The following is a 144,179-nucleotide window of genomic DNA, read 5'->3' on the forward strand; positions in this document are numbered from 1 at the left end:
TGCACCGGGCACATTGTGGATACTATCAGAATATAAATGTGCAAGTGAGAAATAAGGCTGGTACTGTATGGGTTCATGTCTATACCCACACACTCCCCTCTCATTAACAGTTAATGCTTGCAAGCCCCAAAAGCGTTTTAATGAAAATGCTAAATAAAGTGACTCCAGAACACAGAACTTGTTCTCTAGCACACTTCAGAACAGCTCTAGAACATTGCTATTTCCAATGCCATTAGCAGCTGGGGATATAAATCTGATAACCAACTGTATTTTCACTTTTAGATTACTACCCTCCCACCCCACCCCCTGGACTAAAAACAGTTTAAAATGCTTAAAAAAACAATTCATTTGATAGCCAACTTCCAGCCAACCCCTTAGTTTTTCAAACAGTGACATTCCAATATATTTGCTGATTTTATGCACACAGTAAGGGGGCCTGCCAGAACAGGCTGTTGGATAATAAGTTAGTTTGCAGATACTGTATAATACAAAGAACAATTTCCAAGAAGGAAAAAAACCTCACAAAAACCTCTGGTGTTGTGATTTTCACCCCTTTTGAAAAAGCAGGAAAGAAAAGAAGCTCTCCTGGTGTGTGGTTAAGATAACTACAAAGGAACTATTCTTACAAGGTCTCATCAGTGAAACTGAAATATGCTTTGATTGCCTTTTTTTTGGCCTTGCTACTCTGACATGTTGATGGATAATGCAGAACAGTGAATGTCTGTGTTCTAGAAGACACTTAGGATCTATATGAGACTATCCAGATGTTTTGTCTGATTATCTATTAAGAACCTAAGCTTTCTTTCAATACTTGGGGATTACATTTTGAGAGAGAGAGCGCGCGCGCGTGTGTGTAGGGGGGGCTATGTCTATACTGGGAAAAAGATTAGGAAAAGTAGCTCCATTAGAATTTGTTGTTTAAAGTAATTGCTGACAGACACCTAAATTGTGTGCCTTCCATCACTGAATTGCTTTAAAAAAAACCCCAAAAAACAAAAAAAACCACACCATCCTCCTCCTCCTCCCTATGCCCCCTTGGTTTTGTCAGGCTGAAGGCCCTGTCTGAGCTAATCTGCAATCAGGCACTTGTCCAGTCGGGCTAGGTTTTTATATTCAGTTTAGGGGGGTTGAGTAGCCTACTCCACCTCCCAAGAGAGTGCAGTTTGGCTGAATCTGGTGGGCAGCTCACCCTGTCTGATCTACTCCAACTGCAAAGTGACTGTGCCCTGATCAAAGGCTTGCACTACATGGTTTCGGACAACTCATCCCCACTACTATGAGTAGAGGGAAAGGAGGAATCCTTCCTGCTTCCCCCTCCTTTATCACTTGTGCAATGGGGAACAAGATCCTTTGCTCACTCCCTTTCCTACTACCTAAGGAGAGAAAAGGAAACATCTCCCCCAACCCTTTCCTAGGAGCAGGAGAATGCAAGTAACGCAGACACTATGATTACAGTATGCACAAAATAAAATTTAGTATTTAAGTTATACTATGAAAAGTAACTATGTAAAAATGGCGCTGTGCAATTCATCAGATCTGCCCAGTGCAAGCATTCAGAATGCCGTCTGCTTACAGCTAACTCCTGCAAATGAGAGTTAGATGGCATGCAAGGTTTAAAGTACCCACACAGGGAACAGAAATGTGACAGAAGGCTCTTCAATCTAGCAGACACTGGTATAAACAAGATCCCATGGGTGGCAGTTGAAACTAGACAAATACAGACTACAAGCACAGCACACTTTTCTCTTTTTAAAAGCAGTAAGGGTAATTAACCACCGGAACAATATACCATGGATTTTAGTGGATTCTCCATCACTGGAAATTTTTCAATCATGACTGGACGTTTTTCTAAAAGATATGCTCTAGTTCAACCATTGCTATTGGACTTGAAACAAAATTAATTTGGGAAGTCATATGGCTTCATCACCATATTTGGGGGTCAGGAAGGAATTTCCCCATGGTCAAATTGGCAGGGATACGGGGTTGTTGGGGTTTTTTTCTGTTTTTGCCTTCCTCTGCAGCATGGGGAACAGAGCACTTGCAGGTTTAAACTAGCGTAAATGGTGAATTCTATGTAACTTGAAGTCTTTAAACCATGAATTGAGGAGTTCAATAACTCAGCAAGAGGTTATGGGTCAATTGCAGGAGTGGGAGGCTGAGAGTCTGTGGCCTGCGAGGTGCAGGAGGTCAGATTAGATAATCATGCTGATCCTTTCTGATCTTAAAGTCTATAGGAGAGGTGACCACAATGGCCTCTTCTGGCCCTATACTCTATGAATCTGAGAGCAAATTATCTAGAGCCTGAAGCTTACAAACATTAACACATATGCTTACCTCTAAGCATGAGTAATCCAGTGGGACTACTCATGTGCTTAAAGTTAAGTATGTGCTTAAATATTTGAAGTGCGATTTAGCCGCTTATACCATGCCAATTTCCATGGTATCCAAATTAAAAGAGCAAACTGTATCTAGTTTTAGCTTGTGCAGCAACATAATTATCAACTAAACTCCAACTGCAAGTCCAAGTTCTGCCCTCAGTTACGCCCACACAGCTCCCTTTGAAGTCAATGAGTTTGGACAGGTGTAACTGATGGCAGTATGTGCCTGTAGAATTTTCAATAGCAGGGAGTGGTGGGTGAAGGGGTGAGTCACAAGATGGAGGGGAAAGAAGAAAGCTATTTTCAGATCCTAAATTTGTATTTACAGTTCTGAGATTTAGGGAATCACAAGTATTTTTGTTGGTTTTACTTGCTGTATCCAAGTAAATGTGTAACAACCCCACAGTGACATTGTTAGAGAGTCACTTTTAGGTCACCATACTCAATTCTAACCAAGATTGAGAATGGACAAAGAAATTGGCCCACATTTTTTTAGAAAAGCTTTTATAAAAAATTCTAAAACCAACAGACCATGTTCCTGCAATTGAAGAGATTCCAATCGCCGCACCCCCACAACCAAAAAAAAAAAAGCCACAGATTTTAAATAAAAGAACATACCCCTGCAGTGTTTGAAACTCAAATACTTCAGCACTAAGAACTGGAAATTAAAGCGTATTTCTTCCAAAATTTAACACACATCTATAGGTGCCCCTCCTGTAATTCTGGGCTCCTATCCTATATATTAAAAATTACAAAGAACTGGTAATAAATATATCCTCCTGAACAGCCAGCCTTCAGAAAGACATTAATTTCCATTATCCAAGGCTGGGTCTTGACCCTGCAATCTGAACTTATACACATGGATTCCCATTTACGTCAACAGGCCCACACACAGATGTAAAGTCCTTGTGTGGATCAGATTGCATATTTGCATCTTACAATTTGAGTGTGTCCCCCTTTACATGAGTTTTAATCTATTGGTAAGTGATGTGTGCTGGTACAGAAAAACCATTCTGAAAAACCTTCACTTTAAAAACAACATCTTTATTTTGGATTCATGGTTACAATTTTAAGTCCACAGATACTTACAGTTAAATGGTTCTCAATTAGTAAATCTCATCTTGTCATGTAAACAGTGCATTCTCTATCAAACTGCTGTACAAGAACTTTATAAAATACAGATTAAGTGACATTTTAATCTGCACAATATTCTTGATTAGTGCACTATCATATCAATTAGAAAGGCAAATAGATTACCTTTCTAATTATGGATCAGTACAAAATGGCACAAAAAGGAAAAAAATTGGAAAGCTGTAAGCCAAGCTTCTGAGCAAGTTGAGTCAGTTCAGCTGATTGGCATTTGGAAATAGAGATCTTAATCAGTCATGAACACCAAATTTAAATATAATCCTTCTCTCTGATTGTGTAAGAAACAAATACATTTTTTACAAACTGGGGTCTGTACTGTTCAAAGTATTTGTACCACAACAGCAGGTTCAGATCACTGGAGTTCAAGTGCAATTAGGAAACTACAAATTTTCCACTGTTCCCAATATCAGACTTAAGAGTCCACAACTAAAATTAGACCCAGATGTTCAGTCAAACATGTTCCATTGTGCATAATCATTTTCAACACTTATTTTAGGCATGAAAGTACGAGATTTGTATACATAAATTAGGTGCACGAATACCAACTAAAAATATGGCCCAAAGTCTCATTTTAAATTTAAGAGCTTAATCAAAAAGCCTATATTAATAATTTATTGCCATCCATTTTATGTATAAAATAGGCTTTGCCTGGCACACAGATACCTACTGCCAGATAAAGACAAATGAAATCTATGAAAGATTTCCTAGTTAAACAGAAACTGAACACCTAATCCAAAGGCTTCAATAGTGAAGGATAGCTTTCTTACATCAACGTGATCTTTTATGTTATAATCTTGAATAATGCATAGGAGACAGCGAGTGGGAAGACCTATTCACCAGCTTAAAAATAATTTGTGACCATAAGTGTGTTGTCTCAATGAGAATAAGTTCAGGAAAGTCTGTTTTCATTTGGCAACACTTAGAAATATCAAAGCAGATTATGCCTCACTTTATCAAAAATTCTGATTAGCCCAAAATATTTAGAGTGTTTATTTATTAAATTTACCATGAAAACTAAGTTTATAAAGCTGACTGATTGGCTATACTGGCAAGACAACATTCTCAAATCCAAGAATGGAAGGAAGTTACACCAACTAGTGGTACAAACAGTCATTTCGCAGGTTTTTTTTTTAAAAAAAAAAAGCAACAGTGATAAAGTACAGAACCATCATTTACTGAACAGCTTCAGAAGCAGACAAAAATGATTGTAGGAGTTTTCTGGCAGAATTTAAATAATGCTCTTTCCACAGTTTTATCTCGTAGATGCCCATATGATGAGTCCAAGAACCACTGCTCCAATGACAAGCACAAGAATGATGATGCACATTTTCTTTCGGGACTTGCGCTGTGAATACAAAAATATAATTGTTGTGCAGCGTTAAGAACTACTTAGCAACTGCTTCTGTGGTTCTGCTATTTACACAATCTAAATGAGCAGTGTTCTTAAAAAAAAGACAATGAAGACAGTGAATGGTTAACAGGCAGAAGTCGTTCAGGAAACAAATAAAAATTATAACTTGACTCAGATTTCAAGGGTATTTGGAATTCACATTGGAAAAATTCATTACATTTCTTGTGAGATGCCAGGGAGAATGTATATTTAGATTTTTTGTCAGTAAGGGCTGGAGGGGGAGGGACAGTGGAAAGAGTAGACTGGGACAGAGGCAGAGAGTATGGGTGGAGATAGGGGCTGTGAGCTGGTTGGGGGTGCAGGAGCCTGGGACAAGGAACCAAGGTGTGTTTTGGGAGGTGGAGAATTAGGATGAGGAGCACAGGGAGGAAGACAGACTGGGACTGGAACCTGGACAAAGAAGGGGGGAGGGGATAACTGGGATGAAGAACCAGGAGGTAGGCATCTCCTCCAAGTTCTAGTCTTCCACCCCTCCCCACATAAAAATTCAGTGTTCTCCCTGACACGCAGCCGGCTCCCAGACCCCCACCGCCAGTAACACACTTTCACTCAGTCTCCCAAGCTAACTCCCAGTCTCCTTGCCTAACCGTTCTCTCCCATCTCCAGCTTCCAGTCTACTTACTGAGCCAGCCCGAGTTTCTCCCCCTGCACCCTTCCAATCGCAGTCTGGTTGGACTCCTTGTCCCAATCTACTCCTTTCCCACATGGCAATCTGGTTCCCTCCTCCCTCACTCCCTGCAGATGAATCTGATGGCTTCCTCCTCCATGCTGCCTGGATACCAGCAGGGAAGTCATTGTGAATGCAGGAGAGACAGGCTCTCCATTCCAGGGCCTGAGTCCCAGAATAGCTGGGATCAGCCATTACAGGGGAGGTCTGGCTTCACCCTCACAGCCCTGAACTGGAGGGAGCATACTCAGTAGCTCTGTGGGGATGGCACATATGCAATATGCTCAGCACTAGGAGCTGCGAGAGGCTTGAGCATGCTCAATGAGGATTGAATAATTATATTTTAGCTGCTAAATATCAAGTAAGTCTTCACTGAATATGTATGAACTATGTTTTTTTTTTTTTTCAGAGGCTTCTAACTTGGCCAAATTTGGATGGATTTTCGCAGGGATGTCAAAAGGCCCATCCTGACACAAAGGCCATTCCTCAGCCAAATTTCAAGTCCCTCTCCAAAATCCATGGGATGCTAAAACTTTTCAAATAAAAAGGTCACCAGAATTTTTTAGCGTGGACAAAAGTTGTGAATGTTCCGCTAGCCTCGTTCTTTGAAACGGATGAATCATTTAAGACACATTTTCCATTCCAGCATCTGCCTGGCTGAAATTTTCTGGAAAACTTCAGCCAAAATCATTAAAGTGTGGAAACTTATAAGCAACTGAAAACAGGGTCTTATAATGGGAACTGTTGGGCAATCTTAATAAGTGGTGCTACCAGCCCTGCCTATATTTTAGAAAAAAGTTGGCCACCTTATTTTGTCCCTTACAAGCCAGCAGACAAATACAGGTTTAATAAAATTTACCCCATTGATCTGTTTGCCTGGCTATAACTGCAACATGTGTAAGACTTTAAAATGAGAAGGCCAACTTGAGCAGAGAAGTGTTCAAGGAAAAGAATGTATTACTAATAAGATTATCTTTACACAGGCCAAAATTTAAGGATCTCTAAATAGACTTAAGAAAAAAAAGAAGCCTTTTACAGATTTCTAAAACTTTTCTCTTTCATTTTATTTTTAAAGTCCGAGAACACTGCAAAAACTGGAAAGCAAAGTCTTCTATGCGCAGAAGAGATTTATGCAGCCTGACCAGCAGCAGCACAAAACCTCCCTATACTGCCCTACCAATGAACCCTGATCCTGACTTACGGAAATTACCAAGTAAAGGATAGATTCATTCCCCAAGCACATTCAAGCCTTCCCTCACTGTACTGGAAAGGAGAGGGTCAGTTATGATGGTTTTTTAGACTTTCAGAGGGCACTGACTTTTTGTTACTATCAACCTGGGCTGAATTTGGAACAGTCACCCAGAGATCCTATCCTATGCCAGTCTTGGGCCTTTGAGTAAGTCTCCAAACCGTTAAAAAAATTAATGAGGAAGAATTAATTTTTATTATAGAAGTTGTGGTTTAAGACAAACAACTGAAAGGGACAATTATTGATAGATGACTGGCAGTTTGCACAGATATTACCTGGTAGTCTGCTGCTCTTGACAGCTGCTGGTTTCCCTGCTGGACATATACCTCAGCATTTTCTACATTGGCTTCTATGCTGTCTTTTAAAAAGAAAGAAAAAGTCAAATTTTCAATTAAAGCCTGATGCAGTAAAAGCCTCATGTGTTTGCCACCTGTTACTAATTCAATTACAGCTGCTGAATTTCTGATCTTCCATATTTCCAGAGCAGACATTTACTCTCACAAAATTAAATCCCAACAAGCCTACCCCTAGAATTTCTATGTACAATTGCATCAGGTGAAGTACTTACTGCAAGACAAAACCACCACCCTCCGAATGATTAATGGCTAAAATCAACAACATGGTATAAACAGGACCTATAGGTAGTAATTTACCATCACCTCATGGTATTTATTTTCATTTTACTCTCCTGAATAAAAAGTTAATAAGTTTGTATCCCTAAATAAATCAATCCCTAAAAAGCATTAAAACTAACTTTGATAAACACAGTAAATAAAACACTCAAATACACATACAGCAAAGTGCAAGAACAATCACTTTTGATTTGCATTTACCTTCACTAACACACAAACTTTATCCTACTGCATTACGGAACTTTCCTCGTTTGTCATTTTTCCTGTGTGTACTGTAACAATGACCAGGCTAACTTCTGAAGCGCCCAGAGTATTTCAAGGTTGACTTCAGATATTATAAGAACTTCCAAGTTCAGGTATTCTAGAAGCGGAGGGTTGGCTTGCGATGTGGACCAATAAGGATAGTTTCTCAGAAAGCTGGTGTTTGAGAACTGAAGAGTGCTTACAGCTCAGAGAAAGGTGTAGATATGAGAAGAAAGTGGTGACAGATGAAATGAGTGACCCAGAACTTCTTAAGAATACCACTTGGTATGAAATTCAATTGATGGAAATTTTGTTTGAAAGATTTGGTGGATCAGTAATTGAGACGGTTTTGTGGTCGTGTGCACATCTGCACGCACACGCACACACCCCACAGCCAGTCTGTGAATATTGCTTAGAAGAGTGTTATTTAGTTGTACTCTGAGAAAATGGTGTGCATTTAAATTTGTATTTACTGAACTAACTAAGGGCTTACTCAAGGTAATTTACTGGCATTATCAAACCAACATAATGACAACAGTGTAACTCCCTGTGTGGATGATCTTTTTTTGGAAAAACAGTGTCTGTTGTGGGTTTAGCTTAGGGCAGGTCTACGCTACGGGGCTCAGTTGACCTAAGTTATGCGACTCCAGCTACATGAATAACGTAACCGGAGTCAATGTAACTTACGTCGACCTTTTATGATGTCTACACCATGGTGGGTTGATGGAAGAGTTTCTCCCGTCAACTTACCTTATGCTTCTTGTTCTGGTGGAGGACCGGAGAGCAATCAGCAGTCTATTTAGCAGATCTTCACTAGACCTGCTAAATCAACCCCCGGTGGATCAATCACCACACCCAGTAAGTGGATACAAGCCCTTAATTTGCTTTGCCCAACATAAAGAACCGAGGAAATAAACGTTGCTTTTTTTCCCCCTGAAGTTTCTTTATACTTTGCATTTTTTCCCCATTTTAGGTTGGTCATTCACTCAGAAATGGGGAGAAAGACATTTCACAAAAATAAGTGCAATTAAAACCTCACAAAAATTGGAAGCAAAACTCAAAACAAAGGAGTAGGACCTGAAACTACAGTTAAAGCCATTTTTCCAAGTGTACTGGATTTCCTGACTACTTTAACAGATCACCCAACAATCTCTGCCAATATAGAACTCAAAAAAAGCTGCATCAAAAACATCAAATTTCATTTTGCTAGTTTCTGGAAAATCATGATTTTGTGGTTTAAAAATAAGATCCAAGCATTATTCATCATGATGAATAATTACATAAACCAGTGGGATATTATTCTCTTTTCTCCCCCACCAATTTCTAAATTTCATGTAAATTTTCTAAAATATTTTATGATCTGTGCTTACCTATCACATCACCCTGTTCATGAATCATCATTCCTAAATCTTTAAATATTTCATTGATGTCCATAATATCTGCCTGCAAGAGAAATTTTTTTAAAAAACAAACAATTAGCAAATAGCATGGGACACTCCTGAGGTTGGCTAAGCATTGTGCATTATTTCAGACAAGGCAGCTATGGTTTCCTGTGCCAAGAAGCTAATATAAATTCTTTTTCAAGCTCAAGTTTTAATTTGGATTAAAAGAATACTATCGTGTTCATCTAAATACGCAAAATCAGTTGCACTGTGCATCCTATTAGTGCAAGAGGCCAATTTCTAAGGTCTTGTCGACACAGAAACTTGCAATGGCTTAACTAAAGGTGTTCTTAAACTAGCTTAGGGCTTATCTATGCAGAGAATTAATGCACAGCAAGTTGGGGTGGAAATCTAGCGCTTACTCTCTGCATAAACATGACCTTAGTTAAAATAGTGCAAAATTCAACGTAAACACACTTCTGTCAGTTTAAGTCTAGCTTACCTCAGTATGCCTTAAATAATTTCTTTAGTGACTTAAACCAAACGGAAATAAGTCTTCCCATAAGGTTTTCCAGCAATTTAACTATGTCTGTTAACTCAAACTTGTGCAACTCTTATTGACCAGCCCTTAGTTAGCAAAAAATAGTTGAATCCAGTAGAGGGCAGTAACACATACACAATATTAACTATTACAATGTGGTTACGATAAAGTGACATGTCACCTTGTTGTTTTGCTTACATTTTCTATTTATCTAGTTACCCACATCTCTTTGGTTTTTCACAAAAATAAGTTCTTAAACAATCAGTATTGCAAAGCCTATGAAGAAAAAGAGGACTGGATTTTATTTGTCTCATGCATCACCAAAATTGCCTGTTTAAGGTCAAATTCCAGACTCTTAATTGTTGGTGGAGTTTGCTGGAGCTCAATATAATATCAGTCAGTCTGGAATCCATCATTCATTTCCACTGGTGTTTAAAAAGGAAGTTACTTTTTCAAAACCCACAACAGCCACAATGCCATTAATCCTTAACCTGTATTTCCATTTCTGAGTCATTTAATATGTTCATTAGTACTTCTTTTGATTTAAAATATTGGAATTTCCCCTGCCTCTCCCATCCAAGTTTTTTGTTTTGCTATTGGTAGATGAATGCACAGACAGATGGATTGTCCTCAAGCATTTCTGTTCAGTCTCAGAAAAATTCAGTCATTACTGGAGTCAATATTTCCTGTGCCAAACTATTGGTACTTTATATGCATACATAGTATAAATAGGAGTTAAACATATTAAATGTAATAAAAATGGGTATCCTGCATTTCCAGACAATGATATTAAAGGCAATGGATACCAGGAAGAACTGAAAAATACCTACACCTGGAAAATCCTGTAGAGAGGACATTTTGCATTTTATTTAAAATTTGCCTTTGAAAAAAGATGGACTTAATGGAGGAACAAGCCATGGACAAGAACGAATGGCAATACTGGGCTACACTGCATGGCTGTAAAGATGCTTTAGGGATGAGAAGTCTTTGAGGGAAAAACAAAACAAAAACAAAAAACACCACCCCATAGTTCTAGGGATATCTGCATGAAAACCCAAGTTCTATCTTATTGGTAGACATATGGGTGACTACTTATTCCTCCAGTGAAGTCAAGAGAGCTTAGTAGACCATGGCACTGCTTAATAGAACAGCGAAAAGTTGTTTTTGTGTAGGGAATTCCACGTGCAGCTCTTTACTTACTGTGTAAAAGCAATTTCTGCATTAAAAAAATAATTTTCTAATTTTTAATGATGGATTCCTCCCAATAATGTTAATACCTGCTGCATTAGGAAGTATTCTCAAGTTTGTTCTAACGCTGCACATAGCAGCGCTGCTTACCTCAAGCTGCCTGATGGAGGACTCTCTCTCCTCAATAAGACGGAGATCAACTTCTGTAATGTCTTCATCTTGCACTTGTGCTTGAGGTTGACTGCACAAAACCACAAACAACCCCAAAAAAACCCGAAGAATACTCAGACTGGCTGAACTGCTCTTATACACAAAGTTGAAAAACACTTCATGTTAAAAAGATTAAAGTACAGAGAATACACATTAAACTCACTATTAACAAGACATGATGTTGTTTTTACCTTTGCAAAAATCTATGTACAGCTGATGTGAAAGGCCTGAATCCTCAGGCCCTCAATAAAGGAAGTTATACAAGCAAGCTATTAAACAGCTTTGACATATGACACTCCTTAGAACAGGGGTGGGCATTTGTGGCCCAAGGTATAAAAACTGTATGGTGGGCCATGAATGCTCATGAAATCGGAGACTGGGGTACAGGAGGGGGTGAGGGCTCTGGCTGGGGGTGCAGGCTCTGAGATGGGGCCAGAAATGAGAAGTTCAGGGTGTGGGAGCGGGCTTTGGGCTGGGGGATGAGGGGGTTTGAAGTGCAGGAGGGTGCTCCGAGCTGGGACTGAGGGGGGTGGGGGGAAATCAGGGCTGGGGCAGAGGTGCAGGGGGCGGCTCAGGGGTGGAGGCAGTGCTTACCTCAAGCACCTCACAGAAGCAGCAGCAGCATGCCCCCCTATGGCTCCTATGCAGAGGTGCTGCCCCTGCAGCTTCCATTGGCTGCAGTTCCTGGGCAATGGGAGCTGCGGGGGGCAGCGCTTGGGGCAGGGGCAGTGTGCAGAGAGCCCCCTGGCTGCCCCTACACATAGGAGCTGGAGTGGGGAGATGCCGCGTGGCTCCTGGAAGCAGTGGCAAGCCCCCGACCCCGCTCCCCGGCTGGAGCGGGGCAAGCCCCTGATCCTGCTCCCCGTCTGGAGCTCGAGAGCCAGATTAAAAGGCCTGACAGGCTGGATGTGGCCCGTGGGCCATAGTTTGCCCACCACTGCCTTAAAACCTAGTGTTTTGGCTCAGCATTTTCTAACTAAGCATGCAGATATTAAACGCATCTTTTGATTTGGATTCTGAACGGAGTGTCATTTGGAGGCTGTACTCCATTTTGCCTTTCCTCGTTAGTGGAGTCTGATTTAGAAGCCACTTTGAGAAAATGCAGGTATTAATCCATAAAACTGAATAGTTAAATATCTTGATCCAAGTTTTAGAGGCCCAGCTGTCCTAATCTGGAAGGATAAAAGACAAAAGGCTGAACTGTTTTTATGTTGTCCTCTACAAGCATAGTTGGATGAAAGCTCCTTATCACATCTCCTTTCTTCAGAAGATCCTCACAAACTAGAGGAAGCACATTCCATTTTAATGTTTGTTAATTCATACGAATTTTAAAAAGGCTTTTGAAAATTTTTCTTATGCTTGTACATTTTTACTTAAGGTTATTAAACATCATATGTCCACCCACTAGCCTGTTCCTCCCCCTTATCTTGCAGTTGGTGGTTTAGTCTCTGAAAATAATCAGGAATGCAGCAGGGTTAGCTAAATCTAACCTGAATGACTCAAACACGTAAAATCCTTAGCTCTGAGTCCATTACACATGGAAATAAAGATTCATTTGGTGGCAGCAACTCTGGTGTGGTTTTTTTTTGGGGGGGGGGGGGGGGGGCAAGGGGGTTAGGAGGAAGGAGAGTTTGGTACAATGCCTATCACAATTAGGCCCTTATCTTTGTTGAAGCTTCTGGGCTCTATTGTAATATAATTGTATTACATTTTTCAACAACTAATTTTAGTTTCCTATTTCCTTCTGCAGGGAGAAGAATGAACGAACGAGATCAAATTCCATTGTTTCAGTTAACAAACTGATCTCATTAAAGGCCAGGAGACCCAGAAATTGAGTTTGACAGTGTTAAAGCAATAACTTTAAAAAAAAAAAATTAAAAAAATAGAAAAAAGAATAAAGAAGATATTATTGAAACTGATATTTTCAGTTCTAATTTCAACTTCTGTAGAATACTAGCAGCTTGTGATCATTAGCTTTTAGAGGGGTACAAAAAAACAACAACAAAAGAAACACATAGCGTGCCTTAACAAATACGTTATTTAAATGCACTGGATAAGTGATCTTAATGTTGTTTCACCACACAAGTCTCTTAAAACTGGGGACTACAGTACACAGTGCATCTCAAGTAAGTCCCCATTATTGGAATTAACCAATCAATTTACAAGACAAGTTATAAGGTTTATGCACAGTCATCCTACCTGTCCCAAGGGACAAGTGTTCCTTCTTTGTAACCATCTTCTGAAGGACCAGCCTGTAGGAAAAGCAAACATTACCATTTTATTTAAGTGATGGGCACATAGTGAAGTGTTTGTCGACATTCCCATAATGAAACAAGATTAAAGGGGCTTTAACTTCGGTTAGCTCTAAAACAAAATGCCACTTATGTTCTCAGCGTGGGGCTGGTGTGTGTGTGCGTGAGAGAGAAAACGGAGCTTGGTAGCAGCCTGCAATATATTTTATGCCAATACACACTGCTGTTGTATTCATGGAGTCAAAGGTCAGGATTGAGCCTATATTAAAAAAAGTAAATAAATAAATAAAAATAAAATTAAAAAAAAATCAGAGCATGATTTTGCATTCCCAAATGTCAAAAGTTTAGTTTTCTACAATTAACTAAAGTTCAATTTAAAGACAGATCTAAGTAAAGACAGTCTAAACGAAAGCTACTACTTTACTCAATGTTTCCTGCTCCATAGCCCATTACAGCCTCAATCCTGCAAAGGGGTCTAGCAGATGGATCCTTATGTCCAAAAAGAATCCCTATTGCTTTAGGGGACACTACAGACATACAAAGATCTACCTATATGATTCCCACAGCAAGATCAGGGAATATGCACTATGCGGAGCACCTATGAACACCTTTGTAAAACCATATACGTAGGCACAAGGACAAAGTAAATCTTTTAAATCAGGAATTATTATGAAGCTATTTTTCCTGTAATCAAACCATTAAACTGAAATGCAAGTTTTAAATTTAATATCTTGTGTTCAGAGGCAAAGTAAAAAAACCCAGCACACAACTATGCAGGCATTGTGTGCACATTCTACATCTCCTGCAATACTGACAATTCCTGTAAGAATGCTGCTCTCAAGCTAAGAAAGAGGCAGGTTTTATGTAAATAACGTTTGAGTATAATAATATATTTCTGGATACTTACAGATACTCTAGAGCTGGCTCTTACTCTGGCTACAAGATCTTTTTCTTTCTCAGCAGCTTGCCTTTGGACCCTCTGGAAGTTGGCTAGTGCAGTACTGAACTCCCCCACAAGACGATCTTTCTGTATTTTTCTTTGACGCTATTGGAGGAAAGACAGACAGATTTTTACAACAACATAAAACAAGCTGGCTCTTGTTCAAGGCTTTACAAATAAGTTATTTCAAGGGTCCCCCCCCGCCGCCTTCTTCCTGTTAGTATGGGCCTCACACTTTAAATAGAGGGTATCATGGGCATGTTCCCTCCCATTTGAGACTGTATAGACTACCTCCCATTTGGGTTCACATAACAACCCTAACACTATTACAGCAGTTGTGAAAAAGTAGTATTAGGAATGCAATGTATTTTCAACTGTCTTATTGGTATTTAACAGCTGGAATTAAGGAGGATCCAGCATCTCACAATCAGACAGCTTTCAGTAAACCACTAGTGAGAACTTCTGTCTTATTTATTAACTATTAAGTAGGTGCACTGTACAATTGCTGAATATTTTGATATTGTAAAATTTAAACTGTGTAAAAACAGCCCAGAGCATCAGTGGGAGGAGGGGAAACTCACTGATTTATTTATAAGACAGAAGCGCTGAATGTATGCCCTGAACTGTACCTGAGAGGAGAAATGACCTTGTAATCATGTGTCACAAAAATATCAATTTCCAATATCTACTCCCATTGAGAGTGGACACTGGGAGGGCATGAGAGAATTTCCTCGAGATTGACCCTCCCTTTGAATTTGCAAAGAGCTACAACTTGCCCTTAGTCAATCACCTCCACTTTTCCATCTTGGAGTCAAGGAGCAAGGGTGGGAGGGAACAGTCTGGTCAAACAACATGGTTGAGTTTCTTACCACAAACTTTCAGACTCCAGGGACAAGCAAAAGAGGCACTTCAATTTTTTTTATTTTTTTGGGGGGGGGGGGGTCCAGAGGTATTTATGTACCATGTGCAAAGTTTAAGCAGCAAACATGAATGAGAGAAGTGATTAAATAATTATCATCTGTTGACCATATTCACTCATTTTAAATCTCTTAATCCTACAGGTCACAACAACACACCATCAGCAGCAATAGTAATTACCCTGTGTGGTAGCAATTCTTGTCAGAGTGCTTTAGTTCTGATACACGGTAGGAGCAATTGCTTAGAGAAAGCTGTTGTGCATTTTACTGCAGTTGAGGCCTATTACGTGACTTCTGCATAGCACTGAACATTCATTTTAAACACAGACCTCACTTGGCTGTTGTCAACATCTAGTATTCATATTATTGCTCTCATTACATAACTAAAGCCATTCAGATACTTTACATCAGCCAACATTATGTTCAAATGATCCATGTTCTTCATTTTTATACCTGTTCGCTTGTTGCAGGCAGAGACCCAAACTCTTTAATGTTCTTGTCAGTTTCTTTGGCAAGCTGGTTTGCATGCTGCTGCTTCTGCTGCCTAAACCAAACACAGTCTATATTACAGCCACTGGATTATTTTGCTGGAACAATTTCACTGATGCTCAGGAGCAGTAATTTTAGAAGAAAGTTACCAAGTGCCTTACTAAAGATTTATTTATTGACATTTCTATTAGTCACTATACTATCTGTGAACTGATCACTTAAACGGGTGTTGGATGAGACACAGACCCTGAAAGAAATGATGTTAAATTAATGATCTAGCAGTGGAATCGGCCACAAGAGGGCCACTGGCTATTGTACAGAAAAAGTTACAAATACCAGAGCAATTTTGGGAAATATCCATAAGCAAAATTATTTGTAGAAAAATAAAAAGTAAGTTGCAACCTCAATGAAATGTATCAAGATGGTTTTGCGGTGGCCCCTGAACAATGAAGTATACATATAGCAGACTTCAGACACACTCTAAAAAAAGAGAAGATCCGGAAAACTTGATTTATCTAAAAAGGAAACTTAGCAGTCAAATTTTCATTTTTTAAATTGTGGTCTTTGGCTCAGGTGTAAATTTAGGATCATGCCACCCACTCAATCTATAGCAAATTTCTTCCTGATGTCAATCGGAGATTTGTACCAATATAAGGGGAGGATGTGTTTTATGTGGTAACTAAACTTGTATTATTTGTTCAGTATCTTTTAGTGGAGAAAGATACTCACCGTTAGGAGCACAGCTATTTATGCCCTTTGTTACTCTGCCTTCCTCATCCTCCTTTCCTTCACTGCCTTTTCCATCCCTGTGATGCTCCTTACTTTCCCTTTCTATTTCCTTCCCTTCCTCACCCCAGGGGTTTAACTTCAATCACCTCCCCCATTTCATCTGCAAAATGATCAGCAATGAAAGGGTTAATTTTTGTTTGTTTGTTTCAATAAAAAAAACACACACCAAAAAGTGTCCTCATTAAGCTTTAGAGACAAAACATTTCAATGAGGTAACAGAGGCCAGGAGTTCCCACCTCTCAGGGTATGTCTTCACTGGCAATGTTGAAGTGCTGGCTGTGTAGTTGTGGCACCAGTGCTGGGAGACAGCTCTCCCAGCACTGTAAAAAAAACCACCCCCGTGAGAGGAGTGGCCCCCAGCGCTGGTGCACGGTCTGTCCTGCCACATTACAGCGCTGAAACTTGCATCGCTCAGGGATGGGTTTTTTCCACACTCCTGAGCAAGGAAGTTGCAGCGCTGTAAAACGGCAGCATAGACTGAAATTGTGACAGAGGCGCTGTCTATCTGGAGACTGAGGCAAACAGCACTGCTTAAGTCAACCATTCAAAAGTGACTGGAAAGTGATCTTCACAGTCTCAATTTTTTTTTTTTTTTTTTTAAAAAAAGCTTAGATTCTGCAGAATGACTCAAACAGAAAAACATGAAGCATGCCAGACCCATCCCAAAGAACAGATATTTTAAACATCTGCCATATCATCATCATTATTTTCCTGGACATTTAGAAGCAGCCAGGGACATAAAAGTATTCCCAGATTGCAAATCTGTACAACAAAAGGCGCATGGCTTCCCCAGTTTCAGGGAGCCGAGCATCACTCCTCTGGTATACGTTCAATTTTCCCCCATACTGTACCAGAATAACTTTGGTTTTGTAGATGTAGTTGTAGCCAGTTTACCCTCAATCCAAAGAAAACATTACATAAGTCAGAGGTCCCCAAAGTGTGGGACATCCCACGGAGGAGTGTGGACGAATGTTCAGGGGAAGGGGCAGAGCTGGGGCCCAGGCTAGCTCTCACAGCCCCGCCTCCAGCTGGGGCCCCAGCCTCCGCCACCTAACTTCCCCTCCCTCCCAGAGATGTGTCCCTGCTCCCGGCCCTGGCTCGCGGGGCACATACCGGAGGAGAGGGGGGCACGCAAGGTAAAGAGTTTGGGGACTACTGGCATAATCTGATCAAACCATACTAGCCAAGATCAGATTTTCAACTAATGTAGGTATGCAATTATGTCCTTAATTTTCAATATATAATCACTGCAATCATATGTGCAAATGGCTAAAAAACCAGGAAGCAGCACTAGAATGCCCAGCAGCATCCCCTCCCGCCCCCCATTCCCCGCTCCATGCTGAATGATGCCCAAGTGCAACAGGAACTTTACTAAACTCAAAGATTAGTTACTGTATAAGTGTTAGAGTTTACTTCCAATCACCGTCATCAGTAAGAAATCCATTGTGGATCCAGGGTTGTATGTCACCAATTTTGTACTCCTAGCTCAGAGTAATTAGAGTCCTGCCCAGAATGAATGTAACAGGCCTGGTCTAATGTACACTTCCCTCCTGCCATTCAGTGGCTACCATGCTATATTAACAGCCACAGAGAAGTCTGCCAACTTTCTCACTCAAGGAGTTTGCACATGCAGCCTGTGCATGTGTGTGTTAGGATTAAAGAGTAAAAGTAGTAGAGTTTGGTCCAAGTCGAATGAGCCTCTGTATTGAGAAACAGAGTGGCTAGTAGTCTCCTTCAATGGGACATGAATGAAAGCCCACATTCAGAGGGCTGAACTGCAGTGTAACTTCTGACAACTGGCCTTATTTCACTTCTGCTTTTTCTAGTATTTTCGGCATATGTTCACCTTGTAATTTCACTAGATACTGTGGTTAGCATTGTTTAACAGTTTCACTTTGCCTTCTTGCAGTACCCCACAAAAGCATCCCCCTCTCCAGACTATGCCACATTGCGTGCTCTACAAAAAGAACGTTCTGGAGGTTTTTAAATCCCTAGAGCCAAATCAGTACCTTCCAGTGCTGTCAGTTTGTCTGTGTTTACATTTAAACACGCATATGTTCAGCAGAAGTACTGAGAACCGCCAGTTAGGTAGGTTAGCATGGCAAGATCCTATAGGTTACAAAAATACCTCAGATTAATTTTTTCATGTTTAAACTTTAATACATCTGTTCTACTTCCACCATCCCACTCCCAACAAGGCTGGGCACTTTGCTAAAATCACTGTCACCTACTGAGGCAGTACTTACAATACAGTGAAATGAGAGATCTTCATGTAGAGTACTTACAGCTGTTGCCGCAATTCAGGCGTGTCTTGTGGTGTTCCAAGTTGATGCAGTATTCTTTGTATTTCTGCAGCTGTTGGTGAAGAGGAAGAGAGATTTTAATGATCCAATTAGATATATTTCCCACTTTAGTTTTATGCATTTTTGCTTGACAACTCTAAAACCATACACGTTTTTGTCAACAAGCGTATGTACACCTGTGATGGGCCAAACAAAATGTGATTTTAATAAGCCTAAATTAAATCCTAGACTATATTACCAAGGAACACAACATGCTGAAATATCTAAGCAGCAAGTGGTGATGCAAGGATGAAGTTAGTTTAAGACAGACTCCTTAACTCAAATTTATCTACAGTTATTTTAAGAAGCAATACAAACTGTGTACTGGTTTATTCATCCTGTGTGTGCGCTAGATCAGACAAACATCTGAAAGCCTGACAAAATATTGACATGTGTATAAATATTCATAACTAGTATGTTAGTGAAACAGCAGCTCACAAAACATGCCTAAGCTTAAAAGTAGTACTAATACAAAATTAATATTGAGGGTTACATTTGAAGTTTGATTTATACATTTGGTTCAAATGCTTTAAAGAGTCATTTTCTTATGGGATACAATGAGAAAAAGACAGTTACCTTTTCCGTAACTGGTGTTCTTCGAGATGTGTTGCTCAGGTCTATTCCACAATAGGTATGTGTGCTCGCCACATGCACCGGTGCTGGAATTTTTTCCCCTAGCAGTACCCGTAGGGGGGAGTGCCTCTGCCCACCCCGTGACCCCTGGAGCAGCGCCTGCCTGGCATGGTATAAGGAGGACTGCACTCCCCCCACCTTCAGTTCCTTCTTGCCAGACAACTCCAACAGAGGGGAATGACGGTGGGATGTGGAATAGACATGAACACCACATCTCGAAGAACACCAGTTACGGAAAAGACAATTACCTTTTTTTCTTCGAGTGATTGCTCATGTGTATTCCACAATAGGTGATTCCAAGCTATATCTGTTGGAGGTGGGTAGGAGTTCACAAGTTCCCAAGACAGAGGACAGCCCTGCCGAAGTCGGTGTCATCTCTGGCCTGGGAGACTATTGCATAGTGCGAGGTGAACCGAAGACCACGTGGCGGCCCTACAAGTGTCCTGGATGGGGATGTGGGCCATGAAGGCAGCTGACGAGGCCTGTGCCCGAGTCGAGTGTGCCCTCACAACGGGTGGCAGGTGAACCCCCGCCAGCTCATAACAGGAACAGATGCATGAAGTGATCCACTTAGAAAGCCACTGAGTGGAAACAGACTGACCCTTCGCACACTCAGCCGAGGCAACGAACAGTTGTCAAGACTTTCTGAATGGCTTGGTCCGCTCGAGGTGGAAAGCCAGAGCTCACCTCACGTCAAGCATGTGGAGATGGCGTTCCTCACTAGTCGTGTGAGGCTTGGGGCAGAGGACTGGCAGAAAAGTGTCCTGACCCATGTAGTAGGTGGAGACCACCATCTGGAGGAATGTGGGGTGTGGGTGGAGCAGGAGCTTGTCCTTATGAAAAACCGCTGATGGCAGTTCGGAGATTAGCGCCCTGAGCTCCGAGAGCTGCCTGGCTGACATGATAGCTACCAGGAAGGCCACCTTCCACAAGAGGTGAGACTAGGCATGTGGCCAGTGGTTCAAAGAGGGCCCCTGTGAGATGAGCCAGCACCAGGTTTAGGTCCCACTGTGGAACCAGGGGGTTGGAATATGGGTAGATGCGGTCCAAACCCTTAAGGAACTGGCCAGTCATAGCATGGGAAAACACCGTGTGCCCTTGCACCGGGGGATGAAAGGCTGATATGGCCACCAAGTGTACCCTGACTGACGAGGGCGCCAGTCCCTGAGCCCTCAGGTGGAGAAGGTAATCAAGGATAAGCTGGATTGGGGCGGACGTTGGGGAAACGCCCTGGCCCGCCACCCACCTTGAAAACTAAGACCACTTCACCACATAGGAGCGGCGAGTGGAGGGCAGTCTACTTTCGAGGAGGACACGCTGAACCTGTTCTGAGCACGTCCTTTCCTTGCCACCTAGCAGCCACACGGTGAGGTGAAGTGTTGCTGGGTTGCGATGGAGGCGGCGGCCCTGGTCCTGAGAGCGCCGGTCCAGGCAGAGCGGCAACTGCCATGGTGGAGCTACCACCAGCCCTGAGAGGGTCCCGTACCAGTGCTGCCTGGGCCACACTGGGGCCATGAGGAGGACCCTGGCCTTGTCCATCTTTATTTTCTCCAGGGCCCTGCTGATCAGAGACAATGGGGGAAAGGCACAGAGGAGCTGCCCTGACCAGGACAGGGTAAAGGCATTGGAGATAGCGCCCCTCCGTAGGCCCCCCAGGAGCAGAACAGGGGGCATCGTTGGTTCTGCCAACTTGCAAATAGGTCCACCTGGGGAGTACCCCACCTTCGGAAGAGTTGGTGAGCCACTTCTGGGTGAAGAGACCACTCGTGCGGAGAGGAAAAATCCCTGTGCAAGTGATCCGCCCTCACATTCTGGGCGCCCGGCAGGTAGAAGGCTTTTAGATAGATATTGTGGGCGACACAGAAGTCCCACAGATTGAGGGCTTCGTGGCAGAGGATCGGGCCCGACCTTGTCTGTTGATATAGAACATGGTGGCCCTGTTGTCTGTGAGGACACGGACTACCTTGATCTCCAGGTGCGAGCGGAAGGCCATACACGCCAGTCGCACCACCCCGAGTTCCTTGATGTTTATATGAAGGGGTAGGTCTTGTAGATACCACAGGCCTTGGGTCTGAAAGTTCCCCACATGGGCCCCCCAACCCAGGTCCGACACGTTGGACACCAGCTCTGATGACGGGGCCCTGTCCCTGAACGGGATCCCTTGGAGCATGTTGTTTGGGGCAGACCACCACCGCAGGGAGGTGATCACTGCATTTGGCACTGTGAGGACTTTGCCCATTCTGTCCATGGCCTGGGAGAACTGCGAGGCCAGCCAGAGCTGGAGGGGCCTCATTCTGAGTCTGGCGTGACGGACCACATATGTGCCCGCAGACATGTGACCCAGCAGTTGCAGGTAAGCCCTGGCTGTCATCACCGGGACCTTGCGACCGAGTCGATAAGCCCTTTCAGGGTCTCGAACCTGTCTGGTGGGAGAGAGGCCCTGGCCAACATTGCATCCAGTAGCATCCCGATAAACTCTATGTGTTGGACTGGGACGAACGTGGATTTAGCGTTGTTTATCAGCGGGCCCAGAGCAGTACATGGGGAAAGGAGGAGCACCACATGATCCCTCACCTGCGACCGGGAGGTGTCTTTGGCTAGCCAGTCGTCCAGATATGGGAATATTTGGACCCCCTGGCATCTGAGGTAGGCCGCTACCACCGCATTACACTTTGTAAAGACCCTGGAGGCAGTGGACAGACCAAACGGTAGGACTGTGAATTGGTAGTGACTCTGTCCCACCACGAAACGAAGGAAGCGTTTGTGCCTCTCTAATATGTGGATGTGGAAGTACACGTACGGTAGATTGAGGGCAGTGTACCAGTCCCCGGGATCCAGGGAGGGGAGAGTGGAGGCCAGGGAAACCATGCAGAACTTGAGTTTCACCATGTAGTGGTTCAGGCCTCACAGGCCCATGATGGACCTGAGCCCCTCTTTGGCCTTCGGGATAAGGAAATGCCAGGAGTAATACCACTTGCCCAGGAACTCCTTGGGCACCACCTCGATAGCTCCTAGGTCCAGGAGCCGGCCCACCTCCTGCTTGAGCAGAGCCTTGTGAGAGGGGTTCCCCAGGAGGGACAGGGGCGGGAGGGCAGGGAGGAGGTAAACTGAAGGGTAACCTCGGGAGATGGTATTGAGGACCCTTCAGTCCGCGACGATTCCGGAAGGAAAGCACGCGCGCGCACACACACACACACCCACCCACCCACCCAACTGATTGGAGGAGTTTTATTGGGGGTAGGTCCCTGCTGAGAACTGGCGGGGTACCCCGAGTGTCCTGTCAAAAATGCCTTTTGCCTGCCTGCTTCACCTTAGAAGACCCAGGCTCGGGGGCAGGCTGGGATTGCTGTTGCGGGCGCTTTCTATAGTCCTGCTGCTTTTTGTGGGTGGCCTCATACTTCGGGAGGGCGGCCTGGGTGGGAGCCTGCTGCAGCTTGAACTTGGGTTTTGCCAGAAGAGGGACATAGAGGCCCAAGGTCTGGAGGGTCGTGCGGGAGTCTTTCATGCCATGCAGCCTTGTGTCTGTTTCCTCAGCAAACAGCCTTCCCGTCGAAAGAGATCCTGTATTGACTATTGCGCTTCGCTGGAGAGCCCATAGAGCAGAAGCCATGACGCCCGGCTCATGGACCCCGCTGAGGCCATGGACCGTGCGGCTGTGTCCATTGCATCGGAAGAAGCCTGCAGGGATGCCCTTGCGGCCACCGCCCCTTCCCCCACGAGCACGTTAAACTCCTTATGTTCCCAGAGTCAGTCCTCAAACTTGGGGAGGGATTCCCAGAGGTTAAACTTGTAGTGACCCAGGAGAGCCTGATGGTTTGCTACTCGTAGCTGAAAGCTTGACAACGAATAAACTTTTCTCCCCAAAGCATCCAGCCTCCGAGAGTCTTTGTCCTTGGGGGTCGGGGCTGGTTGCCCTGCTGCTCCCTGTGGTTGACTGACTTGACTACCAAAGAGGGGTGCATGAATATACAGATATTCGTGTCCCTTCGTGGGTACAAAGTACTTGCGTGCTGCCTTTTTAGAGATGGGAGCCAACGAGGCTGGAGTTTGCCACAGGGCATCAAAATTCTTGCCACCCCTTCATGGAGTGGCAAGGCCACCCAGCCCAGTGCTGAAGGGGACAGCACATTGAACAGGGAGTTTGAGGGCTCTTCCGTCTTCTCAGCCTGGAGGCGGAGGCTCGCTGCCACCCTTTTTAGGACATCTTGGTGGGCCCAGTAGTCCTCCTGAGGGATGGAGGGGGGTGGGGCCGCAATCAGCTCCTCCGGACGGGGCGAGGCCAGTGCGGTGCTTTGGGTGTCATCCAGCACCGCAGGATTCACCACCTGGTTGGACTCCAGGCACGGTACAGAGGACACAGGTCCCACCAACCTTTTTTCTGGTGGTCTAAAGATAGATGCCGCTGGTGCTTCCAAGGCCCCAGCCACCGAGAGAGCCCCGATGGGGGATGCGCTGGAGGGCATGGTGCCCACTGGTACCACTGGGCTGGCCATGATGCTTGGTGCCATTGTGCTTGCTGAGGCACTGGCAGAGCCAGCTGTTCGGGCTGGCTAGCTTGGCCCTTAGACTGGAGGCTGTGAGGGGAGGCCGGGCTGGCATATGATCTGCTGCCGCCTCTGGACCGGGAATATCGGCAGTGCCGGAATATATGTTGGCCACAGGACTGCGATCTCAACGCGGAGGAGTGGCACCGACACGACTAGCTGCTCCATGAATGTCCTTGATGGGCAGACCCGCGTCAGCGATCAACACCCGGGGCTACGATGCCATGGAGGAGACTTGGAACAGGAGTCCTAGCGGGAATGGTGTCGATGATTGTGCCGCGACTGACTGAGGTATCTCCAGCAAGACGAGGACCATTGGCGACATCCACCATGGTCCTGTCAATATTCGTTACACGAAGATGAGCGGTGCCGGGAGTCCCAGTTGGATGGCACCTATCCAGACAGTCCGGCCCGCGTCGAGGGCGATCCACATTGACTGAGCCCTGAACGGTCGCTGGGTGGTGAGTGGTGTCGGGAACATTCCCTCAACTGAGGCCGGTACCAGACTAGTGGCGACTGTGGTGATCCCAGCGGTGGCTTGCCTCTGGAGTGTGGGGCAGACATCGGCGGAGCTCCGGGAACTGGCACGGACATGACATCCCTGGCTGCCTGGAGAGCTTCAGGCGTAGATGGCATCTGGACATCTGGAGAGGCCTGCTCCGAAGGGGCTGGGCTACTCCGCTCAATGTGAGTCAGAGGCCTAGGGCCTGATGGGGATCGAGGACTACCTGACATGGGCCTAGCCTCTGTCCCAGTCTTCCCTCAGTGCCGTTGTGAAGAGGGAATCTTTCCGGTCCTCTTGGTGTGCCCCATAGACGGGGACCAGTGCTGACTAGATGATGGTACCAGAGGGTCTCTGCGTATCGATGCCCCGGTGCCGGTATGCAGGAGTCGGGGCCAGCACCAACTCCTTCAGGATGGCCCAGAGCCTAACGTCCCTTTCTTTTTTAGTCTGGGGCTTGAAAGACTTGCAGATCTTGCACTTTCTGCTGATATGGGTTTCTCCCAAGCAGCGCAGACAATCCGCATGTGGGTTGCTCCTTGGCACAGAACGCCTACAAGAGCTGCACGACTTAAAGCCTGGGGCGCAGGGCATGCCCCAGCCTGGGCTCAATGACTAAACTCAACTAAAACTAAAAACTGAATAAGCTAACTGACTACAGGTTACTACTGAACAAACAAAGAGTTCTGGGGACGAGCTGCAGCAAAGCTGGAGCAGAGCAGTTCCGATGCACCTTCACTGGTGGCAAGGAGGAACTGAGGGTGGGGAGAGCGCAGCCCCCCTTATATCGTGCCAGGCAGGTGCCGCTCCAGGGGTCGCGCTTCCCCCTGCAGCTACTGCTAGGGGAAAAACTTCCAGCACCGGTGCACAGGGCGAACACACACACATACACCCCTATTGCGGAATATGAGCAATCACTCGAAGAAGAACTCAAAGCCCCATGCCAAGTTTTAAGCTTGTTACATAAAATGTATCTCAGCTCTGATTTAGCAAAATGAAGAGGCACCTAAACTTCCCTTTTAAGTTAATGTGTCCGGGGGGAGGGGGAGAGAAGAGGAGGGATGAAATGTTACAATAATATTTGCAACGTGATCACTAGTCTGATTCCAGTGGCACATTTTCAGAAGGCCAAGACAGGGAGAATATTTAATGGGGAGAATCTATACTTGCATACCCTCAGTCAGTTACTTGTCTCCCCAAAACATATTTATTCCCGTGCAGTCCGGGGCAGCCATCTAGGCAGCAGAAAATATGATGAAGTCATCAAATCCAGACCTCTTCCTACATGATACATAATTTAGTGTGTTTTGAGGAACTAAAGAAAAATTGCAAAATTTAGCTAAAGTGAGTTTAAGAAAGATGCCTTTTTTATGTTTCTTTTATTAGTGATTAAGAACTGGAAAAATAAAGATTCAGGGCATTATACACTCAGTCTACCAGGCATTATGTAAACTAAACTAAACATTATAGCAAGGTGTTTATCCAATCACAAAAATATTTTAAAAAAATCATTCAACTGCTAATGCTTTTTAAAATGTTTCAATAAGGGATCCTCACTTAAGAGTCCTCAATTAGTGAATCATTATATTGCATTTTATATGTTTAGTTTTGAATATATACATTCCAATATTCAGTATTGTTAAAGTGACTGATTACTTTCTATATTATGATGGTAGAAAGAAAATTCTTAAATGTTTTGGGAAAAACTGATTGTGCAAAGTTTTCTTTAAAAAAATCAAACTTTCTAAACACACAAATAAGCTTTTGAGAAGTTTGAAAGTGAATTTAAACTACACAAAAATTTAAGTACATAAACTACTGATCTAAAAAAAGAACTTAATGGTTTTAAATCAAGTTAAACAGAACAGATGTAGAGAAAGTTCTAAGAGAAAAAATCCTGAACCAACAGCATAATTTGTTAACAAATGCCACCTGCTGGCAAGTTTGAGAGAGACAGCTTTGGGGCTCAAGTCACATTAAATATCCCCTTGAGAACATGGTGTCCTAAAACAGACAGAAAAGGTTTATTGAAAATGAATGTTAACTCAAGAGTTGAATAATGAACTACTAAGCTGAAATATACTGTACTAGAAATCCTCTTTATTGGTAGTTAACCACAATAGTTATTTCTGAAGTCTTTTTTGGGGGTGGGGTGGGAGGGTCCTAATACACCTAAGTATTAAGTAATTACTTTAAATGTAAAATATCATTTAAATTGGTAACTCTTGCAAGTGACCCTGTGAAATTAATCAAGATGTTGATTGATTGGCTGTTATAGACTATTTATAAGGTTTTACTGAGTACTAAACTCTCAAAGCAAAACAATTTCTGATATTCTACCTAAAGAAAGATATCTTGGACATAAGAACCAAGGTGCTCATACATTTACTGATAATTTCGTCTCCAGAGTGAAACACTTCTGCATGTATTTTGGACATATTAGCTTTTAAGCACACTACTATACCTACATCTATTTCACAGATGTTTGAAAGTTTACAAGTTTGGAGTACCTTACTGCCATCTGGAGGATGAATTTTCTAACTGCAATATGACAGGTTTCAGAGTAGCAGCTGTGTTAGTCTATATCCGCCAAAAGAAAAGGAGTACCATCTGATGAAGTGAGCTGTAGCTCACGAAAGGTTATGCTCAAATGAATTTGTTAGTCTAAGGTGCCACAAGTACTCCTTTTCTTGTAACTGCAATAGAAGATTAAAAGTGAATGAAGGTTTAAGCAGAGGCCATCATATGTAAGTTACTCTGAACAAAGTCGGCACTTTCACTGTATTTAGTTCCAAATGCCACAGGCATGACTTTCAAAGATATATATATTGTACCATAGTTTTAAAGCTTCCTCCTGAATATTTTGGTGATTGGAAGGGGGATAGAGAACATTAGGGGGCCGGGGAGGGAAAACTTAGTCCCTATAAAACAAGGGCTGTATGTAAAAATTCCAGACACCCCCCATCTAGGGTCAAAATGGTTTGTTGCTCACAGTTAAGAGCACTCAAAAAACAAAAAAAACAGACCACACAATTTTAAAAAAAAAATTCCATCTAGTCCATTATCGCAGTTCTGATACTTATCACGACTGTACAATTCAGGGGATGTTTAAAAACCCTACCAGGCAACTGGTCAATAGTGTTACACTAAGTTAGAGAGTTAAATTTGTTCTAGCTCTATCCTTAGCTAGCAGGATTTTTGTAAGTTACAATACACATGAACCCTGGATGGGTCAAGAGATTGGTATAGGTTAGAAGTTCTTCTTGTAGTGTTCAGTCCGGTTTTCATAAATACAGCCAGAAGGTACCACTGTGATCATTTAGCCTGATATCACAAGATTGAAATCTTTTTAGAAGCCTTTGGGAAGCAAGTTAAATTTCAGTCTAGTTTCCAGTGGGCAGATATTGACACCACAAACAATACTTATATTGGAGAGGCTGAGGGAGCTGGGATTGTTTAGCCTGCAGAAGAGAAGAATGAGGGGGGATTTGATAGCTGCTTTCAACTACCTGAAAGGGGGTTCCAAAGAGGATGGCTCTAGACTGTTCTCAATGGTAGCAGATGACAGAACGAGGAGTAATGGCCTCAAGTTGCAGTGGGGGAGGTTTAGATTGGATATTAGGAAAAACTTTTTCACTAAGAGGGTGGTGAAACACTGGAATGCGTTGCCTAGGGAGGTGGTGGAATCTCCTTCCTTGGAAGTTTTTAAGGTCAGGCTTGACAAAGCCCTGGCTGGGATGATTTAGCTGGGAATTGGTCCTGCTTCGAGCAGGGGGTTGGACTAGATGACCTTCAGGGGTCCCTTCCAACCCTGATATTCTATGATTCTACTCTATTGAAAGGTAAGTGTGGAGTGGACATGTTTAGGCCCAACAAACAAAAACCTCTCTCCCAAGAACCATGTTTTGACACAGTAAAGCAGAAAGGTGTTAATGCAGTGTGAAAAACTTCATTAAAAAAATGAACCCAAGGAAAAAACCCAAGAACTAAATGAATTACAGCTCTTTAGTAAGCAGTCGGGGAAAGTTTTTACTACTACTGTCTTCATTATGTACGCTTTATGAAAAGAACACTTCAGTAGCCAGAGCTGCCAATCCAGCAACATTATATGAGAGCAGGGTGGGCATGGAAAAGCATCCAACCCCCAAATATATATGCAGGAAAAAACAAAGAATGGGTACATCTAATTGTAGGCCTACTATCTTGGCAGCATCCCTTTCGATACAATATGCCTATGTATAAGCCAAGAGCTCATATTTTTTGTGTAAGATGAGAAAGTCAGCGTACCAGGAAAGCCCACAAGAGTCCATGCAATACAAAGAGGCCAAATGCTTCCTTGAGTTGTAATGGCAATGCCTGGGGTATAAGCTGTGTAAAATTTTCCTTTTAGCACTAACGAGGTTGACTATACACCATATATTTAAATCAAGAAATCTTCAGATACAAGTTAAGCAGGGATTTAACCCACAGTTAGTGAGGCAACTGCCCCCAGACTTTTTAAAATCTTAACAGGTTTGTCAAGCTGCAGTGGTTTATAGTGGGTTTGGCACATACAGAAAAAGTGTGATGAAATAAAATAAACTTATTTTCATTAGGGGAGTGGGAAGGTAACTACCCACACACTGACATCTTAAAAAAAGACTGAACTGGTTTTAAAACAAGAACTAGTTTAAATTTGTTAAACTACTCAAGATAAAGACAAACAAAACAATTCCCAATGGAACTTTAAGATGGTCTATTTCCTGGGAGCAGATGGACCTTAGCTTCTTTTTTTAGGAAAAAAAAATTTGTACCTTACTCACGACCTTTTAAATTATTTCTTAATTCAGTATACTAGAAGCTTTAAATAAAAGAAAGCTATGTCCCAGTGTAACCAGCAGGATAGTTAGAAATATTAATTTTATTATATCTAAGGATTTACATTTATGTAATTAAGCTTTTCAACAATTAAGAAGACTTGAAAGCAAATTGCATTAATAATTTTATTAATTCCCCCAAATCCAGGACTTTCTGCACATTAATATCTTTAATTTACCATTAGTATTTAGTACTTTTATTATGTAGTATACAAAACAGTTATACCCACACACGATAAGTGACGATGAAATAAGGCAACAGTTGCATAGACTTCATAACAGCCAACCAAAGTAAGGGATGGCACAATCTCTCAGTCAGTATGCCAATGCAGTAGACCTGTAAGTTTAAGGTCTGTGACTGAGGTAAGATAATATTTCTAAATATCCCTGGTAAGAGGGATGTGGGCCCCTTAAATGGAATTGGGCCCAGCTCTCCTGTTCCAGTCCAGCTTCACCCTAGTTTGGTGTAATGTGGAGGATGGGGCTGCCTCTGGGAGTTACACAGGAGAGATCAGAACACATAGTCTGGAGAGAGAATGACAGAGTTTGAAGAGTAGAGCTTCAAGTAAGTGATGCCCATGACAGAGGGGGCGGAAAGAGTTCCCTGGTAAGCAGTGGAGCAAGATCAGGCTGGTGAAAGTAGAAGGCAGGCTGGTGGAGGGGAGGTTGGGGGTCACCTACAGACCTCTCTAGGCCAGAGAGCCAAAGGCTGAGAGCAGCAGAGGCAGACGCCTACTGCCTCTTGAGCTGGAGAGCAGAAGCTGAGGAACAATGAAGGGGTGAGCCCACTGATGCTTCCAGGTAGGAGCTGGAACCATTTCTGGGAAGAAAATGGGGAAGAAAAGCATGCCAGCTAAAGGGTCTGGGACAAGAGATACTGGAGTTGTACTGGAGTGCCAGACTGCAGAGAGACACGTCCGAGCTGTACTGGTGTGTACTGGACTGTCAGAATTTGAATGAATGTACTGCGGAATTCTAGATGATGGTTGTGGGACTTTTGTAACAAATTAACCCTGAAAAAAAGAGTTATTTATACTTGGAAAGCTAGCATGGAGTTATTAGGGACTCCAGAACAAAAGGGGAAACTAAGGCACATGCACTGCTAGCGCCATGGCCTGCTGCAGCACGGCAACCCAGGAAGGGGCCACCATATCGCACACCTCTTAAGGCTGTCAACAAAGATAAGTAACAATGATTTAACGTTACTTGAGTCTAGTTTCTGACCTGGACTCGTTCTGGGCCACCATAAAAAAGTTGACAGTCGGCAGAAAAAAAAAGTCAGTAATAGAAGAACTGCAGCTACCAAGAAGATTTTATCTTCTCAGGTGAGACTTTGTAAAGATGCATTGACCCTCACAGCCAGGAACTTTTGTAAGGTAAGGCCTGATGCCCCCAGCAGGCTGTACATACAAAAAGAGTTTGCAGGACAGAAACTGGCTGCTTTTCAGCTTTGTTACAGAATGCCCCCAAATCTCATCCTACTTCCTGTTCTGTTGTAGATTTGCTTCACCAGTACCAGTACATGACACCCTTAGCTCATCAGGACTCTGAACTCTTGTTTTGCCTTGCTGTGGGATCATGTTTTTTTTGACAGTGAACCATATGGTTCCGCTCAATCTCACTTGGCTTTGCTGGTCTGAAATGTTGCAAATGGAGTTACCTAAAGACACACCGACTTTACACCTCTGTATAAGTATTCAGGAGCAGGCCATGGTGGTTTTTCCAAAGGATCACAACTTTGGGCAGTAGGTCTTGGCAACTGGGACATAGACTCCTCCACCACAACCCCATCCCACCTCTTCTTTAGGGCTTGGAAGGATTAACTATTTTTATCATGAAATGTCAGTAAACTCCATTTCACCATACATGCACAAACTCACAAAAACATATTTCCATCAATAATGAAAGTTTACAGCTAGGCTGAAAAGTTATACTTAAGAACAGAGTTAGTTAGATTTAAAGATATTTACTTTATATATTTTGACACGTGATGTTGACAATTGGTGTTTTAAGAATTATAAAGCTAACTTTTTGAATCTTGTCATCTACAAGCACTAAATAATTGTCTGACCACCTCAATTTCCTGAAACTTGAAATAAAAAAAAAAGTGAAAAAAGCCTAAAAATAGACAATGATATCCATCAAAATTATAAATAAATAAATAAAAATAAATCAAAATCCAGTTTTGCCAAGCCTAGTTATGTGATGCTTATGGTAGGGTCCAAGGGTAATGCTCAGCACTTGCCTATGAATTAGAATCAGCTCTCCCTCATCAAAGGCGGACAGGGCTGATCTGCAGAGATTCCCAGGCACTTCTGAGACTTGGTGGTGTTCTCTGAGTAGTAGTGTAACCAGTTTTTTTGAGCAAATAAAGGCCCTGGAATAAGGTGGGCTCTCAGGAGCTTTGGTTTAAATGGGTCCGTTTCTCTTAGAGAGGCTCTGGATTTGAGCCTTTGGCAGTGGTGGGAGGACTGTGAGGACCCAGGATAGGCATGGCTACCTTCCTCCTCCTTTAATGCTACTAGGACAAGCTACCCTGCAGAATTTTCCTGTTTAGGTTACTCCATTTACATTTGCTCAATCCATAAAATTAGCAATGATTGTCTGCTCTCATTGGTCCCCTTACTATTCACAGACAGTATTGTGGCACCATGTATATCACCTCAACAAATTTCCAAACCCAAAGGTCTCAGTTTACAAGTAACAGATGCTTTTTTCTGACTTGAGAGTAAGGCTAAACATGAAGGGCTGAAAAGTCACACCAGGATTTCTTCTTCTTTCAGGCACCAATCAGGAGTTATGTAGGTCAAATTAGGATCTCATTTACACCTATGAAATTATGCCTTTTGTGAATAAGATTTCCACAAATGCACTGGCATTTGTGTTTGTGATGCACATGATGGAATAGCATTCTCAGATCACTACCACAAAGCCAAACACTGTTAAAAAGAAACAGGAATAAAAAGCAGAAGAGGTACACTTTTGCCACTAATGTGAACAGATAAGACTTTGAATTCACACAAGAAAAACATCCGTTACATATAGAGGTGCCATTTTCACACAGACACTTTTCAGAGCAGAACCACACTTTAAGAACAGTATGTAAATAATCTGTCACAGAAAAGCTGGGCTTTTCCTCTAACTCTAATTTTAAACACAGTTGTATAAAATTGTTGTCATGTAGCAAATATAGTCCTGATTCATATTTTAAAACACTTAGCAAAAAAGCTTACTCTCAGCACACATGGAATATAATAAAAATATCTGACAGACCTGACTTCACAGGACAGAAAAATTTAACATGCTAAAATTTACCTTCATGTGCATGTAATCTGTACTGATGGTTGTATTGCCTCAAAATCAACAGTAAGTGAGTGGGGTAGGAGAACTCCTCCTTATGGGAAAAATTCAGTAATGCTTGTGAGACATCAGGAATTGACAGTCTCGTTTTTTCTTTTTACCCAGGTGAGGATTATGCCTGATTATTTTAATCAATTTACAGTATCCAAAATGCATATGCTCCCCCAGCTACATTTCCTTTCGTAATGTATGCAACAAGGTCAAATACTGTATCAGTCACCTTGTGAGTACTGAACAAATTTAGTTGCAAAGACAAGTCAATAAGAACCATATGATTCATAATCTGCTATGGGTCAGAAGCATGACACAGTCTTTTTAAATGGAAAAAAACACTGTTACACTCACAAGAATCAAGAAGTTAAAGTTACAGCTTCCACACCAACTCCAACTGAGCTGCAGCACAGATATTTTCTATTTTGTAGTGCTACACAGGGCTTTGCCCTGCACCTACAAGCTTTGGGCAGTATGTTATTGCCCTGCTCCTAAATCAAACCAGGAGGCTGAATGAAGACTTAAGCCTGATCTACACTGAAAAATTACATTGGCATAGTTGCGTCTCTCAATGGTGTGAAAAATCCACACAGAGATGTAGCTAACCTAACCCTCAGTGTAGCCAGCATTAGGTTGATGGAAGAATTCTTCCATCGACCTAGCTGTTGCCTCTTGGGGAGATGGATTGACTACAGTGACGTGAGGACCCTTCCCTTTGCTGTAGTGTCTACAGTGAAGTGCCAGAGCGGCATACCTGCAGTGCTGCAGCTGTGCTGGGGTACCCTGTGCAAATCCTCTACATGGTAGAGTTTACTTCTCCCAGCACATCAACGTCGCTACACTAACCAGAGCTTTTTCAGTTGGGTGATGGCAGCTCCACTCCTATTCTACCTTGTCCTGCCCTCTCCCACAAGGGTGGAAATAGCCACTTCCCAACAGAGGCTGCTGTCCTTTCTGTGAGTTTACCACCATGCAAATTAGGCCACAGTCTGGCCATATGGTATTAGTGTTAATATTTTATTAAAGGAAACTAATGGAATGTAGTGGTCACACAGAAGAAAGCATCACTTAAAAGTTTAAACACAATATTTTAAAATAAAATGAAATAGTATACTTGTAAAAAACAACAATATATTTAATGTCCAAAATGCTAGGTGCTTTACAGACATGTAAGAAGAATGGCCAAAAAGAGCTTGCAACTTAAATTAACAAAAATGTGGAACAGGGGCAAGGGCAGCACAATGAGGAAGGGATGCTACACAGAACATTTTTAAAAGCTTTTCCCCTTTTGTGCGCGCACGCACGGACATACACACAAGTTTGTTTTTTCAATCAGGGCATATTTAATAAGTGTCCATCTAGTTGCAGCCGAATTACAGCATTTTTCTATAATACTTTATACATCTGGAAGAGTTACAGTCGCTGTGAGAGGCAACACTATCAATTTGCATATAAGTGTCACTTATTTTGAAACCAAGAAAATAGAAGGATTGTATGGCACAGGGTCTGGTAATGAACATAAAACCTTTCCACTCTACATCGTTTGTTCATAACTAGCTATGTTGGTAGTTTACAAATAATAATGATTTTTAGGTGACAACTAATGGAGAGGCCAAGAGGTAAGCTGCATTACTTCCTCAAGCCTAGAGGTGGTTGCTGCAGGAGATGGGCAAAGGACAGTGGTGTCTCACGGTGGTGAAGGCTTTCACTGCTGTTGGCTACGATTACCAGTTCTGCGCTCAGAGTGAACACTGGAGCACCCTGCACTGTCAATCCAACACCTGGCATTACCACTAATTTGTTATCATATGAGGTATCTGATGAAAAAAAAAAAAAGGTAGCGGGTACTATGTATGTAACTTTTCTGCTTCTATATACACCACCCCCTCCATAAAGGCCCGGATATTTATTTTTTAACCTAAACGTTTTAAAACTATTTTCCTAGGGGTTGTTTTGGCTGGAGACTCCAGAAATGGAGTGGGAACTTTTTTCAGCCCCAACTGAAGAGACAGGGGTGTTATTTCTTTAACAGAAAATCTTTGATTTTATCTTGTTCTCACATTTGTCAAAAGTTTGAATTCAACAGATAAACAAGCAAGAGTTTTAAACAGACTCTCTCAATTGCTCAGGTTTCAGTTTCTTGTGGTGTCATAATCCCTTTATTTCTTTAGTCCATCATAGAGGGTTCTTCTGCAAGAGTGAGAAAGAGAAGACCTAATATTCTTCTCTCAATGGACATACTGTACTTCTAATGTACAAAATGACCTTAGTGAAAATAAATACAAAACTAGAGAGACTCAAGCCCTTGTATGTGATAAAGCAGCAGACAGGTGAAGAATTTTTGCACATCTTGCTTTTGTGATTTATAATTCAGTTCTGTAAGAAAAATTCTCCCCACCCCTTTCAGTTACAATGTTATTTTTATAACTATTGTCCCAGTATTGAATTTTCCACATGACTAAATAGTGCCAAAGCCTCCCCTTCTAGCACCCAAAATAAGTCCACATGCACCCACACACACCACATTCAGGCTTACTTCCTATCCCGTCTGCTGCTCCCTATCTATTCCAACATCCTGAAATTTGGCTGAGGATAGTTTTGTGAAATGGTTCTTTAAATATGAGGCAAGGTGTTTTACAGTACAACAATACGATTTTTGTTGCTCTCCAAACATATACAACGAGGAATGAATAAGAAAGCTCATCATAATCAAAGAAGTTAATAAGAAAAAAACTTAAATCAACAGGGGATATTTTCTATCTCTGTATTCTGAATGCATTAAGAGATTTGAGTCCAGATTCACTAAAGCTGTCGTTCAATTAGCATGTAATTGAGCATGTGATCTCTGAAGCCACTGGTGTTTTAAAATGGCTGTTCCTTTAGTAAACACTGATTAATTAAAAGTATCTTGATGCTGTGGGTTTCTTTTGTTAGGCCAGTAAGCTAAAGACCTCCATGTGGTTTGAGCGATTTGATTCACATAACTCTTTTTTCTTTTAAAGAGTAGGAACAAATCTCAACCACTTTGGATTTAAAACTACCCAGCAGCGCACTCACATACAAACAAAAGAGTCAGAAACAAAAAAATCACCCTTCTGTCCAGAACTTAGCCATATACTACCATCCTTACTCATGGTGACTAGTATATGTAGCCCCACTGAGATAGAGGTAAAATCCTGGCCCCACTGAAGTTAATGGAAAAACTCCCATTGACTTCACTGGGGCCAGGATTTCACCCAGTGTCTCGACTCACAGTAAAGAGTTATTCAGCGTGAAGAGGAGCAGCAGAACCTGGTCTTGTGCACTTTCAGAAATATCTTGCCTATACAATTATTTGCATCAGACTGAACTATTCTTCTCCCTACACACCCAGAACTTCCCTCAACACAATACTGAGGGAAGTTTGTGCTGGTATGGAAGAACAAATGGATTTCTCATAGCTACTTCCACACAGATAGTTACTCCAGCACCAAAGCTGTTCTCACTTTTATTGTTTTCCCACTCTCACTCTGACCACCAGGAATTTTAACTTACCATCAAGTTCCTAGTTACAAGGCTAACCAAAAAACCAGGGCTTCATTTCCCTCGCATCCCCCCCACCCTCCCAATGCAGGACACAATTCCCTGAAGTCACAATGAGAACCATAGGTGTATAGCACCTCAGGAAACAAACAAATCAAGCCACCTTTATTTAGGTGGCTAAGAATATCCCTAGGCAACTATAGTTGCAAGTTTTGGTCAGTGCTAGTGCTTTAATTTCAACCATCAGCAGCAGCTTCACCAAGAGGGTTACTCTACAATAATTTTTGCTTTACAGAGGCTCTGAAGTGTTGGTTGCTGTATGTGAGGAAGCACCTGAAAAACTGCTTGAGTTATTTATGGGAGTAAAACATGTTTTACAGATCTGTGGTTTATGAATAAAAGGAAGAATTTAATTTTTATATAAACAAGAAAAAGGAAGAAAGTCACCCGTATTAGATCGTTGTCTGTATTACAATCTCACTCGTTACTGAAATTACAGTTACAACCCTTTAAGGATCTGTGAGCTAGAAACTGTTTCTAGGGGGATTATTTTATTCTGTTATTTATATATATATATATAATATAAATAAATAAATGCAAGTTATAAGAGGGGAAAGATAGAAATACAGAATTCTAATAGTAACTCAAAAGGCTACATTCACATAATTTTATGTTTAATATAAACTAGGCTCTTTACAAGGAAAAAAGCAAGGACAGAGGTGCTAATGATTTAGAGTTTTGTAACAATAATAGAGAGTGGGTGAAAAAGATCACTTCTCCTTTCTCTGCCACTTTTAGGTTGCCTGACACTCCAGAGTGGTTAAAAGGGGATGACCTACATGAAATGAGTTGGTGATCCTAGTGAGCGGCAGTGCTTATCACAAAAGCCACTCTCACAAGCTAGTACTTTTGTTGGTCTCTTTCCCAAGACAAAAACTGAAACAGCAGACTCTTATTAAGTCAATATCAAGAGTTAGCGCATAAAGGCATTTTAAAATGTGAGCCACACACAACATCGCGTGTGTGGTTTAATACCATTAGAAGAACCGTGTCAGGTTAATTTTTTTAATCCAGATACGGAGAGTACCCTTTAAATAGTATGCCCTCCACTTTTAAAATATGTAGCATCTTTCTTTTCCCCTGATGATACTTATAGAGATCTTTCAGGAAGGGAGAAACAATGTACAATGAATTGACAAAACACGAGTGCTCTCAATATACACACAAAAAAAGGGAACAAATGCCAATAATTTTAAGAAGCGTTATGTACAAGCACAGAAGGTACAAAAAGTTATACAGAAATGAGATTCTCAAACTGACAGAAAAGGAGTACTTGTGACACCTTAGAGACTAACAAATTTATCTAAGGTGCCACAAGTCCTCCTTTTCTTTTTGCGGATACAGACTAACACAGCTGCTACTCTAAAACCTGTCAAATCGATAGCATTTCTTTAACATCAGCACATTTTTTTGCTTAGCTACAGGCCTGAAAGTATTTTCAATAGATTAGTTTAAAAGAACATGTATTAATTCATTCAACTTACTGCATTGGGTGATCTTTCGGATATTAGAAGTTATATGTTGAGCTAGCTGGGTTGGATCCCCATCAATGCCTGTACTGTTTGACATGGCTGAATAGACTGTCCACTAAGAAGATCAAAGGTGTGAGAAGGTCAGAATTTCATCAAGTGAAGGCACCTAAAAATAAAAAGTAAGTAGTTATACACTGGTAATTCTGCAAGCCATAATGCATTTTATCAGGTTAGAGCACACACAGACTGAAAAACTCCAACAACATGAAACTCCACCATACAATCCTATTTGGCCTTTACCAAGTAAGTCTGTTTTGAAAAGGGCATTTTAGAGAATGATTTCTCAAACTAAAGTAAGGATGTGAAACCATTTCAGAGCCTGTTACATGATATAGGCCTGAGATTTTGTGACTATGATTGTCAATTAGAAGATCAGACTAGATGATCACAATGGTCGTATCTGGGCTTGTAATCTATGAATCAGCAAATCACAGAAACAGCTTCCTATGAGAACAATTAGGTCAAATCTGTCAAGTTTAATATAAGATTTTCCCTACCCATACAAATAAGGAAACCCTCAAATTAGAAAAACAAAAAACCAAAACAAAAAACCAGAAACTCTATCCAGAGAAACTATATTAGAAATTCAAGAAAATGAATATATTAGAAATATTCACACTTTACTCCCCATGAAAATTGAAGTCTCTGTTGCAACTTTAACTATTGTCTTCTGACTACTTGTCCATAACATTTTTTTTAGGCTTTTCTCTCAAGAGATTCTAACTCTTGTAGTCTTATCTGTAATCTGATTTTCCTTTTAGTGCTCGGACAGGCCATTTTACCCCGTGTAAATGACACTATTGCTCAAAATGGAGACGTTTTTGTGCAACCTAGGGATACTACTTGCATTTTTAGTTACAATAATTTTGAAAAAGTATCTCATCAAAACAAGCCTTACATGAATCTTTTACAAGACAATCTTCGCTATACAGCATAAACATACATAAAATCTTCTACAAGTGTACACTGCTTTCCCTAGTGGCCTGATAAGCTAGGTGACTGTACAGTGGCTTGTACAACGGGGTCCTAATTGCTGTTTGGAGCCCTTAAAGCATAACTGAAACTACACTCAGAGAAACATTATATAGAGCCCAGGTCCCTAAACTGTGGGGTACACTCCCCTCTGCTCCTGGGCCCCCCCCCACCACCCAGTTTGGGGACCCCAAGGAAATACTCAACAATTCAGTTTGTAAGACTACAAATACAGGTGAATTTTTCATTAGTGACAAGTAGGTTACTGAATGATAGGTTAAATGCATTTCTCACAGTGTACATACACACAATCATTCTGTTTTAAGACCTTTTGGTCTCAGTTTTCAGAAATGGATGCCCAGTTGGAGACACATTGAAAATCAGATCTTTAAAAGAAGTGGTGGCCCTGCTCAAACTTTGAGAGCAATGTCAGATGCTGGTAAGAACAGCTAATGAAGGTTTCTTCATCTTTACTCAATTTTGTAAGACAGCAAGAGAAGCCTGATTACATTAGTATAAATAAAGGATACAGGTCAGCACAATGTGAGAACAGGTTAAATGGTTATTTTATTACAACGCACTTTTCATACAGACTGGCTCCCCATACACTTGTACATACATTAAGAGAGATTAGCGGTGAAGGCAAGAAAGAAAAGCTAGGTTTCCAATCAAGATTGGAAATGAAATAGTAAATAAATGAGGTGGCAATATATGGGAATGACATCTCAGCTAAGTACGTGTGACTGAAAAGATTCTCACACCAACACCACTTAGATTGTGTAAGCTATTTGGGGCAGGCACCAGCTTTTTGTATGTTTACATTGTGCCTAGCACAATGATTGTACTATCATAGCACCTAGTAGCCCCAAACGACACACACAACAGTGAGCATGCTTTCGATGGACAATTTAGAGTCGATATAAACAATATTTACCACATTGGGGAAGCATCTTAAATACAGTAATGCCCCAACTGCACTAAGACCAACTGTTGCAAAAGAATTCTCCTCAGTAGACAAAGCTAGTAGATTCTGGCAATTCTGCTCTAGACTGTCAGCTGAAACTGACAACCTTCAGAGGGCCATTCAAAAACTATCACCTCTCAGTCAATATCACAAATTCCTCAAGAAATACCCCAAAGGAGCATAAGACAGAAACTGCAAGGCCGGATGAAAATGGAAGCTTTATGGCCTGTGCTTTAGTTTATAAGAAGCAGGAGAAAACAAAATTCAGAGAAAACCTGGATTTGTGCTGGAAATGGCCCAACTTGATTATCATACACATTGTAAGGAGAGCGATCACTTTAGATAAGCTATTACCAGCAGGAGAGTGGGGTGGGGGGGGAGGTATATTTTCATGCTTTGTGTGTATAAGATGATCTTCTACACTTTCCACAGTTTGCATCCGATGAAGTGAGCTGTAGCTCACGAAAGCTTATGCTCAAATAAATTGGTTAGTCTCTAAGGTGCCACAAGTACTCCTTTTCTTTTTGTGAATACAGACTAACACGGCTGTTACTCTGAAGTGAATAAATTAATGTGTTGTATATTGTTCCTTGAGAAGACAAGGTTGGAAAAGGGCACTTTCCATTCAAACCAGAATGGAGCAATGTTTGCAATAGTCCTTAGTTCTACAGACTGGGGTCAGCACCTGAGAGAGATCTGTCTCCTCTGCCTACCAGCCTTACCTTTGGGATACATATTTTTGTACAGTTACCCCTGTATTGAGTTCAATAACTTGTGTTTTACCAAAGCATACCTTCCCGAAAGGCATCCAGTCTTGATTTGAAGACATCAAGAGATGGAGAGACCCTAACCATTGGAACAAACTACCAAGGGAAGTGGTAATCACCATCCCTGTTACAAAGGTGCACTTTATTTCTAACTTGAATTTGTCTGGCTTCAGCTTCCAGCCATTGGTTCTTGTTAGGCCTTACATGCTAAAAAACTGCCTTGTGCCTGGATTTCCTTCCCTTACATGTTGCACAGGACTCCACATTTAAATAGAAAATATCCACATTTGAAAGCTCACTATGACAGGCACTGATGGGAGAAGCACAGATCAAGTTTTAGATTTCAGCTTTGACAACAAAAATATTTTCCCCCAAAAGCAAATCAGTTTCAATTATTGAGTCTCATCCCTTGTTTACTGGTTTGCTACTTTCGACTATATAGCAGAAGGATCTTCTTGAAAACTAGCCTAAGGCCCTTACAGTTTAAGTGACAATTTAGGTTCTTGTCAACTGCTGGAAATGGCCCACCTTGATCATCACTACAAAACATTTCTCCCCCCTCCTGCTGGTAATAGCTCACCTTACCTGATCACTCTTGTTACAGTGTGTATAGTAACACCCATTGTTTCATGCTCTCTGTGTATATAAAAATCTCCCCACTGTATTTTATACTGCATGCATCCAATGAAGTGAGCTGTAGCTCACAAAAGCTTATGCTCAAATAAATTTGTTAGTCTGTAAGGTGCAACAAGTACTCCTTTTCAATTTAGGTCCTGACCTTGCAAAAAATTTATCCGCATACAATTTTAAACATACGAGCAGTCATTGAATTCAATAAAAACAGTCACATGCTTAAAGTTAAGCATATCTGAGTCTTGCAGGATCAGAGTTTTACTCAATAAGTAGCTCTAGAGAAGTCAGTGGGACTCCTTGCTGAGTAAGGTTCTACCACCTTTACACTGAATAGTACCAACTCCACCACGAGCAATCTGACCATTTTTCAAAGAAATGTTATTTTTTTAAAGTTTCTTTAGCTGGAAAAAGTATTTTGCTCAACTTTCTTCAAATTTCCAAAAAAAGTTCTCACTTTCAGTAACCATTTTTTAAACAGGTGCACAAAATATTTACAGGAAAATTTGGCTCAAAATGAAACCTGCTGCAATAGGGTTGCCAACCCTCCAGGCCTGGCCAGGAATTGGCATCAGCATCGATCTCCCGGTAACTACTGAAAGCAATCCAAGAGATTTTAATAGGATATTTTAAGAAAATGACATTACATCATGTTTTTGTTTTTTTTTTTTGGGGGGGGGGGGGGGGAAGGGAGAAAAGAAACCTCCCGGAATAGCTTCCCGGAGTTGGCAACCCTATGTTGCAACCTTAGTTGTAGAAAGACTATTGTCTTGCTATACTCACGGTACTTCAACAAAGTATTACTCAATCCTCCTCATTCATACAGGTTTCACCATTGTCTGTATAATATTTTGATATATTAAAATAAAAGGCAATCAAGATGTTCTTGAATCTGCAGTGGTTTAAATGGGAACCATATCTATGAACCGACAGGTACATCCATACCAGCCCAGCACCTGTTACTACCTTTAGCAGTCACTTTGGAATAGGTAATTTTTTTTGTTTGTTATTTTTTAAAAGAATACATAAATTCTTGTTAGGATGAGCCTAAAAAAAGCAAGTGAAGGGACGAGAGTAGTACACTACACCGTACTACAAACATTCCCTACGTCTAGGAGTCAGACACATCCTCACAATTGACTCCTAATATTTAGCAACAAGCAGTTATGAGTAAACATTTCACCTTATTAGAGATCAGTATTTTTTCCAGTGGGGGAGGGAAGGAGTTCTCAACCCAGAGTATGTATGTAAACAAAATTGTTAATTTTTCCCCTTTAAAAGTTAAAAATCAAATCCCTTTCTACAATCAGCTTTTGGAAACAGAAGAACTAAGTTCTGAGACATTTGAGAAGAAAGTAAGTTTTAAAGATGCTGAAAACCTCACTTTTGCCCATCATTATTGCAGCATGAGAGCAAAGTGAATAAAATAAGTCAGCCTGCTTAATTCTCCAATACATTCTCAAAATACTACAGCGTCAGTCATACATAAAAAGATGGCAATGATCCTACAGGCAGGTCCCTAAGATAGTCAATATCTGGGACCCCTTTGACCTTCTTCGCAAAGTCTAGAGATAGTATTTTAGTGAAATAAATTGACCCAGTTATCAAGTTAACATGGTAGGAGAGTTTGCAATGTTTTTGTTTCCTTTCAATTCAAATTAAAATACACAACAGGATGTATGTTTTTAAAAGGTCCTAAGGATCAAGACACTCAGGTAATTCAATTTAAAGTTTATAAGATATACCAGACATACAAAGAAGAAAAAAATGACACTCTTAACTTCAACACCCAGCTGAATGTATGAAGATTTAAAAAGCTAAATTTGCTCGTTAGCAGACTGTGCAATAGGTTAATTGATTTAGTAGGAGTCTTCTCCGGAATTAACTCTGTTTACATCAGGATGGAATTGGAATCAGTCACATGGGTCATGTAACATTTATTAAGTACTGGTGATTTTATTCATAAGCACTGTTCTTAACAAAAAATAAATACTGCGCTTATTATTTGATTTTCTTCCCCCACCCTTCCTTCCAACTTTTCTCTTCTTTTGATGTCACACAGAATGGAGGAGACATTTGACTGGGTTAGCATTTGCAAGCCTCACAGAACAACTGAGTCTTTAGGATAGATTTGAATAAAAAGAAACTGATTGGAGGCCTGGCTAAATAGGATCAGGAGATCAGAGAGCATGGAAAAAGGTACAAAAATGGAGTGGAAGAAGAAAACAAAGAGCCAGTAAAGCTGGTATAGTTGACAGTGAAGACCAAAATATGATTCATTAAGAACCTGCAGTTTATCTCACAGTATCAGATTTCTTATCCTGTACTCATTTTGAGGCAGATAATGTCTGTACATATTTGTACACCATCTAGCGTAGCCGGGCCCTGATCACAATTAGGGCCTCTAAGAAATACTATAAGTATAATAAGCTCTGTTTCTAAGAGCTCCTCCTCAGATTAAAAAGTTAGTTCTGCTAACATGTAAAACCCCACCTGTCCTCAATGTAAGTCATGGAAGTAACTGTTTATTGGAAATAGCTAAACATGAAAAACATGAGGGGAAACAAAATATTTTATGGAAGGATATGGTTTCCATTTTGTGCATTTAGGGGAAGCCTCACTAAATTGTTTCAGAATAACTTACTTTCAGTTTTAGTTTAGGGTATTTAAGAATTGATTATTTTTACTAGCAGCATTTGTTTAGATAATACCAGGCTCAGACACTTTGTTCTCCTTCAACAACTAATGCAATTGTGAATCATGTCAGTAATCCTTGTCCAGATATATACATTGCAGCTCAATTGGTCAGTGTGTTTAGTATTTTGCACTGTTTGTACACTTATCCTGGTAACTAATGAATATATCCATTTAATGAACATTTGCTCTGAGGTTTTCCCATAAAAAACAAAACACAAAACAAAACACACACACTGAGTTTACTTATTTGCATTTCAGAGTGGATAATAAAACCAGTCACGTTTAACTTTTGTTTCTAGATACTGTCAATTTTTCTTTTCTTGTACTGTAGCAAAGAGGTGTGCAAATTTTTCAGCCAAGGTCATATTAGCATCATGCCAGAAGCCTAAAGGATGGACCTAATTTGCACAATCAATTAAGTAAAATAAGTTATAGTTTTATGGGTATATGTGTTTTAATTAGGACTCTACGTTTGTCGTGGAGGTCACGGATTCTGTGACATTCCGTGACTTTTGCAGCCACCGGTGTGGCTGACCCTAGGGTCCCCCAAGCAGCTGGCTCTGGGGACAGCCACACCAGCTCCTCCTGGAACAGCTCTGCAGCCAGTTGCCAGGTTTTCCAATAACGCCAGTCGCACCGGCCGCTGCTGGAGCGGCCCTGGGGCCAGCTGCACCAGCCACTACTCAGACAGTCCCCAGGACCAAGTGAGCAGGAGCCGGTGCGGCTTTTAATTTAATCAGGGGTATTTATAATGTAAGTCATGAACAGGTCACATGCCATGAATTTTTGTTTATTGTCCATGACCTGACCATGACTTTTACTAAAAATACCTGTGACTAAACTGGAGCCTTAATTATAATATTTCCATCTCCTTTAATATGTTTTACTCAGAAATAGCCCAGGACTGAAACAACAGGACTCATGCATGTAAGGAATTAGGCACTAACAAGGACCACTGAATATCATCTGTATTAAAATTCACCAAAAATTGTGCTAATTGTACAGCACCGAAAACAACTGGGCCCCCATGGGGCCTCTGGAAACTACTACAATATAAATAAAGAACAATTCAGCAGAAAACTGTCCCAAAAGTAAGCTATTTAAATAAAATGTGACACTAGCTTCTTCAAGAGGAAAATTTATAAACTTTGGGGCAAACAACCCGAAGTAACAGAAGAACAAAACCATTACTTTGAAGACATAGTATTAAGGAAAGAGTATACCCTCAGCACACTTTATGACTCCATTTACAGAATTTAATCTATTTAGCTTGACAAAGAGTAGGTTAAGGGGTGACCTGGTTACAGTCTGTAAATATCTACATGGGGAAACAAGTATTTAATGATGGGCTCTTCAATCAAGCAAAGAAAACAACATGATCCAATGGAAGTTGAACCTAGACAAATTCAGACAGGAAATAAGGCATAGTTTTTTAACAGTGAGAGTAATTACCATTGAAACAGTTTACCAAAGGGGCCAGGGTGGATTTTTCATCACTGAAAATTTTAAAGTTAAGATTGGCTGTTTTTCTAATTTAAAAGATATGTTCTAGGAATTATTTGGGGGAAATTCTATGGCCTGTGTTTCTCTCTGGTTGAAAACAACTGTGTGCTTCTGGCATTGGAATCTATGAATGTATTCGAGACCCACATCTCTCTGCAGGAACATAGATAGCTGCAACATATCACAAGTTATCTTATGTGACAACAGGCCAAGCAGACTTTGAGCACATTAGCTTATTTACACAAAAATATATGTTTAACAACACAAATCTTGAATGTGATAATGAGCACAAGATGAAGGATTCTCTTCCTCAGGCTTTCACATGCTAACTTCCTGCACACAGAGAGTCCAGCAACTTCCCAAGAACACTACAATGCCTGCTTTTAAGAGGGTGAAGGGGAAGTAGGGGAAAAAGGGAAAAGGACTTTGCTTCAAAATAAGTGCAGATAACTAGGGTGTAAACCCATACCATGCTAGCCTGCCGTGCACAATGTGGACCCTGCTGCTGCATACTAAAAACTCAGTTGTACGCTTTGCTCTATCCCACTTTGAAACGGAAGCAGATTAACATACACAATGAACCCTTTCGTGCCCGCACAGACAGTTGGTGCGCAGTAGGCTACTGCAAGGCAGCTTTATGCTCTAGCTTGCTGAAAACTGTTTGTGTAGGCAACCCCTAAAAAGGGATACCTACAAGGATGTGTGTGTTGGTTAAGACTATAGCAGGAAGCCAGGCAGCAGGAGAGCAGGCCAAGATTTAGGCAGAAGTTCCACGGTCAAGCAGAGAAGTAGCAGCTTTGGGGTAGCACTGAACTCATGATTCCAATGAAGCGCCTTGCGCAGGCAGAAGACGGGAACGCCGCAATTCTCTACCCTCGCAACAACGGCAGGGCTGCTAAAGAAGACAGAAGGGGGTGGGGTGCTTTGGCTTGGCGTGTACTAAGCCTGTCTCTCTGGAAGTAGGAGGCACACACGCGTCCGCACTTCACAAGCCCTGCCCGCCCCTGAACGCGTCGCTCGTCCAGCACGCTCGGCATGCACGGCACCTTCCGGCCATGGGCCACTCCCGGCGCGGGGAAAACAGGCCGAGAGGTGGAGGGCTGGGGGGGGGGGGTTGTCCCGCTCCATGCTCCCGGGGCCGCCAGCAGAGCGAGGGCTGCCCGCTCTCCAGCCGGCTGCGGGGAGAGGCAGGGCGCACGGAACTGCAGCAACTGGGCTGAGGGCCCCGGGAACGCGGAACTAGCCCCTTCCCGTGGGCGCCGCCGCCTCAGCGCGGCCCCTCCCTCTCCCGCGGGCAGTCCTGGGGGCTCGCCCGGCGGGCAGGGCGGCCCCGGCTGCCCCCCTTGCCGCAGAGCGGCTGGGAACAGGGCGGCGCCCACCCGAGACCCCCACTGGGAAAAGCGAGTCCCGCTGCGCCCCAGGCTCCCCGAGGCGCCTCTTACCAGGCCCCAGCAGCTCTGCCTCCCAGCGCCCCGCCCCCAGCACAGCTGGGCTCCGGACCCCGCACTGCCGCCGCCGCCTCTCAGCTGACCGGCCGCTCCCGCGGCTGCGGCAGAAGTCCCCGGGAAAAGAGGCGGGGCTAGGGACGCCGGCCCCGCCCCCTCTGCTTGGCCCGGTCGTGAGGGGTGGCGGCGAAAGCAGCCGCCTTCCGCCCCATGCCGGGCTGAGCTGTGGGTGCAGCTGCTGGGGCTTGTGGCCAGCGTAGGGCGGCTCCATAATGGGGAAGCGGGTGCCTCCCTGTCCCCACAGGCAGGAGCGGCAGGTTTGTATAATTTTTGGTGGCGCCCAGAGCGAGTCCAAGTCCCTCCCCGCGACCACACCTGCCTAAGGCTCGGGGAGGAAGTTTGGGTGCTGGGTGCAAGCTCTGGGCTGGGGCAGGGGGTCGGATCGCAGGAGGGGGTGCGGGCTCTGGGAGGGGGTTTGAGTGCAAGAGGGGGTTAGGGGTGCAGGCGCTGGGTGGAAGTTTGACTGCGGGAGGGATGTGGACTCTGGGAGGGAGTTTGGGTGCTGGGTGCAGGCTCTGGCCTGGGACAAGGGGTTGGGGTGCAGGAGGGGGGTTGGGGTGCTGGGTGTGGGCTCTGGGAGAGGGTTGGGTGCGGGCTCTGGGCTGGGATAGAGGTTTGGGGTGCAGGAAAGGGTGTGGGGCTGGGGATGAGGAGTCAGGAGTGCAGCAGGCAGGCCGCCCCAGGGCTGGGGAGGCGGGGCCAGACAGGAGGACTCCTCCCAGCCCTCTCCCTGCTGGCAGTAGTGAGCTTCGGGGGGGGGCGGGGGCTCTCACTGCCCCCTCCTCCCCGGCACAACAGTCCCTCAAGCCCCCGCAGGCTGCTGCTCAGAATGTCCAGCCAGGATAAGCCCCCCACCTCCCTCAGAGCGGACTCAGAGTTGCCTGCCAGGGCGGGGGGCTGCTATGCGCCTCCTCCCTCCACAGGCGCAGCAGCCGCCTCAGCCGGCAGCAGCTGGCAAGGAAGCGCAGTGTGGAGCTGCAGGGGGAAGCTGCCTGCTGCCCAGGGCTGGCAGGAATGCTCGGGGGAGGGGGCATGCGTGGGCGGCAGGCAGGGCCAGGGGAGAGACCTGGCCCCGAACATTGGTGGAGCCGGGCTATAAATTTGCTGGAGCACCACAGTCCCATACAGCTTGCCACCCCTGCCACAGATAGGCATCATCATAAGGGATCCTAGGAGGATTGGATCCTCATTGCTCGGGATCTGTTACCCCTTTAACTACTCAACCATCTCTTTCTCAGCAGGGATGCTGCAGCTAAGAGTCTAGAGCACAGTCCTGCAGTACAGCATGGACCACATCTTCTGCAGCAAAGTTCCTGGCTGTGGAGTGGAGCTGATTATCATCACCCTTGGGCTACTTTGTCCTAGTGCAAAGGATCCAGGGGTACAAGGTGATGTGGAACAAGACTCCCCCAGCAGGATGGCACAGCGAGGCACAATGCCACAGATTAAGTAGCTGCCGCATGCACCACCCCCTTTCTGGGCTAGCTCTTCCACTTGGGTTTGAAGACCAGGTCTCAACAACAGGCCCACTTGTTGCTCCACACCCGCTAGGGTGGCTGATGGCACCATAAATAAGGCTACCTTTTAGTCACAGCTATTTGTAGTAAAAGTCACGGACAGGCAGTAAACAAAAATTCACAGTCCATGACCTGTCCGTGACTTTTACTACAAATACCCGTGACTAAAACTTGGGCAGGGGACTGTGGGTGCTTTGGGGGGTGCACTCTGGGGGTGTTGCGGGTGCTGGGGGAACTGGCCCAGGGCACCCCGCTGGGGGTGGGGGCCAGGCAGTGTGGCCCGGGACCCTCCCTGTTGCTGGGGGGGAAGGGTTGGCGGGGCTGGCAGGGGCTCCCTACCTGGCTCCACGTCCCTGCAGCTCCTAGGCAGCGGAGGGGTCAGGAGGCTCTGTGCGCTGCTCCTGCCACAAGTACCAGCTGCCGCAGCTCCCATTGGCTGCAAACCGCAGCCAATGAGAGCTGCTGGGGAGGGGCCCGTGGGCATGAGCAGCATGCAGCGCGGAGCCTTCCTCTGGCCCCTTCTCCGCCTAGGAGCTGCAGGGACATGCCCCTTCCTCAACCCATTGGCCATCGCCCCCTTCCACACACCCAAACTGCTGCTGCTGGCTCTGGGGCTGTCTGGTTTGGGCAGCCCCTGAGCCAGCAGCTGCAGAAGTCATGGAGGTCACAGAAAGTCACGGAATCCGTGACTTCTGTGACCTCTGTGAAAGACTCATAGACTTAAACATAAACAACATTAGCTTTCTGCCTGTTACCCACCCACAATGTCTGTGCATAACCTTGACCCCTAGGGTTTTATCTCTGAATCTGTTACAAATCTTGATTTCTTCAGTCATTACATTTTGAATAAATAATAGAATCTGAGGATTTGAAGGAAAAAAATCATGAGTGCAAAACTCCAAGTCAGTCAACACTTAAGTCTTGAAAATAAACAGCAATATTTTCCATGAAAATACGTGACAACAAATTTGTAATCTTTGCGTGCTTATTTTAAAAATACACTGCCAGAAATGTTAGAGCTGGTAAAGATGCATTGGCAGAGCTGTGGGAAACTAAAAGGTTTCATCTTGTGTGTTCTTTAAATCTGTGCTAAAGTGTTAAAAGTGTCAAGGACCTTTTCTGTGGTTGTTTTATTTAATCCTGTGCTTGCACTTTCTGAGTTTCACACAGAGTTTAGAATTTGAATGAATACATGGAAATTCTCAGAGCTGAGCTTGGCTTGTACCACAGTGTTTAACACCTCCCACACCCAACCTACACACTTTTTAGAGAACTTTTCTAATACACATGAGGAAGGAAGTGGTTCTTTATGAAACTCCATCAAGGTTTATGAAAAACTTATCCTCAGTTCTCCTACAAGTTTTGCAAACCTTAGTGAAGGTTTCAGTGAACATACTTTGACTTTCAGATTATTAACGAAAGGTCATGGGATTTTACTACAAAGATACAGCTAACATGAACAGATTTTCAAATTGAAATATTGGGCCACTTCCCTTTGGAGAGGAGATAGCAAAGAACAGTTTTGGTGGAAACGTTTGAGGCTGCAGAGGTTCATGAGATTATTTGCAGGGTCTTGATTTCATGCTTGTGGCAGACCACAGCTCAATGGTGACAAATGCATGATAATGCATATTGGAAGTAATAACTGGAACTAATCATGCACATTACCGGGTTCTAAGTTAATTGTATTCACTCAGGAAAAAGACCAGGGTATACAAGTAGACTATGTAATGGAAACCTTTGCTCAATCAACAAGCAAACATAATGTTAGAATACATAAGGAATAGGATTAAAAATAATACTGAAAAAGTGATAATGCCTTTACATAAATCAATGTGATGCTCTTGCCTGGAGTTGTGTGTTAGTTCTGTCACCTCATCTCCAAAAGGATATAGCAAAAATACAGGGGGATTGGAGATGAGATATATTATTAGAGGTATGTGACGGGGCGCACTTGCCCGCACTGGATGGGAAGGAGCTTATGCCACATTGTGGGCTGAGGAAACCACGCCCCCTTCTCCCTACTGGGCATGCTCCAGCTGTACCAGTATAAAAGAGAGCAGCCCAGCTCGGTCAGGAGGAGATGCTCGTGGGGAAGTTTGTGTGCTAGGAGTGCCTGCTAAGGATGGCCTCTAGCCTGTGCCAGAGGGACGTGGAGATGGGGACCCTCGCCTCAGACCCCAGCAGCCCATGGAGCCCCAGGGAGCGGCCAGTGCTGGGGAACTAAGAGGTCCCAAAGCCTCCTGGACTACAACGCCCGAGACTGTGGTAGGAAGTGACCTGGGGCAGTGTCGCAGTGGTATCTCCCACCTAGATACGCTTGGTGTGTTTTGGTGGGACTCCCTGCTGAGCAGTTAGCTGATTGTTCCACTGATACTAAGATCCTGGATCAGGGCCCAGTGGAGTTGGGTGGGCCTGGGCCCCTCTATCTGGGCCACCAGCCCTCCTGCCAGCGGCCCCCATGAACTCTGGCCATTGGACCCACACTGCCCTGATAGTAGGGATGTTTCATGGACTCCAGCTGCTAGGCTGTACTACCCTGAATGAGCAGGGTGTTTGCATAAACTCTGACCATTGGGCAACTCTACTCCACAGCTAAGCCCAGATGTGCAGACTTGAGTTGGGGTAAATAGGCATGTAGGGCACATGTACCTGCCCCTATTCCCTGAGGAAGGAATGCACACTTGCCCTGCACAGGATGGGGCCCACCTTAATTGTGTCACAAGATACCAAAAGGCTGACAAGATTGAGACTGTAGTTTAGAGAAGACCCCCCCCCCCAAGTCCGACCTGTACCTCATGGTGACGGAGGGGGGTGTAACATCTGAAGTTGGGGGTTGCTTGTTGGAGCTATGCCATCAGTGATGAAGGCTTGTCCAAAATATCACGTTGGGTATTATGTGAAGGTGGACAGATCTAACATGAACCCTGAAAATGATGGCTAACACAGGTTGCGAAGATGCAGGGCACCTAGCTACCTGAGGTGAAGGAAGTCACTGAGAGACTCAACGGCTCAGGTTACACAGTGTGAAGCCAGTACTGGTAGACCAGGAAAAGGGTCGTGTTACTGCGCCTCAGTCTCATCCCAGTGGGACGAGGTATTTCCCTGGATAATCGTTCGCTCTTGTTTGTTGACCATGAATAATCTAGTACTCAGCACCAGGGTTAAAGCCCCTGCCTTATTTTCAGCTGTAGATGCCTTGTTGGTGCCATCTCCCCTCAGTGCAAACATGACAGGTTTGTGTCAAAGCCCCCCTGGGGACGTGCGTCCTCTGATGTCAGCAGGCTCGTCTGCAGTACATGGTGACAATGCATCCAATAGTATCTGGGATCTCTGGCAGTCCACCAAAATTGCAACTTGGAATGTTGGAACTCTTCACAGGCATGGTCATCAGGTCACTGTCTAACGTGAAATGGACCGTCTTGGTATATCAGTCGCAGGACTAAGAAGCAAGGCTGATAGATTACGGATGTCACGAGGTGGAAGATTACTTCTGTATTCTGGTAGCCCCAATCATTTATATGGGTTAGCACTGCGACTGCGAGGCGAGGCCAAGTCCTCCCTGACAACTTGGACACCCATGTCTCCTCATTTACTTATGGCACATCTTAAACACTGGCACAGTAACATCACTTTCATACTAGTCTATGTGCTGACAGAGGAATCTGACTCAGTTAAAGATCATTTCTGTGATTAATTGGAACATCTAGTATGTACAGTCCCTCCATATGATAATCTCATGATCCTGGGTGACCTAAATGCAGATACTGGCTCCCTGCGAAATGGATTTGAATAAGTCATTGGTCATTATGGTTCAGGCACAACGAGTGATAACTCTCGCCACTTGCTTACATTCTGTGCCCCGCAGAATCTTTCCATTCTTGGGTAATGGTGCAAGCAGTGACACATACACCAGATGTCATGGATCTCTCGTGATGGCATCACTTGGAAGGAGTTGGACCACATCATTGCAGGTGGCAAAGAGATGCCTATTGCGTGACAAGTATATGGTGGTATGGAATGCGTGGCGAACACAGATCACCATCTAGTGGTCCCCCATATGATGTTGATGTTCCAATGAGCAGGTAAACCCTCTGCGATGATGAAGAAGTTTGACATCGACACACTCTGTGTTACAGATTTAGCCAACAGGTTTTGTACTGGCATCAGCAACAGATTCTCAGTTCTAACTAATCTGCCAGATGACATGGAGGTTGCCTGATCCCTGTTCACTTCTACGCTCAACCATTCTGCTGAGCAGACGATTGCCTGTAGGCATCCAGCTTGCTGACCATGGCTATCGGAGGAGGCCTTCCAGATAATTAAATTGAAGGCTGCAGTCTATCAGCATGGTGATAAGCATAGTCATAATCAGCTGAAGAGAAAATTTAATACCCTGGCATTCCGCGATCGTGAGTCACAGTATAACCAAGTGTTGGATGATGTCGAATTTGACTTAGCCAGGGGTGACTTGAAGCCAGCATTTCTCACCATTCACAACCTCAGTGGTCAAGAGGTAGTCAACTACAAACGGCATCCTGAATGACAGCCAAAGCCATCCATGTAAATTGGATGATGAGATTCTCTCACTGGCTGGAACGTTTAGTGTCCTGAACCATCCTTCAGCTGCCACTTGTTCAGAGCTGGATGATCTGGCAGCCACTGCAGTTCCAGATCCAGACATTTGTACTGATGCACCAACATTGAATGAAGTGAAGTGTGCCGTATTTGAACTGAAAAATGGGTGTGCAGCCGGTGCTGATCACATCCACTCAGAGGTGCTAAAATGTGCTATTGATCCTGTAGCAGAATCACTTCTGGCCAGCTTTCATCTGGTGTGGAGAACTGGAACCCTGCCAAATGCCTGGAAGGACAGCATTGTGATCTCACTGTATACAGGCAAGGGACCGCACAGTGAATGTAAGAGCTGTAGGCTGATCGCCTTGCTCTCCATTCCAGGGAAGGTGTTTGTGCATGTTTTTCTGGTACGCCTGGAGCCTTTGCTACATTGGAAGCATCATCCCCAGCAGTCAGGCTTTATGAGGAACAGGTCCACATTAGATGCCATTTTGGCCGTTCACGTGTTGACAGAGATACACTACATGCAGGGGCTTCCTGAACTTGCGATGTATGTCGAACTTAAGACTATATTTGATTCCATAGACCATATCATGTTATGAAAGTCCTTAAAGGGCATAGGCGTCTCTACCACTCTGCTGGATTGATTGGAGAGCTACATAATGGAACCACTGCCCATGTTTGTCTGTCTGGGGAACCAGATGTCAGCGCCTTTTAAATCAGTATCTGGTGTTAGGCAGGATTGCGTTCTGGCCCCTGCACTCTTTTTGTTGGGCAATGGATTTCATAATGCAGCATTCCGTCAGGTCCATAGGCATTGAGATTGGTAATCTCTCGCTCACCGACCTTGACTACACTTATGACATTGTTCTTTTAGTACAGAACCCCGACAGGTTTTGTGAGGCACTCCAGCATATGGAGGAGAAGTCAACTAAGACTGGCCTCCGTGTTTCATGGTCAAAGAAAAAACTGCAAAGTCTAGGACCAGGTCCATCTGTGACTCCAATCTCTTTGAACAATGAATCCATCTAATCAGTTTCCAGCTTTTGGTATCTGGGTTCTATACTTACCTGTTCCTCCAATTCTCACACAGAGTTTCTCCATCAGATTGGTATCGCAGCATCTGCCAAGGGCTGTTTACAACTGATATGGAATCAACATCATCTTAGTTTGACAACCAAGTTCAGGATTTATTTGAGCTGTATCCTTCCCATACTGGTGTACAGATGTGAAAAATGGACACTACACCACTCAGACTGGACAAAGCTGGAGGCTTTCCACACAATGTCAGCATCATGTATTGGGAATAAAGTGGAATGACTTCATCTATAATGCAGATGTTTATGGTCACTTGGGTCTACAGAATACTGGGGCCTTTGTCTGCAGGGAGCGCCTTACATTTTTCAGTCATGTCACAAGGGTGCCGCAAGATGTTCCAGCAAATGTCATTGTCCGGGTGGCTTGTAACATCCGGAATAAAATTCCACCAACCAAGGGGTGAAGACGGCCCAGAGGCAGAATCCCTATTAGATGGGTTCATCAAGTCTGTTCCAATGTTGAACTATCAGGCCATCAAGCCTTTGCTGTTGTACAGGAACGGACCAAATGGTGAATGATTGCTACATCAGACTGTCTAGCTAAGCATTGAAGAAGTTTAGGGAAGAGACACATATGAGGGGTCATGACAGAGGTATACAAAATAACAAACAGTATATCATGCACTTCTGTTTATCCTTTCTCATAAGAGCAAAGGAACTCTTCAGAAAAATTGAAAGGCAGATAATTTTTTTTTCAGTTTTAAATTATTTTTACATAAATATAACTGACCTGTGGAACTTACTGCCACAAGATATTACCTGTAGGATTCAAAAAAGAATATGAATATCATCATTTAAATTAAATTTTTAAAAATGGAAGTTTATAAACTTTTTGTGCTTTAAGGCATAAGACAACCACTAAGTGACAGGTGTTAGGAAGTGTTATAGACCAGGGTGGGGCAGCCAGGCCAAGTGGTCTGAGCACTGGTTCTCAAGGTTAGTGATCAAAGGTGGAGACAGAGGCCAGGAACAGCACGGATGGTCAGTGCCAGAGTCAGGAATCAGTCAGAGCCGAGGGTCAGAGAGAGGTGGGAACCAAGAGCCAGAGCTCAGGGTCAGAGCCAGACACAGGAATTATGCAGTGGAGTGGACTGGAGCAGGGCAGGAGTGAGGCTGGGAACAAGGTCTGTGCCTGCCTTGCTTCAGTCCTGCTCAGGAGCAATCATACCTGCAGGTGTAACACTGAGCAGGCACTAGGTTGGTGCTGCTGTTTGGGCTTTAATTGTCAGCCCTATGCACCAGGACTATTTTAATTGCAGTTAACTCATATGGTTTAACTCAAAAAATTAATCGCACTGTTAAACAATAGAATACCAACTGAAATTTATTAAATATTTTTAGATGTTTTTCTACATTTTCAAATATATTGATTTTAATTACAACACAGAATACAAAGTGTACACTGCTCATTTTATATTAATTTTGATTATAAATATTTGTGCTGTAAAAATGATAAACAAAATAGTATTTTTCAATTCCTTCATACTAGTACTGTAGTGCAATCTCTTTATTGTGAAAGTGCAATTTACAAATGTAGATTTTTTTGTTTGTTTGTTGCACAATTGCACTGTTAAAAAAAAAAACCAACAAAAAAAATGCAAAACTTTAGAGCCTACAAGTCCACTCAGTCTTATTTCTTCTGCAGCCAATCACTAAGAGAAACAAGTTTGTTTATATTTTTGGGAGATAATGCTGCCCACTTCTTATTTACAATGTCACCAGAAAGTGAGAACAGGCATTTGCATGGGACTTTTGTAGCCAGCATTGCAAGGTATCTAAGTGCCAGATATGCTAAACATTCATAAGCCCTTTCATGCTTTGGCCACCATTCCAGAGGACATGCTTCCATGCTGATGATGCTCATTTAAAAAAAAATGCTTTAACTTAAATTTGTGACTGAACTCCTTGGGGGAGTATTATGTCTCCAGCTCTGTTTTACTTGCATTCTGCCGTATATTTTATGTTCTAGTAGTCTCAGAAGATGACTCATCATGCTGTTCATTTTAAGAACACTTTCACCGCAGGTTTGACAAAGCGTAAAGGAGGTACCAATGTGAGATTTCTAAAGATAGCTGTAGAACTCGACCCAAGGTTTAAGAATCTGAAGTGCTTTCCAAAATGTGAGAGGGATGAGGTGCGGAGCATGCTTTCAGATGTCTTAAAAGAGCAACACTCCAATGCAGAAACTACAGATCCCAAAGAAGATTGTGGGTTTAATATTTAATTTTGATTAGCCATTATTTTAATGCTGCAATTTGTATTGCTTTCTTTGTCTTACAGTTGAAATATTCAGAATAACCCAGTATTATCCACTAGATGGCATAACTGAAGATCTTGGGCTTGATTTTGATCTCACATAGGTTTTACACTTATATAACTCTACTGATTTCAGTACAGTCACTCCTGATTGACAGAGACTCAGCTGAGATGAGAAACCCTTCTCCCAAAGCAATATACCTACCAGTATTTTGTTTTGCATTTGTATTTATGATAAAAAATGTCCTTTTCAGAGGACATTTTGTCTGGAACTTGGGGGACAATTTACTTTGATTCACAGCATATGGACAGCTCTGTCTACTTTTCATGTCTTCTGATGGTAGTGTGCGATGCCTGTGCTCTAAAGCAGAGGTTCCCAAACTGTGGTTTGCAGGCTATCTGTGGAACCATGGAGATCTTCCCAGTGAGCACATGGTGCTGGCTTCTCCTCATTTCCAGCAGCTATTTTACGTTGCAAGGCAGATAAAAATACATTAAATATTTATCTAATATTGTTCCTTGTAGGCAATTGTTGTTGTTGCCACAAGGATGTTACAGGGTGGCAAGAGAGGTAGATCACAAAACAAACCCAATTGCCCCAAGGGGGAGGGAGAAAAAATACTTCTGAACAATAGTCTGTCTCAGACTCTCCTCTATTTGTTTCTAGAGCCTCCCTGCTTGTAGCATTTGGGTGCTGAGTTCAGGGTTAAATAACTGTCTGATTATGTACCATCTTCTCTGCTCCTCTGGAAGCAAAATCATGTTTCATGTGCCCATATTAGGCAGAGGAAAACTAAGGGGAATGAGAGGAAAAACGGGAAGGAGGGGGCGATTTTCAGAGCTACTAGTCCCCAAAATTCTTTTTGAATTCCATGGAAGGTGTGGTACTTAGCACCTCTGAAATTCAGACCTGCCCCCCAGTCATTCTGTATTCCTCCTTATTGTGGGAAAGGCTGCATGAAGAGCTGTCTTTCCCAGCACCCAAAATGGGGATGAGTATTCCGTATGGTGTTCTGGAAGTGAACTGGAAAGATTAATGTGCTTTTTGAACTGATCAGACCCTGATGCGTGGGTTGGTCGTGTAAAGTTTCATTTAGCATTCTGCAGTATAAAACTCTGTCGAGTGCTTGTTAGAGGTCTCAAGATTGATCAGTCGCAGCCCTCTTCTCCAAGGAGGGCTGCCATTGGCCCATGAGTACTGCAGTATCAGACAAGGGTGTGTGGCCCATCCGCTTCCACCTCCCCCCATTCTACAGTCTCTTCTTTTATCTTCAGTTTTGAACAATAAAACTAATGATAAATACGTAGATGATAAACCATATAGCAGATGTGTCCAAGGCAGTTTTTATAAGTGTGGCTCATCAGAATGAATAACAATAAAGTATTATTATATGCATTTATTTATTTGTTTGTTTGTTTGTGTTAAAGTAGTGCTAATGAAATCTCAGCCCTACTGTGCTAGGCTCTGTACAAACATATGGTGGAAGATGGTCCATGGCCCAAACAGTTTAGAAGCTAATTACATGTATTGCTTAAACCACTTAAACAAATTTACACTCCATAGTGTTTTTCATATTATTTAGAGTGGGACTTAATCTTCAACAGGAGCAGAGTTAGGCCAGTGCTGGATGCTTTCGAAAATCCCACACTACATTCTTAAGTCTGTGCTCAAGTACCCTTCAATCTCCCTACCTTGCCCATGCTCTAGTTTGTCTCATCCATCTGTTATATCTTATCTTTTAAAACACAAGTTCTTTGGGGGGGAGCTTGGGCTGTCACTTATTGTTTTGACTATATAGTGCCTAGCACAATGCAGCCCCACTCTGTCTGAGATTTCTGTTTTTTCTTAATCATGCTACAAAATCACTATGACTTTATATTTCACATTACTTCACCTGAAAAAAAAGAAACTACAAAGGTTTAGAAGAAATGAAGAGTAGAAAGGTGCCCCAGGGTTCACTGACAGAAGGATTTAGTGTTGTTGTTCAAACACAGCCTCTAGACAGATTTTCAGTCTGAAATTCAGCTTTGAACAATCACCAGTTATTTAAATTTTAGGACTTTTTTGCACTGCATCTTAAGCAAAGATAAAAGCTGGCATAAATCAGAGTTGACAGAGAACTTATAATTAACAAAATTATCAGCCCACAAGAATCAGCAGGACTGTCAGATCAAGAAAAAAACATATGTTAAAAAAATGGTGATCAAAACCCCAGAAGAGCTCCTTTGAATACTAACAGAGCTTTACTTTTCTCTCCTTTCACTATTACCCGTTGTGTTTTTTGTGATGATGACTGGGTTTTGCTTGTTTTACTTTGGTTAATTCAAGTCTGTTGTTCAGCTAGCACAAACACTTTGAAATAAGGGAATAGCCAGTGGATACTGCCACTGTGGCTGCATGGATATTTCCCTGAGCTCTGGGCTTCTCCAGTATTTGTCTCAGAACGTACCATACTTTGCAAACACTGGATCTTGCGAGATTTACCTCTGGAGTTGCAGAAAAGTGGTGTTCTGCAAGGTCCAGGGATAGGAACCAGTGAAGAGGCTACAGGTGGCTGCTTCTGAAGGAGGCAGGATGAAGTGGGCAACCTGCCTATCCCAGTCAAAAGGCTGTGCCATGAGAAGCGGGAGTAGACAGATACTCTACTTCGAAGTAGAGGCACTATTTTATATGATATTTGATTAATAGTAAGATGTTGTTTATTCAACTGAAAGTCAGTTGTCGTTCTATTGCTATGTATAGCCAAGTACGTTTTCTTGCAGAGGCGGTGAGCGACTGAAGTTGGTTTAAAGCCTTGGGTCAGTTGGACATTTATAAAATATGTCTCATGCTCTCATTAATGATTTGGATATAAGCAGGAGGCACAGTTTTTTCTGTTGTGAAGATGCTAATTTATATCTGCTGACTCCGTGTCACTGCTTTGTGGCTTGTTAACTCCACTCTGGGGGTGAAGGAAGTAAGAGTGGCTCCTTAGGCAGAGGGATGTATGGCTTGGGACAGAGAATTCCTACATGGAGAGCCCTGAGAACTGTCAAGCCTGGGGAGAAGGTTTGGACTGAAATTTATTATTATTTTCTTTTTAATAACCTCAGAAAGGAGGAGAGTTTCACGCTATGCAGTTTGAAGCAGGCAGGGAATACTTGCCACTCAAATTGTACTTTAAAGAAAATTTATTTTTGGAATTTGTAAATTAAACTTTTAGAAGCTTTTATGAACACAATCTAAATTAGTTTTTGTGGTACACAGTTAACTTACCAGCTACAGTAAAGTCAGTGGCATGCTCCTACTTAACTTACAATTTAGCAAACCAGATAATAAGCGGGTATTGTTGTTGGTTTGCAATATTGTCGTATTACAAATCTTTCTCATTCACAACTGGCATGTCCAGGGCTTCTGTAGCAAGTGTTTGAAATCCAGATCCCTTGCTGCCAGTAAGAAATATCTGAGGGATTGTCCATATCGGAAATTTTCTGGAATTGATATTGTAGAATAGCTAGCTATTGCACTTTAAATTCACACCTTACTTTAAACCAAAATAACTTTCAAGGATAGACAAGCCCTTAGAAGTTTGCTGTGACACAGAAGACTATTCTGTGATTGGATTTTCTCCTGTAATGGAAAAGACAGTTTTCTCTCAAAACAGCAGGTGTAAAATCTTGGTCCTGTTGATGTCAAGGGCAGTTTTACCATTGAATTCACTGGCATCCGGATTTCACCTTTGTTTATTGTTTTCTTTTAGTGACTGTTATTATTAGAACCCTCCCAGTGCACAAGGATTCTTCACACATGAAAGTGTCTTATTTCTACTCAATCGTTCCCCGAGAGAAAGGTTGGCCTTGTGGTTAAGGCACAGAGCTGGACATTTCCTGTGTGAATATGGGCAAGTCAGTTCCAGCTTATTCTTGCTCCTATTACAAGTCAATGGGAGTTTTGCCACCAATTTAAAAAGTAGCAGGATTGGGTCATTGATCTCTTCGGGTTTTTCAATGGAGCCTAAGGGAGTTAAATGTCCATCTCCCTTTGAAATTCAATTTTCTTACCCATTAAATGAGGATAATAATATCCATTCCGTATGGGTGTAGGGGGACTTAATTCACTAGTATAAGTAAAGAATTTGAACATAGGTTGACACTAATATATAAGTATAAAATATTAATGTTTACTACTGATTTGGTAAAATATACTATCTAGGTTTTAAAGGTATGGAAAAACATTTGTTTCTCAGTATTGTTATCAATTCCTAACAAACAGATGAATTGCACTGAAACCAATTTTTGATATTTTTTTTTGCCTTTGTTTAATTCTGGATGGCCTTTCTGTCTTCTCAGTCACACAATTACAACCAGTGGACATTGCTCTATTATTATTTCATAGCATAATTTAGTATTAACAGTATCTGTAAATAAATTGTCTTGATATCATGTGATAAACCAGTTTTTCACAATGATAAAAAGTTTTACAAAGTATAAAAGCAAGATGACAATATTTCATCCAGCAAAAGAAATACACAGCCAGATTTTATGAAAAGGACAAGGACTGTGAAATGTGAGTTGAGTAGCTTTGTGCAGGAGCGGATAGGTTTTCATTCTGGAAACAAATTCATTGTTGAACAGTCAAGCCGGAGCATTTTACAGCTCAGAATCACTTTCATTGCTTTTCGAAACCAAGGATAAAAGACAGAGTAAATCAAAGGATTAATGGCAGAGCTGGAATAAGTGAACCAAACCACGATGTCAAAGAGAAGGGGTGAAGTTATGAAGTTAAGGAAAACATCAATTATTACAGTTATAAAAAAGGGTGACCAACATACCAAAAAAGCAATCACAGCTATACCCAGTGTTTTAGCAGCTTTCCTCTCTCTTCTGCTAACTCTGTCACTCTAGTTATCAGGTGACGGGTGTTGTTGCTTCTCTCTATCATTCTAGCTTGTCGTTTAGCCACAGCAAAGATTTTGCTGTAAAGTGCTATCATTGTAAAGAAAGGTATGAAATAAAGGAGAGAGGTTACAACCACCCATGTTTTGTTGAAGACAAGTTGACAGCTTCCTACACAAGAGAGGAAATTGTGGAAAAGCAGCATCACTTGCCCCATAACCTCAGCCATGCGGAACGCAATGCCATCCACAGCCTCAGAAACAACTCTGACATCATAATCAAAAAGGCTGACAAAGGAAGTGCTGTTGTCATCATGAATAGGTCGGAATATGAACAAGAGGCTGCTCGGCAGCTCTCCAACACGAGTTTCTACAAGCCATTACCCTATGATCCCATTGAGAGTTACCAAAAGCAACTACAGCATTTGCTCAAGAAACTTCCTGAAAAAGCACAAGATCAAATCCGCACAGACACACCCCTGGAACCCCGACCTGGGATATTCTATCTACTACCCAAGATCCATAAACCTGGAACTCCTGGGCGCCCCATCATTTCAGGCATTGGCACCCTGACAGCAGGATTGTCTGGCTATGTAGACTCCCTCCTCAGGCCCTACGCTACCAGCACTCCCAGCTACCTTCGAGACACCACTGACTTCCTGAGGAAACTTCAATCCATCGGTGATCTTCCTGATAACACCATCCTGGCCACTATGGATGTAGAAGCCCTCTACACCAACATTCCACACAAAGATGGACTACAAGCCGTCAGGAACACTATCCCCGATAATGTCACGGCTAACCTGGTGGCTGAACTTTGTGACTTTGTCCTTACCCATAACTATTTCACATTTGGGGACAATGTATACCTTCAGATCAGCGGCACTACTATGGGTACCCACATGGCCCCACAGTATGCCAACATTTTTATGGCTGATTTAGAACAACGCTTCCTCAGCTCTCGTCCCCTAAAGCCCCTACTCTACTTGCGCTATATTGATGACATCTTCATCATCTGGACCCATGGAAAAGAAGCCCTTGAGGAATTCCACCATGATTTCAACAATTTCCATCCCACCACCAACCTCAGCCTGGTCCAGTCCACACAAGAGATCCACTTCCTGGACACTACAGTGCTCATAAACAATGGTCACATAAACACCACCCTATACCGGAAACCTACTGACCGCTATTCCTACCTGCATGCCTCCAGCTTTCACCCTGACCACACCACACGATCCATCGTCTACAGCCAAGCTCTGCGATACAACCGCATTTGCTCCAACCCCTCAGACAGAGACAAACACCTACAAGATCTCTGTCAAGCTTTCTTACAACTACAATACCCACCTACGGAAGTAAAGAAACAGATTGATAGAGCCAGAAGAGTTCCCAGAAGTTACCTACTACAGGACAGGCCTAACAAAGAAAATAACAGAACGCCACTAGCCGTCACCTTCAGCCCCCAACTAAAACCCCTCCAACGCATTATTAAGGATCTACAACCTATCCTAAAGGATGACCCAACACTCTCACAAATCTTGGGAGACAGGCCAGTCCTTGCCTACAGACAGCCCCGCAACCTGAAGCAAATACTCACCAACAACCACATACCACACAACAGAACCACTAACCCAGGAACTTATCCTTGCAACAAAGCCCGTTGCCAATTGTGCCCACATATCTATTCAGGGGACACCATCACAGGGCCTAATAACATCAGCCACACTATCAGAGGCTCGTTCACCTGCACATCCACCAATGTGATTTATGCCATCATGTGCCAGCAATGCCCCTCTGCCATGTACATTGGTCAAACTGGACAGTCTCTATGTAAAAGAATAAATGGACACAAATCAGATGTCAAGAATTATAACATTCATAAACCAGTTGGAGAACACTTCAATCTCTCTGGTCACGCAATCACAGACATGAAGGTCGCTATCTTCAAACAAAAAAACTTCAAATCCAGACTCCAGCGAGAAACTGCTGAATTGGAATTCATTTGCAAATTGGATACTATTAATTTAGGCTTAAATAGAGACTGGGAGTGTCTATTTCCTCTTGTTTTTTCCTACCCCCCCCCCCGATGTTCTGGTTTAACTTGGATTTAAACTTGGAGAGTGGTCAGTTTGGATGAGCTATTACCAGCAGGAGAGTGAGTTTGTGTGTGTATGGGGGTGGGTTTTTGAAGGGGGGTGAGGGAGTGAGAGAACCTGGATTTGTGCAGGAAATGGCCTAACTTGATTATCATGCACATTGTGTAAAGAGTTGTCACTTTGGATGGGCTATCACCAGCAGGAGAGTGAATTTGTGTGGGGGGGTGGAGGGTGAGAAAACCTGGATTTGTGCTGGAAATGGCCTAACCTGAAGATTACTTTAGATAAGCTATTACCAGCAGGACAGTGGGATGGGAGGAGGTATTGTTTCATATTCTCTGTGTATATATAAAGTCTGCTGCAGTTTCCACGGTATGCATCTGATGAAGTGAGCTGTAGCTCACGAAAGCTCATGCTCAAATAAATTGGTTAGTCTCTAAGGTGCCACAAGTACTCCTTTTCTTTTTGTGAATACAGACTAACAGGGCTGTTACTCTGAAACTTTACTAATTCTTGTATCCCTTTGTCATTAGCCCCAGTGAAGACAACAGAAAAACTGTATACTAAGGAAAATGTCCACGTAACAGCTATGCACATGACTGAAACTGGCACTGTGAACTTGAGAGGGTAAATTAAAGGATCAGTAACAGCAACGTAACGATCAACAGAGATGAAAAACAAGTGAAACAAGTGAACAACAAAAAGATGCATCTAAAAAAACTGTGGAATCTACAGAATGGTTCCCCAAAATACCAGCATGTTTCGACAGATCTTATACTGCTGAAGAGCAGCATAGTCAGACCCAAACAAAAATCAGCACATGCCAAGGAGGCGAGCAAAATATTTGTAGGAGAGTGAAGCTGTTTGAAATAAGCAATTGTAATCATTACCATTAGGTTACCACCTAGTGTAAGAATTGTCAGAAAACTAAGCACAACATACAAAGTTATGCGGATTCCAGAAGACCACGATGTTTTATAGCAGGATCCATTAATACTCTCAAAGCAATACTGTGTTTCTTCATTCTGAAGAAGCGCTGAAGTCATGTTGTGCTTTTGTTGTTAACTACTCTGAACTTTTTAGTGTTTGCGTTTGTATACCAATGGTGTACATCAGTGTTGTGGCACTGGCTGGTCAAGCGCTTCAGTTTTTAAATCTTTCTGAAAAAGAGAATTAAAGTCAACATGAGTGAGAGTACAGTAATTCCAAAATGTTGCATTATGTCCATCAGTAGACTAAAAATGTGTACGTAACTAGGAAGTAAATAATAGAACATATCAAAATATCTGTTGTAACTACAGCTTTCAATGCCATTTTGAAATATGTAAACAAGTAGCAAAAATATTTTATAATTGTAGTTTTTCCTGTACTATAATATAGAATTTGTTTTTACCTATTCATATTTATTTACATTTCCTCGATGCCTGATCTTTCCATTTAAGTCAATTGCAAAACTCCCATTGATGTCACTTGTAATTGGATGGACTGCTAATGCCTTACCTTTTGAGAAGCTTTTCTTCAGATAGAACCATGGATTAAAATGTGAATAGAAGGCAGGAAGAGATGCATGTTTTCAGTAAAAAGAAAAGGAGTACTTGTGGCACCTTAGAGACTAACCAATTTATTTGAGCATGAGCTTTCGTGAGCTACAGCTCACTTCATCGGATGCATACTGTGGAAACTGCAGAAGACATTATATACACACAGAGACCATGAAACAATACCTTACCACTCCTGAGGCTGTCTTAGCAAAGTTAATGAGAAAGTACTTGCATGCTCTCCTCTCAAAAATGAGGGATGGTGTGAAGAGAAAAACAGCAAACATAAGGGAAATTTGGCGATCATCCCATAATGTTAAATCCCTCTGGCAAATGGTGTAAACACTGATAGATATGTAGAGTCTGAAAAAAACCCATCATTAAGCAATCTACTTTGATTCATTACAAGACAGTCATTTAACCAGGTACATACTGTCATGCATATGTTTGAACTAAGTCTCATTATGGGGTCTTTCCTTTATTTTTTGAAGGCAAATTTAACTGGTTCCCACAGCAATCAGGTGTTATCTCAGTGTTATTACTGTAAATTGCTTTGTCAGGAATACTGACTAAGGAAACTGAGGTCATAGACAATGGTACGTGTGTTAAAGAAAATCTATCCCACCTTTATTAATCTTGCAGTGGGTATTTCTCTCTCTCTCTCTCTCATATTTTAGCCATTTTTCCACACTCTGGGCTAAACTAATTTCAGTCCTAAGAATGCAGCAAGGGTTCAGGCAGCTTGTGTTATCCCGATGTGTCTGTTGTGGTCCAGTGCAGTTCCTCTGCCCCATGGATTTCTGCAAGTGTAAAGTTGGTGGAGCAAGCTCTGAACCTGGCACCCTGGAGGCCACTTGCCGGGGGACTGTGCAGCTGCTGGGCTGCTGAGGGCAAAGGAGTTGTGGGCCACATATGATTTAGGTCCTGTCTTCCTCAATGAGTTTGAGTAGGTGTAGAAGTATGGTCGAGATGGCGCTTCCATTCCAAACCTATATTCTCCATGGCTTATAGGTTTCTCAGAAATGCAGGTCAATCCTTTAGTGGTGTTCAGGCCCTTAGGCCTGGTCTATAGTACAAACTTATGTCAGTATAATTACATTGCTCAGGGGTATGAAAATCCACACCTCTGGGCTCTGCCGCAGTTAAAGCAATCTCACCCCCACTGTGGACAGCAGTAGATCAATGGGAAAATTCTCCCATCAGCCTAGCTACCGCCTCTTGGGGAGGTGGATTACCTACACCAACAGGAGAACCCCTCCTGTCTGCGTAGGTAGCGTCTTCTCTGAAACCTTACTTTCACTCCTTGCCTCCCCCCCCCGCCAGCAGGAGGATGTGCTGTTTTTACCCCCCTAACCTCAGCCAGGAGGGTGACACATTGTTTTTGCCCTCCTTCCCTCCCCCCACAAGGTTGCAAAGTCATGCCAGGGCTCAGTAGAGAGCTTAGCTGCTGCTGAATCCTGGTCTGGAATGTCAGCTGCTGGATCTGGAGCCCAAACTGCGCTTTGTTCAGAGTTACAAACATTTCAGAGTTATGGACAGCCTCCATTTCCTAGGTGTCCATAACTCTGAGGTTGTACTGTTGTGATACATGAAGGCGGGGGAGATGGGGGCGGGTAGCACCCTTTGATGGACACCCAGCCAGCCAGATAGCTGTAAAAATTCCTCTTGGTCTGTTCTCCACTTGCTTTACCTGTAAGGGGTTAACAAGCCCACAGATAAAATAAAAGGGCTGGGCACCTGACCGAAAGAGCCAAGGGGAAGGTAGAACTTTTTAAAATGGGGGGAAAATCCCTTCCCTTTATTTGTTTGGGACCCTAGTGTTGCAGCAGTTGCTCTCTGGCTACAGAGCTGTACCACATCCCAGTTTGGGATTTTCACCCAAAATCTTGGGTAAAGCAGCAACGGGAGGGGGTTACATCTTCTCCAGGAACTAACCTGCAAAACATCCTCAAGGACGCTCTAGCCCTTGCTTGAGAAAACCTACAAGATCTCAAGAGCAAAAGGCCTGGTATGATAAATGTGCAAGAAAGCATTCCCTTCAGAGTAGGTGACCAAGTCATGGTCCTGAAAGCGCTCCAGGCCAGTAAGATGGAAGTGTCGTGGGAGGAGCCATTTATGGTCCGAGAGCATCTGAGAGCTGTTAATTGCCTCATAGTGTTCCCAGACCCAATCCTAAAACCTAAAGTATACCATGTTAATTCTCTAAAGCCCTTTTATTCCCAAGAAATCAAGGTTCTCCAGTTTACAGACCAGGAGAGAGACGATGCTGAGTGGCCTGAAGAAGTCTACTATGTTGGAAAAAGAAACAGTGGCATGGAAGAGGTGAGCCTTTTCATTACCCTTGGCCGTAAGCAGCAACAGCAAATCCAGAAGCTGTGCACCAGCTTCGCGCCAATGTTTTCAGCCACTCCAGGATGGACAGAACGGGTGTACCACTCCATTGACACAGGTGATGCTCGCCCAATTAGAGCCCAACCCTACCAGATGGCTCCTCAAGTCAAAACCTCAATAGAAAGGGAGATCAAGGATATGTTACAGATGGCTGTAATCCGCACCTCTGAGAGTGCATGGGCCTCTCCAGCTGTTCTGGTTCCCAAACTAGATGGGGAAATCTGCTTTTGTGTGCACTACTGTAAACTAAATGCTGTAACTTGCCCAGAAAACTATCCAATGCCATGTACAGATGAGCTATTGGAGAAACTGGGACATGCCCAGTTCATCTCCACCTTAGACTTAACTAAGGGGTACTGGCAAGTGCCACTAGATGGCCCAGCCAAGGAAAGGTCAGCCTTCATCACCCATGTAGGGCTGTATGAATGTAATGTGGTCCCTTTTGGGCTGCGAAATGCACCCACCACCTTCCAGAGACTGGTAGATAACCTTCTGGCTGTGTCTGGGGAATTTGCAGTCACCTACCTCGACAATGTGGCTATATTCTCAGATTCATGGGCAGAACACCTGGAACACCTCCAAGCTGTCTTCCAGCATGTAAGGGAGGCAGGATTAACCGTTAAGGCAAAAAAGCGTCAACGAGTCCTAAACAGGGTAACATACCTTGGACACTAGGTGGGTCAAGGTACTATCAACCCCCTACAGGCTAAGGTAAATGCTATCCAAAATTGGCCTGTCCCTAAGTCAAAGAAGCAGGTCCAATCCTTCTTGGGCTTGGCCGGGTATTACCAATGATTTGTACCACACTACAGCCAAATTGCCACTCCACTGACAAACCTGACCAGGAAAAAACAACCAAATGCAGTTCAGTGGACTGAAAAGTGTCAGCAAGCCTTTAACCAGCTTAAGCTAGACCTTCCATCTGACCCTGTACTGAGGGCCCCAGACTTCAACCAACCGTTCGTCGTAACCACAGATGCATCCGAGCATGGTGTGGGAGCAGTTTTAACGCAGGAAGGACCAGATCAGCAATTCCATCCGGTCTTGTTTCTCAGCAAAAAACTTTCTGAGAGGGAAAGCCACTGGTCAGTCTCAGAAAAAGAATGTTACGCCATTGTGTATGCTCTGGAGAAGCTACGCCCATATATTTGGGGACAGAGGTTCCACCTGCAGACTGATCATGCTGCACTAAAGTGGCTTCACACAGTCAAAGAGACTAACAAAAAACTTCTTCGGTGGAGTTTAGCGCTCCAAGACTTTGATTTTAAAATACAACATATTTCAGGAGCCTTTAACAAAGTGGTGAATGCACTCTCCCGGGAAGGTTTCCCAGAATCAGTGGGTAAAATGTCCCTGCATTCTAAGTCATTGTAGTCCTTGAAATGTAAAAAGTACTGTTTAGTTCTTCATGTAATTATTAGTAAAATTAGAGGTGCATGTATCTTATTAACTCTGTTTCCTAAATCCTAAAGGAAGAAATCCCAGCTGGTGTAGACCTGACCTGAACCAAGCTGGCCAGAACGTCTGTGATTTGGGGGGTGTGTGATACTTGAATGGTGAGGGAGTAGCTCCCTTTGATGGACACCCAGCCAACCAGTTAGCTGTAAAATCCCTCTTGGTCTGTTCTCTGCTTGCTTTACCTGTAAAGGATTAACAAGCCCACAGGTAAAAGAAAAGGAGTGGGCACCTGACCAAAATAGCCAATGGGAAGGTAGAACTTTTTAAAATGTAGAAAAAAACTTCCCTTTGTGTGTGTGTGTGTCTGTCTGTCTGTCTGTCTGTCTCCAGGAAAGAGGGGAACAGAGGGCAGCAGGAATGCTGTGTAAGGCTTGAACCAGGCATAAAAATTCATCTTCTATACCTAGAAGATGTGCATAGGGAATGTTTAGTTAGATGCTATCAGGTTTATTTCTTATTTTGGCTTGTGGATCTCCTCTGTGCTAACCCCAGATGCTTTTGTCTGCTTGTAACCTTTAAGCTGAACCCCCAAGAAAGCTATTTTGGGTGCTTAATATTTGGAAATTGCTCTTTTAAAATCTAGCAAAAGCCTAAGTTCCAGATGTATTTTTTTTCTTTCTGTTTTAATAAAATGTACCTTTTTAAAGAAGGGTTTGGATTTTTATGTCCTAAGAGGTTTGTACATATGCTGTTTGATTAGCTGGTGGCCACAGCTAATACCCTTTGTTTTCTTTCTCAGCTCTTTCCCTGGAGGTGGTGGTGGGGGTGGGTGGAAGGAAGGGCTTGAGGGTACCCCATAGGGAGGAATTCCCAAGTGCTCCTTCCTGGATCCAAGGGGTTTGGTTTGTTTTGTTTTCATTTGAGTGGTGGCAGCGTTTACCAAGCCAAGGTCAGAGAAAAGCTGTAACCGTGGGAGTTTAATACAAGCCTGGAGTGGCAAGTATTAATTTTTAGAATCCTTGAGGGCCCACACTTTCTGCACTCAGAGTGAAAGAGTGGGGATTCAGCCTTGACAACTGTACTACCACCTAACCAGTTATTCGAATTTTGTAGTTGTGCGTTTGATTTTTTCCTTCCTAAGTGAAATACATTCCACTTATCTTTATTGAATTTCATCTTGTTGAATTCAGACGTATTCTCCAATTTGTTGGTCATTTTTAATTTTAATACTGTCCTCCAAAGTGCTTGAAATCCCTCCTAGCTTGGTGTTATCAGCAAATTTTATAAGAATACCCTCCACTCCATTTTCCAAGTCATTAATGAAAATGGTGAATAGTACTGAACTGAGGCCTAACCCTTGCGGGACCCCACTAATATACCCTCCCAGTTTGACAGCAAAGCATTGATAACTACTGTTTGAGTAGGGCCTTTCAACCAGTTGTGCACCCACCATACACTAATTTTATGTAGACCACATTTCCCTGGTTTAAGAGACTGTCACGTGGGATTGTGTCAAATATCTTACTAAAATCAAGATATATCATGTCCACTGCTTCCCCCTTATCCACTAGGCCAAAGAAGGAAATTAGGTTGGTTTGACATGCTTTGTGCTTGACAAATCCATTTTGCCTATTCCTTATCACCTTACTACCCTCTAAGAGCTTACAAATTAATTATTTACCAGTTTGTACTAGGGCTGTCAAGTGATTTATAGTTATTCTTGATTTAATAGTGCAATTAATCGCACCGTTAAACAATAATAGAATACCATTTATTGAAATATTTGTGGCTCTTTTCTACATTTTCAAATGTATTGATTTCAATTACAACACAGAATACAAAGTGTACAGAGCTCACTTTATATTTATTTTTATTACAAATATTTCCACTGTAAAAATGATAAAAGAAATAGTATTTTTCAATTCCCCCCATACAAGTTCAGTAGTGCAATCTCTTTATCATGAAAGTTGAACTTACAAATATAGAATTATGTACAAAAATATAACTGCAGTCAAAAATAATACAATGTAAAACTTTGTATTGGGGTATAGAACAGCTTCCGTATGAGGAGAGATTAATAATGGGACTTTTCAGCTTGGAAAAGAGGCAACTAAGGGGGGTATGATAGAGGTCTATAAAATCATGAGTGGTATAGAGAAAGTAAATAAGGAAGTGTTATTTACTCCTTCTCATAAGACAAGAACAAGGGGACACCAAAAGAAATTAATAGGTAGCAAGTGTAAAACAAACACAAGAAAGTATTTTTTCATGCAACGCACTGTCAACCTCTGGAACTCCTTGCCAGAGGGTGTTGTGAAGGCCAAGACGATAACGGGGTTCAAAAGAGAGCTAGATAGATTCATGGAAGATAGGTCCATCCATGGCTATTAGCCAGGATGGGCAGGAATGGTGTCCCTAGCCTCTGGGATTGGGTGACAGGGCATGGATCACTTGATGAGAACCTGTCTGTTCATTCCCTTTGGGGCACCTGCCATTGGCCACTGTCAGAGGACAGGATACTGGGCTTGATAGACCTTGTGTCTGACCCACTATGGCCATTTCTTATGTTCTTTAGAGCCTACAAGTCCACTCAGTGCTACATCAGCCAATTGCTCAGACAAACAAGTTTGGTTACAATTTGCAGGAGATAATCCTGCCTGCTTTTTGTTTACAATGTCACCTGAAAGTGAGAACAGGAGTTTGCATAGCACTGTTGTAGCTGGCATTGTAAGATATTTACATGCCAGATGCGCTAAAGATTCATATGTCCCTTCATCTTCAACCACCATTCCATAGGACATGCTTCCATGCTCATTATGGGCTCTGCTTGGTAATGATCCAAAGCAGAGCGGACCTATGCATGTTCATTTTCATCCTCTGAGTCAGAGGCCACCAGTAGAAAGTTAGCTTTCTTTTTTGTGGTTCGGGTTCCGTAGTTTCCACATCTGAGTGTTGCTCTTTTAAAACTTATGAAAGCATGCTCATCACCTCATCCCTCTCCGATTTTGGAAGGCACTTCAGATTCTTAAACCTTGGGTTGGGTGCTGTAGCTATCTTTAGAAATCTCACATTGGTACCTTCTTTGTGTTTTGTCAAATCTGCTGTGAAAGTGTTCTTAAAATGAACATGTGCCGGGTTATCACCTGAGACTGCTAGAACATGAATAGATGGCAGAATGCGGGTAAAACAGAGCAGGGGACATACACTTCCCCCCCAAGGAGTTCAGTCACAAATCTAATTAACACATTACTTTTTAACGAGCGTCATCAGCATGGAAACATATCCTCTGGCATGGTAGCTAAAGCATGAAGGAGCAAACAAATGTTTTGCGTGTCTGGCATGTAAATTCCTTGCAATGCCGGCTACAGAAGTGCCATGAGAACACCTATTCTCACTTTCTGGTGACATTGTAAATAAGAAGCAGGCAGAAGTATCTCCCACAAATGTAAACAAAATTGTTTGTCTTAACGATTGGCTCAACGAGAAATAGGACAGAGTGCACTTGTAGGCCATAAAGTTTTACATTGTTTTATTTTTTTTGCACAGTTATGTAACAACAACAAAAATCTACATTTGTAAGTTACACTTTCATGACAAAGAGATAGCACAACAGTACTTGTATGAAGCAAATTGAAAAATACTATTTCTTTTGTTTATCACTTTTATAGTGCCAATCTTTGTAATAAAAATAATAATATAAAGTGAGCACTGTACACTTTGTATTCTGTGTTGAAATAGAAGTCAATATATTTGAAAATGTAGAAAAACATCCAAAATATTTAATAAATTTCAATTAGTATTCTATTGTTTAACAGTGCGACTAATCATGATTAATTTTTTAATCACGATTAATTTTTTTTAGTTAATCACGTGAGTTAGCTCTGATTAATCAACAGCCCTAATTTGTACCAATATCTTTCCAGGTACTGGAGTTAGACTGACTGGTCTATATTCCCTGGTCTTTGTTCCCCACTTTAAAGATAGGTACTATGTTTGCCCTTCTCCAGCTTTCTGATGACCTCACTCATCTTTCAGTGGTTCTGAGATTGCTTCAGCTACTTCCATAAGTACATAAGATGAACTTAACTTATTTAAATATTTATTAACCTGTTCGTTCCCTGCTTTGGCTTGTTTTCCTTCCCTCTTATTGAGTATCTGGTCACTATTATCCTTTTTAGTGAAGTCTGAAGCAAAATAGGCATTAATTACCTCAGTTTTCTGGGTGTCATCAGTTATTATCTCTCCTTCCCTGCTAAGTAGAAGATCAACACTTTCCTTCATCTTTCTCTCTCTCCTAATTCATTTAAAGACCCTGTCTCATACGTCCCTTGCTAGGTGTAACTCACTTTGTGCCATAGTCTTTCTGATTTTGTCCCTACATGCTTGTACTGTTCTTTCCTCTGTAGTAATTCATCCATATTTCCCCTTTCTGTCAGCTTTCTTTTTGAATTTCAGGTCATTAAAGAGTTCCTAATGGCACTAATAAAGGAAGAGAAGAGCCGATCCTCAGAAGCAGTAACCAAACCCCAGGAGAACAGGGGGAGAAGATCCAACTCCTTTCCCCTGCCAACGACAACTACCAATATTATAGATCTCAGCTGGAAGCAGGTAGAGGAGCCTGACTGCATGCCCTCCCAGCAGGCCAGGCTCTAGGATTTTTGCCACCCCAAGCAAAAAAAATGTTTGTGCCCCCCCCTGCCCCTGGCTCCGCCCCAGCTCTGCCCCTTCCCAACCCCTTCCCCAAATCCCCGGCCCTGCCTCCTCCCCTGGGCATGCTGCATTTCCCCCACCCTAGCTCACCTCTGCTCCACCTGCTCCCCTGAACACGCCACAGCTCCGCTTCTCCCCCCTCCCTCTCAGGCGAGGGAGAGGCAGTGTGTTCAGGGGAACAGGTGGAGTGGAGGTGAGCAAGGGTCGGGGGGGAGCACAGGAAGTAACGGGGGAGGGGGTAGAGGAACCGCTCCCCGCTCCAGCTCACCTCCGCTCCAACACCGCCGCCTCCCCTGAGTGCGCCGCCACTCGGCTTCTCCTCCCTCCCTCCCTCGCCGCGCGAAACAAGCCGGGGAGGGAGGGGGAAGAAGTGGAGCGGCGGCGACCTGGGGGGAGGCGGAGAAGTGGAGCGGCGGCAGCACGCTCAGGGGAGCAGGCAGAGGCGGAGCGGAGGTGAGCTGGGATGGCGGGGGCACATTTCTAGGGGCAGCATGGCCAGCGCTGGAATGCCGCCCCTAGAAATGTTCCGCTCAAGCACCTGCTTGTTTTGCTGGTACCGACAGCCGGCCCTGCCTCCCAGAGACCCTCCAGAACAGGAGGGGCCACAGCTTAAGAGAACTCAACTTCTACACACATACATTCTCTTTCCCAAAGGGTGAGCAGAGGAACCAAGTGTCCAGTTTTGGGATCTTTCTGTACAGCTGGACTCTGTTCCCTCAGAAAGCACAGGAAAGCAGGCAGAGTACTCACCATTCCAGCCTTGCAGTCTTCCTTTCTGTGGAGCTGCGACTCCAGAGTATGAGCCTGCGTACCATACAGGACCAGTCCTGGAGCCTGGTAGTCCTGTCTCTTCAAGATTTAATGACAGTTGTTTCCACCCACTGTCTTCTTTTCCCAGTCATCCTAGGCTTCTAGACAGTTCTGCAATTTTATTATTGTTTCGTAGTGGGGATATCAAGAACCTTAATCTCATCACTGCCTTTTTAATTTTTAGAATAGTTAAAGTGTTCATTCACAGTCTGAAATTAGTCTAATGTTTTTTGTATTAAAAAAAAGAAAAAGAAATAAAGAGAAAAACCCTTCCTAATATATGTTATACTTATGTAAATACAACAGAGTGACATAGATGTTACTTAACCCTGTGAGCTCTTCAGGGCAGAGACTGTTTTTTGTTAGGTGCTACCACAATACAATCATACTAAGAAGACGTTCAAAATCTTAGAAGAAAAAACCAAACTAAAAAACATTAGTTGAAGTTCTGATATCAAAACTCATTCCACATCACTCTTCCATCTCGCTGACTGTTTCAGATCCGGTGCCCTCTCTGTAATTAATTTAAACAATGTGGTAGCGTTTACTCATATTTATTAAAGCATGCCAGAGAGAAGTCATCCCAGAGGTGGAACAAAGTAGATTGGCAGGGCTTAGGTGAGGTCTTTATGCCAGGTATTTGGAATTTAGATGAGCAGGGATAGGTGATTTTTGATATTTTTTTCATAAAGAGCAATAAAAATGGCAGTCCCATGTATCTGTGCTATCATACGGTACATAAATCGTGTATGCATGCTGATTGTGGATTTAATATTTCATTTTGATTAGCAATTATTTTAATGCTGCTATTTGTATTTTCTTTTTCTTACATCTGAAATATTCAGGATAACCCAGTATTACCCACAACAGTGACATTAGCTTGCTCTCCTCTGCTAGCTGAAGATCTTGGGCTTGATTTTGATCTCACATAGGTTTTACACCAATATAACTCTACTAATTTCAGTACAGTCACTCCTGATTTATAAAGACTCATCTGAGATCAGAATCAACCCCTTCTCTCAAAGCAATATACCTACCAGTGTTTTGTTTTGCATTTGTATTTATGATCAAAAAGGTTGTTTTCAGAGAAGACACTTCCGGGGACAGTTTACTTTGATTCACAGCATATGGACAGCTCTGTCTACATTTCATGTCTTCTAATGGTATTCTGTGATTCCTCTGAAAGCAGAGGTTCCCAAACTGGCGTATGCAAGCTATCAGTGGTCTATGGAGATCTTCCTGGTAGGCACATGGTGCTGACTTCTCCTCCTAATCTTCAGCAGCTATTTTACATTACAAGCCAGATAAAAATTCATTAAATATTTCCCTAATATTATTATTCCTTTTAAGCAATTGTTGTTGTTGCCCCAAGGATGTTACAGGATGAGAGGAGACAAAGTACAAAGTGCAAGCTGGTCTCCATATTGGAAGAGAAGATTGGAGGTCTGGAGCAATAGATAACAACCCTGCGTTGCATACGAGAAACTGAGGATTTTCTGGACAAGAGTCAGGATATGCTTCTACGGGCACAAAGCTCTAAAGATTTAGAGCAGGTTGCACAGTGGAGCCAAGAGGCCAGTGAAGAAGCTTGGCAACATGTGACCTCCAGAAGAAGAAGGCGGAATGTCCGGGTTCCAGCAACGCAGACACAAGTAACTAACCGCTTTCATGTTCTCTCCACAGGTACCTTTGTGGAGAGTGGACCAGATGATATGTCTGGGGGGAGAAAGCAGAAGGAGACTCTGCTGGTTGGAAGGCATGAGATGCACTGTCCTGAGATGGGGGGTTCCACGACCACCACTCCCAAGAGAAGGAGGCGGGTGGTGGTGGCCGGGGACTCTCTCCTCCGGGGGACTGAGTCATCTATCTGCCGCCCTGACCGGGAAAACTGAGAAGTCTGCTGCTTGCCAGGGGCTAAGATTCGCGATGTGACGGAGAGACTGCCGAGACTCATCAAGCCCTCGGATCGCTACCCCTTCCTGCTTCTCCACGTGGGCACCAATGATACTGCCACGAATGACCTTGAACGGATCACTGCGGACTACGTGGCTCTGGGAAGAAGGATAAAGGAGTTTGAGGCACAAGTGGTGTTCTCGTCCATCCTCCCCGTGGAAGAAAAAGGCCAGGGACCGTCGAATCGTGGAAGTCAACGAATGGCTACGCAGGTGGTGTTGGAGAGAAGGCTTTGGATTCTTTGACCATGGGATGGTGTTCCATGAAGGAGGAGTGCTGGGCAGAGATGGGCTCCATCTTACGAAGAGAGGGAAAAGCATCTTTGCAAGCAGGCTGGCTAACCTAGTGAGGAGGGCTTTAAACTAGGTTCACCAGGGGAAGGAGACCAAAGCCCTGAGGTAAGTGGGAAAGCGGGATACGGGGAGGAAGCACAGGCAGGAACGTCTGTGAGGGGAGGGCTCCTGCCTCATACTGAGAATGAGGGGCGATCAGCAGGTTATCTCAAGTGCTTATATACGAATGCACAAAGCCTTGGAAACAAGCAGGGAGAACTGGAGGTCCTGGTGATGTCAAGGAATTATGACGTGATTGGAATAACAGAGACTTGGTGGGATAACTCACATGACTGGAGTATTGTCATGGGGGTTATAAACTGTTCAGGAAGGACAGGCAGGGCAGAAAAGGTTGGGGAGTAGCACTGAATGTAAGGGAGCAGTATGACTGCTCAGAGCTCCGGTATGAAACTGCAGAAAAACCTGAGTGTCTCTGGATTAAGTTTAGAAGTGTGAGCAACAAGAGTGATGTAGTGGTGGGAGTCTGCTATAGACCACCGGACCAGGGGGATGAGGTGGATGAGGCTTTCTTCCGGCAACTCGCAGAAGCTACTAGATCGCACGCCCTGGTTCTCATGGGTGACTTTAATTTTCCTGATATCTGCTGGGAGAGCAATACAGCGGTGCATAGACAATCCAGGAAGTTTTTGGAAAGCGTAGGGGACAATTTCCTGGTGCAAGTGCTAGACGAGCCAACTAGGCGGGGAGCTTTTCTTGACCTGCTGCTCACAAACAGGGAAAAATTTGTAGGGGACGCAAAAGTGGATGGGAATCTGGGAGGCAGTGACCATGAGTTGGTTGAGTTCAGGATCCTGACGCAGGGAAGAAAGGTAAGCAGCAGGATACGGACCCTGGACTTCAGGAAAGCAGACTTGGACTCCCTCAGGGAACTGATGGGTAGGATTCCCTGGGGGACTAACATGAAGGGGAAAGGAGTCCAGGAGAGCTGGCTGTATTTCAAGGAATCCCTGTTGAGGTTACAGGGACAAACCATCCCGATGAGTCGAAAGAATAGTAAATATGGCAGGCGACTAGCTTGGCTTAACGGTGAAATCCTAACGGATCTTAAACATAAAAAAGAAGCTCACAAGAAGTGGAAGGTTGGACATATGACCAGGGAAGAGTATAAAAATATTGCTCGGGCATGTAGGAATGAAATCAGGAGGGCCAAATCGCACCTGGAGCTGCAGCTAGCAAGAGATGTCAAGAGTAACAAGAAGGGTTTCTTCAGGTATGTTGGCAACAAGAAGAAAGCCAAGGAAAGTGTGGGCCCCTTACTGAATGAGGGAGGCAACCTAGTGACAGAGGATGTGGAAAAAGCTAATGTGCTCAATGCTTTTTTTGCCTCTGTCTTCACGAACAAGGACAGCTCCCAGACTGCTGCGCTGGGCATCACAACATGGGGAGCAGATGGCCAGCCCTCTGTGGAGAAAGAGGTGGTTAGGGACTATTTAGAAAAGCTGGACGTGCACAAGTCCATGGGGCCGGACGAGTTGCATCCGAGAGTGCTAAAGGAATTGGCGGCTGTGATTGCAGAGTCATTGGCCATTATCTTTGAAAACTCGTGGCGAAAGGGGGAAGTCCCAGATGACTGGAAAAAGGTTAATGTAGTGCCAATCTTTAAAAAAGGGAAGAAGGAGTATCCTGGGAACTACAGGCCAGTCAGCCTCACCTCAGTCCCCGGAAAAATCATGGAGCAGGTCCTCAAGGAATCAATCCTGAAGCACTCTGAGGAGAGGAAAGTGATCAGGAACAGTCAGCATGGATTCACCAAGGGAAGGTCATGCCTGACTAATCTAATCACCTTCTATGATGAGATTACTGGTTCTGTGGATGAAGGGAAAGCAGTGGATATATTGTTTCTTGACTTTAGCAAAGCTTTTGACACGGTCTCCCACAGTATTCTTGTCAGCAAGTTAAAGAAGTATGGGCTGGATGAATGCACTATAAGGTGGGTAGAAAGTTGGCTAAATTGTTGGGCTCAACGGGTAGTGATCAATGGCTCCATGTCTAGTTGGCAGCCGGTGTCAAGTGGAGTGCCCCAGGGGTCGGTCCTGGGGCCAGTTTTGTTCAATATCTTCATAAATGATCTGGAGGATGGTGTGGATTGCACTTTCAGCAAATTTGCGGATGATACTAAACTAGGAGGAGTGGTAGATACGCTGGAGGGCAGGGATAGGATACAGAGGGGCCTAGACAAATTGGAGGATTGGGCCAAAAGAAATCTGATGAGGTTCAATAAGGATAAGTGCAGGGTCCTGCACTTAGGACGGAAGAACCCAATGCACAGCTACAGACTAGGGACCAAATGGCTAGGCAGCAGTTCTGCGGAAAAGGACCTAGGGGTGACAGTGGACGAGAAGCTGGATATGAGTCAGCAGTGTGCCCTTGTTGCCAAGAAGGCCAATGGCATTTTGGGATGTATAAGTAGGGGCATAGCGAGCAGATCGAGGGACATGATTGTTCCCCTCTATTCGGCATTGGTGAGGTCTCATCTGGAGTACTGTGTCCAGTTTTGGGCCCCACACTACAAGAAGGATGTGGATAAATTGGAGAAAGTCCAGCGAAGGGCAACAAAAATGATTAGGGGTCTGGAACACATGACTTATGAGGAGAGGCTGAGGGAACTGGGATTGTTTAGTCTGCAGAAGAGAAGAATGAGGGGGGATTTGATAGCTGGTTTCAACTACCTGAGAGGTGGTTTCAGAGAGGACGGTTCTAGACTATTCTCAGTGGTAGAAGAGGACAGGACAAGGAGTAATGGTCTCAAGTTGCAATGGGGGAGGTTTAGGTTGGATATTAGGAAAAACTTGTTCACTAGGAGGGTGGTGAAACACTGGAATGCGTTACCTAGGGAGGTGGTAGAATCTCCTTCCTTAGAAGTTTTTAAGGTCAAGCTTATCAAAGCCCTGGCTGGGATGATTTAATTGGGGATTGGTCCTGTTTTGAGCAGGGGGTTGGACTAGATGACCTCCTGAGGTCCCTTCCAACCCTGATATTCTATGATTCTATGAGAGGTAGTGGAAAAGGCTGCATGAAGAGGTGTGTCTTTCCCTGCGCCTGAAAAGAGAATGAGTGTTCCATACAGTGTACGGTGTTCTGAAAGTGAACTGGAAAGAGCGTAATGTGCTTTTGAACTGATCAGACCTTGCTTTGCAGGCTGGTCGTGTAAAGTTTCATTGAGCATTCTACAGTATAAAACTCTGTCGAGTGCTTGTTATTGAACACCTTTTTATTGAACACCTTCATTATAGAGCTTAAGTGGTACAGAGGGCCTTGGGTACTGGTGTGAATTTTATCCTCTAATATCAAACATTTGATTTACGCTTCTTTTATCTTCAGTTTTGAACAATAAAATTAGTGATAAATGCATGAAATCATCAACTGAACAGAAGATGTTTCCAAGGCAGTTTTTATTCCTGTGGCTCATCAGAATGATTAACAATAATTTATTATTATATGCATTTATTTATTTATTTGAATTAAAGTAGTGCCTAATGAAATCTCAGCCCCCAGTGTGCTAAGGCCTGTACAAACATATAGTGGAAGACAGTCCCTGGCCTAAACAGTTTACAAGCTAAATACATGTATTGCAAAACCACTTAAACAAATTTACACCCCATAGTGTTTTTCATAAAATATTAATGTTTATATTACTGATATGGTAAATTATACCATATAGGTTTTAAAGGTATGGAAAAACATTTGTTTCGCAGTATTGTTATCCCTTCCTAACAAACAGAGATGAATTGCACTGAAAAACTAATTTTTGATCTTTCTTTTTTGCCTTTGTTTAATTGTGGAGGGCCTTTCTGTCTTCTCAGTTACACAATTACAACCAGTGGACATTGCTCTATTATTATTTCATAGCATAATTTAGTATTAACAGTATCTGTAAATAAATTGTCTTGATATCATGTGATAAACCAGTTTTTCACAATGATAAAAAGTTTTACAAAGTATAAAAGCAAGATGACAATATTTCATCCAGCAAAAGAAATACACAGCCAGATTTTATGAAAAGGACAAGGACTGTGAAATGTGAGTTGAGTAGCTTTGTGCAGGAGCGGATAGGTTTTCATTCTGGAAACAAATTCATTGTTGAACAGTCAAGCCGGAGCATTTTACAGCTCAGAATCACTTTCATTGCTTTTCGAAACCAAGGATAAAAGACAGAGTAAATCAAAGGATTAATGGCAGAGCTGGAATAAGTGAACCAGACCATGATGTCAAAGAGAAGGGGTGAAGTTATGAAGTTAAGGAAAGCATCAATTATTACAGTTATAAAAAAGGGTGACCAACATACCAAAAAAGCAATCACAGCTATACCCAGGGTTTTAGCAGCTTTCGTCTCTCTTCTGCTAACTCTGTCACTGTAGTTATCAGGTGACTGAGTGTTGTTGCTTCTCTCTATCATTCTAGCTTGTCGTTTAGCCACAGCAAAGATTTTGCTGTAAAGTGCTATCATTGTAAAAGAAGGTATGAAATAAAGGAGAGAGGTTACAACCACCCATGTTTTGTTGAAGACAAGTTGACAGCTTCCTACACAGGAGAAGGTATTTACTAATTCTTGTATCCCTTTGTCATTAGCCCCAGTGAAGACAACAGAAAAACTGTATACTAAGGAAAATGTCCAGGCAACAGCTATGCACATGACTGAAACGGGCACTGTGAACTTGAGAGGGTAAATTAAAGGATCAGTAACAGCAACGTAGCGATCAACAGAGATGAAACACAAGTGAAATATTGATGAATAACAAAAAGATGCATCTAAACAACTGTGGAATCTACAGAATGTTTCACCAAAATACCAGCATGTTTCGACAGATCTTATACTGCTGAAGGGCAGCACCGTCAGACCCAAACAAAAATCAGCACATGCCAAGGAGACGAGCAAAATATTTGTAGGAGAGTGAAGCTGTTTGAAATAAGCAATTGTAATCATTACCATTAGGTTTCCACCTAGTGTAAGAACTGTCAGAAAACTAAGCACAACATACAAAGTTATGCGGATTCCAGAAGACCACGATGTTTTATAGCAAGATCCATTAATATTCTCAAAGCAATATTGTGCTTCTTTATTCTGAAAAAGCGCTGAAGTCATGTTGCGCTCTTAACTACTCTAAACTTTTTTGTGTTTGCGTTTGTATACTAACATTGATGGCGTGAAACTTGTTGGTCAAGCTCTTCAGTTTTTAAATCTTTCTGAAAAAGAGAATTAAAGTTGTTATGAGTGAGAGTACAATCATTCCAATGTGTTGATGATTTCCATAAGTATACTATAACTGTGTACCTAAATAGAAAGTAAATCGAAAGAAATACTATAACTCTGTACCTAAATAGAAGGAAAGAACATAGCAAAATATTTGTAACTACAGCTTTCAATGGCATTTTGAAATAAATAAGTAGCAAAAATACTTTATAATTGAAAAGTTTCTCCTGTGCTATAATATAGAATTTATTTTTACCTATTCATATTTATTTAAATTTCCTCAATGCCTGATCTTTCTATTTAAGTCAATTGCAAAACTCCCATTGACCTTACACTAGTTGGAGGGACTCCTAATGCCTTACCTTTTGAGAAGCTTTTCTTCAGATATAACCCTGGATTAAAATGTGAATAGAAGGCAGGAAGAGACACCTGTTTTCAGTAGTGTTTCATCCTTGGAGTTGTTTTAGCAAAGTTAATGAGAAAGTACTGGCATGCTGTCCTCTCAAAAATGAGGGTTGGGGTGAGGGGAAAAACAGCAAACACAAGGGAAATTTAGTGATTATCCCATAAAATGAAATCCCTCTGGTAAAGGGACATACTTAGAGTCTTGAAAAAAACCCCATCATTAAGGAATCTACTGTGATTTATCACAAGACAGTCCTCTAATTAAGCATATACTGTCATGCATAAGTTTGAAGTAAGTCTCATTATAAGATCCTTCCTTTATTTTTTGAAAACAAATTTAACTGGCTCCCACAGCAACCAGGTGTTATCTCAGTATTTGTATTCCTGACAAAGCAATTTACAGTAATGACTAGGGAATCTGAGGTCATAGAGAATGGTACCTGTGTTAAAGAAAATCTATCCCACCTTTATTGATCTTGCAGTGGGGTATTTTTATTTCTCTCCCTCTCATATTTTTGGCCATTTTTCTACATTCTAGTGCTAAGAATGGAGGAACGATTGAAGCAGATTGTGTCTTCTGTAGTCCAGAGCAGCCCCCAATGCAAATTTGGGCAGCCCTAAATTGCAGTCTAGTTGCCACGGCTTCTATGGCTTTGGAATAGCCAGGGTGCGGAAGTTCCCTGAGTATACCTGGCCAGGCTGCCAATATATCCCCTCCTTCTTCTGGCCTAACCACAGATGTTCCCCTGCCCCATGGGTTTCTGCAAGTGTAAAGTTCGTGGAAGAAGCTCTGATCTTCCCTGGAGGCCACTTGCTAAGGGACTGTGCAAATGCTGGGCTGGTGAGGGCAAAGGAGCTGTGGACCACATATGATTTAGGTCCTATCTTCTTCAATGAGATTGAGTAGGTATAGAAGTATGGTCGAGATGGCGCTTCCATTCCAAACCTATATTCTCCATGGCTTATAGGTTCCTCAGAAATGCAGGTCGATTCTTTAGTGGTGTTCAGGCCCTTAGGCCTGGTCTACATTATGAACTTATGTCGGTAGAATTACATCACTCAGGGATACGAAAATCCACACCCCTGGGCTCCACCGCAGTTAAAGCAATTTCACCCCCACTGTGGCCAGCAGTAGGTCGATGGGAAATTTCTCCGATCAACCTAGCTACTGCCTCTCGGGGAGGTGGATTACCTACACAGGAGAACCCCTCTTGTCTGCGTAGGTAGCGTCTTTTCTGAAGCTTTTCTTTCACCCACCCGCCCGCCACCAGCAGGGGAACATGCTGTTTTTACCCCCTCTTCCCTCTGCCAGGAGGGGGACGCACTGTTTTTATTCCACCCACACACACCCACACCCACACACACACACACACCTCTGCCCCCAGAGTGGGACAAAGTTGCAAACTCATGCCAGGGTTCAGTAAAGAGCTTAGCTGCTGCTGAATCCTGGCCTGGAATGTCAGCTGCTGGATCTGGAGCCCAAACTGCACTTTGTTCAGAGTTGCGAACATTTCAGAATTACGGAAAGCCTCCATTCCTGAGGTGTCCGTAACTCTGAGGTTGTTCTGTACTAGCCAGTGATTCTGCATTTGGTAGTTGTGCATTTTGATTTTTCCTTCCTAAGTGAAGTACTTTCCACTTATCTTTACTAAATTTCATCTTGTTGAATTCAGACCAATTCTCCAATTTGTCAGTCATATTGTATTTTAATACTGTCCTCCCAAACTGCTTTAAATTCCTCCTAGGTTGGTGTCATCAACAAATTTTATAAAAATACCCTCCACTCCCTTTTCAAAGTCATTAATGAAAATGTTAATGTTAATGTTAATGAACCGCGGCCCAATCCTTGCAGGACCCCACTAGATATACCCTCCCCGTCTTACAGCAAAGCATTGATAACTACTCTTTGAGAAAGCCTTTCAACCAGTTGTTCACCTACTGTACAGTAATTTCATATAGACCACATTTCCCTAATTTCTTTAAGAAACTGTCAGGGACTTTGTCAGAAGTCTTATTAAAATCAAGAAATATCATGTACACTGCTTCCCCCTTATCCACTAGGCCAAAGAAGGAAATTAGATTGGTTTTGCATGGTTTGTTCTTGAGAAGTCCATTTTGCCTATTCCTTATCACCTTATTATCCTTTAGGAGCTTCCAAAATGATTGTTTACTAATTTGTACTAGGGCTGTCAAGCAATTTAAAAAGTTATTCTCAATTAATTGCGCAATTATTAGCACCATTAAACAATAATAGAATACCATTTATTTAAACGTGTGGATGTTTTCTACATTTTCAAACATATTTATTTCAATTACTACACAGAATACAAAGTTTACAGTGCTCAATTTATATTTATTTTTATTACAAATATTTCCATTGTAAAAATGATAAAAGAAATAGTATTTTTCAATTCCTCTCATACAAGTACTGTAGTGCAATCTCTTTATCATGAAAGTTGAACTTACAAATGTAGAATTATGTACAAAAATATAACTGCATTAAAAAATAAAACAATGTAAAACTTTAGAGCCTACAAGTCCACTCAGTGCTATGTCACCCAATCGGTCAGAGAAACAAGTTTGGTTACAATTTGCAGGAAATAATCCTGTCCACTTCTTGTTTACAATGTTACCTGAAAATGAGAACAGGTGTTCTCATGGCACTGTTGTAACCAGTATTGCAAGATATTTACATGCCAGATGTGCTAAATATTCATATGTCCCTTCATCTTCAATCACCATTCCATAGGATATGCGTCCATGCTGATGATGGGTTTTGCTCGGTAACGATCCAAAGCAGAGCAGACCTAAGCATGTTCATTTTCATCATCTGAGTCAGATGCCACCGGTAGAAAGCTGATGGTGGTTCGGGTTCTGTAGTTTCCACATCTGAGTGTTGCCCTTTTAAGACTTATGAAAGCATACTCATCACCTCATCTCTCTCTGATTTTGGAAGGCACTTCAGATTCTTAAACCTTGTGTCGGGTGCTGTAGCTATTTTTAGAAATCTCACATTGGTACCTTCTTTGTGTTTTGTCAAATCTTCTGTGAAAGTGTTCTTAAAACGAACATGTGCTGGGTCATCATCTGAGACTGTTATAGCATGAATATATGGCAGAATTCAAATAAAAAAGGGAAGAAGGAGGATCTGGAGAACTACAGGCCAGACAGCTTCACCTCAGGGCCTGGAAAAATCATGGAGCAGGCCCTCAAGGAATCAATTCTGAAGCACTCTGAGGAGAGGAAAGTGATCAGGAACAGTCAGCATGGATTCACCAAGGGCAAGTCATGCTTGACTAACCTAATTGCCTTCTATGATGAGATTACTGGCTGTGTGGATGAGGAGACAACAGTGGATGTGTTATTCCTTGACTTTAGCAAAGTTTTTGATATGGTCTCCCACAGTATTCTTGCCAGCAAGTTAAAGAAGTATGGACTGGATGAATGGACTATAAGGTGGATAGAAAGCTTGCTAGATCATCAGGCTCAAAGGGTAGTGATCAATGGCTCCATCTCCAGTTGGCAGCCAATATCAAGTGGAGTGCCCCAAGGGTCGGTCCTGGGGCTGGTTTTCTTCAATATCTTTATTAATGATCTGGAGGATGGCATGGATTGCACCCTCAGCAAGTCTGCAGATGACACTAAATTGGGAGAAGTGGTAGATATGCTGGAGGGTAGGGATAGGATTCAGAGAGCCCTAGACAATTAGAGGATTGGGCCAAAAGAAATCTGATGAGGTTCAACAAGGACAAGTGCAGAGTCCTGCGCTTAGGACAGAAGAATCCCGTGCCCCGCTTCAGACTACGGACCAAATGGCTAGGCAGCAGTTCTGCAAAAAAGAACCTATGGGTTACAGTGGACGAGAAGCTGGATATGAGTCAACAGTGTGTCCTTGTTGCCAAGAAGGCCAATGGCATTTTGGGATGTATAAGTAGGGGAATAGCGAGCAGATCAAGGGACATGATCGTTCCCCTCTATTCGGCACTGGTGAGGCCTCATCTGGAGTACTGTGTCCAGTTTTGGGCCCCACACTACAAGAAGGATGTGAAAAAATTGGAAAGAGTCCAGCGGAGGGCAACAAAAATTATTAGGAGCACATGACTTATGAGGAGAGGCTGAGGGAACTGGGATTATTTAGTCTGCAGAAGAGAAGAATGAGGGGGGATTTGATAGCTGCTTTCAACTACCTGAAAGGGGGTTCCAAAGAGGATGGATCTAGACTGTTCTCATTGGTAGAAGATGACAGAACAAGGAGTAATGGTCTCAAGTTGCAGTGGGGGAGGTCTAGGTTGGATATTAGGAAAAACTTTTTCACTAGGAGGGTGGTGAAGCACTGGAATGGGTTACTTAGGAAAGTGGTAGAATCTCCTTCCTCAGAGGTTTTTAATGTCAGGCTTGACAATGCCCTGGCTGGGATGATTTAGTTGGGGATTGGTCCTGCTTTGAGGAGGGGGTTGGACTAGATGACCTCCTGAGGTCCTTTCCAACCCTGATAGTCTATGATTCTATGAAAACAGAAGAGGAGATATACAATTCTCCCCCAAGGAGTTCAGTCACAAATCTAATTAACACATTATTTTTTAACGAGCGTCATGAGCATGGAAGCATGTCTTCTGGAATGGTGACCGAAGCATGAAGGGGCATACTAATGTTTAGCATATCTGGCATGTAAATACCTTGCAACACCAGCTACAAAACACCTCTTCTCACTTTCAGGTGACGTAAGTAAGAACCAGGCAGAAGAATCTCCCATAAATGTAAACAAACTTCTTTGTCTAAGCGATTGGCTGAACAAGAAGTAGGACTGAGTGGATTTTTAGGCTGTAAAATTTTACATTGGTTTGTTTTTTAGTGCAATTATGTAACAAAAAAAATCTACATTTGTAAGTTACACTTTCACGATAAAGAGATTGCACTACAGTATTTGTATGTATGTTGAATTGAAAAATATTATTTCTTTTGTTCATCATTTTACACTGGAAAATATTTGTAATAAAAATAATAATATAAAGTGAGCACTGTACACTTTGTATTCTGTGTTGAAATAGAAGTCAATATATTTGAAAATGTAGAAAAACATCCAAAATATTTAATTAATTTTAATTGGTATTTTATTGTTTAACAGTGGGATTAATCAAGATTAACTTTTTAAGCACAATTAATTTTTTTGAGTTAATCACGTGAGTTAGCTGTGATTAATTGACAGCCCTAATTTGTTCTAATATCTTTCCAGGTATCAGACTTAGACTGACTGGTCCATAATTCCCTTGGTCCTCTTTGTTCCCCATTTTAAAGATAGATACTATGTTTGCCCTTCTCCAGTTTTCTGGGACCTCACTCATCTTCCAGGGGTTCTCACAGATAATTGCGAGTGGTTCTGAGATTGCTTCAGCTACTTCCATAAGTACTTAAGATGAACTTGAATACATCTAATTTATCTAAATATTCTTTAACCTGTTCATTCCCTACTTTGGCTTGTATTCCTTCCCTCTTGTTGTTAATATTAATTGAGTTGAGTATGTGATCCCTATTAACCTTTTTAGTGAAGCAAAATAAGCATTAAATGCCTCAGTTTTCTGGAGGTCATCAGTTATTATCTCTCCTTCCCTGCTAAGTAGAAGACCAACACTTTCCTTTCTCTTTCTCTTTTTCTTTCTCTTTCTCTTTCTCCTAATGTATTTAAAGAACGCTTAATCTCTTTGGTTGCATTTTTCAAAGGAGCCTAAGGGAGTTAAATGTCCATCTCCCTTTGAAATTCAATTTTCTTATCCATTAAATGAGGATAATAATATCCATTCCATATGGGTGTAGGAAGACTTAATTCCATAGTATAAGTAAAGAATTTGAACACGCATAGGCTGACAGCAATATATAAGTAAAAAAACTTAATATTTATATTATTGATTTGGTAAATAATGATATCATATAGGTTTTAAAGGGATGGAAAAACATTTCTGTTTCCAGTATTGTTCATACTTCATAACAAATAGAGATGAATTTCACTGAAAATCTAATTTCTGATCTTTCTTTTTTTGCCTTTGTTTAATTCTGGAGGGCCATTTTACCTTCTCAGTCACAAAATTACAACCAATGGACATTGCTCTATTATTGTTTTATAGCATAATATAGTATCAAATTAACAGTATCTGTTCCGTCAGAAAACACAAGAAAGCAGGTGGAGTATTCACAGTTCCAGCCTTGCACTCTTCCTTACTGTGGAGCTGTGACTACAGAGCATGAGCCTGGAAACCCTGCAGGACCAGTCCTGGAGCCTGGTAGTCCTGTCTTTTCAATATTTAATGACAGTTGTTTCCACCCACTGTCTTCTCTTCGTAGGCATCCTAGGCTTCTAGGCAGTTCTACAATTTTATTATTGTTTCCTAGTGAGGATACCAAGAACCATAATATTCTCATCACTGCCTTTTTAATTTTTAGAATAGTTCAAGTGTTCATTCACAGTCTGCAATTAGAGTCTAATGGCCGTTGTATAAAAAAAGAAAAAGGAAAAAAAAAGAGAAATACCCTTCCAAATATATGTTATGCTTATGTAAATATGACAGAGTGACATAGATGTTACTTAACCGGTGAGTTCTTCAGAGCAGAGACTGTTTTATGTGTTTGTGCCTAGCATTGTGAAGCCTTGATCCCTGCTTGGCACCCTTAGGTTCTACCACAAGCCAATACTGTGTACGCAGTACAATACACAACACAATTTCAAGTACATAAAAGGTTGTTACAAGGAAGAGGAAGAAAAATTGTTCTTCTTAACCTCTGAGGATAGGACAAGAAGTAACGGGCTTAAATTGCAGCAAGGGTGGTTTAGGTTTAGGAAAAAATTCCTAATTGTCAGGGTGGTTAAGCACTGGAATAAATTGCCTAAGGAGGTTGTGGAGTCTCCATCATTGGGGATTTTTAAGAGCAGGTTGGACAAACTCCTATCAGGGATGGTCGAGATAATACTTAGTCCTGCAGTGAGTGCAGCAGACTGGACTAGATGACCTCTCCAGGTCCCTTCCTGTTCTATGATTCTACGAATAATACTAAGAGAAAGTTGAAAAAGTTAGAAGAATAACCCAAACAAACGAAAAAAACATTTGCTGAATTTCTGATATCAATACTCATTCCACATCATAGAATCATAGAATATCAGGGTTGGAAGGGACCTCAGGAGGTCATCTAGTCCAACCCCCTCCTCAAAGCAGGACCAATCCCCAACTAAATCATCCCAGCCAGGGCTTTGTCAAGCCTGACATTAAAAACTTCTAAGGAAGGAGATTCCACCATCTCCCTAGGTAATGCATTCCTGTGCTTCACCACCCTCCTAGTGAAAAAGTTTTTCCTCATATCCAACCTAAACCTCCCCCACTGCAACTTGTGACCATTACTCCTCATTCTGTCATCTGCCACCAATGAGAACAGTCTAGATCCATCCTCTTTGGAACCCCCTTTCAGGTAGTTGAAAGCAGCTATCAAATCCCCCCTCATTCTTCTCTTCTGCAGACTAAACAATCCCAGTTCCCTCAGCCTCTCCTCATAAGTCATGTGTTTCAGTCCCCTAATAATTTTTGTTGCCCTCCGCTGGACTCTTTCCAATTTTTTCACATCCTTCTTGTAGTGTGGGGCCCAAAACTGGACACAGTATTCCAGATGAGACCTCACCAATGCCGAATAGAGGGGAACAATCATGTCCCTCGATCTGCTGGCAATGCCCCTACTTATACATCCCAAAATGCCATTGGCCTTCTTGGCAACAAGGACACACTGTTGACTCATATCCAGCTTCTCGTCCACTGTAACCCATAGGTTCTTTTTTGCAGAACTGCTGCCTAGCCATTTGGTCCGTAGTCTGAAGCGGGGCACGGGATTCTTCTGTCCTAAGTGCAGGACTCTGCACTTGTCCTTGTTGAACCTCATCAGATTTCTTTTGGCCCAATCCTCTAATTTGTCTAGGGCTCTCTGTATCCTATCCCTACCCTCCATCATATCTACCACTCCTCCCAATTTAGTGTCATCTGCAGACTTGCTGAGGGTGCAATCCATGCCATCCTCTAGATCATTAATAAAGATATTGAAGAAAACCAGCCCCAGGACCGACCCTTGGGGCACTCCACTTGATATTGGCTGCCAACTGGAGATGGAGCCATTGATCACTACCCTTTGAGCCTGATGATCTAGCAAGCTTTCTATTCACCTTATAGTCCATTCATCCAGTCCATACTTCTTTAACTTGCTGGCAAGAATACTGTGGGAGACCATATCAAAAACTTTGCTAAAGTCAAGGAATAACACATCCACTGTTGTCTCCTCATCCACACAGCCAGTAATCTCATCATAGAAGGCAATTAGGTTAGTCAAGCATGACTTGTCCTTGGTGAATCCATGCTGACTGTTCCTGATCACTTCCCTCTCCTCAGAGTGCCTCAGAATTGATTCCTTGAGGGCTTGCTTCATGATTTTTCCAGGCCCTGAGGTGAAGCTGTCTGGCCTGTAGTTCCCAGGATCCTCCTTCTTCCATTTTTTAAAGATGGGCACTACATTAGCCTTTTTCGAGTCGTCCGGGACCTCCCCCGATCACCATGAGTTTTCCAAGATAATGGCCAATGGCTCTGCAATCTCATTCGCCAACTCCTATAGCACTCCCAGATGCAGCGCATCTGGCCCCATGGACTTGTGCTTGTCCAGCTTTTCTAAATAGTCCCGAACCACTTCTTTCTCCACAGAGAGATGGTCACTTTCTCCCCATGCTCTGCTTCCCCGTGCAGTAGTCTGGGAGCTGAAGACAGAAGCAAAAAAAGCACTGAGTACCTTAGCTTTTTCCATATCCTCTGTCACTAGGTTGCCTCCCTCATTCAGTAAGGGGCCCACACTTTCCTTGACTTTTTTCTTGTTGCTAACATACCTGAAGAAACCCTTCTTGTTACTCTTAACATCTCTTGCTAGCTGCAACTCCAGGTGTGATTTAGCCTTCCTGATTTCACTCCTGCATGCCCGAGAAATATTTTTATACTCTTCCCTGATCATTTGTCCAATCTTCCACTTCTTGTAAGCTTCTTTTTGTGTTTAAGATCAGTAAGGATTTCACTGTTAAGCCAAGCTGGTCGCCTGCCATATTTACTATTCTTTCTACACATCGGGATGGTTTGTCCCTGTAACCTCAATAAGGATTCTTTAAAATACAGCCAACTCACTTTAAAATACAGAAAAAAGAAAAGGAGTACTAGGGGCACCTTAGAGACTAACCAATTTATCTGAGCATAAGCTTTCGTGAGCTACAGCTCACTTCATCGGATGAATCTGATGAAGTGAGCTGTAGCTCACGAAAGCTTATGCTCAGATAAATTGGTTAGTCTCTAAGGTGCCACTAGTACTCCTTTTCTTTTTGTGAATACAGACTAACACGGCTGTTACTCTGAAACCTTTAAAATACAGATCTCTCTTCCATCTCGTTGATTGTTTCAGACCCAGTGCCCAGTCTTCAATTAATTTAAACAATGTGATAGTGTTTAGTGATATTTATTAAAGCATGCCAGAGACGAGTTATCTCAGAGGTGGAACAAAGTAGATTGGCAGGGCTTAGGTGAGGTCTTTACGCCAGGTATTTGGAATTCAGTTGAGCAGGAATAGGTGATTTTTGATATTTTTTTCATAAAAAGTAATAAAAATGGCAGTCCCATGTTTCTGTGCTATCATACGCTACATAAATTCTGTATGCATGCTGATTGTGAATTTAATATTTCATTTTGATAAGCTATTATTTTAATGTTGCTATTTGTATTGTTTTCTTTTTCTTACAGTTGAAATATTCAGGATAACCCAGTATTATCCACTAGATGGCATAACAGTGACATTATAATGCTCTCCTCTGCTAGCTGAAGATCTTGGACTTGATTTTGATCTAACATTGGTTTTACACCAATATAACTCTACTGATTTCAGTACAGTCCCTCCTGATTTATAGAGAGACTCAGCTGAGATCAGAATCAACCCTTTTTCTCAAAGCAATATATCTATCAGTATTTTGGGGGGGATTGTCCTTTTCGGAGAAGACTCTTTGTCTGGAAGCTGAGGGACAGTTTACTTTGATTCACAGCATATGGACAACTCTGTCTACATTTTAGGTCTTCTGATGGTAGTGTGTGATGCCTATGAAAGCAGAGGTTCCCAAACTGTGGTATGCAAGGTATCAGTGGCCCAAGGAGATCTTCCCAGAGGGCACATGGTGCTGACTTCTCCTCCTTATCTTCAGCAGCTATTTTACATTACAAGACTGATAAAAATATATTAAATATTTACCTAATATTATTATTCCTTGTAAGCAATTGTTGTTGCCACAAGGATGTTACAGGATGGGAGGAGAGGCAGATCACAAAACAACCCAGTTGCCCCAAGAGAGGGGAAAAAGAAATGCTTCTGAGCAGTATTATCTCTCAGACTGTCTCATCTATTTATTTTTAGAGCTTCCATCCCTGTAGCATTAGGGTGCTGAGTTGAGGGTTAAATAACTGTCTGATTATGAACCATCTTCTCTGCTCCTCTTGAGGCAAAATCATGTTTCATGTGCCCATATTAGGCAGAGGAAAAACAAGGGGTGGGGCTGATTTTCAGAGGTACTGGTCCCAAAAATTCTTTTTGAAGTCAGTGGAAGGTGTGGGTACTCAGTATCTCTGAAATTCAGACCCCTGGCCATTTTGTATTCCTCCTTATTGTGGGAAAGGCTGCATGAAGAGGTGTGTCTTTCCCAGCGCCCAGAACAAGGATGAGTGTTCCATACAGTTTACGGTGTTCTGAAAGTGAACTGGAAAGACAGTAATGTGCTTTTGAACTGATCAGACCTTGTTGTGGAGGCTGGTCGTGTAAAGTTTCATTTAGCATTCTGCAGTATAAAACTCAGTCGAGTGCTTGTTAGAGGTCTCAGGATTGATCAGTTGCAGCCCTCTTCTCCAAGGATGGCCGCCATTGGCCCATGAGTACTGCAGTATCATACAAGGATGTAAAAAGAAAAGGAGTACTTGTGGCAAGTTAGAGACTAACCAATTTATTTGAGCATAAGCTTTCGTGAGCTACAGCTCACTTCATCGGATGCATACTGTGGAAAATACAGAAGATGTTTGTTTTTATACACACAAATCATGAAAAAATGGTTGTTTATCATTACAAAAGGTTTTCTCTCCCCCCACCCTACTCTCCTGCTGGTAATAGCTTATGTAAAGTGATCACTCTCCTTACAATAATCAAGGTGGGCCATTTCCAGCACAAATCCAGGTTTTCTCCCCCCCACACACACACCCTCCCCAAACAAACCCACTCTCCTGTTGGTAATAGCTTATCTAAATTGATCACTCTCCTTACAATGTGTATGACAATCAAGGTGGGCCATTTCCAGCACAAATCCAGGGTTTAACAAGAACGTCTGAGGAAGCGGGGGGTGGGGGTGGGGGTGGGGGGTGGGGAGGGGTTTAGGAAAACAAGGGGAAATAGGTTACCTTGCATAATGACTTAGCCACTCCCAGTCTCTATTCAAGCCTGCGTGGTCCAGTCCACACAAGAGATCCACTTCCTGGACACTACAGTGCTAATAAACGATGGTTACATAAACACCACCCTATACCGGAAACCTACTGACCGCTATTCCTACCTACATGCCTCCAGCTTTCACCCTGACCACACCACACGATCCATTGTCCACAGCCAAGCTCTAAGATACAACCGCATTTGCTCCAACTCCTCAGACAGAGACAAATACCTACAAGATCTCTATCAAGCATTCTTAAAACTACAATACCCACCTGCAGAAGTGAAGAAACAGATTGATAGAGCCAGAAGAGTTCCCAGAAGTCACCTACTACAGGACAGGCCTAACAAAGAAAATAACAGAACGCCACTAGCCGTCACCTTCAGCCCCCAACTAAAACCCCTCCAACGCATTATCAAGGATCTACAACCTATCCTGAAGGATGACCCAACACTCTCACAAATCTTGGGAGACAGGCCAGTCCTTGCCTACAGACAGCCCCCCAACCTGAAGCGAATACTCACCAGCAACCACATACCACACAACAGAACCACTAACCCAGGAACCTATCCTTGCAACAAAGCCCGTTGCCAACTGTGCCCACATATCTATTCAGGGGACACCATCAGAGGGCCTAATAACATCAGCCACACTATCAGAGGCTCATTCACCTGCACATCTACCAATGTGATATTTGCCATCATGTGCCAGCAATGCCCCTCTGCCATGTACATTGGTCAAACTGGACAGTCTCTACGTAAAAGTATAAATGGACACAAATCAGATGTCAAGAATTATAACATTCATAAAAAGAAAAGGAGTACTTGTGGCACCTTAAAGACTAACCAATTTATTTGAGCATAAGCTTTTGTGATCTACAGCTCACTTCATCGGATGCATACGGCATCCGATGAAGTGAGCTGTAGCTCACGAAAGCTTATGCTCAAATAAATTGGTTAGTCTCTAAGGTGCCACAAGTACTCCTTTTCTTTTTGCGAATACAGACTAACACGGCTGTTACTCTGAAACATTCATAAACCAGTCGGAGAACACTTCAATCTCTCTGGTCACGCGATTACAGACATGAAAGTTGCGATATTACAACAGAAAAACTTCAAATCCAGACTCCAGCAAGAGACTGCTGAATTGGAATTCATTTGCAAATTGCATACAATTAACTTAGGCTTGAATAGAGACTGGGAGTGGCTAAGTCATTATGCAAGGCAACCTATTTCTCCTTGTTTTCCTACCCCCTCCCCCCCAGACGTTCTTATTAAACCCTGGATTTGTGCTGGAAATGGCCCACCTTGATTATCATACACATTGTAAGGAGAGTGATCACTTTACATAAGCTATTACCAGCAGGAGAGTGGGGTGGGGGGAGAGAAAACCTTTTGTAGTGATAAACACCCATTTTTTCATGATTTGTGTGTATAAAAACAAACATCTTCTGTATTTTCCACAGTATGCATCCGATGAAGTGAGCTGTAGCTCACGGAAGCTTATGCTCAAATAAATTGGTTAGTCTCTAAGGTGCCACAAGTACTCCTTTTCTTTTTGCGAATACAGACTAACACGGCTGTTACTCTGAAACCTATACAAGGATGTGTAGTCCATCCCCTTCCACCTCCCTTCATTCTACGGCTGGCAGCCCTTTTTGTAGTAAAAATGGCTCACAGCTGTCTGCCCACATTCTTAGTGAGCACCTTATTTATAGAGCGTAAGTGGTACAGAGGGCCTTGTGTACCGGGGTGAATTTTATCCTCTAATATCAAACATTTGATTTACGGTTCTTTTATCTTCAGTTTTGAACAATAAAACTAATGATAAATGCATGAAATATAAACTGTATAGCAGATGTTTCCAAAGCAGTTTTTATTCGTGTGGCTCATCAGAATGAATTACAATAATTTATTATTATATGCATTTATTTATTTATTTGTTTTAATTAAAGTAGTGCCTAATGAAATCTCAGCCCTAAAGTGCTAAGCTCTGTACAAACATATGGTGGAAGTCGGTCCCTGGCCCAAACAGTTTACAAGCTAAATACATGTATTGCAAAACCACTTAAACAAATTTACACTCCACAGTGTTTTTCATATTATTTAGAGTGGGACTTAATCTTCAACGGGAGCAGAGTTAGGCCAGTGCTGGGTGCTTTCGAAAATCCCACACTACATTCTTAAGTCTGTGCTCAAGTATCCTTCAAGCTCCCTACCTTGCCCATGCTCTAGTTTGTCTCATCCATCTGTTATATCTTATCTTTTAAAACACAAGTTCTTTGGGTGCGCAGGGACTGTCACTTACTGTTTGACTGTATAGTGCCTAGCACAATGCAGCCCCACTCTCTGTCTGAGACTTCTGTTTTTTCTTAATCATGCTACCAAATCACTATGACTTTATATTTCACATTTCACTTTATTTTACCTGAAAAAAAGAAAAACTACACACAGTTTTAGAATGACGAAAAGTAGAAAGGTGCCCCCAGGGTAACTGGCAGACAAAGATTTAGATGTTGTGCAAACACAGCATCAAGACAGATTTTCAGTCTGAAATAAATTCAGTTTTGAACAACCACCAGTTATTTAAATTTTAAGACTTATTTGTACTGCATGTTAAGCAAAGATAAAAGCTGCCATAAATCACACAGTTGACAGAGAATTTATAATTAACAGAATTGCCAGCCCACAAGCATCAGCTGGACTGTCAGATCAAGAAAAAACATCTATTATGTTAAAAAACATCTATTATGTTAAGAAAAGCTCCCTCTGGGTACTAACAGAGTTTTACCTTTCTCTCCTTTTGCTATTACCCGTTGTGTTTTTTGTGATGATGCCTGGGTTTTGCTTGTTATATATCTGTTAAATCAAGTCTGTTGTTCAGCTAGCACAAACATTTTGAAATAAAGGGAATAGCCAGTGGATCCATGGATATTTCTCTGAGCTCTGGGCTTTCCCAGTATTTATGTCTCAGAATGGACCATACTTTTCAAACACTGGATCTTGCAAGATTTACCAGGGGAGTAATAGAAAAGTGTTCTGTGAGTAACAGGGGCAGGAACCAGTGAAGAGGCTACAGGTGGCTGCTTCCAAAAGGAGCAGGATGAAGTGGGCTACCTGCCTATCCCAGTCAAAAGGCTCTGCCATGAGAAGAGGGAGTGGACAGCTACTCTATTTCCAACAGAGGCATTATTTTATATATTTGATTAATATTAAGATAAAACATTATTTATTCAACTGAATACTAAAAGTCAGTCGTCATCCTATTCCTATGTGTCGCCAAATATGTTTTCTCGCAGAGGCTGTAAGCCACTGATGAAGTTGGTTAAAGCCTTGAGTCAGTTGGACATTTATAAAATCATGTCTCATGCTCTCATTAATGATTTCAATATAAGCAGGAGGCTCAGTTTTTCTGTTGTGAAGATGCTAATTTATCTCTGCTGACTCCATCTCACTGCTGTGTGGCTTGTTTACTCCACTCTGGGGCTAAAGGAATGGCTCTTTAGGCAGAGGGATGTATGGCTTGGGACAGAGAATTCCTACAGGGAGAGATCTGAGAACTACCAAGCCTGGGGAGAATGTTTGGACTGAAATTTATTATTTTTTTTTGGTAATAAACTCAACCCTCAGGAGGATGGAGAGTTTGACCCTATGCAGACTAAAGCAGGCAGGGAAGAACTGCCATGCAAATTGAATTTTTACAAAAAGTTATTTTTGGAATTTGTAAATTAAACTTTTAGAAGTTTATCCCAGTTTGTTCATGTGATAGTTAACTTGCCTGCCAGAGTAAAGTCAATGGCATGCTCCTTCTTCACTTAAAATTTAGTAAACCAGATAATAAGCATTTACTGTTATTATACAGGAATATTGAAAACTAACAAATCTTTCTCATTCACAACTGGCCTGTCCAGAGCTTCTGTAGTAAGTGTTTGTAATTCATCTCCCTTACTGCCAGTGGGAAATATCTTAGGGTTTGTCCACATGGGAAATTTACTGGAATTGATATTGCAGAATAGGTAGTTTTAAATTCACACCTTACTATAAACCAAAATAAGTTTCAAATATAGACAAGCCCTTAGAAAGTTGCTGTGCCACAGTTAAGCCAGATTTTCACAATGATAAAAAGTTATACAAAGTATAAAATCAAGATGACAATATTTTATACAGAAAATGAGTTACACAGCCAGATTTTATGAAAAGGGGAATGACTGTGAAATGTGAGATGAGTAGCTCTACCCAGGATCGGACAGGTTTTCAGTTTGAAAATAAATTCATTGTTGAACAATCAAGCCGGAGCATTTTACAGCTCACAATCACTTTCATTGCTTTTCGAAACCAAGGATAAAAGACAGAGTAAATCAATGGGTTAACGGCAGAGTTGGAATAAGTGAACCAAAGCAGAATATCAAAGACAAGGGGTGGTGTTATGAAGTTAAAAAAAGCATCAATTATTACAATTATAGAATAAGGTGTCCAGAATACCACGAAAGCAATCACAGCAATACCAATGGTTTTAGCAGCTTTCCTCTCTCTTCTGCTAACTCTGTCACTGCAAGTTTCAGACGACTGGGTGTTGTTGCTCATCATCTCAATCATTCTAGCTTGTCGTTTAGCCACAGCAAAGATCTTGCTGTAAAGTGCTATTGTTGTAAAAAAAGGTATTAGATAAAGGAGAGAGGTTACAACCACCCACGTTTTGTTGAAAAGAAGTTGACAGCTCCCGACACAGGAGAGAACGTTTACTAATTCTTGTATCCCTTTCTCATTAGCCCCAGTGAAGACAACCGAAAAACTGAATACTAATGAAAATATCCAGGCAACAGCTATGCACATGCCTGAAACTGGCACTGTGAACTTGAAAGGGTAAATTAACGGATCAGTAACAGCAACGTAGCGATCAACAGAGATGAAACACAAGTGAAATATTGATGAAAAACAAAAAGATACTTCTAAAGAACTATGGAATCTACAGAATGTTTCCCCAAAATACCAGCATGTTTCCACAGATCTTATACTGCTGAAGGGCAGCACCGTCAGACCCAAACAAAAATCAGCACATGCCAAGGAGGCGAGCAAAATATTTGTAGGAGAGTGAAGCTGTTTGAAATAAGTAATTGTAATCATTACCATTAGGTTACCACCTAGTGTAAGAACTGTCAGAAAACTAAGCACAACATACAAAGTTATGCGGATTCCAGAAGACCACGATGTTTTATAGCAGGATCCATTAATACTCTCAAAGCAATATTGTGTTTCTTCATTCTGAAGAAGCGCTGAAGTCATGTTGTGCTTTTGTTGTTAACTACTCTGAAATTTTTAGTGTTTGCGTTTGTATACCAATGGTGATGCTGTGGCACTGGTTGATCAAGCTCTTCACTTTTTAAATCTTTCTGAAAAAGAGAATTAAAGTCAACATGAGTGAGAGTACAGTAATTCCAAAGTGTTACATTATGTCCATCAGTAGACTAAAAATGTGTACGTAAATAGGAAGTAAATAATAGAACATATCAAAATATCTGTATTAACTACAGCTTTCAATGGCATTTTGAAATAGGTAAACAAGTAGCAAAAATACTTTATAATTGAAAAGTTTCTTCTGTGCTATAATATAGAATTTATTTTTACCTATTCATATTTATTTAAATTTCCTCGATGCCTGATCTTTCTGTTTAAGTCAATTGCAAAACTCCCATTGACCTCACTGTAGTTGAATGGGTTTCAGAGTAACAGCCGTGTTAGTCAGTATCCTTCTTGTAGTTGAATGGACTGCTAATGCCTTACCTTTTGAGAAGCTTTTCTTCAGATAGAACCCTGGATTAAAATGTGAATAGAAGGCAGGAAGAGACGCATGTTTTCAGTAGTGCTTTATCCTCAGAGTTCTCTTAGCAAAGCTAATGAGAAAATGCTGGCATGCTGTCCTCTCAAAAATGAGGGTTGGGGTTAGGGGGAAAACAGAAAGCACAAGGGAAATTTTGTGATCATCCCATCAAATGAAATCCCCCTGGTAAAGGGTGTAAACACTGATAGATGTGTAGAGTCTGGAAAAAAAACCATCATTAAGGAATCTACTTTGATTTATCACAAGACAGTGATATATACTTTAACTAAGTATATACTGTGATGAAACTAAGTCTCATTATAAGATCCTTCCTTTATTTTTTGAAGGCAAATTTAATTGTCTCCCACAGTAACCAGGTGTTATCTCAGTACTATTACTGTAAATTGCTTTGTCAGGAATACTGACTAAGGAAACTGAGGTCATAGACAATGGTATGTGTGTTAAAGAAAATCTATCCCACCTTTATTAATCTTGCAGTGGGATATTTTTATTTCTCTCTCTCTCTCTCTCTCTCTCTCTTTCTTTCTCTTATATTTTGGACATTTTCCCATACTCTGTGCCAAACTCGTTCCAGTGCTAAGAATGGAGTAAGGGTTGAGGCAGCTTATGTCATCCCAATGTGTCTGCTGTGGTCCAGTCCAGCCCCCAGTGCAAATTGGGGGGGCCTAAATTGTACTCTAGTTACCACGGCTTCTATGGGCTTCTGGCTTTGGAATAGCCAGGGTGCAGAACTTAATTACACCTGGCCAGGCTGCCAGAATCCCCCCTCCCTCCTCTGGCCTATCCCCAGCCTGCCCCAGAAGTTCCCCTGCCCCATTGGTTTTGGAAGTGTAATGTCCGTGGAACAAGCTCTAATCTGCCCTGGAGGCCACATGCTAAGGGACTGTGCAGCTGCTGGGCTGGTGATGGCAAAGGAGCTGTGGGTCACGTATGATTTAGGTCCTGTCTTCCTCAATGAGTTTGAGTAGGTGTAGAAGTATGGTCGAGATGGAGCTTCCTTTCCAAACCTATATTCTCCATGGTTTATAGGTTCCACAGAAATGCAGATTGATCCTTTAGTGGTGTTCAGGCCCTTAGGCCTGGTCTATATTATGAACTTATGTTGGTGTAACTACATCGCTCAGGGGTATGAAAAATTCACACCCCTGGGCTCCACTGCAGTTAAAGTGATCTCACCCCCAGTGTGGCCAGCAGTAGGACTATGGGAAAATTCTCCCATCAACCTAGCTACCGTCTCTTGGGGAACTGGATTACCTACACCAACAGGAGAACCCCTCCCATCTGCAAAGGTAGAATCTTCTCTGAAGCCTTTCTTTCAACCCTTTGCACCCCCCGCCCCCCGCACCAGCAGGAGGACATGCTGTTTTTACCTCCCTCCTCCAGCCAGGAGGGGGACGCACTGTTTTAACTGCACTCCACCCCGCTGGGAGGCAGACAAGCTGTTTTCACACACAGCCACTTATTCTGCATTTGTTAGTTGTGCATTTGATTTTTCCTTCTTAAGTGAAGTACTTTGCACTTGTCTTTATTGAATTTCATCTTGTTGAATTCAGATGTTACTTAACCTGTGAGCTCTTCGGGGCAGAGACTGTTTTTTGTTATGTGTTTGTGCCTAGCACTGTGGAGTCCTTGATCCCTGCTTGGAGCCCTTAGGTGCTACCACAATACCATCATACTAAGAAGAAGTTCAAAAACTTAGAAGAAGAAAAACCCAAACAAACGAAAAAATATTAGCTGAAGTTCTGATATCAATACTCATTCCACATCACTCCTCCAGCTCAATGACTGTTTCAGACCCTGTGCCCTCTCTCTTCAATTAATTTAAACAATTTGATAGTGTTTAGTCATAGTTATTAAAGCATGCCAGAGAGGAGTCATCCCAGAGGTGGAACAAAGTAGATTGGCAGGGCTTAGGTGAGGTCTTTATGCCAGCTATTTGGAATTCTGTTGAGCAGGGATAGGTGTTTTTTGATATTTTTTTACATAAAAATAATACAAATGGCCCTCCCATTTATGCGTGCTATCATCCACTACATAAATTGTGTATGCATGCTGACTGTGGGTTTAATATTTCATTTTGATTAGCAATTATTTTAATGCTGCTATTTGTATTGTTTTCTTTTTCTTACAGTTGAAATATTCAGGATAACCCAATAGATGGCACAACAGTGATGTTATCCTGCTCTCCTCCGTTAGCTGAAAATCTTGGGCTTGATTTTGATCTCACATTGGTATTACACTAATATAACTCTACTGATTTCAGTACAGTCACTCCTGATTGACAGAGGCTCAGCTGAGATCAGAATCAACCTACCAGTATTTTGTTTTGCATTTGTATTTGTGATCAAAAATGTCCTTTTCAGAGAAGACACTTTGTCTTGAACCTGGGCGACAGTTTACTATGATTCACAGCATATGGACAACTCTGTCTACATTTCATGACTTCTGATGGTAGTGTGTGATGCCTATGAAAGCAGGGATTCCCAAACTGTGGTTTGCTGGCTATCAGTGGTCCATGCAGATCTTCCCGGTGGGCACATGGTGCTGGCTTCTCCTCCTTATCTTCAGCAGCTATTTTACATTACAAGATAGATAAAAATATATTAAATATTTACCTAGGATTATTATTCCTTGTAAGCAATTGTTGCTGTTGCCACAAGGATGTTACAGGATGGGAAGAGAGGGAGATCACAAAACAGACCAAATTGCCCCAAGAGAGGGGAAAAAGAAATGCTTCTGTGAAATTTTATCTGTCAGACTGTCTCATTTATTTATTTCTAGAGCTTCCATCCTTGTAACATTAGGGTGCTCAGTTTAGGGTTATGTAACCATCATATTCTGAACCATCTTCTCTACTCCTCTTGAGGCAAAATCATGTTTCATGTGCCCATATTAGGCAGAGGAAAACTAAGGGGAATGAGAGGAAAAACAAGGAGGGGGGACTGATTTTTCAGAGGTACTGGTCCCCAAAATTCTTTTTGAAGTCAATGGAATGTATGGGTACTCAGCAACTCTGAAATTCAGACCCCCGGCCATTCTGTATTCCTCCTTATTTTGGGAAAGGCTTCACAAAGAGATGTGTCTTTCCCCGCACCTGAAAAGAGAATGAGTGTTCCATACAGTGTACGGTGTTCTGAAAGTGAACTGGAAAGAGAATAATGTGCTTTTGAACTGATCAGACCTTGTTGTGCAGGCTGGTCGTGTAAAGTTTCACTGAATATTCTGCAGTATAAATCTCTGTTGAGTGCCTGATACAGGTCTTAGGATTGATCAGTCGCAGCCCCCTTCTCCAAGGAGGGCTGCCATTGGCCCATGAGTACTGCAGTATCATACAAAGGCGTGTGGCCCATCTCCTTGCACCTCCCCCCCATTCCAGAGTCTCCTGCCAGCGGTAAGGTAGTACATATGATTCACAGCCATCTGCACACATTCTTATTGAACACTTTCTTTATAGAGCTTAAATGGTATAGAGAGCCTTGTGTATTTTATCCTCTAATATCAAACATTTGATTTACGCTTCTTTTATCTTCAGTTCTGAACAATAAAACTAATGATAAATGCATGAAATGATAAACTGTATAGCAGATGTTTCCAAGGCAGTTTTTATTAGTGTGGCTCATCTGAATGAATAACAATATTTTATTATTTTATGCATTTATTTATTTGTTTGTGTTAAAGTAGTGCCTAATGAAAACTCAGCCCTCAGTGTGCTAGGGTCTGTATAAACATATGGTGGAAGATGGTCCCTGGCCTACACAGTTTACAAGCTACAGTAATTACATGTATTGCAAAACCACTTAAACAAATTTACACTCCATAGTGTTTTGCCTACTATTTGGAGTGGGACTTAATATTCAGCAGGGGCGGAATTAGGCCCGTGCTGGGTGCTTTCAAAAATTCCACACTACATTATTAAGTCTGTGCACAAGTATCCTTCATCCTCTGCACCTTGCCCATCCTTTTGTTTGTTGAATTAAAAAAAAATTATTTTTGGAATTTGTAAATTAAACTGTTAGATTTTATTAACAAAATCCAGTTAGTTCATGTGATACACAGATAACTTGCCTACTACAGTAACGTCAATGGCATGCACCTACTTCACTTACAATTTATCAAATGAGATAATAAGCACTTTACTGTTAGTATACGACAATATTGCAAATGAACAAATCTTTCTCATTCACAACAGGCCTGTCCAGGGCTTCTGTAGCCAGTGTTTGAAATCCAGATCCCTTGCTGCCAGTGGGAAATATCTTAGGGCTTGGCTACATGGGAAATTAACTGGAACTGATAAAGCAGAGTAACTAGCTATTGCGCTTTAAATTCACACCTTACTTTAAACCAAAATAACTTTCAAGTATAGAATGTTGCTGTGACACAGAAGACTGTTGTGACTGGATTTTCTCCTGTAATGGAAAGGACAGTTTTCTCTCAAAACAGCAGGGGTAAAATCTTGATCCTGTTGACCTCAAGGGGAGTTTTATCCTTGACTTCATTGGTATCTGGATTTCACCTTAGTTTATTGTGTTCTTTTAGTTTCTTTTATTACTTTATTACTTTATTACTCCCTTGTGTGAGGAACCCTTGTGCACATGAAAGAGTCTTATTTCAACTCAATACTTCCCAGAGAGAAAGGTTGGTCTTGCGGTTAAGGCACAGAGCTGGACATTTCCTATGTGAAAATGGTCAAGTCAGTTCCGGCTTATTCTTGCTCCCATTAAAAGTCAAGGGAGTTTTGTCACCAATTTAAAAAGTAGCAGGATTGGATCCTTGATATCTTTGGTTGGGGTTTTCAAAGGAGACTAATGGAGTTAAACTTCCATCTCCCTCTGAAATTCAATGTTCTTATTCATTAAATGAGGATAATAATATCTATTACATATGCGTGTTGGGGGACTTAATTCATTAGTAAAGAATTTGAACACCCATAGGCTGACAGTAATATATAAGTATAAAATGTTAGTATTTATACTATTTATTTGGTAAAAAAAAGATGTCATATAGGTTTTAAAGGGATGGGAAATCATTTCTGTTTTTCAGTATTGTTGGTACTTCCTAACGAACAGAGATGAATTTCACTGAAAAACTAATTTTTGATCTTTCTTTTTTTGCCTTTGTTTAATTCTGGAGGGCCATTTGATGAAGTGAGCTGTAGCTCACGAAAGCCTATGCTCAAATAAATTTGTTAGTCTCTGAGGTGCCACAAGTCCTCCTTTTCTTTTATCTTCTCAGTTTCACAATTCCAAGCAATGGACATTGCTCTATTATTGTTTCATACCATAATCTAGTATTAAATTAACAGTATCTGTAAATAAATTGTCTTGATATCATGTTATAACTCAGTTTTTCACAATGAGAAAAGTTATACAAAGTATAAAATCAAGATGACAATATTTTATTCAGAAAAAGAAATACACAGCCAGATTTTATGAAGAGGGGAATGCCTGTGAAATGTGAAGTGAGTAGCTGTATGCAGAATCGGACAGGTTTTCAGTCTGGAAATAAATTCATTCTGGAACAATCAAGCCGGAGCATTTTACAGCTCACAATCACTTTCATTGCTTTTCGAAACCAAGGATAAAAGACAGAGTAAATCAAAGGATTAATGGCAGAGTTGGAATAAGTGAACCAAACCACAATGTCAAAGAGAAGGGGTGGTGTTATGAAGTTAAAAAAAGCATCAGTTATTACAGTTATAGAATAAGGTAACCAAAATACCACAAAAGCAATCACAGCAATACCAATGGTTTTAGCAGCTTTCCTCTCTCTTCTGCTAACTCTGTCACTGTAAGTTTCAGATGACTGGGTGTTGTTGCTCATCATCTCTATCATTCTAGCTTGTCGTTTAGCCACAGCAAAGATCTTGCTGTAAAGTACTATTGTTGTAAAAAAGGATATTAGATAAAGGAGAGAGGTTACAACCACCCATGTTTTGTTAAAGAGAATCTGACAGCTCCCTACACAGGAGAGGGCATTTATTAACTCTTGTATCCCTTTGTCATTAGCCCCAGTGAAGACAACCGAAAAACTGAATACTAATGAAAATATCCAGGCAACAGCTATGAATATGCCTGAAACTGTCACTGTGAACTTGAGAGGGTAAATTAAAGGATCAGTAACAGCAACGTAGCGATCAACAGAGATGAAACATAAGTGAAATATTGATGAATAACAAAAAGTTACTTCTAAAGAACTATGGAATCTACAGAATGTTTCCCCAAAATACCAGCATGTTTCCACAGATCTTATACTGCTGAAGGGCAGCACCGTCAGACCCAAACAAAAATCAGCACATGCCAAGGAGGCGAGCAAAATATTTGTAGGAGAGTGAAGCTGTTTGAAATAAGCAATTGAAATCATTACCATTAGGTTACCACCTAGTGTAAGAATTGTCAGAAAACTAAGCACCACATACAAAGTTATGCGGATTCCAGAAGACCACGATGTTTTATAGCAGGATCCATTAATATTCTCAAAGCAATATTGTGTTTCTTCATTTTGAAGAAGCACTGAAGTCATGTTGTGCTTTTGTTGTTAACTACTCTGAAATTTTTAGTGTTTGCGTTTGTATACCAATGGTGATGCTGTGGCACTGGTTGGTCAAGCTCTTCACTTTTTAAATCTTTCTGAAAAAGAGAATTAAAGTCAACATGAGTGAGAGTACAGTAATTCCAAAGTGTTGCATTATGTCCATCAGTAGACTAAAAATGTGTACGTAACTAGGAAGTAAATAATAGAACATATCAAAATATCTGTATTAACTACAGCTTTCAATGGCATTTTGAAATAGGTAACAAGTAGCAAAAATATTTTATAATTGAAAATATTCTCCTCTGCTATGAAATAGAATTTATTTTTACCTATTCATATTTATTCATTTAAATTTCCTCGATGCCTGATATCTCTGTTTAAGTCAATTGCAAAACTCCCATTGACTTCATTGTAGTTGGATCGATTCTTAATTCCTTACCTTTTGAGAAGCTTTTCTTCAAATATAGCCATCGATTAAAATGTGAATAGAAGGCAGGAAGAGATGCTTGTGTTCAGTAGTGCTTTATCCTCTTAGTTGTCTTAGCAAAGTTAATGACACAGTACATGCACTCACTCTGTCCTCTCAAAACTAAGGGGTGTGGTGAGGGGAAAAACAGCAAACACAAGGGAAATTTATTTATCATCCCAGAAAGTGAAATCCCTCTGGTAAAGGGTGTAAACACTGACAGATGTGTAGAATCTGAAAAAACATCATTAAGCAATCTATTTTGATTCATCACAAGACAGTCCTTCAACTAAGTATATACTGTCATGCATATGTTTGACCTAAGTCTCATGATAAAATCCTTCCTTTATTTTTTCAATGCAAATTTAACTGTCTCCCACAGCAACCAGGTGTTATCTCAGTATTATTACTAAATTGCTTTTTCAGGAATATTGATGGAGCAAACTGAGGTCATAGGTAATGGTACGTGTGTTAACGAAAATCAATCCCACCTTTATTAATCTTGCTGTGGGGTATTTCTCTCTCTCTCTCTCTCTCTCTCTCTCTCTCTCATTTTGGCCATGTTTCTACTACTCTCGAGGCCAAACTCATTCCACTGCTAAGATTGGAGCAAGGACTGAAGCAGCTTGTATCATCCCGATGTGTCTGTTGTGCTCCAGTGCAGCTCCCAGTGCAGACTAGGACAGCCCTAAATTGCACTCTAGCTTGTATGGCTTCTATGGTCCTCTGACTGTTGAATAATCAGGGTGCAGAACTACCCTAACTACACTGGCCAAAGTGCCAATATACCCCCTCACTCCTCTGGCCTACCCCCGACCTGCCCCAGATGTTCCCCTGCCCCATGGTTTTCTGCATGTGAAAAGTTGATGCAGCAAGCTCTGAACGTGGCAGGGTTCGTCTGCCCTGGAGGTCACTTGCTGGGGAACTGTGTGTCTGTCATGCTGGTGAGGGCAAAGTAGCTGTGGGTCACATATGATTTAGGTCCTTTCTTCCTCAATGAGTTTGAGTAGGTGTAGAAGTATGGTCGAGATGGCGCTTCCATTCCAAAGCTATATTTTCCATGGCTTATAGGTTCCTCAGAAATGCAGGTTGATCCTTTAGTGGTGTTCAGGCCCTTAGGCCTGGTCTATATTATGAATTTATGTTGGTATAACTACATCGCTCAGGGGTATGAAAAACCACACCTCTGAGCGCCACAGTTACTGCGATCTCTCCCCCAGTGTGGACAGCAGTAGGTCAATGGGAGAATTCTTTCATTAACCTAGCTATTGCCTCTCCAGGAGGTGGATTATCTATGCTGATGGCATAGGTAGCATCTTCTCTGAAGTGCTACAGGGCGCCACGTGGCAGTTTATATGTAGACAAGCCCTTATAAACCTTATTCAAGTGGCATAAGTTAAAGCAGCTGAGGGAGCAGGATTGGCACAGGCTCAGAAAGCCACAATCATCTCCCTGAGAACATGTAATGATTTGGGGAATTGTCTGTACTGTCACCAAGGCAACTGTAGCCCGTATCCCACCTCTGTGGTTCCTCAAGGGCATCCAATCTAGGCTCCCAGTGCCTCAGCCACCACCTAGCCTGGGAAGAAACCTGCTCTCTTCCTCCTGATCAGGGTGTTTCCAGGCTTCACGTTTCCCTGCTTACACTATGATATCCCCAGCAAGCCAGGCTGCCTAAATAGGCCAGCATCTGTGCTTTGCTCTCTCTCTGAAGGCTCTGAACAGCTGTAAATGCCAGCTGTTACAAGTTACCACACACGAATTTATAAACAAGCACTTTATTCTTAAGGTGGAAGTATTACCAAGAAAACATATTAAAAACAGTGAAAGTTTACCAGAGATAATGCATGCTAAAAAGCTTCCTAGAGGACACTCCAACTCCATCCTTGGGATCAGTCCTTCAAAACCCACAACTAGGGTTTTCCATGTGCCTACTAGTTCATAACGGTCTCAGATTCAGAATCAGAACAACCATGAATAGTTCAGTCTTTCCTTTATATAGTTTTGGTCTTTGATCTTGACCTTATGTGATCAGCAGTCAATGGCTTACTCCTCAGGGCATAGCTTCAAAAGGCTGGGTTGTTGAATAACCAGAGGTGGGGAATTTGCATACACCTCTCCTGTATATCCCAGGAAGTTCACTTCACACATATTGTCCCCAAAGTCCATTTTTGTCATGCACATTGTCCAACATAGTCTTTTGATCATCACATCTCCCAACTAGAGAGGTTACATATGACCCTGGCCCAAAATTATACATAAACTGTTAATTTAATACAATGGATCCCAAAGATACTTAAACTTAATTCAGTAAGGTTTGTCAATGATTTTGCAGGAAATTGTATCTCTAACATGTAAAATTTATGAATTCTGTGTGAGATGATGAGATCTCTGAATGTATCCTTACTACGCTGCAAACTGCATTTTGAAGGTGAGAATTGGTTTGTCAGGGGAGAGATTGCCTGATAACAAAGTTACTTGGTAGGACCCTAAGGTCATCTGTTAAGACTGACCAGGGAGTCACACGTCTGAGGGATTGGAAGGTTATAAAAGGGCAGAAGCTGCTCTGTTTGGGATTTGTTGGCCATTTTCACAAGCTCAGGATGAGGGAAACTACTTCAAGAGCCTGTGAAGGGGTTGTGTGTGTGGGGATGACCTCTGTCTACCTGAATACTGGTACCCTAAGGACTTCCAAAGGAAGGGTGAGCTAGAGTGAGGGGCAGTATTTAGGATGTTTGTTGTGTTCTATATGATCTGTAATCTGTATTTTCTGTGCTTAAATAAAGAGAAATAATGTATTCAAATTCTGTGAAAGGTGTTTTTGCGTTATATGCTATACCTACCATGTGGCCCTTTAAGGAGGTAACCCATAAGGCCAACACTTTTGAGTGGAGTTCTGAGAGAGGGTTTGTTTTAAGCTACAGAGGAACCTGAGGAGTCAGCACAAAGCCCGGGTGCTTGGCAGCTGGGCCATGTGGTCACAGTTCTCAGGGGGGATGCTAAACAGACAGCTGCCATGGCTTCCCAAGAGTCTGCACCCCAAGAGCATGCCTAGAGACCCCAAGACAGGGGCAGTGACTAGACCCTGTTCAGACTCTGAGGGGCTTAAAATACCTGGAGGCCAGTGGCTGGGTCACCTCACAGCTGGCTGAGCCACCAGCAGGTGAAGCCCAATCAGATCTGTGCCTGGGCCCTCTTCTGTTCCTGCGCCCATGCTCCTTATTGTTATTATTCATATGCATATGTATTTATAAGTTTGGGGCCTATGCTTCAGTGTTCCAGATAGGGATAGGTTTGTTTGAAATGACTGAGGCAAAACTCAGTATTTCGGAAAGTCATTCCAAACTGTTACAAGTCCAAGCGAAAGGCTTATGTGCTGAGAATAAACATTGTTAAAGAAAAAAATGGTCTTGAGTTAGGATCTGTACCTACTCGTGTCACCACCGCATAAGTTTCCTTTACATTAGTAAACTACATAAGAATGGCCATACTGGGTCAGACCCACGGTCCATCTAGCCCAGTATCCTGTCTTCTGACAGTAGCTAATGCCAGATGCTTCAGAGGGAATGAGCAGAACAGGGCACTTATTGAGTGATCCATCCTCTGTTCTCTAGTCCCAGGTTCTGGCAGTCAAATGCTCAAGGACACCCAGAGTATTGGGTTGCATCCCTGACCATCTTGGCTAATAGCCATTGATGGACCTATCCTCCATGAACTTATTTAGTTCTTTTTTTAACATAGTTATACTTTTGGCCTTTACAACATTCTCTGAGAAGAAGTTCCACAGGTTGACTATGTGTTGTGTAAGAAGTACTTCCTTTTGTTTGTTTTAAATCAGCTGCCTATTAATTTTTAAGGTAACCCCTGGTTCTTGTGTTATATGAAGGAATAAATAACATGCTCCTATTCACTTTTTCCACACTAGTTATGATTTTAAGGACTTCTCTCATATCCCCCCTTAGTTGTCTCCTTTCTAAACTGAATGGTCCCACTCTTTTCAATCATTCCTCATATGGAAGCTGTTCCATATACCTAATCATTTTTGTTGCCCTTCTCTGTACATTTTCCAATTCTAATATATCTTTTTTGAGTTGGGTGACTAGAACTGCACACATTATTCAAGATGCAGTGTACCATGGATTAATATAGTGCCATTATGATATTTTCTATTATTATCTATCCCTTTTCTAGCATTCTGTTAGATTTTTTGACTGCTGCTGCACATTGAGCAGATGTTCTCAGATAACTATCCAGGATGACTCCAAGATCTCTTTCTTGGCTGGTAACAGCTAATATAGACCCATCATTTTATATGTACTGTTGGGATTGTTTTCCAATGTGCCTTACTTTGCATTTATCAACACTGAATTTAATCTGCCATTTTCTTGCTCAGTTACCCAGTGCTGTGAGATTCCTTTGTATGTCTTCACAGTAAGCTTTGGACTTAACTATCTTGAGTAATTTTGTATTATCTGCAAACTTTGCCACCTCACTGGTTAACTTTTTTTCCAGATAATTTATGTATATGGTGAACACCACTGATTCCAGTACAGATCTTTGGGGGACCCCATTACTTACCTCTGTCCATTGTGAAAACTGAACATTTATTCTTACCTTTTGTTTCCTGTCTTTTAACCATTTACTGATACAAGAGAGGACCTTCCCTTTTATCCCATGAATGCTTATTTTGCTTAAGAGCCTTTAGTGTGGGACCTTGTCAAAGGCTTTCTGAACATCCAAGTACACTATATTCAATGGATCAACTCGTCCACATGTTTGCTGATCCCCCTCAAAGAATTCTAATACATTGGTGAGGCATGATTTTCCTTTACAAAAGCCACGTTGACTCTTCCCCAGAAAATCGTGGTCATCTATGTGTCTGATAATTCTGTTCTTTATTATAGTTTCAACCAATTTGCCTGGTATTGAAGTTAGGCTTACAGGCCTTTAATTGCCAGGATTGCCTCTGGAGCCTTTTTAAAAAATTGTGTCACGTTAGCTATCCTCCAGTTATCTGGTACAGACCCTGATTTAAATGATAGGTTACATGCTACAGTTAGTAGCTTTGCAATTTCATATTTGTGTTCCTTCAGAATTCTTGGGTGAATACCGTCTGGTTCTGGCAACTTATTACGGTTTAATTTATCAATTTGTTCCAAAACCTCCTCTATTGACACCTCAATCTGGGAGAATTCCTCAAATTTGTCACCTAAAAAGAATGGCTCCGGTGTGGGAATCTCCCTCACATCCTCCACAGTGAAAACTGATGCAAAGAATTCATGTAGCTTCTCCGCAATGGCCTCGTCTTCCCAGAGTGCTCCTTTAGCACCTTTATCGTCCAGTGGCCCCACTGATTGTTTGGAATGCTTCCTGCTTCTGATGCACTTAAGAAAAATTGTGGTTAGTTTTGTGTCTTTTGCTAGTTGCTCTTCAAATTCTTTTTGGCCTGATTAATTATAATTTTACACCTGACTTGCTAGAGTTTACACTCCTTTCTCTTTTCCTCAGTACAACAGTACTGAAATACATATTGTTTGCCCACTCTGACAAAAACCATGAGCGAATTGTTACAAAACAGATAAAAACTGGGACTAGTAATTGGAATGCCAAAAACTTATCAGAGGCAGTTAAGCAAGCATTGTCACTCACATAGGAACTAGTGTATTTTAGTCACATTTCATACATAATCTTAGTTTGTGAAGTCTGTTAATTTGGACAGGAAATGTGATCTCATATATGTATTTCTGACAACAGGGAGAAACAAAAACAATGAAAGTATTTTCTTCTGAGCAGGTGAAATAACCCTCTGTCCACAAGGCTAGCATATAAGGCCCATGTACTATTTAAAGGCCACTTTATACCCTATTTTGAGAACAGAAGCGGTTCATAGGCCTTTTGCTGTCCTATACACATTTTGCTCAGATTGGGAGAAAGGCTTAAAGTATAGCGTTTGGTACAAATGGTGCCTATATGGTAAATAACTTTTATTGATAATGTGCACAAAACCCTCCTTATCTATCTTTGACTACTCCAGCTTTTATTCTATTTGGCATGCCTGTGGTCTGAGTTTGCAGAGAACTTAGCATTTTATAGCACTTTATTTGTTCAGACCAGAGCTCTCATTGAAGACAACCACTGTTGTGTTTTATTAGCACTACTGCAAATCAGATTTGAGTCTCTCAAGTTGGGCACCCAGAAAAGAGAGACCACACAGTTAAAGTTGTGAAAAGTTCGGTGTAAGTGCCCAATATAACATTGGAACTCTATGACTCAGAGTTCCAATGTTATATTGGGCACTTACACCAAACTTTTGAACATGGTAGAGGCAGGAATAGAATTTTCTTCTCTAGACAGGTACCTTCCTTTCCACTTCTCCTCTTTGCTGTCTAGGCATCAGCATGGGGACCATTGAGAATATACAAAAGAAAGTTTCCCTGCTCTCAGTTCCTATGTCTTGTACCACAGCTGCCTCTAGCTGCTGTGAGGAACAATTTCTGGGGAACTGCTTCTGAGCCCTTGCAGCACTAAGCTGGAGCATGCTCGATCATTCTTTGGGAATGTCACAAATAAAGTCTGGTCAGCAAATAGCCCGGTGCAGATGGAATCTTCAGAAGTTAACTGCCAAACTAACAAGTCTCTACTGAATATGTGTGAAGTGGGATTTTCAAAGGCTTGTAACATGGCCAAATATGGGTGGATTTTCATGGAGATGGCAAAATGCAATCCCCCAACCCACTGTCAGATTTTAAGTTCCTGCTCAAATCATGAAGGTGCTAGAATTTCTCAATTAAACAGTTGAATTTTTTTTTAACATGGACAAAACATATTTTCCCCTAATTTACTTCTGAAAAACAGCAGAACCATTTTTGCTGAAATTTTCCAATCAAATCAATTAATCAATCAATTTAAGCCGGAAGCATGGAAAATTTCAGTCCAAACTGTTATTTTAGCAAAATTATAAGCAACTATAAAGGGGTCTTATAATGGGAAGCATCAGGCAATGTTAACTACAGATGTCACTACCTGCACCACCTATAATAAAGTAAATTACACTTAGAATATACCCAGATTTTGCATCCTGATTCCTCATCGACTGGGAAGTTATTCGGCCAAGAGTTGCTGATGTTGTTGGAAGAATGTGCTGCAATATTGTGTTGATATGTTAACAATAAAAAACTTCATTTGAACACTGTAACACGTGCCTGAAAAAAATCCAGGCTCTTGAGTGTAACCCAGTATTTTGAATATAGTGCCTTCCAGAACAAGCTCCCTTCCAGAACAAGTCTTTCATGTTTGTGTGGCTGGAGCAAGAGAAACTTGATTATAGGAAAGCTAAAGAAACTCCTTGCTCTGGTAACAGTGAAAATAAAGTTGTAAAGATTCAGATAGATCAGATGCCACCTAATCACTCACATATCTGGAGAGACAGAAGTAACAGGGTTTGGTTGAGAAGTTCCAAAAATTACTGGTAATGACACATATGAGAATCTAAGCGCCTGATTCTCCACATTGTCACACCAATTTTATGCAATGGCATTACACGGCTGACTGGCATAAAACTGGTGTAAGGGAGTGGAGGATATAGCCCTAAATGTTGTTACTAAAAAAGGCCATGAGAGTTTACTGGGCTTGTAGATAGTAGGAATGTTAAACTCAGTGAGGCTACTTACGTAAGAAAAGCTTCATATGTATGTAAGTGTTTGCAGGATGAGGGCTGAAGACTGGCATGAGACGGAGGGCTTGTCTATACTTAAAACACTACAGAGGCATAGCTCTTAGGTGTAAACATTACCTACATCGATGGAAGGGGTGCTCGCATCAGGGTAGGACAGGTGGTAGATAGGCCAGTGGAAGAATTCTTCTGTCACCCTAGTGCTAAGGCTAGTGCTAACCATAGGGATTTAGGTCCGATTAACTATGCTGCTCAGGGGTGTGGATTTTTTAAACCTCTGAGCAACCTACTTATGCTGACCTAATTTTCCAGTGTAGACCAGTCCTGCGTTAAATATGGGTGGAAATGAAATTTCCTGTTTTCTGCCAGATATTCTAGAGATACTGGAAAGTGTGACAGTAAATCTTTGTTTTGCCGCACAAACAATTTAACAACATTTTTTACACCTCATTTTCAATTTAGGGTTCCCATCCTCCATCACAGTGGCTTCATTATTTGGAAAGATCAGTGAGTTTGATGCAGATTTATTGTTTTTGCTTTTGGAGAAGAGTGAACAGGCTTTGTCATTAACTCTGACACAAGAGCTCAGGGGAGAAAACACTAATATAAATTGCAAGCCTTTTCTAGTGTTCTCTTCATACCTCAGTTCAAATCAATTTATGAAAGGGAGTTTCTCAGAATATGAGGCATTGGCAGGCAGAAATCAAGTAAGAATGACTCCTACTATTAAATCCAAACACAATAACCACAATCATTTCTTTTTTCTTATTTTAAGTTACTAGGGAAAATCTGCTGCTACTGAGATCTTACATTTTTACAATTTTTTTAACTGTCTGAATTCATCTTAATTTCTGTGTTCAAAATAAGTTTGTGGAGTTATTCTATTAACATCCCTATTCATTTTTTTCAGGAGAAGTTGGAAACAGGAGCATATTCTCCCTTTCCTGGATCATAAACGTCAGTTCAGTAATTCAAAAATAAGACTTGGAGGAAATAATGAACTCAACTTTTTTTGATAACGAAGATTTGCAATACTGCTTTGAAAACATGAATGAATCTTGCTATAAAACGCCATTGTCTTCTGGACTCCGAGTAACCTTGTATATTGCGCTTGGTTTGCTGACAATTCTCACTGTGGGTGGAAATCTACTGGTAATTATTTCAATTGCTTATTTCAAGCAACTTCACTCTCCTACACATTTTTTGATTGCCTCCTTGGCATGTGCTGACTTTGGTTTGGGTCTGACTGTGCTGCCCTTTAGCACTGTAAGATCTGTTGAAACATGCTGGTATTTTGGGGAAATATTCTGTAGATTTCACTGTTGTTTAGATGTATCTTTGTGCCTAGCATCAATATTTCACTTGTGTTTCATCTCTGTTGATCGATATGTTGCTGTTAACAACCCTTTAATTTATCCCATCAAGTTCACAGTGCCTGTTTCAGGCGCATTCATAGCTGTTGCCTGGACATTTTCATTAGTATACAGTGTTTATGCTGTCTTCACTGGGTCTAACGACAAAGAGATGCAAGAATTAGTAAATGGCCTCTCCTGTGCAGGGAGTTGTCAGATTATCTTAAATAAAACGTGTATTGTTGTATCCTCTCTCCTTTATTTCATACCTTTCTCTGCAATGATAGTGCTTTACAGCAGGATCTTTGCTGTGGCTAAACGACAAGCTAGAATGATAGAGATTATGAACAACAAAACCCAGTCGTCTGATAATTTCGATGACAGAGTTGGCAGAAGAGAGAGGAAAGCTGCAAAAACCCTGGGTATAGCTGTGATCGCTTTTTTGGTATTCTGGTCACCTTATTTTGTAACTGTAATAATTGATGCTTTCCTCAACTTCATAACTCCATCCCTTATCTTTGACATTGTGGCTTGGTTTGCTTATTCCAATTCTGCCATTAATCCTTTGATTTACTCTGTCTTTTATCCTTGGTTTCGAAAAGCAATGAAAGTGATTGTGAGCTGTAAAATCCTCCACCTTGATTGCTCAACAATGAGTTTGTTTTCTGAATGAAAATGTATCTTGTCCTGCTAAGTTCTGATTCCAGGTCACGGTCTTCCTCTGTCTGTTTTGTTGTTTTTCCTTTAAAATAATCGCCCAGGCTTTTATAGCTATATACTTTGAATCCAAATGAAAATCATGTTGAGTTATTTTTAGTAAAGTCCATTTATTTTTTAAAAAATGTTCTGATTTAAAGTGTAAGTGCATATCTTTTTTTTAATGAGACTGAATAAAAAAGAAAATGTTTGCTTAATTGACTCTTCTCTGTATTATATAGCATTATTTTTGTTAAATATAACATTGTTATATAGAATTTCTGACAAAATTACAATACATTGCACTATAAACAGATATATTTAGCTCTGATTGGATAATTTTATTTTGTATTTTTCTGTATCACTGGTTGACTTAGAAACTCTCTAGACCCTAGAATAGGCCACTGTGAACAATAGGAAACATACAGAGCCCATGAAAAACCTACCTAGCAAAGATGGGGATAGGAATGGTGGCTGAGGGAAACAGGCATCTTATGCAACTTGCAAATCAGATGCAGATAGGACAGAACAGTTGTTGCAGGGAAAATTCAAGTCATAATGGCAACTTCAATATGACCATAATTCCAACCCACACTGCTTTCCCCAAAGCTACTGGATCAAAAATAATGTAGATAGACATACAGTACATGCACAGAAATGAAGGTCTATTTAGATTCCATCTAGGGCTAATACCAAAAGTCCTATTGATTTAATGGTAGTCAGACCATTTCCTTATTCAGCAATAGTGATTAAAATATCAAAGTATTATGATGCTGTATGCCCTCCATGACGTTCTGAGCGACTGAATGGGGTATACAGGTCATTTAACGCTTTTGAGACAACTCATATAGACCAACTCTGTACCAGTCCCGGGTCACCTTTAAAATACCTGAATGACAGGTGATTACTGAGAAGTAGGTGATCTCAAGGAAGCAGGCTGGCATTTATAAAGAAGCCCATTCTGATCATTCTGTTTTTAGAACACAAAGCTCCATTCTGTGAGCAGGGTGGACTAGAGGTCCTCTCCATGCCAGCCGCTTTTTCTCTCACAGAACCAGAAGAATACAACAGGGGAGGGCATGTAGTAATTATGGCAGAAATAACTGCTCCTAATCTGGGAGAAGGCATGCTGAGAAACAAAAGGTCTATATAAGCCCCCACCTCTTTCCACAATCAAGGAGAGAACCACAAGGAAGAAGGCCTGCTAATGGGCAAATTGTTGAGGCTGATTAAAATGTTGTCTTATAATTCCCTTTTAAAGAATAAGCTGCAGTGAACTCCATGTAAGTTACCTTTTCCCCTGTGTGACTTTAAGTAGCTCTAGTGCTGTTGGTATGAGAGTGATAGCCTGAAATTTTATGGTCCCTCCTCAAAGAACTCTGAACTTTTCCTGCAGTTTTTTGTATTTGTAATAGCAGCAAAAGGATTTTAATAACATATGTTAAACCAATCCTCTCTCCAACCAAATGACTGGGTATCTTGATTTTTGGAGGAAATAGTTTCCTGCACTTCGAGTATCATGCTGAATTACAGTAGTCTGTTCTAATACGATGGAAGTTCCCAGACAACAGTGGAGAAACGATGAATGGTGAATAAAGGAAGTGATATTGAATGTTACTCTGCATGCAAGTGCTGAGTATCACAGAGACTGGGAACAGCACTCTGGAATTCCCAGGTTTCATATGATTCCTGATAAATGCCCCAAACATCCAGCAATGTGTTCTAGGCTCCTCTCAGCCTACTTGTGAAGTTTTAAACCCTCCTTAGGCACACTTCCCTCTCTTTTCTATCTCTGTCTCTGATAAACTCCTGGTATGCTGACAACTCACAACGCTATCAGCAGACGCCCAACGAGCTCCCTTCCTCTCTTGGATTCTCCTGTTTCCTGCTTCCCTGGCTTCTAGCAGTTCCGGGCTGTTCATGAGCTCCTGAAACATGCTCCTTGCCTTCTGCAACTCTTCTGCATTCTTCATGGCCCCTTTACAAACAAGCCTTTGAATGTCTTTCTGCTTTTCTTTACCATGACACTTCCTTCTGTGTCTCACCCCTTCAGGACCTTCACTGATTTCACAAACAAAATGAGGTGAGAAACAGTCACTCAAGGCCTAATAGTTGCTTCCTCAGCAAAGGGTGAGGTCTAGTTCTTCTAGCTGAATATTTAAAGGGCATTAGGCTGGTGTTATAGCTGGTCCTATTCTTTCTGAATGTGTTCACTCATTCAATGGCAGAAGATGAGGGGGTAATGGTATACTCACTGTTCTAAGGGGTGAGAATCTTTCTTTCTATGGTCTTCTAGGCCCAGGATTTAGATAAGGTTCCAAAGGGTGTGGAAGGAAAGAGGTTCTGTGTTCTATGTATGCATCTGATGAAGTGAGCTGTAGCTCACGAAAGCTCATGCTCAAATAAATTGGTTAGTCTCTAAGGTGCCACAAGTACTCCATTTCTTTTTGCGAATACAGACTAACACGGCTGTTACTCTGAAACCTATATATCTCCAGTTTAGCTTTCTGCAACATTTTATATCCCCCTTGGGATATGGAAGATTTAGGTTTGATTTCCTTCTTCTGCCTGCCATAGAAATGGATTTGCACTTGGGTCTCCCACATTGCAGGAGAGTGGTCTAGCCACTGCACTGTAGAATATTCTGGTACAGGTCTCTCAGTCTATCCTGCTGAAACTATTCCACTATGTCTAAAATAGTTATTGGAGCAGGGACTTGGGTCTCCCACATTCTAGGTGAATGCCTTTACAACCAGGCTGTAGAGTCACTCTTTTGCTCTTTGGCCCAAATACTATTCATTGTCATTAGGACTGACTATGAATGACAATGAATAGTCATTGGGCCAGGGGATGAAAGTGAAAATGACTCTACAGCCTGCTTGGCTCACACATCCTGGAGAACTGGGAAGTCTCCTGGGTTTCCCATTTCTTTATTTTATTAAGGGGGAGGGGTGGGAAAAGTCCCCTCCCTTCTTCCACCTACTTCATGTGCATTTTCACAGACAGCCTGTAGCTGCTGTGAGTGACAACAGCCTTCTATTTCCATCCTCCCCTTTGCTAACTGAGGTAGTGGAATAGGTTCTTGCTCAGATCCATGGGCGGCGGCTACCATAGGCTGGGGGAGGCTGTGCCTCGTCAAACAGCTAGGCCTGGCCCCACCCATGCTCTGCCATCAGGCTCCCTTCTTTTGCTTCCCAGTCTGCTTGCAGCTCCAGTCCCCCAATGCAGTTGCCCTGGCTCAGGCTGGGGCCGTGCTGCCTGCCCTCCCAGTGCTCCGGGGCTGGCAGGGGCTACTTCCAGTGCTCCAGAGCTGGGGCCATGTGCCAGCCCTCACAGTGCTAGGAGGGCTGGGTAAGCGCTGCACACCATCCCTGTGCTCTGGGGCTGGGGGGGGTGGGGCTAGCCTGAGACGGCAGTAGAGATGCTCTGGGCTCTGCTGGAGGAGGGGGCAGAAGGGTCGGGGCCTCAGGCAAAAGGGGCTGGACTGGAAGCTAGCCTCCCACAGCCAGCAGTTCACACTTTGCCCGTGCTCAAACCTGTTACGTCATTTCCCCAGAAAAACGTCAGATGGAATATCCTCTATCATCCCCGCCACCACCAGCATCCCTGCACCCACCTGCTTCTTTAATAGGACCTTAGCTAAAGGCAGAGCAAATGGTTTTATCCTTGAACTTTTACCCACTTAAGTCTTCCCCCCAGCACCTAGTGTGGTTTCACTACATGTGGTGAGACTAGGATGTGGGCTATGCCTGTGTCCCTCTATGCCTGGCATTTATTCCCATTAACTTCCACTGTCTGCCCCCTTGGGGATCCATTGTTTCTGTTCCCATTTGGGTACAGCAGGAGTAATGTACCAGGGTTTTAGGAGTTAACTCCTAAGCACATATACTGTATGCCCCAGATGAGGTGGTTGGGCAAGTCCCTCCCTCCAGAGGCTGAGTCACACAGTTAACTCCTTAAGTTTGAGATACAGGCTGTCACTCTAGGACCAGACTTATCCCTAATGGATGAAATGGGCAATTCCAGATGATATGATCCAGTTTATTACAGACATGACACTGCTTTTCCCCACTGTCTCCGGTGTTCCTCAGAGCTGGCTTCCCTCCCAGCTCTGTTCAATATACAACTCCAAAAAATCAGCCTCGTTTAGAGGGAAATAAACCTGGTTCAGAGGGAATTCAAAGAAGCTAGGAATTGTAGAAAACTGATAAGGGAAACAAAGGGACACAAGGAGAACTCTATGACCAGCAGAGTTAAGGACAATAAGGAGGAGGTTTTTAAAAGTATATTAGGAACCAAAACTATCCTAACAATGTTATTGGTCCATTTCTAGGTGAAAATGGTAGAATTATCAATAGTGATGTAGAAAGGAGAGAAATGTTCAATAAATATTTCTGTTCTGTATCTTGGCGAAAAAAACACAACAGATGATGTAGTCATATTAGATGGTAACACTCTTTCCATTCTACTACTATCCCGGGAGGATGTTAAACAGCAGCTGCTGAAGTTAAACATTTTTAAAACAGCAAGTCCAGATAACTTGCATCCAAAGGTTTTAAAAGAGCCAACTAATGAGCTCATTAGATCATTAATGTTGATCTTCAATAAGTTTTGGAACACTGGGGAACTTCTAGAAGATTGGACGAAAGCTAGTGATTTGCCAGTATTTATAAAAGATAAATGGGTTGACCCAGGTAATTATAAACCCACCAGTCTGACATCTATCCCAGGCAAGATAAAAGAGTGGCTGAAATGGAACTCAATTAATAAAGAAATAAAGGAGGGTAATATAATTAATGACCATCAATATGGGTTTATGGAAAATAGATCCTCTCAAACTACCTTGATATCTTTACCAACCAAATATATAATCTCATCAAAAAATAAAGGTAATAGATCTAATATACTTAGACTTCTGCAAGGCATTTGACTTGATGCTACACAACATTAAAATTGATTAAAATTAGAAATATATAAAATTAACATGGCACATATTAAATGGATTAAAAACTGGCTAACTGATAGGTCTCAAAATGTAATTGTAAACAGGGAATTGTCATCAAGTGGGTGTTTCTAGTGAGGACAGTTCTTAGTCCTACATTATTTAACATTTTTATCAATGACCTAGAAGAAAATATAAAATCACCACTGATAAAGTTTGCACATGACACAAATATTTGGGAAGTGGTAAATAAAGAAGACAGGTCAGTGATACAGATATATCTGGATCGCTTGGTAAGCTGGGTTCAAGAAAACAATATGCATTTTAATATGACTAAATATAAATATACATTTAAGAACAAAGAATATAGGCCATCCTTACATGATGGAGGACTCTATCCTGGGAAATAGTGTCTGAAAAAGATTTGGGGTCATGGTGGATAATCAGATGAACATGAGCTCCCAGTGTGACTCTGTAGCCAAAAGGATGAATGAAATCCTTGGATGCATCAACAAGGGAGTCTAGTGTAGGAATAGAGAGGTTATTGTACTTCTGTATTTGGCACAAGTGCAACTGCTGCTGGAATTCTTTTCTGGTGTCCAAAATTCAGTAAAGATGTTGTGGAATTGGAGAGGGTTGAGAGAAGAGCCACAAGAAAAATCAAAGGTTTAGAAAACATCCCTTATAAGCATGACCATCAATCAGGGATACACGTACCCCTGGAGGTATGCAGAGATCTTCCAGGGGATACATCAACTCATCTAGATATTTGTGTAGTTTTACAACAGGCTACATAAAAAGCGCTAGCGAGGTCAGTACAAACTAAAATTTCATACAGACAATGACTTGTTTATACTGTTCTATATACTATACATTGAAATGTAAGTACAATAATTATATTCCAGTTGATCTATTTTATAATTATATGGTAAAAATGAGAAAGTCAGCAATTTTTCAGTAATAGTGTTCTGTGATATTTTTATATCTGATTTTGTAAGCAAGGAGTTTTTAAGTGAGGTGAAACTTGCGGGTACACAAGACATATCAGACTCCTAAAAGGAATACAGTAGTCAGGAAAGGTTGAGAGCCACTGCCTTATAGTGGTAATTTAAATAATTCAATCTATTTAGCTTACCAAACAGAAGGTTAAGGGGTGACTTGATCAGAGGTTATTAGTACCTGCATGGAAAACAATATTTGATAATAGCCTCTTCAATCTAGCAGAGAAAGGTAAAAAACAATCCAAAGGCTGGACATTGAAAATCTACAAATTCAGACTGGAAACAAGGTGTAAATTTTCAACAATTAGAATAATTAAATATTGGAACAATTTACCAAGGATCACGGTGGATTCTCCATTATTGGCAATTTTTAAATCAAGATTAGATTTTTTTCTACAAGATCTGCTCTAGGAATTATTTTGGGGAAGTTCTATGGACTGTGTTATAGAGGAGGTTAGACAAGATGATCACAATGGTCCCTTCTCACCTGGGAATCTATGCATCTTTGCCTCATTTGCAGAGATAATCCCTCAGCTGAGTTGGGGGTGGGGTGGAGGAAGCTTGCTGTGAATGGGGTGGGGACAGAGGGGTAGGAGGGGGATCGAGGGGAGTTACTGAGGCTCTTTACTGAGGGGGGTGCTGGCACAGGTTCTGGTTGCGCAATGCAAACCAGTAAGGGGTTTTGTCACCACTTGCACTACAACCCTGGCTGCCTTGCAATGCTTTGCTTCTGTAGCGCCCGGCTTGGGACACTCACAGCCAGCTCACAATCATGCAATCACCACCTGAGTGTCAGTGTGCTAGACAGCCCTGGTTCAGCAGCTCTGACTTCAGCAGCCGGTCTACAGCCTCACAGCCCCACTATGGCTTCCACCATCCTTCATGGCAACCAGCAGGGTGGCTCCAACACATTCCCAGTCCTCAATTTCCCCAAAACTCTGTGCCCTGAAGTGTGCAGCCCTCTCCTGGACAGCTCAGAGAAATAATAAGGTTCACACACACATCACAGCATGTTAAGTTAACTGGGGTAAGTACACCCTTGCTTGCGAACACAGCACTGAGTTGATTTATAGTAAAAACAAAACAAACCTATTAACAATAGGACATAGGTTACGTGATGCCAGGTAAAGGAAATAAAAGTGGAGATGGTTACAAGCAAATAAAAATGAAGACACAAATCCAAAAGTCCAAAACTTAATCTAGCAAGGTACAGGCTTTGTTCAAGATGTTTTCTCACACCAATCTTCCTTCTTCCCAGCCATGGCTGGCTTTCCCTCACTTAGAACCTTCCACAGAAGTACCAGGTACTGTCTTCCCTTGTTTTCCTGTGTAAGATTTTTGCCTAAGCAGATTTTTCAGCTATATTTACTTCGCAGAGACTTCAACCCCCACCTTTTTTGAAGGACCCTCAACTTGCAAGAGTTCTGTTCCCTTGGATCTGTCTAGTAATGGATGCCAAGGATGGCTTCTGTCTTTGCTTATATTTTCCAAAGTTCAATGACCTTGTTTCAAGAGGCAGGGTGATCTCATGCTGTTTTTCCCTTTCTGTGGACTTCCCATCCACCTGTACATAAATGGGACTTCCGCTGTTTTGATTCCGCCATGCTTAATTTACATAGGAGACAGGTAAATAGCTGTGACATTCCCTCCTGTCTCTGAGAGACCTGTGTCTCCTTTTGTTTGGGCACAGGCTGTAAAGCCTAATTTCAATGAGTATCTGTAATTCCTTCTAGAGTGTTAATACATATATTTCATCGTGATATTAATCACCTGTGTGTCATAGACTTTCATAAAACTTCTCACTCGATAAACTTTTAGAATACCCTAATATGGTACACAATCAGTTGATTCAATTGCTTCTCACTTGAGGTTCAACCCACTGTCTTTATATCCCAGATAATATTTCACTTTCTTGCTCAAAGCTGTTTCCTCCCACATTTGTTAGCTTGTCAGCTCTGTTAACCTAAATGAAGATCCATTTACATATGTCTCTGCCTGCCCATCAGGCTGGTTAGAAAACAAATGCACATTCCTTTGCCTAGGACGGACCAGTTTATCAACTCCCCCTGACGTGCCTGGCTTAAACTCATTTTAGTCGTCATTCCAGCTTATATCCAAAACTCTAAATGTATACTGCATACATACATCACTCAAGAATATTAATGATCAGTGAGTTATTAGTTTTCCAATGACATATTACAGGTCACCTTTTAGAAAAATATCATGACACTAGTGTGTGAGGTGTAGTGAGTATGTCAGGCCTGACAAAAGGTGCTGACAGAGTAGTGAACCACAAATGGGCCTCTGTGGCACTGGTGCCCTGTGCTTCCCTGCCCCGCAGTGGCTGGTGACCTGTGCACAATGTTCCCTTGCTGCCCACCCAGGTGCTGGTGCCCTGTCCCACACCTCACCCTGGATAGCCCACGTGCTTCAAGTCCTGCCCCTCTCCTGGATGTTCTCCACCTGCTCCCCTGCGGCCAATTTAATCTCTTGTGCTGCTGTGGCTGCTTCAGACCCTCCTCTGGGTCCTGCTTTTGCCTCCCCCTCTGCCTCATGGGCTGCGGGTGAAGCTTCCCCTTGGGGAGGCTAGCCCCCTGCCTGCCTCTTACAGCTGAGAGGCCACACCCCCACTCGCTGCTCTCAGGCCCCCCATAGCTATGGCCAGGGCAGGGCAGCGGGGGCTGAGAGCTTGGCGCCTCCCACATGGCCCTGGCTAGGGTGGGGGGTGCAAGGGGTTGAGAGCTCGGCCTTGGTTGGGGTCAAGCTCCCGGCTCTGGCTACAGCTCTGAGCCTGGAGCCCCTCCCCCAGTCCACCCCTTCCACCTGAGGCTCCTCCCATGGCCCCACCCCATTCTGCCCCTTCCCCTCCAACCCCACCCCTGTTCCGCCCCTTCTCCCATGGCCCTGCCCCCGTTCCACCCACTGCCCCATCCCTGTTCCACCCCTTTCCCTGTGGCCACGCCCCTGTTGCACCCCCTTCTCCCCCTCCCCAAGGCCCTGCCCCCTCTATGGCCCGAGACTGGAAAAGCTCTGGGGCTGTGGTAGGGGTAGATTTTTCCAGGGACCCCAAATCCACCACTGCCCCACCCCAGCAGCACGAGGTTTGGGGAGGCTTAGCCTCTCCCAGCTTCCATTATGCACCACCTATACTCTTTCCCCCAGCCCTCCACAGCCCATGCACATGCGCAAGGGGAGAAACATAGATGGGTCCCACTCTCACCTCTGTGAGATAATGTGTGGGCTGAAAATATCAGGAGGGTGGAAACATAGATCCACTCCCCCAATATTTCCATTGCAGGGGCTTTAGCTCCCCTCACTCCCACCACTCCTGAAAAGTTACCTGAGTTACCACCTCCATAAAAGTCATCCATACAGGCAAGCTTATCCTTTTGGACTCCCCTCCCTACAAAACAAACAAACAAACAAACAAACAAACAAAATCCCCTTTTCCCTGTGTCTCTCTGCAGTCAGTACAAATCTGAGGAGTAAAGCTGCTTTCAGTTGTTTATAGTCCCCACAGCCTGTCCCAAACATTGGGCTGTAAGCATCTATGGCTTTACCTCCCAAAGAAGGACAACAGAAAATGGAGTCAATCTGCAGAGGGAACCCATTTTAAAGCACAAGCCTTCTCAAAAGCAGTGAAATAGACATCAATATATCATCCTCCTTAAACTGGGGAAACAATTAACCATCTATAATCACTGTGGAATTGATACTGTGTTCTGTCCCCATTTACTGAATCACCAGGTCCCTGGTTCTTCAGTCGCTTTCTCTCACTCTGATTATCATACTCCCTGTCAGTGAACAGTTTCTCATTCAGGAACAGCTTCCTCTTCTCCAGCTGTAGCTTCCTTCATTCCAGGTCCTACTAATTTGGGAAACGTGGTCTGGATGGGACAGAATTACTCCCCCAGTTGTTGCATACACTCCAAACATCTTCCTCCATGTCATTGTCCTCAGACTTTCCCAGTCCTGCTAGTTTATTCTGGCCTCTGTTTTTCCTCAAACTCTCCTGGCAGACTTTATCCTTCCCACAAGTTCACGCAGTTCTGAACTGTGATTCCTTTTCCTGTAAAAAGACGTGGTCTGGTAGGGACTCAAAGAAGATTTCAGTTCAAGTTCCTCATCTGCCACACAGATTTTCCGGGTAACCACTTAATCTCTGTGTTTCAGTTCCTTGTCGGTAACGGGGGGATCGTCATTCTTTCCTACTTCACTGGGTTGTGGTAATAAATATGCGGAAACAAATGAAGTCACCTGAGCATCATCTGATAATGAGTGTAGCACTTTTCGTTCCGAATGAAAATGCATTCCTTAAAAATATATAGGCATGGAACAGTTAAAGGAACTTGGTTACATGGGAAAGTAAAAAAGAAAAAAAAATCCTTGGTCTGTGTGACCTGGGTCACTCTTGGGCTCAGGACAAACCACTACCAACAGCTTGGTCAGGTGTAACAAAACAAAGTGGGTTTATTTGGCTGTCACTTACCCCACTGTAAGAAGCACAGCACTGGCAGCAAATACTAATAATCTTCAGGGAGGCTGTGGCAGGTAGCAGTCTCTCAAGAAATCCCTGTCCAAGCCCCTCTCACAGAGGTCAGCCCCAACTGACTTACATTCTCCAATTTCAGACCCTCCTTCCAAGCCTGACACTTACTGCAGGCACAGCAGAGCAGGAGGGACTGAGCCCACAGCAGCCTGTTAACCCTTTCCTCACCAGGGGGGATTTGCATACCTCATCACAGTCTGTTAACATATTTTGTAGAAATAAATGTACAAAGACTCATAAGAATCAGCATCTGCAGAGTCAAAAGAGACAGGATCTGGCTAAGAAGTTCCATACCTCGCTTTTGATGTTACTTATGAAAATCTCAGGCCCTGATCCTCACTCCCTCATAACAATTTGACACCATGGAATTACATGGCATAAAGCTGACATAAAAGAATGGAAACTGTGGCCCTACATTTTGTTACTGAAAAAAGTTGTATGATTTTCAGGTCTTATTTTGCAGCAGAACTTAATAATGATTTTTATAGCTTATTGTCATCTCCGTTTTCCCACACTTTACCACAGGGACTTTATTTAGGAAAATCAGTGAGTATGCCTCAGACTTTATTTTTTCTTGGGAGAGGAGAGAACAGGCTTTGTCTTTAACCTGAACGTCAGAACCCAGGGGAGGACACATTACTATAAATTGAAGCCTGTTCCAACATTCTCTTCACACCTCAGTTAACACTGATTTGTGAAAAGGAATTTGTCAGATGAGTGAGGCATTGGAAGATTCAGAACAAGTAAGAACGAACCCTTAACTCCAGATACAATAAATTAAAATAATTTCTTTTTCCAGTTATTTCACTTATTTTAAATCACCAGGGAAAAGTGGCTGCTACAGAAATCTTTCATTGTTATAATATTTAAAGTTGTGAATGAATCTTAATGTCTGTGTTCAAGATCATATTGTGGAGTTATTATATTAAAACCCATATTTACTTTTTTTTCCAGGAGAAGTTGGAAATAGGCGCATGTATTTCCTTTACTAGATCATAACCATCAGTTCAGGAATTCAATTTGTTGGAAATAATGAACTCAACTTTTTTTGATAACGAAGATTTGCAATACTGCTTTGAGAACATGAATGAATCTTGCTATAAAACACCATTGTCTTCTGGACTCCGAGTATCTTTGTATATTGTGCTTGGTTTGCTGGTGATTTTTACAGTAGGTGGAAATCTAATGGTAGTTGTTTCCATTGTTTATTTTAAGCAGCTTCACTCACCTACACATTTTTTGATTGCCTCCTTGGCATGTGCTGACTTTGGTTTGGGTCTGACTGTGTTACCCTTTAGCACTGTAAGATCTGTTGAAACATGCTGGTATTTTGGGGAAATATTCTGTAGATTTCACTATTGTTTAGATGTATCTTTGTGCCAAGCATCAATATTTCACTTGTGTTTCATCTCTGTTGATCGATATGTTGCTGTCAACAACCCTTTAATTTATCCCATCAAGTTCACAGTGCCAGTTTCAGGAATGTTCATAGCTGCTGCCTGGATATTTTCATTAGTATTCAATTTTTCTGTTGTCTTCGCTGGGTCTAACGACAAAGGGATGCAAGAATTAGTAAATGGCCTCTCCTGTGCAGGGAGTTGTCAGATTATCTTAAATAAAACGTGTATTGTTGTATCCTCTCTCCTTTATTTCATACCTTTCTTTGCAATGATAGTGCTTTACAGCAGGATCTTTGCTGTGGCTAAACAACAAGTTAGAATGATAGAGATGATGAGCAACAATACCCAGCCATCTAATAATTACAGTGATAGAGTTGGCAGAAGAGAGAGGAAAGCTGCTAAAACCCTGGGTATACCTGTGATTGCTTTCTTGGTATTCTGGTCACCTTATTTGATAATTGTAACAATTGATGCTTTCCTCAACTTCATAATTCCACCCCTTATCTTTGACATTGCAGTTTGGTTTGCTTATTCTAACTCTGCCATTAATCCTTTGATTTACTCTGTCTTTTATCCTTGGTTTCGAAAAGCAATGAAAGTGATTGTGAGCTGTAAAATCTTCCACCTTGATTGCTCAACAATGAGTTTGTTTTCTGAATGAAAATGTATCTTGTACAGCTAAGTTCTGATTCCAGGTCACGGTCTTCCTCTGTCTATTTTGTTGTTTTTCCTTTAAAATAATCTCCCAGGCTTTTATAGCTGTATACTTTGAATCCTAATGAAAATCATGTTGAGTTATTTTTAATAAAGTCCATTTTTTTCAAATGTTCTGATTTAAAGTGTAAGTGCATATCTTTTTTTTAATGAGGCTGAATAAAAAAGTAGATTTTTGCTTAATTGACTCTTCTCTGTATTATATAGCATTATTTTTGTAAAATATAACATTGTTATATAGAATTTCTGACAAAATTAGAATACATTGCACTATAAACATTGGATATATTTAGCTCTGATTGGATAATTTTATTTTGTATTTTTCTATATCACTGGTTGACTTAGAAACTCTCTAGGCTCTAGAATAGGCCGCTGCAGCTGCCATGGCTGCCCTGTTCTCTCCAAGAGCCATTGCCTTAAAAAAACAAGACACTGTCACTGACATGTCCACCAACATCTTGCAGACATTCTGTCTGTGTCCTGCAATAAGCTGCAAGCAGGAATAGCTCTTCAGCTGGTGCAGGATCCATGGCTTGTCTCTGGCTGGAATGGATGAAACAGGGAATGCACAGAAAGGAAGAACCTTGTCTGGATGTGTTGGTGGGCTGAGAACACATCTGTACAGAGCCATGGGACAGACAGACAAGTTCTCCCACATACACTGCATACCAGCTCCAGCTGACAAGGTGCTAAGAACCCTAGGATGCACTCCCAGAGATCCCAATGTCAGACACATGTCTGTGCCGTGCCAGTGTGGATGTGGCTATATGGGCATGAGGTGTGCATCCACTGCAGTTTAGATGTTAACAAGCATGCTTGGCAAACACTCATTTGCAGGTGCAGGTGCCTGGACATGGATACAAAATGCAGTGTAGACATATGCCAAGTGTTCACTAAAGGGAGGCTTAACTTGAATCATTCTTTTTCCTTCCTGCTTGTTTTTCCAAACAGCTGCTTTCCTTCCTGCTTGTTTTACCCTGTATTAAACTAAACCAATATATTAATACACTAAGCATCCCAATAGCCAAAAGTAATATAAATTATTCATAAATTATTACACAGTACTTCTATATCTAGCCCAGTTGTTTCCATGGAAATTTACAAACACTGGAATTTTTCTTTTTTCAGAATCTCTTTTGAAACTCTGGGTTATTTAGAACAGTAGGTGTTTTTATGGGTATTAGATGATTCAGAAGATTGGTAATAGGATCATGTCTATTTAGGATTTTTCTAATGTGCTGGCCATCATGGTATCTGGGAACCAAATGCACAAGCTATGCGTTGTTTCAAATTATGCAAAGTCTCCTCAATTGTAAAATGAGATTGTACAAAAAGACAGTCCAGTAATTAAGACGCTCTAGTGGGGCTCGAGAAGATTGGGTTCAGTTCTTCCTCTGTACACAGACTTCATTTCTGCAGGTTTCGTTTCCCTGTCAGTAAATATAGGGATAACGTTACTTCCCTATCTCTTTGAAACATGGCAATAAATGTGCCTGTCCCAGGGGTCTCCAGAGTTGTGAGGCATCTCACCTCTATCAGTCCTTAGCATGAGGAAGTCTTCTCTGTATCTGCTGCGGGCTCACTCCCTGACTCCAGCAGCCTCTGGCAATAGAAGCACTACCTTCCAGGCTTTTGCAGGCCTCACTCTCTCTACACAGGCTAGCAACCCCGTCCTTTGGGCATCTCTCTGGGGTGTCCAGCCTCTGGTTCACTAAATGCTCACAGAGCTCTCAGATTCTCTACTTCCCAAGGGATAGTACACACCACAGCTTACTAGTCCACTTAGAATGCCCCTCTGCTTAAAACACAGCACTTCAATTTGTTCATAGAGAAAGCAAGTATAAGTTTATTTAACAAGGAACAGAGAGTCATATGACAACAAGCAGAAATGTTGAAAAAAAAGGGTTACATATAAAACAAAATCATAGGCTTTTTATGGCCTAAACTGAGCAAACAAATTAGCCTTCAGTCTAAAGAAGTTCTTCCCAGCATTTTCAGACAAGCCTAGCTGAGATCTTTTTCATGAAGCAAACCCAATGCCAGTTTAATTCCTTGGGGAAGGATCCCAGGGTGTCATTTTTTCACCCCCAGAACAGACCTTTGATCTTCACCTGAAAACAGGGTTCCTCCCCCCTCCACTGCTGTTTACCTCTTCCCGTTAATTTTCTTTTGACTTCCATGCAAACTCTTTATTAGCATTTGATTTAGTATGCTGTTACACAACATGGTCCTTTATCCCAGGATGTTCCCTCTCCAGAGGTTTTTTCTTGGAGTTCCTCTGTCTTTGTAAATCCTCAGATCTCTGCCTGATCCAGACAGTAAATATAGCCTGTCACCGAGTATGTCCATTGTTTTTATGCTTATTGAATTAGCCTGGAGGCATGCATACACAATGGTCTGCTAGAGAGATAAGTGTTTATTACCCCCTTCCTGCCTAGAATCTGCTTATCACCTTCTGTTGACCTGCCATAACTTACCTGCTTTAAGAACATAGTTTTCAGGATATCTACATAACTTTACACATTATCTGCACATATATTTAACAATGATTAAGATGACCAGCGTGACAGATGCTTTCAGTAGAGACCTTACACGACTCCTTTTGATGAACCCAGGGCGTCCCTAAACTCTATCTACCTCTGTGCGCCCTGTCAGTTGGCATCAAGAGGTTTCTGGGTCAGCCTAACCAAGTGCAAAAACAATGAGGAGTCCTTGTGGCACCTTAGAGACTAACAAATTTATTTGGGCCTAAGCTTTCATGGGCTATAACCCACTTCATCAGATGCATGGAGTGAAAATACAGTAGGCAGGTATAAATATACAGCACATGAAAAGATGTGAGTTGCCTTACCAAGTTGGGGGTCAGTGCTAATGAGCCAATTCAATCAGTGTGGATGTGGCCCTTTCCCAACAGTTGACAAGATGGTGTGAGTATCAACAGGGGGAAAATTACTTTTTGTAGTGACCCAGCCACTTCCATTTATTCAGGCCTAATTTGATGGTGTCCAGTTTGCAAATTAATTCCAGTTCTGCAGTTTCTCGTTGAAGTATTTTTTTGAAGTTTTTTTGTTGAAGAATGGCCACTTTTAAGTCTTAAGTCTGCTATTGAGTGTCCAGGGCGATTGAAGTGCTCTCTTATTGGTTTTTGAAGGTTACAATTCTTGATGTCTTATTTGTGTCCATTTACTCTTTACATTTCCTGGGATAGACCAGGAATGGAGTCTTAGAATTTTTAGTAAGTAATCTAGCTAGGTACGTGTTAGATTATGATTTCTTTAAATGGCTGAGAAAAGAACTGTGCTGAATAGAATAACTATTTCTGTCTGTGTATCTTTTTTGTAACTTAAGGTTTTGCCTAGAGGGGTTCTCTATGTTTTGAATCTAATTACCCTGTAAGGTATCTACCATCCTGATTTTACAGGGGGGATTTCTTTATTTCTATTTACTTCTATTTTTATTAAAAGTCTTCTTGTAAGAAAACTGAATGCTTTTTTCATTGTTCTCAGATCCAAGGGTTTGGGTCTGTGGTCACCTATGCAAATTGGTGAGGCTTTTTATCCAATATTTCCCAGGAAAGGGGGGGTGCAAGTGTTGGGAGGATTGTTCATTGTTCTTAAGATCCAAGGGTCTGGGTCTGTAGTCACCTAGGCAAATTGGTGAGGCTTTTTACCAAACCTTGTCCAGGAAGTGGGGTGCAAGGTTTTGGGAAGTATTTTGGGGGGAAAGACGCGTCCAAACAGCTCTTCCCCAGTAACCAGTATTAGTTTGGTGGTGGTAGCGGCCAATCCAAGGACGACGGGTGGAATATTTTGTACCTTGGGGAAGTTTTGACCTAAGCTGGTAAAGATAAGCTTAGGAGGTTTTTCATGCAGGTCCCCACATCTGTACCCTAGAGTTCAGAGTGGGGGAGGAACCTTGACAAATGCAGTTGTATCTTAGGGCTTGGCTGTAGACAATGGATCGTGTGATGGGTGCCACAAGGACTCATTGTTTTTGTGGATACAGACTAACCCGTCTACCCCTCTGAAACCTGTAGCCAAATGCAATCACCCAAGCATTAGCTGATAACAAGCATAGTGCTTTTCTTTCCAAAAAAAGATGCATTCTTTGAAGAACATTGGGGTAGAACAGCAAAAACAGCTTGATTCCAAGGAAAAGTGAAAAACAAACAAACAAAAATTCTTGGCCTGTGTGATCTGGGTCACTCCTGCTACCAAGACCTTAGTCAGGTGTAACAGAGGAGGTTTATTTGGCTGTCACAGCCTTACCCCACAGCAGCAAGCAAGGCATAGTAGCAAACACTAATCTCTCATCAGCCTCCTTCAGGGAGGCTCTGGCAGGAGGCAGTCTCTCAAGCAGTTCCTGGCTCCAACCAGGCTTGTCTCAGACATAGGTGCTTGAACTAGGGGTGCTGGGGGTGCAGTAGCACCCGCTGGCTTGAAGTGGTTTCCATCATATCCAGGATCTGCAGGTTGGTTCAATGGCTCTCAGCACCCCCACTATACAAATTGTTCCAGCACCCCTGGTCTCAGAGGTCAGCCCTCCAACTGAGCTGTGCTCTCCTCTCCCAAGTCCTCCCCGCAAGCCCAACACCTGGAGGGCAGGTACCGTGGAGTAGGGCTGTATTAACGCTTTCCTGACCAGAGTGGAGCCCTATCACGGTGTGTTAATAGATTTTGTGGAAATATATGTGTAAAGACTCATAAGAATGAGAATCTGAAAAGTAAAAATAAAAATAAAATAAAATAAAATAAAATAAAAATGACAGAAGACCAAGAAGTTTCAAGCCTTTCTTTTGCTGTTACTATTGAATATCTCAGGTTCTGATCCTCACTCCACAGCAGTTTTATACCATAGAGTTACATGGCAGAAAACTGGTGCAAATGACCGTGGCCCTAAATTTTGTTACGGAAAAAAGTCGTACAATATTCAGGTCTGACATGATAGTAAATCGTTGTTTTGCAGCACATACAACTTAATAATGATTTTACACCTTGTTGTCATCTTAGTGTCCCCATCCTTCACCATGGGGACTTTTTTACTTAGAAAGATCAGTGGCCTGCTTCAGTCTTTGGGCTTGTCTACACTAGAAACTTGCATAGGCACAACTGCACCAATGATATAAACGGATTTTTTGTTCATCATTTTTCCCAGATGTATTTCAGTTTGATTCAGTTCTATGCTTCATTGTGGCCCACTGTATACCACTCCGATCACTCGGACCAATGCATTCTTTTGCTTATTTGAAGTTTTGCCTGCTTGCTAAGTTTGATGCTCACATTATAGGCAATCTCCAGGTGTGTGATGGGGGTAATGTTTTTACTTTCTACTGATGGATGGAGTGGACAGGAGGATGAGGATAGAATGTTTGGTTTCTGCTCAAGGCAACAGAAAGACTCGATGTAGCATGGCAGCTTGCCTAATGTACTTGGGTTTGATATACTATCAGTACTTCTTCCGATGGGGAATCCAGAGAAGTTGATGTCACCTCCCAGATGACCCCATCATGTGATTTTTCTCTCTCTCCCGTTACTGGGGTAAAAGTGTAAGATTTATTCAATCCCCTCTCAAACCAGTTAACTGTGATTTTGATGGTTGGAGGAAATAATTCCTGCACTTTTAAGTTTTTCTTTTCTTCCTGGAATTAGAGTGGCTTTTTCTAATACTACAGCAGTTTCCAAAATAAAACTGAGGGAGCAACAGATGGTGAATGAATGAAATGAGGTTGAATGTCACTCTTGATAGAAAGAAAAGGAGTACTTGTGGCACCTTAGAGACTAACGAATTTATTTGAGCATGAGCTTTCGTGAGCTACAGCTCACTTCATCAGATGCATACGGTATGCATCTGATGAAGTGAGCTGTAGCTCACGAAAGCTCATGCTCAAATAAATTCGTTAGTCTCTAAGGTGCCACAAGTACTCCTTTTCTTTCTGCGAATACAGACTAACACGGCTGTTACTCTGACTCTTGATAGAAGTAGTGAATATCATAGATGCACTGATTGAGAAAAACACTTACACACATTCTTAAGTACATCTCTATTCAGGACAGCCCATAAACATGTGCTTTAGGGCTCTCTTGAATATGGCTGTTTTCCTGAATTGGGGACAGAGATTGAGGACTTCTTAGGTTAATGAAAAAGGCATGCATTGTGAAATATTCAAATGCTGGGAATGTACTTACTGCTAGAGCCCAATGACATACCTCATTTGTACCTGAATTGGAAAGTTCATTAAACATAGTATATTCTTGTCATGGAAAAAGTTTCCTAATATGAAACTCTGTTGGGGGCAAAACATTATGTTATTTGGCTTTGTTTTGTTAAATATGCTGATTATAGTATTCAAGCAACTAAAGTCATTCAGTTCATACAAGCTCTCATTTGTTAAGTCAATGAAAAGCTTCCTATTGACTTCAGTGGGTTTTGGATCAGGCTCACACAGATTATTTTACTGTTAGCTATAAGCAATCTGTTCTTTAACAGTAACTATACAATCATACACCACACTTCGTACTTTATCTTGTTTGTGACGCAAAAACATGTGTACAATCTGACTATGACATGAAGTGATTTTTAAAAAAGCACTCTGCTACAGACCAGTTTTCATATGTAACAATTTGTTTATATACAAATAAATAAACAATAGAAAAAAAGTAGAAAAAATACTTAAGTAATTATTGAGTTGCTCATTTATTTTATAAAGAGATTTTACTATATTTGGAAGTTTTTAAAAAAGGACATTTTCTGGAAAGCACATTCATAGGAGACTAGAGATGTGGCAAGATAATTCCCATAGGTCTGGTTAGAAAGGTGTATTGCAGAATTTGCAGACCAGATCTTTCAACTTTTTCTGATCCTTTTATTAACATTTACACTGTAAAAGCATATAATCAGAGCCAGAAAGAAACTGAGAGTATAGACTGAGACCACATTCAGCAAGATACTTAAGCATATACCTAACTTTAAGCATGTAAACAGTCTCATTGACTTCTTTGGGATTAATCATGTGCTTAAAATTGGGAATGTGCTCAAGTACCTTGCTAAATCAGGGCCTAAAATTTTGCTTAAGAAAATGACAATTATGTGTGATTACAAGGTAAGCTGTACACTATCATGTTTTTTTTTAACATATTGCTGATTTTATATCGCATACCACACAGAAAAATAATGATTAACTTAGTGATGAGAGAAGAGGAAACAATTTATCTTTGCTTTTAATCCAACAACATTTTTCTGTTTTCACGAACATGGGAGAAGGAGGGATGCAAAAACCATTCTATTTCAGAACCAGACTGGTATCCTTACAGTAGAGTGGTTATGTTATTCTGCACAAACTGATAATATTAGTGCTTTAAAAGTTTACTAACACCATAAAACAAACAAAAGGCATTGACAATTTATATGCAGATATGATTGTTCTGGAAGGTAAGTGACAAGCATGTCTAGTATGTGAAACCCAAGTTAGAGTCTGCCTGATCTAGCTGCTTTGAGAAAGATGGACATTGAGTTGAATAATGCCAGCTCACTGAATGTTCCAAAAACCATTATGAGAACTGCTTTGATATCATCATAGATATCATAGAATATCAGGGTTGGAAGGGACCTCAGGAGATCATCTAGTCCAACCCCCTGCTCAAAGCAGGACCAATCCCCAATTTTTGCCCCAGATCCCTAAATGGCCCCCTCAAGGACTGAACTCACAACCCTGGGTTTAGCAGGCCAATGCTCAAACCACTGAGCTATGATGATTTGTAGTTCAGTATTTTTCTGTTGTCTTTCAGGATTTCGGTTCAGCTTTTCAAAACTGCCTAAATAAAATTGACAGGAATTGGGCCTCCCGACTCTGTTGCTTGCTTTGAAAACCTCATCTTTCCACTGGGCAGAAATAATCTGTCAATATCATTTCCTAGAGTTTTTATTTCTTATCATGTTCTCAGTATTGCTTCTCATTACTTACCACTTTAATAAATAGCGAAAAGGAAAGGGTCTCCTCCTTGGGGCCATGTTTATGGTTGTGAACTATTTTCACAGACAGTGTTATCTAAAAGCTTTGGTCATTCCTCGTACAAGTCTACTGTATATATCCCGGAACCAATGATGTTGCGAGTTAAAATTAGTTTCACTGCCTTCCTGAACCAACGGTAGGAAAACACGTAAATCAAGGGATTGCAGGCTGAATTAAAGTAAGCAAACCAGATTAGGACATCAAAAAGAACTGGTGGAGTAATGAAATTTAGAAGACAGTCTACCATGGTGTCTATAGTAAAGGGCAGCCAGCACAGGAGGTAGATTCCTACAGCTATACCAAGAGTTTTAGCTGCCTTTCTTTCCCTCTTTGATGCTCCTAAGTGTAGCCCAAATCCAGCACTCTTGTTCATGCTGCTTATCCGTCTAGCTTGTCTGTTTGCCACAATAAATATTTTCACATACAAAGCTATCATTATGAGGCAGGGGAAGAAGAATAGAGGGAAGTTGAACCAGCCCCAGAGTTTGTTGAACAGTAGCTGACATCTACCAATACAGGGCATTTCCTGTAAGAAATGGCCCAACCCTTCCTCAATTGGATTGGTATAGAGCAAGACAAAAGTATAAATCATGGGGACCCCCCACCCAATCGCTATATATACACAAGCCACTCTTACGGTAAACTTAGTGGGGTAGAGCAAAGGATCACAGATAGCATAGTGACGATCAATGGAAATAAAACACAGATGAAATATAGAGGTCAAACAAAAGACAGTGTCCAGAAAGGTATGCAGCCTACAAAAGTCATCTCCAAAATACCAGCAGCTCTCCACAGATCGGATAGTGCTGAAGGGCAGCACCGTTAACCCCAGGAGGAGATCTGCGAGGGCCAGGGAGAGTAGTAAGAAGTTGGTGGGAGTATGTAGAGTTTTGAATTGGGAGACTGCAATCATCACCATCAGGTTCCCCAGTACTGTGAGCAGCATGCCCATGGCACAGACCATGTAGATGGCCAGCTGGACGCCAAAGGAGTGAAGCGTTCTGGAGCAGGAACCATTCACTTCATAGCACAATGTAGTGGACACCATTTCATTAGCACTGGGCTTCTGGACAGAGCTCATTTCTTCCTTATCAGCTGTCCACACCTTCTCCAGCTCTTCCACACTTCCAATAAATGACTCGGCTTTTAATGGGGATCCAGACACTTTATCTTCTATGTGAAAAAAAATAAAAAATAAGGTAGGAGGGAAAGAAAACCACATGTTCATGAATACATTGGAGAGTGTCTATCTTTCAAATGAAAAAGGCCAGTTTCTTGATGAATTTGCCTATAACTTTTTAAGGCATAGTTTTTCATATATATTTTTCCTTTACTCTCTCAGTCAGAAATATTTATTTATGCAACCACTTGGAATAAATGAAGGAAATATAGCAAAGGGAGAAAGGGAGATTGAGTTAACATTCTGTCATAGAAGTATATTGAGTACAAGTCTCTGGAAGCTGGGGTGTGTGAATGGGTCTTTATAGCTGATCCTATATAATAATGAATTAGTTCTTGTGAATTTCCACCGGCAGTGATGTTTTCCTTTAATTAGTTTTTGAGAGGTTTTCAATCAGTAATGAAAATAATTATTTTTTTATTGTGAGACTGACTAGAAACTGTGTTTGCTTCTTATGGAAAAATGATCTTTTCTTACAAAAAAATCCATGTCATATTGCAGATAGAAAATCCAAAAGGGCAAATTGCTCATTTTTGTATACTTCCAGTTACACAGATGAATGCAGAAAACATTATAAGACTGAATATTCCACATTCAACTAATCAGTTGTAATGACTAACAGACTTCCTAAAACTCTATCGCTACTTTTCTCCCATGTCATTACTATGTAACTCCTTATTCAACAGGAACATTAACCATAATATATATAGATATACACATGAGAATTTTCAATGAGTATTTTTAATGAATCAGATAATTAACCAATATGATTTTAAACACACATTAGTTATGCTCCTTGAAAGTTTAGACAGATGTACTTAAATATATTTTTTCCTTTATTTTATTTCAGTTTTTAATAATCACTAGGGTTGCAGCCAGAATTAGTGAAGGAAGTTAATTTCTGAACAAACACACACACAATGATGCTGGATTTCTCTTAACTGAAACAAAATACAATTATAAAACTATGTTTATAAATAATGGTACTTACAGTAAAACAGAATCACCTATTGTTGTCTTATGTGATCTGTATTACAGTGAGTGGATCCCCCTTCTAACGATGTATCCATTGGCATACCTGGGAGATGTGCGATTAATCAACGCTTTATATAATCCAGATGGAGAGATGGGTCCCACAGATGAATAACATGCCTGAGGGAGTGCACAAAGCATTATTTGTACAACAGAACATCACTTGTTTTAAAGAACAAGGAGTCTTAAACATGCTCATGCTCACACAGAATCTATCGACCCCTTTCAGAGGATGCCTATGAACCTCCTTGCCTATGACTTTCACTTGGAAGGGTTCTAGTAGCTCCTGGCCATGTCTTCTTGTAACATCCCTCCATCCCCACTCATTCCTGCAGATTCCAGCCCTCCTTTTACTTTTCCTCCACCACGCGCTAATAGGCTCCCAATGTCCATCCCTTTTACCTCAAAAACCAAACAAGAAATCACAATACCCCATGATCTTCCATATTTCCTCGTGAGAGCCAGTCCTGCCCTCAATCCCACAAGAAGTTCCTGACCAACTAAGATTTTCTCATCACCCAGAACAGGCGATTATTACAACCTTTCCTCCCAATAGACTTGCTGTGAATTTTAAAACAGGCTCCTGGCTCCCAGACTAAACCCTTAATATCCACAAATCCCTCCCTCCTTTTTTTGATCTAAAATTCATGACCCTCTGACTACCCACAAATCTGTCACAGACTCCCTGAAAAATATCCTTTCTCACCTGGACTCTCCTTACGATATCTGCTGCCTTGACCTGCAGCTCTAAGTTCTTTATGTGCTCCCTAAGCAAGATCTTTGCCCTTTGCCACTCTTCCTCCCTACTTCTGGTCCCCTCATTAATGCACCTTCAATTGCCCATGGCCTTTCCTCACCAGAACCCATTGTGACCGAGGTCCCAGGGAAGCCAACTGAGGTCACTCAATTAGTGTGAACTGCAAATAATGGAGCAGACAATCCCCAAAGCTGGTGGATATTCCAATACTTATATTTATGAAGCCAGCACAAAACGGCCTCTATAATGCCTCACTGATTATCCTTAAGCCAACAACACAGTTCCCTTAAAGCAGCTTAGCCTCAGGCCTCCACCCAGACACCCAAGACAAATATGATGAGGATCACTGAAAATCTTATTCATTCTATAAAAAAATTCTACCAATCCCAAAGGATCAAACACATTACCTCCCAGGTTAAATGAATATTCCAGATCTTATCCAAATACGTGCTTACAGCCAACTCTTATTAACTTAGTTAAAATTTATTAAAAAAGAAAAGAGAGAGAGTATTGGTTAAAAGATCAGTATATATACAGACATAAGTACAATTCTTGAGATTCAGATTCATAGCATAGATGCTGATCTTTGTAGATTCAAAGAGTTCTTTCATAGGTTGCATAAAAGTGGAAAATGCAGTGAGGATGTTTTTATACACACAGACCATGAAAAAATGGGTGTTTATCACTTCAAAAGGTTTTCTCCCCTCACCCCACTCTCCTGCTGATAATAGCTTATCTAAAGTGATCACTCTCCTTACAATGTGTATGATAATCAAGGTGGGCCATTTCCAGCACAAATCCAGGGTTTAACAAGAACGTCTGAGGAACGGGGGTGGGTGGGGGGGAAGGTGGTAGGAAAAAACAAGGGGAAATAGGTTACCTTGCATAATGACTTAGCCACTCCCAGTCTCTATTCAAGCCTAAGTCAAGAATTATAACATTCATAAACCAGTCGGAGAACACTTCAATCTCTCTGGTCACATGATTACAGACATGAAAGTTGCGATATTACAACAGAAAAACTTCAAAACCAGAGTCCAGCGAGAGACTGATGAATTGGAATTCATTTGCAAATTGGATACAATTAACTTAGGCTTGAATAGAGACTGGGAGTGGCTAAGTCATTATGCAAGGTAACCTATTTCCCCTTGTTTTTTCCTACCCCCTTCCCCCCCCCATTCCTCAGACGTTCTTGTTAAACCCTGGATTTGTGCTGGAAATAGCCCACCTTGATTATCATACACATTGTAAGGAGAGGTTTCAGAGTAACAGCCGTGTTAGTCTGTATTCGCAAAAAGAAAAGGAGTACTTGTGGCACCTTAGAGACTAACCAATTTATTTGAGCATGAGCTTTCGTGAGCTACAGCTCACTTCATCAGATGAATGCATCACGAAAGCTCATGCTCAAATAAATTGGTTAGTCTCTAAGGTGCCACAAGTACTCCTTTTCTTATTGTAAGGAGAGTGATCACTTTACATAAGCTATTACCAGCAGGAGAGTAGGGTGGTGGGAGAGAAAACCTTTTGTAGTGATAAACACCCATTTTTTCATGGTTTGTGTATAAAAACATCTTCTGTATTTTCCACAGTATGCATCCGATGAAGTGAGCTGTAGCTCACGAAAGCTTATGCTCAAATAAATTGGTTAGTCTCTAAGGTGCCACAAGTACTCCTTTTCTTTTTGCGAATACAGACTAACACGGCTGCTACTCTGAAACCTGTCAAGGGGTAATGAAGCCTTTTAACAGGCATTTGCCAGCCCCCAGATATATGTCAGTTTCTGAATTTACTGACAAAAACAGTTGTGCATTACTGTAATATTTATTCAGAACATGTCAGTCTACAGGACCTTAGTTTAAAATTTGCTTTAAAAATACTTCATTAGTGAGTTGGTGAAGATTAAAAAATCACATCTCTAAAAAATCCTTGCATAGATTTTTAGATGCACAATCATCTTTAGACTTAAATGCTTGGATCTTCAGACATATCATTTTTTAAATAAATCCTTTAAAAGACTACACTTATCTAAAATACACATTTTAATTGCTATAGTAAAAAAAACTTGCTTCCAAAGTCTTCCGGTCCTTTCTGTCCATCCCTTTCTCCCTTCACCCCCCTGCCCCCACCCTCCCACTGAAGAGAGCCCTTAAAGGGACAACACCCCTTTCCTTCCAGATAGCTGGACAAAGAGTTTCCCTTTCTTTACTTCTGACTATCTGATTAACTACTTTTAAGAAAACCCTCCAGTAAAATCAGTACCTTACTAAGATATAAAATCCTTTGTTATGCCTAAAATCTTTGGAAACATATTTTTTAAAGTTGGTGAAATTTCATAAACATGTCTATTGTTATGGAGCTCACACAAAGTAAATTAGAGTTCCCTTTTTCTAAAAGCAATAAACATTGTTATGAACACACTAAACCTCTGTAACTGATTAATTTAAAATAATGTCTTTGTTTCAGTGAGTTAAATATGTAGTAATCTGGAATGATTACTTTATGGAGGCTTAAGAGTACATTTAAAATATAAAATCAGCTTAGAAATACAGGTTAAGAAAATGTAAAACAGAGAAGGGCTGCATCATGTATTCCATAATATTTAATGTTCTATTCAGCAAGACAGCTGACTCACCCGTATTTCAAAGTTTTTGCAAATAAATGTCTGACAAACTTCAGGGCATATCAAAAAACCTGTGACTGACATTTTGTATTCCCAAGTTTAGTGCTTTTAATTAGGTACCTTCTGCATGTCCATTCTGCGTGAGGGAGAGGATACATGGGTCTCTGCAGGGAACTGTGACTCTCTGCCGCCGTGAGGGAGGCCGAGCGGCTTGGTATCCTTTGCTGCCTTGTCCCTCCCCACCTGGGCCGTGAGCCCGGGCTGCCGTCGGGCATAGGGACACCAGTTTAATAGTACTGCGTAGGGCCCTATAAATCCTAAGGGTGGCCCTGTCCAATTGCACTGTGTAGCAGAGCAAACAAAAATGGGAAAGGAAGTGTGGAGGTCCCTTAGAGAGGTTGCCATGGCAAAAGTGGGAGGCACTCCTTTTATATGGATCTTTAAAAGGGGATTCTGTTGAAGTTGGAGGCAGTTCTTATCTTTCTAAGCTGGTACACATTCCATGGCAGATCTCAAGAAATGATACTAGGTCCTCTACCCTGAGTGGAAAAAAAACTTCCCCAAAACTTTCTGCATAAAGACTATAAGGGCAAGGCCTTGGACAATTTTTCCAATGGCATTTGAAATTTTCCGGTTGTGTTTTTGCAATATAATGAAAATTTCTGTCCTATATAAAAAATTCATAGTGAAAAAATGGTGAATTTTGCATAACTTTACAAACTGCCAGAGAAAAAGGTTGCTGCCATGTCAGTTCCAAACACTGGACATATATACAGAGAGTGAGAAAGAGAGAAAAAAGAGATAGAGACAGAGATTATGTTTAGAATATCAAAGGTGTTTATGGCCATTGAATAGCTCATCAGATTACTAGTATAGTACCTATCTGTCTTTGTTGTTTTGTCATCTATCCTCATATCCTCATATTCTTCTATGTTTTAATATAAAATGAATTCAAGGTCTCTTTCCAATTCCTGTCTATCTAACTATATATCTATCAGTAGGGACCATGGCATGAGCAGATATGTTGAATGGTTTAGTCAGGTGTCTGGAACCTTGATCAGAGTCCGATGTCAACCCAAAGATCAGATCCAGAGACAGAGTCAGAAGTCAAACCCAAGGTCAGAACTGGAGTCAAAGTGAGGAGTCAAGCCAGGGATTGAAGCCAGAGTCAGTGCCTGGGTAAGATATAGAAGCAGGGATGAAAAGCAAGAACCAGGCACAGATGGGGGAATGGGATAAGAAGGACAAGAACCAAAACCAGGGTGGACGGCAGGGCTTAGGAACCAGGCAAGTATACAGAGTCCATAATAGCAGCCATCCAGGGATTCACCTAGTTTCTCAGACAGCTTCCTAGGCCTATTTATGGTTTACGTAGTGCAAGTCAGTCAATCCATGGGACTGGATGACTCCCCCAATCATGAGCTTTGTGGATAAGGCCTTTGTGAGCTAGAGCTTTGGCGGATGTCTTCTCCGCCACTGGTTCAGATGAGCTGCTGGGTGGCGGCCATGGTCTGAGCACCGGGGTTTGAAGCCTGCAAACTCTTACATCACCCCTGCCCCATTCAAATAAAGTGGGCAGTGGTCTGGGTTTTCCATAGTGTTTTTTGTGGAAAGCATTTACCAGGTGAGGAGCCTGGACATTCTCACCTGTTCCCAGGAGCACTCTTCAGGACTGTAGCCTTCCCAATCTACCAGGGTGGTTGCTGGAAGTTGTGAGGGAATGTGGGGCTTCAGAATCAGGCAGGAAGGCAGGGCTTAGGAGTCAGGCAAGTAGGCAGTGTGCGTAATAGGAGCCAGCCAGGGAATCACCTAGTTTCTTAGACAGCTTCCTGTGCCTCTTTCTAGTTTAAGTATTGCTTCCCAGCCAAACAAAGGGACTAGATGATTCCCCCAGTTTAGGAGCATTGTGGGTGGGGCTTTTG

General features: G+C 41.9%; 7 protein-coding genes, 1 long non-coding RNA gene and 1 pseudogene across 10 annotated transcripts; 3 read left to right on the forward strand and 6 right to left on the reverse strand.

Annotated features, from left to right (window-relative positions):
* Nucleotides 1-3,401: 3,401 nt before the first annotated feature.
* Nucleotides 3,402-46,878, reverse strand: STX7 (syntaxin 7). 2 transcript variants are annotated; one of them, XM_077813056.1, is made up of 11 exons: nt 46,755-46,862; nt 46,007-46,207; nt 37,732-37,885; nt 18,723-18,792; nt 15,613-15,703; nt 14,210-14,347; nt 13,250-13,302; nt 10,991-11,081; nt 9,100-9,172; nt 7,130-7,212; nt 3,402-4,872 (listed from the first exon to the last, which is right to left on the reverse strand). In XM_077813056.1, exons 3-11 carry the CDS (start codon nt 37,814-37,816, stop codon nt 4,780-4,782), a joined length of 777 nt encoding a protein of 258 aa, XP_077669182.1. In that variant the 5' UTR covers nt 37,817-37,885; nt 46,007-46,207; nt 46,755-46,862; the 3' UTR covers nt 3,402-4,779. The 2 variants fall into 2 exon arrangements, with proteins under 2 accessions (XP_077669182.1, XP_077669181.1); XM_077813055.1 differs by lacking the exon at nt 46,007-46,207 and having other exon boundaries at nt 46,755-46,878.
* On the forward strand, nt 46,643-49,448 carry LOC144262805 (uncharacterized). Of its 2 annotated transcripts, none has more exons than XR_013345636.1 (2): nt 46,643-47,074; nt 48,056-49,448. It is a non-coding gene; the product is annotated as an uncharacterized LOC144262805 (long non-coding RNA). The 2 variants fall into 2 exon arrangements; XR_013345637.1 differs by having other exon boundaries at nt 48,059-49,448.
* Nucleotides 49,449-60,848: 11,400 nt separating this feature from the next.
* LOC144262802 (trace amine-associated receptor 9-like) lies at nt 60,849-64,284 on the reverse strand (annotated as a pseudogene).
* A 16,164-nt stretch (nt 64,285-80,448) lies between these two features.
* On the reverse strand, nt 80,449-81,474 carry LOC144262110 (trace amine-associated receptor 7a-like). The gene has a single exon (XM_077811746.1). It carries the CDS (start codon nt 81,472-81,474, stop codon nt 80,449-80,451), a length of 1,026 nt encoding a protein of 341 aa, XP_077667872.1.
* A 16,278-nt stretch (nt 81,475-97,752) lies between these two features.
* On the reverse strand, nt 97,753-98,781 carry LOC144262111 (trace amine-associated receptor 7a-like). Its single transcript, XM_077811747.1, has one exon. It carries the CDS (start codon nt 98,779-98,781, stop codon nt 97,753-97,755), a length of 1,029 nt encoding a protein of 342 aa, XP_077667873.1.
* Nucleotides 98,782-104,827: 6,046 nt separating this feature from the next.
* On the reverse strand, nt 104,828-105,856 carry LOC144262112 (trace amine-associated receptor 7a-like). The gene has a single exon (XM_077811748.1). The coding sequence runs from the start codon at nt 105,854-105,856 to the stop codon at nt 104,828-104,830; it is 1,029 nt and encodes a 342-aa protein (XP_077667874.1).
* Nucleotides 105,857-115,002: 9,146 nt separating this feature from the next.
* On the forward strand, nt 115,003-116,031 carry LOC144262113 (trace amine-associated receptor 9-like). The gene has a single exon (XM_077811749.1). It carries the CDS (start codon nt 115,003-115,005, stop codon nt 116,029-116,031), a length of 1,029 nt encoding a protein of 342 aa, XP_077667875.1.
* An 11,547-nt stretch (nt 116,032-127,578) lies between these two features.
* LOC144262114 (trace amine-associated receptor 9-like) lies at nt 127,579-128,607 on the forward strand. The gene has a single exon (XM_077811750.1). The coding sequence runs from the start codon at nt 127,579-127,581 to the stop codon at nt 128,605-128,607; it is 1,029 nt and encodes a 342-aa protein (XP_077667876.1).
* An 8,110-nt stretch (nt 128,608-136,717) lies between these two features.
* TAAR5 (trace amine associated receptor 5) lies at nt 136,718-137,749 on the reverse strand. The gene has a single exon (XM_077811752.1). It carries the CDS (start codon nt 137,747-137,749, stop codon nt 136,718-136,720), a length of 1,032 nt encoding a protein of 343 aa, XP_077667878.1.
* Between the last annotated feature and the right edge of the window lie 6,430 nt (nt 137,750-144,179).

This window comes from Eretmochelys imbricata, chromosome 3, assembly GCF_965152235.1.
Source record: "Eretmochelys imbricata isolate rEreImb1 chromosome 3, rEreImb1.hap1, whole genome shotgun sequence".
In the NCBI taxonomy this organism is placed as follows: Eukaryota; Metazoa; Chordata; order Testudines; family Cheloniidae; genus Eretmochelys; species Eretmochelys imbricata.

Excerpts from the sequence above, each read along its gene's own strand:
- TAAR5 (XM_077811752.1), bottom strand. The coding sequence starts at position 137,749 with ATGAGCTCTGTCCAGAAGCCCAGTGCTAATGAAATGGTGTCCACTACA.
- LOC144262110 (XM_077811746.1), bottom strand. The coding sequence starts at position 81,474 with ATGACTTCAGCGCTTTTTCAGAATAAAGAAGCACAATATTGCTTTGAG.
- LOC144262114 (XM_077811750.1), top strand. The coding sequence starts at position 127,579 with ATGAACTCAACTTTTTTTGATAACGAAGATTTGCAATACTGCTTTGAG.
- LOC144262112 (XM_077811748.1), bottom strand. The coding sequence starts at position 105,856 with ATGACTTCAGTGCTTCTTCAAAATGAAGAAACACAATATTGCTTTGAG.
- STX7 (XM_077813055.1), bottom strand. The coding sequence starts at position 37,816 with ATGTCAAACAGTACAGGCATTGATGGGGATCCAACCCAGCTAGCTCAA. Across the intron at positions 18,793-37,731 it reads CCGAAAGATCACCCAATGCA|CTGCAGAAATACAAAGAATA; the intron begins GTAAGTTGAATG and ends CTTCACCAACAG. Across the intron at positions 13,303-14,209 it reads GAGCCAGCTCTAGAGTATCT|GCTGGTCCTTCAGAAGATGG; the intron begins GTAAGTATCCAG and ends CTTTTCCTACAG.
- LOC144262113 (XM_077811749.1), top strand. The coding sequence starts at position 115,003 with ATGAACTCAACTTTTTTTGATAACGAAGATTTGCAATACTGCTTTGAA.
- LOC144262111 (XM_077811747.1), bottom strand. The coding sequence starts at position 98,781 with ATGACTTCAGCGCTTCTTCAGAATGAAGAAACACAATATTGCTTTGAG.